At 30.8% G+C, this 144,179-nt stretch overlaps 10 protein-coding genes across 10 annotated transcripts; 7 read left to right on the top strand and 3 right to left on the bottom strand.

Moving 5' to 3' along the window:
* Positions 1–5,301: 5,301 nt before the first annotated feature.
* On the bottom strand, positions 5,302–6,220 carry LOC133671011 (probable calcium-binding protein CML46). Its single transcript, XM_062091627.1, has one exon. It carries the CDS (start codon positions 6,003–6,005, stop codon positions 5,367–5,369), a length of 639 nt encoding a protein of 212 aa, XP_061947611.1. The 5' UTR covers positions 6,006–6,220; the 3' UTR covers positions 5,302–5,366.
* Positions 6,221–21,665: 15,445 nt separating this feature from the next.
* Positions 21,666–25,138, bottom strand: LOC133671345 (cyclic dof factor 2-like). Its single transcript, XM_062092077.1, has 2 exons — positions 24,735–25,138; positions 21,666–23,362 (listed from the first exon to the last, which is right to left on the bottom strand). The coding sequence occupies exons 1-2, from the start codon at positions 24,963–24,965 to the stop codon at positions 22,064–22,066; spliced, it is 1,530 nt and encodes a 509-aa protein (XP_061948061.1). The 5' UTR covers positions 24,966–25,138; the 3' UTR covers positions 21,666–22,063.
* A 23,352-nt stretch (positions 25,139–48,490) lies between these two features.
* On the top strand, positions 48,491–49,875 carry LOC133671684 (uncharacterized protein At5g19025-like). The gene has a single exon (XM_062092509.1). The coding sequence runs from the start codon at positions 48,939–48,941 to the stop codon at positions 49,644–49,646; it is 708 nt and encodes a 235-aa protein (XP_061948493.1). The 5' UTR covers positions 48,491–48,938; the 3' UTR covers positions 49,647–49,875.
* Positions 49,876–69,593: 19,718 nt separating this feature from the next.
* On the top strand, positions 69,594–79,331 carry LOC133670656 (defective in cullin neddylation protein AAR3-like). The gene is made up of 8 exons (XM_062091212.1): positions 69,594–69,851; positions 75,459–75,510; positions 75,681–75,756; positions 75,853–75,932; positions 76,217–76,313; positions 77,011–77,056; positions 78,619–78,707; positions 78,816–79,331. The coding sequence occupies exons 1-8, from the start codon at positions 69,688–69,690 to the stop codon at positions 78,962–78,964; spliced, it is 753 nt and encodes a 250-aa protein (XP_061947196.1). The 5' UTR covers positions 69,594–69,687; the 3' UTR covers positions 78,965–79,331.
* Positions 79,332–87,787: 8,456 nt separating this feature from the next.
* On the top strand, positions 87,788–90,131 carry LOC133670793 (uncharacterized). The gene is made up of 4 exons (XM_062091403.1): positions 87,788–89,312; positions 89,401–89,505; positions 89,774–89,866; positions 89,962–90,131. The coding sequence occupies exons 1-4, from the start codon at positions 87,788–87,790 to the stop codon at positions 90,129–90,131; spliced, it is 1,893 nt and encodes a 630-aa protein (XP_061947387.1).
* A 4,593-nt stretch (positions 90,132–94,724) lies between these two features.
* On the top strand, positions 94,725–97,744 carry LOC133671020 (uncharacterized). The gene is made up of 4 exons (XM_062091636.1): positions 94,725–95,666; positions 95,957–96,352; positions 96,893–97,113; positions 97,223–97,744. Exons 1-4 carry the CDS (start codon positions 94,889–94,891, stop codon positions 97,478–97,480), a joined length of 1,653 nt encoding a protein of 550 aa, XP_061947620.1. The 5' UTR covers positions 94,725–94,888; the 3' UTR covers positions 97,481–97,744.
* Positions 97,745–100,139: 2,395 nt separating this feature from the next.
* On the top strand, positions 100,140–106,036 carry LOC133671218 (granule-bound starch synthase 2, chloroplastic/amyloplastic). Its single transcript, XM_062091902.1, has 8 exons — positions 100,140–100,727; positions 101,733–102,282; positions 102,405–102,469; positions 102,825–102,902; positions 103,005–103,115; positions 103,510–103,554; positions 104,179–104,352; positions 104,792–106,036. The coding sequence occupies exons 1-8, from the start codon at positions 100,440–100,442 to the stop codon at positions 105,746–105,748; spliced, it is 2,268 nt and encodes a 755-aa protein (XP_061947886.1). The 5' UTR covers positions 100,140–100,439; the 3' UTR covers positions 105,749–106,036.
* Positions 106,037–112,279: 6,243 nt separating this feature from the next.
* LOC133671090 (ATP-dependent zinc metalloprotease FTSH 6, chloroplastic-like) lies at positions 112,280–115,244 on the top strand. Its single transcript, XM_062091721.1, is given in 6 exon segments — positions 112,280–112,877; positions 112,880–113,045; positions 113,218–113,758; positions 113,850–114,163; positions 114,325–114,565; positions 114,671–115,244. Coding segments are annotated over 6 exon segments (2,031 nt in total). The 5' UTR covers positions 112,280–112,450; the 3' UTR covers positions 115,013–115,244.
* A 4,379-nt stretch (positions 115,245–119,623) lies between these two features.
* Positions 119,624–121,299, top strand: LOC133671003 (pentatricopeptide repeat-containing protein At2g36730). Its single transcript, XM_062091620.1, has one exon. It carries the CDS (start codon positions 119,692–119,694, stop codon positions 121,210–121,212), a length of 1,521 nt encoding a protein of 506 aa, XP_061947604.1. The 5' UTR covers positions 119,624–119,691; the 3' UTR covers positions 121,213–121,299.
* A 9,829-nt stretch (positions 121,300–131,128) lies between these two features.
* Positions 131,129–132,862, bottom strand: LOC133670946 (amino acid transporter AVT1I-like). The gene is made up of 3 exons (XM_062091545.1): positions 132,557–132,862; positions 131,846–132,453; positions 131,129–131,709 (listed from the first exon to the last, which is right to left on the bottom strand). Exons 1-3 carry the CDS (start codon positions 132,723–132,725, stop codon positions 131,194–131,196), a joined length of 1,293 nt encoding a protein of 430 aa, XP_061947529.1. The 5' UTR covers positions 132,726–132,862; the 3' UTR covers positions 131,129–131,193.
* Positions 132,863–144,179: the final 11,317 nt, after the last annotated feature.

Here is a 144,179-nt window from a genome sequence, read left to right as displayed (position 1 = left end):
TAATCCTTCAAGCTGTCTCCTTGGAATTCATCTCAGTTTTCCTTGTATAACTTTCTTGGCTTTTAACAAATGAAGGTGCTCCTCCTCCTCCTTATGAAGTGGAATTGCATACTCATTCGTCGTCTTTATTTTGGAGCCAGCGGTTATGAAGGTGTCTGTGTGACTCTGATTCTTTGATTATACACACTGATAATGGATGGATTCTTCTTCTTTCTCTAGTTTTCTTCCTTGTCGCAGATTAATGCTATTTATGCTGCTACTGAGGCTGCTTGTCCTCTTTAAAGCATGGCCAAGACACTAAGAAACCTGAAGGTCCAGTGAATGCTTCTTTTCTTATTTCCAGTGAGTATGACAAAGTAAATAACCTCAAGTTTAGAGATACTGCCCAATAAAAGCAACACAAGAAAAATAGTAAGCATGAAAAGATAAAGTTACGATAAAAAAGAATCACATATAAATTTTAATTTAAAATTTTATTCTTGAATATTTTATGTTCAGACAGTCAACTCTATAGAAGGTTTACAATTCCTTAAATAAACTTAAGAAATTATCTAAATCAACAAGGAAACCCAAAAATAAAAATAAAAGTAATAAAAATCCTAAACAAATTAGGAAAAAAACATCGGATAAAAAATTATACTTAATAACATAAAAATGTGGATTAAGAAAAAATCTCCAACATCAATCTACCTGAGTTGAAAAGAACTCGTCCTCGAGTTTAAATTACTCTTGTCTTGATCTCATGAATGTTCAATCAAGACTCTCAGCCCTTACATGTGTTTTAAACATCAATTTCAGTCTCTTCATCTTAAAATTTTCGTTTCTTGAGTACCTTACATGTGTTTTTTTTTTTCACTTAACCTCTATTTTATAAATAAGTACACCATAAATGATATCATCACACTACCATTATTGTCGTTTATGATCGTCATCAAGATAATCATCTTCACAATAAACATCATAAATTAATGGAGAATAACAATTCACATTTATCTTACTATAAATAGGAGTACTAAAATCTTCATGACACTCATCTCGATCATAAAGTTATTTCTTATACACATGCTTCTGAAACGGGTTTTCAATACTAATTATAAATCTATGACTACTCTTTCTTCCGATTCCCTGGGTTTTTACTTTTGCTAACTGATGGGTTAATTTTATAATATGTCTCGGCATGTCTTCTATCACCAGCTCCTGAACATTTATCTCTCAAAGAAAAACCTCCTCACCTACGAACTCTTGCAGCCATGATTATTAAGTAGCACACAAAAAACAAAATAAACTAGGATTTCAACACTTTACAAGCAATAATCTAGGATTGTTGGGTTCTGATATCAATTGACATATCGAAAGCTACACAAGAAAAAGAGTAAGCACAAGAACAAAGAATTATGTTGAAAAATAGATCTCATAGAAAATCTAATTCAAAAATTTTAATGCTAAGTATTTTATATTCAATCAGTCTACCTCTCTATCAGGTTTATAAATTCTTAAATAAGCTTAAAAACTAACCTACACCAACAAAGAAACCAAAAAAAAAAGAAAAAACAATAAAAGTCTTAAACTAACTAGGAAAAAACATCCTAAGTAAATCTGGAAAAATAATAAAAGACTCATAAAAGAATATGAAAAAAAAATCATAAACTAACTAGAAAAATATAGCAAATTTGAAATAGTAGACTAAACATTATCGGAAAGCTTTCATGATCTCCTATTGTTACAAAATTTTAACCCTATAGAAAACATAACTTCTAGAATCTCATAGCAAAAGTTCAGTCCAATTCAATTATTAGATAAAATATTATGTTCAATAACATAAAATTGCACATTAAAAGAAAATCTACATAAGCAATACAAGAAAGACACAAGCACAAGAGCCCAAAACTATGCTAAATAGAAATCACATAAAAACTCTAATTTAAAATTTTATTGCTAGATATTTTCTTTTCAAGTAATATGTCTTTCTATGAGGTTTACAACTCCTTAAATAAACTTAAAAACTTACATAAACCAATAAGAAAACCAAAAAATAAAGGAAAAGTAATAAAATTCCTACATAAATTAGGAAAAAAAATATCCTAATTAAATCTTAAAAAAATAAGAAAAGAGTTCTAAACCAAATAAAAAAACAGAATTATAAATCAACTAGTAAAATATAGCAAATATCGAATAATTACTTCTTGGCATTATTAAAAGGTCTTTCCAAACATTTGATTGTTGCAAAATTTTAACCATATAAGAAACATAGCCTTTAGAATCTCTTTACAAATTTTTAATCTAATCCAATGGTCAAATAAAAGATAATTTCCCTTAATATAAACTGCATATTAGAGAAAAAAAATAATCTCTTACATTAGTCCTTTTAGGTTGGAGAGAACTTATCCTCAAGTTCAAATTGTTATTTGCCTTTATTTCGTGGATGTCTTATAAAAAGCTTCTAACCTTTTACATGTCCAGTGCTTCTATCATAAACATCATATAGACCAGCAACATATTCATCCTCCTTAGCAATAGAACTAATCTTATTATTATGTTGAAAACTATGTGCAACAACTTTTGTAGTAGCTCTCTCAAACTCTAACTCAAGATTTAAAATAATGTTATCGTCCTTAACAACAACTAAGTTGTTTTCTTTTTGCAACACACTTTTTTTGTCAGTATTAAATCCACCTTGAAATTCTTCAAACATCAACTTTGGACACTTGATTATTGATAATGAACAATAGGTTGGTCCATTTATTTCTCTATGGCTGGAAATTTATACTACTTCAATATCTTCAAAGTTAGCTCCAAAACATTCTTTTGAAGTATCAAAGAATTTTTCACTTTAATGAGAGAATCTTTGTATATTTTAATTTACTGATTTTTAGGCTTTTTGAAAGTTCCAAGCTCAATGACATCTTGAACTTTTTTCTCATCAAATTTTGGTGGTTGATTCTAATACATACAAGAATCAGAATCATAAAAAATATTTGTTTCAATATCATATTCACCCCAATTAAAAAGTTGTCTCCTTTGCTCATGCCTTTGAAATGAGTTTCCAAACTAGTTATGGATTCATAATCACTCTTTTCATGATCCCTCGAGCTCCTCATCTCTGCCAACTAACAAGTTAAATTTGTAATATGCCTCTGCATCTTTTTTACTATCAATTCTTGAACATTTCTTTTCAATTATGTCATTTATCTCTACATGCCTTCGATCACTAGCTCCTCCTGAATGTTTATCTTCCAATAGAAAACCTCCTCATCCATTCTTATCTAAATATGTTTTCTTATGCGATCTCTTCCAATCTTGGTTATGTGGTGGCACACATCAAACAAAATAATCTAGAACTGCAACACAAACAAGTAATAACCTGGTATCATTGAGCTCTAATACTAATTGATATAGGCAAAAGCAACACAAGAAAAATATTAAGCACAAGAACACTGAATTATTCTAAAAAAGGGATCACATAAAAACTTTAATTCAAAAGTTTTATTACTGAATATTTTATGTTCAAGTTGTCTACCTCTTTAGTAGGTTTGCAACTCCTTAAATAAACTTCAAAACTTATCTAAACTAGCAAGGAAACCCAAAAATAAAGGAAAAGCAATAAAATTCCTAAAAAAATTAGGAACAAAGAAGTCTTAAATAAATATTTAAAAATAAGAAAAGAGTTCTAAACCAAATAGAAAAAAAATCCTAAACAACCTAGAAAAATATAGCAAATATCAAATAGTAACTACTGAGCATTATCAAAATATCTTTCCGATATCTAATGTGAAATTTTAATATTATAAAAAACATGACCTCTAAAATCTCTTGACAAAGCTTTAGCCCAGCCCAGAGTCGGATCAAAAATCATGCTAAGAAAGTTGCATATTAGAAAAAAAAATCTCTTATATTACTTTGAATTAAGTGATGCTTTGATTAAAAGTAGAAAGGAGAACCTTGTGGAACTTAACAATGGAAGTTCTATAATATACTCTTATTGAGCTTGTTTAATACCAATAATTTTTTATTTTAATGAGCTTATTGTCTCACGAAATCAAATATTTTTATGTTTATTTATTTTTTAACTTTGTGCTTTAATATATATTTAACATTAACAATTATTTTTATGATTTATTGATTCAAATAATTTTTATTTTATTTTATTAAAAGTATGTATCAACTTTTCAATTAAATATTAATTTTTTTCATAATGCCAAAAATTATATTTAAAATACTATATATATCTTTAGCAAATAGTAGCTAAAGAAACAAAGTCGAACCAATCTCTTTTGAATGGGGAAGTCCTTGCCGATTATTAACCACGGATTTCAAAGATATTTAAAAGTGTAGTAGCAGTTATTTTTTAAAGTATTTTTTTACTCGAAAATATATTAAAATAAAAATTTTTTATATTATTTGAAAATTATTTTTAACTTCAGCATATTAAAACAATTTAAAAACACCCAAAAAATTAATTTAAAGTAAAACAATAAAATAAAAATAAATTTATTTTCATCCCTTTGTTACTTTTTTCAGCTGACAGATAAGTTGAAAGTAATTATATTTATTGGTCAACGTGTAAATGATATTTGACCATACTAGTTATTTGAAACTGTATTTTATCGTGGGTGGAAAAAAAATTGGCAAAAAAAATAAATTCTAATTATAAATTGAGAATTTTATATGTACATTTAATTAAATAAATTAAAATTTATTCATATTAATAATAAAAAAAATATATTAACATTTTTATCCGACTCGTTTTGTCTCGTTTCGTTTCGACCCCATACCCACAAAAGTTATAAAAAAAATTAATTAATTATACCCTTTGTACAGTTAAAAAGGTTACCTTTTAATATGTAACTTTAAAATTTGGGGCAAAAGTCAACGATGTTAAAGAACCGTTGTCTGCGCTTGAAAAATAAATCGGATTATTTTTAGTTGATTTTGTCGTTTATATTAATTAAAGTTAGTAATTTAGTATATATAAAAGAAATTTCTCGACCTAAAAGCGTTGACTTTTATAATTGTGGTGGCTAATACATGTTAATTTTATATATAAAAGAAATTTCTCGACCTAAAAGCGTTGACTTTTGTAATTGTGGTGGCTAATTAATATATGTTATTTTTATATATAGACTATACTATAGAGTTGTTCGATCAAGGCATCTGAGACAGTCAATAGCTAAAAAATTGAGCTCTTCCGCTTCTCAAAAAAATTTATTTTTCCTACTTTTCCTTGCAGATATCCATAGAGCAACTAGACGTTCAAATTGAATACACACACGAAAAGGGAAAATTAATTTAAAGAGGGAAAAATAATCAAAATAAATGCTGGATTTTGGGTTTGCTGTGTTAATAATAATTCACAAATTAAGCTGTATTCAACAAAAACTATTCTCCATGAACTTTACAAATTCATTAAAATCTATTCTTCCATCTCCATTTTCATCAAAGGTTCTGATAATCTTTCTGCACTTCTCCAGCTGAAGTCCTTCCTTCAATCCCAATTTGTAGAAAACTCTCTGCAACTCACTTGCATCAACAAAACCATCTCTGTTGTGGTCAAAAACATTGAAAGCTTCCTTTACTTCCTCCAGGCTGGGCTCCTTCTCATCAAACAGCTGCGAAATCTCATCAGAACCCATCCACTCCGTAAGTTCCTCACTTTCACTGCTGCAAAAAAGTCCCAGGTTTTCCATCACCATCTCCACATCCTCTCTGCATATACTCCTTTCGTCTGGTCTCTTGTTGTCAAAGCAAGACTCCTGGGTTTGCTCTGATATCTCAGAGTCTTGGTTTCCATCATCATCTTCCCAGAGCTCTGAGTTGCCAAGGCCTAGTTGGGATTGGAGAAAGAACCAAAATCTAGCTAAGAACTTCTGTAGATTACTGAACCTACTAAAAATCAATTCAGACAGGACAAGATGAACCATTGTAAACAATGGAGAAAAGGATTGGTTAGCGTTTGATGATTCTTTTTGCAGTATGACTAAGCTGCTGACTAGTTGGCAAGCATCCATTGCTCGAGTAATAACAATTGCTGCAAGTAATGAAAGTAGAAGGCTAATTCTCTAGCTCCCAAGAAAAACTATATGACGAATGGTGTGCTTTGAGGATGGTTGTGTTCTTGTTTATTTATATAGGCGCAACATAGAGGCGGCAGGGGAGCGCATCAAAGCTTCCGCTTTCATAGGAGTTGGAGGGGAAGCTGCTTGTATGTTGCGTAGAAACAAGAAGAAGAAAAAACACGAGGAAATTGTCATAAAGGTCCAATACTTGGAGGGAAATTTCTATGCTCCTGCATCAAAAGGAAAAGGAATTCTGAGCAGGAATGTTTTATTAGAAAAGTGGGGTTGTTTTTCATTCGTCTGTTTCTATGTTGATAGGAATGATCTAGGAATTTTCTTGATGTTCATCAATCCTTGTTTGACTAGTAAAAAGAATAATCAACTAAATAATTATTTAGTCTTTTTTTTTTTTTAATATATAGTTGGTTAGTCTCTTTATTTATGTTTATATCATAGTATCTTTTCTGATAGGGTGTTGTCACCTTGACAATTATAGCTCAAAGGAAATTGCCTTATTAATGAAATTTTTGGGATTGTTTGATCATTTTCCAAGAAATTACGAGAGGTTTTAAGGAATTGACCGTAATGGACGGTCAAAGGACTAAGATGTTAAGTCAATAAGAATACAGGGATTAAATTATTATATACTCAGAAATATTTGCAGTTTCTTGGAAATAAGAGATTGAGAAGGTTTTCCATTATTGCTTTGCGTTTTCCATGCAGTGATTGTGATATGACACGAACTTTTGTAGCTTAATGGCAGGGTTGTTTAGCTTTTGTTTTTTTGGTAGTATTTTTTATTTTAAAATTTATTAAAAAGGAATTTTAAAAAAATGATTTTTTTAATTTTTTAATTTATTTTAAAAAAATAAAAGACAAAAACAAATATGCTATAAGTAATACCTTGTGTCACCCGCTAACCTATAGTTTTCCTTGATAATTTTCTTCTCTGGAGTCGTATGGACTTTGGAAAAAAAAAAAAGATCAAAGTCTAGTCTTCTATAATTTTCCATCGTTGCGGGCACGGTGGTGCCAACACTAGAGTAGGGAATGAACTCAAGTGCATCCTTTGATAATTTGATCCATGGAAAAAACAAGGTCAATCTCACTTCAGTTGATTTATTCCATACTACATTTTGCATTTTTTCCAGCAATTAAAATAATCTTAATCATCACTTCTAAATCAAGTTTCAAATATATATAAAAATCTTGATAGTTTAAGTTTCAATACTAGAGCTCTTTCTTCTTCTTCTTTTCTTTTACTAACATGGGTTTTCGGGTAAGATTGCATGTACCTCGACTAATCTGACGGACCCTGAAATTAACGATCATGCAAACTCCCAGTAGTCTTGAGATTTGTGAAAACTAAAAGTCTCTCTTCCTTCTCTCTCTTTTCGTTCTCATGGAGATGACCCAAGGAACAAGTAATGCATGTTTGTTTTTGTGTTCAGAAATTGTTTTTAAAGTATTGTGAAATTTTGCTATTAAAATTATTTTTAAAAAATAATTTTAGATCATTTTGATGTATTAATATTAAAAATAAATTTTAAAAAATAAATAGATAAATAAATAAAAATATTTTATTGAGAAAATACATCACGAACCTCACAAAACATATAAATAGATCAAAACATATAAAGAGATAGGTAGAAACAATTCAAAAAAAGGACAAATATCTTAACAATTTCCATGGAACATTAATAAGAATGGAGAAATATATTTAGGTCTGTGCATCACAGAGTTTAATTTTCCAAATTGCTGGTGTGAGACATCTAAGCATTGTATGTATATCAAGATTGTTAATATCATTGAAGAAACTCCCAGAAATCCCTTAAATCTGTGCCGTCGTAATTTATCCAAAACATATCAAGTTCTAACATGATATGCAGCATTGTTATCATCATACTTCAATTTTAATTTTATTTTTTCTGCATATGTGCAATGTTCATGCTTAGTGATGCTAGAAAACAAAGATCTCCTGTTAAAGTATTGTCAAGAACTAGATCATAATTCAATTTTTTTTTCTTTTTTAATAATATTTTACTTTTAAAGATACCAAATTGCCCCTGACTTTACTTGATAATTACAAAAACAACCCAAGATGAAATGACAAAAAAAACCCCTGGATGCAAGCCTAAGAGAATTAGATTTCAAGAGTAATTTAAGTATTTTATTTTTTAAATTAAGATGAAATCCTGAAAACTATATTTTTAATAATTTTACCACGCAATAAAATATAATATAACTGGGATGTGCTTGGTCAATTTGATAATGATAAATTGATCCTATGAAAAAGAACGCATCACCTTTTAAGGTGTTTGTTTTTGTTTTAAAAGGGTAAAAAATAACTAAATTATTTTTATTTTCCAACTAAATTATTTGGTGGCATTAATATATCCTTTTTTTCCAAATCAATTTAATCAATAGTGAATTAATATGATTAATCATCATATATTATAAGCATATGAATCTCATTAAGGCTGGGCTACCAATCTAATTATGATAATGAGCTTAACTATATTCATTATCGTGAAGGATTTTACTGGGCTTTCCTAGAAATGAATTCTTAAAAACAAGGCAGGCCCATTGGGCCTAGTAACAACTCAAGACCATTCCGATCTCTGGCTTGCCCATTGATGGAAACAGCCTATCAATTTATTGACATAAAGAATCTTCAAAATGAACTATCGAAGTGGATCACTGAAAATAATATAGAATTAGCATGCGGCCATCCCAAAGCCGGTGAGGATGCTACTTTTGAAAGAAAAAAAAAATTAGAAAGATAAGAAATGTATTTAATTAAAAAAATATAGATAAAATATATAAAAATAAATTTATTTTTAGAATAATTTTGAAGTGAATTTATGTATTTTTGTTTTTAAAAGATCATGGTAAAGAACTTTCAATTTTCAATTTGTCTAACTAAAACACACAAGGATAAAAATACATGTTATCATAACCTTATAACATAATACGAAAGTTGATTTGGGACAAGACTCAGGTCATAGATTAATTTAACTGGAAAGTCGACTTAGACAAGGTCTGGGTCACGATAAGGTTAATCTAGGATAAGATCCAGATTACTGGTCAGGAGGGCAAACTCGAGTTGATCTGGATCAATGTAAGGATAAAAATAATTATTTTTATAGTTTTAAACCCTAACTTGGAAGTTGATCAAGGCAATGTCTGAATCACGAGTCGAAAGAGTCAACCCGAGTTAACCCAAGTTTTTTATTAAAAACAATTAAATCAACCTTATTTTGACCAATTGTTTTTATAAAAATTAGTTAATGGATTTTTGATCAAATCAGATGGAGTCAATTTTTTTTTTATTCTTTTTAAACTCAAACCAATCCAAACTCTTAATTAATTGGATTTTAAATTAACCCACTAAACCCATCAAAATTTTATAATTAGAATTATTATAATATTTTTAATTTCAAGTCTTGTATATCTTCAACACGGGAACAGTAATCAACTAAAAGGGTTGCCGCTGAATAAAAAATGGCTGAGAGAAGTGAAAGGACAAGCATCGCCAATGATCCATGCTGCAGTGTGCAACTGTGCATTGAAGGAAGAAGAGATCCGATAGCAGACTGCATTAAACGAAGGCTGACGACTTTGGAATCCAAAATTGCCTGCGGCTGTCACTTAAGTGAGCTCTCTGTATTAAATTCCACATTTTAAGTGTGCTCATGGTTTAAACCCAGCCGCCTCAAGGCGGCTGTATTCTTAACAGCACACGAACTTGGTACAATTTGAGTATAATTTAAAATATTAAAAAAATAATAATTTTTAAATTTAAAAAAACACAATTTGCACCAAGCACAACCTTGAAACAGTTCAAAAAATAAAACAGCACCGTTTTCAGAATTTCCTCTTGCAGTGGCCTCCTAATCCCCATGCAATTTAAATGATCAAGGGCGAATTTCTTTAGTGAACTAATATTATATTGTTGTTGGTTTAGTGAGTTTTCTTTAGTGAAATAACATTCTCATTGTTTTCGCTGCAAGTTTGGTTGTAATTGTTGTTTTTCTATATGTATTTAGTAAGACTTAATTTTTAAAATGATGTACAACTAAAATTAGATGTGATCATTAGCCATAATTATAAGAAACAATTACCCTAGTTTGGCCATTTTTATATTAATACTCCATGTTATTAAAATTATAATTTTTATTATTTATGGGTGTAAAATAGGCTAAATTATAGGATTATTTAGGATGTGAACGATTTTATATATATATTAAAGTTTAAAATATAAACAGTAAATGTTTTAAAGCATGAATGATAAGTGTTTAACCATTATTTTTTTCTAATATAAATGCATCATATTAATGCTTTTCTGATGGTTAGTAATTAGTATGCCAAAATTGTGATGGAATTAGATTTTTATTATTATTTTTTTATACAATACTCTTGGTATTGAGAAAGGAGTAAAAACATCTCTTACCTCAATACAAACAAGAACAAAATTCAAGCCCAATACAAGGAAGTAGACCGAGTCCATAATCTGCAAGGATAATTTTAAGTATATTTGGGAGTGTGATTATAGTTGTTTTTTATAGTATTTTTCATTCAGAAATATATTAAAAATATTTTTTATTTTTTAAAAATTATTTTTAATATCAGCATGTCAAAATAATCTAAAAATATTAAAAAATATTTTTAAATTTTTTAAAAACATTTTTGAAACCCACTTACACATTGTCTCATCCCATACCAATATTTTATTTGTTTTTTTTAACGTTCCGTGCATGTGATGAAAGCATACTTTTTATTTAATTAATTAAATCTAATTTCAGCACATTTACATGAAAAGAAATCAAATCCCCCCCCCCCTCTCCTTTTCATTTGTTTTCCGGGCAGTGCATCAGGAACTGCACTACAGTAAGAGAGAGGAGAAAGAAAGGATCGTTACAACAAGAGAGTCAACATTGAAGCATCTTACTCACAGATTACAGTTTGCCAAAACAACAAATACAGAAAAACATAGCCAATATAATTCTGGAAACCACTCTGTTTTACAATAAAACAAAAATTTGTAGAAAGACAGCTGTATATCAATCAGCCTTGTGGAGGACTGTATATATAGCCTGTTTTGGGGTTGGTGTTGGGCTTCGGATCCAAATCATAGTCCAATTCATACATTCCCCTTGATTTCCCTGCAGTTTCCTGGGAAACAAACAGGGATGCGCTTTTAAAATGATTAACAATAACTATTATTATAAAGGAAAACATAAAAAGTAGAGGAAAGAAAACCAACCTCTAATTCAACTGAAGAATCTCCAAGCTCGTATGTCTCAATCACTTTCCGACTGAATCCTTCAATTAACACACACACAAAAAAGTGTTAAAACCAGAAAAAGGAAGAATCAAACAGAACAGAAGAGAAGAAAAATGATTCCAGATAAAAGTTTGCTAAGAGAACCCATCAAGAACTTGTAATCTACCATGTTCATGAGAGAAGCTGGGGAGAGCCAGAAGAGCTAAAACAAGAACCACGCTGAAAGAACAAGACCAGCCCATCATTTCTTGCACAGTTCTGGAAAAAGGGTATGCCTCAGACTTTATGTATATGTATAGTTTTTGGGGAATTGTGAAACCGCCCAGTCTACAGATCCAAGAAAGAGAGTTTTTAATGCCTTCTTGGGAGTGTAAATAATAGTTCTATTGCTACAGCCTACAGGAGGTTGTGGCACTCGGAAGAAATTGCTCTGTTTTTGTGTAGGGAATGCAGGGTACGATAAGCTTGTCAATAAGGCGTAGACCCTAGTGGAGGTTACAGCTTGATTATAGAATAAAGAGGTATAATTTATACATGGACATGGAAATTGCCAAGGAGGTTTGAGTTTTTTTTTTTTTTTTTTTTGAGCAATTGGAAACTGCTTCGATGATGTCTATGAGAAAGAATCCTAGATTCTAGTTAGGTCCAATCTTGTGACTTGATTTTTACTCAATTTTTTTTATACAAGCTCTTCAATTATTTAGGTAGTTGAAAGCATCAAATTTGGTGTTTTATCGGTTGCAGTTGACCTTTAGTCTATTTTAGTTGATCATTACTTTAATTCCTTAGTTCTTTGCTGCTTTCTTATGGTGCTTACACAGAGGAGTGTCTTTGTTTCACGCCTAACCTTTTGAAGTTGATACGACTATCATTAACAAAAGCTAGCTAGCTGGGTTGGGTAAGTGAAAATATTTCCATTCTTTGCATCAAAAAAATTAACTCTAATTATTAGAAGTATTGAACTCTTTCTATGTAATTTATTAGTTATTATTAAATTAATTTGAGAATAAAAGAATAAAAGAATTCCAAACTAAAATCAAGAAGTAATTTTATATTTTCACAATGATATTTCATAATTATCATGTCAGATTATAAGTCTCGGTATAGCTCGTGTCCCACCAAGTAAAATCTAAAGGTATTTTTACTTATTTTTGTATTACTTTTATTGATTTATAGAAACTTATAATGAAAAAAAAATGATACATGATAACCTCTTTTCCATCTTTAAAATGGAAGAACATTTTACATACCAGAGAATATTTTACAAAATTTAGTAAGTAATGATATAAAAAATATAATATTAATAAAATAATATTGATGACAATGATTAATGATATAAAGTGGTGGAAGTGGTGGTTGTGATAATTAATGTAATGATATAATGGTGTTAATAGCGAAATGTTAGATTGACCATGACGGGTGCGAAGGTGGTGATGGTAAGATTATAATTATTGAAATTATTGGATGATATCGTAAGTAGATTATTATATATATAATATCTTACAAAAAATTTATAAGCTGAAAATATTTTTTATTAAATTATCTAAATTAAAAAAGTTATTGTAAAATATTTTACATTGATAAATTTTTTATAAAATATTTTATGAAAAACAAATTAAAAATATATTTTCTTGTAAAATATTTTGCTCAAAACAAACCCTCTCTGAGTTTATAGTTAAGTTGGATGGAAATGTTTCATCGTTAACTTTTTAAGAAAATTTGAATGACTATTAACTCTTCATATGATACTAACATTATAGTATACTATTATACTAACATCATGGTAAAATTTGAAGGAATAAACTGTTCATTCAAACGGTGTCTCTTTTTCTTTTTCTTTTTCTTTTTCTTTTTCTTTTTTCCAAGAAATATCCGATCCTTAATTAATTTTTTGTAGTCTATATTTGTTTTTGTGTGATATTAGTTTTTAGGGTAATATTAAGAACCAGCGAGCATCAATTTTGAGACGAGACGGGAATATACTTATCCCCCCCGAGTGCTTGTTAAAAGTATCATCTTTCCCAGAGCAGAGAATCTAACATGCGCTTGGTGCATAGAAAACTCAAATCCAAATCTCTCCATCCCCTCCCATTAGAACCTGTCTCCCTGCTGAGCTCCAACTCTTCATTAATTTAACTATTCTGTTCTTTTATAAATACATTTTAATAGTTGACTTTTCGTTGGCAACTAGATCTACTAGGTGTTCGCGCGCGTGTGAGAGAGAGAGAGAGTTAAAGTGAGGTATGGTTGTGTTTTATTTTTTTTAATATAAATAGGTAGTGATTTTTTAAAAGTATTTTTTATTAGAAATATATTAAAAAAATATTTTTAATATTATGGTATCAAAACGATTGAAATATACAGAGAATTAATTAATTTGTAGCAAGGAAAGATTTAAACATTTTTAATTTTTTAAAAAATACTTTTAAAATACAAAAACAAACGAGTTTTAAAGTACAAATCAAATCTAATGAAAAGCAAAAAAATATATATGTTTTTTTCTTTTAATCTCATTAAAAAAAAACTCAAACACACCTCATCACATCTTTATCCCAAATCTAACCTAAACTCCTAGTGCTTTTTTTTTCAAGTATCAAAAATATTTTTAAAATATAAAAACAAATAAACTATAAAGCACAAATCAAATCTCACTAAAAACAAAAAAAATATTTTTTATTGTTTTTTCTTTTAATCTCATAAAAAAACACTCAATTACACCTCATCATATCTCTATCCCAAACCTAACCTAAACTCAGGAGCACTTTCTTTTTTCCAAGCATCAATATATTTTGATAGGATATTTTTCCAAACCGGCAAAAAGACTTACTAATACGGCTTAAAAGTACAAATTATTATTTCTTAACAATGAAGCGTCTATTAAAAAAAAATATTAATATGTTAAATTGGCTGTCTACACATAATAAGCTTTATTTTCTTTAATTAGCAAAATTGAGACGTTGAAAATCATTTGTAGCATGCCCTAAATCACAACTATGAAATGATCAAATTGGAGACATGCGTGCCATGCATGAGATAATTAATCCCTTTAAGAACATGTCAATCATTAATCATGGATATCATTAATCACAAGATAGCAATGATTCATGTAGCTTGTATTTTTTTTTATGGTTAAATTTTGTTTTGAGAATTTTTTATTTTTTAAAATTAATTTTATTTTAGTGTTATTAATTTTTAATATGGTGATATCAAAAATAAATTTTTAAAAATTAAAAATATTATTTTAATATATTTTCAAATAAAAAATAAAAATTAGATTCTATGCATGGGAGTCCTGTACTCTAAATTATAGTTTTAAAACCCGACACTGCTGACCCGTGGCTGGAACCGGGCCGGGTTGAAAAAAAAATAGAAAAAAAAAAAACCCGGTGTGACCCGACAACCCGGTTGACCAGTAAGACTCGGTTGTAACTCATTGACTTTTTGTTTTTTTACTAAAATGATGTTGTTTTGATCTTTTAAAAAAATTTAATCCAAATGACCCAATCAAAACCTAAAATCTAGGTTTTTGACTGAGCCGGTTACCAGAGCAGATCTAAAAACTATGCTCTAAATGGAAAGCAGTGTTAAACCGGGGAAAAAAAAGATTTTAGGATAAAGACAGGCAAAAGCTTTGGCCTTCCACTTTTTTGGATTTTTTTTTTCTTGTTAATGTTAAATTAATAATTGATTCGTACAGTAACAAATTAGGTCTTATTGCACTAGCATTGAAGCCAGGTTGGAATGGAAGAAGTCTTCTTCTTTCTTTTCTTTTTCTTTTTCTTTTTCTTTTTCTTTTTTTTTTTTTTATTTTCTGGGCAAAGCCCACTTATTCTTTACTTAATTGGCTATCACAGACTTAATAATCAACCTTGTTAAAAAAAACCTTTATAATTAATGGATCTCTGACTCATCATGTCCTGCCTCCACCCTACTTTTAATGACTTCATTACGAGCTTAATCGCATTAGAAAATTAGAAATACAATAGGCTGGAGGGTTGACTTTCCCATGGTTTAGCCCTTTCTTACTTCACATAGTATTATATATTTATGTGATGTTTGAGGATTAATTTTTTAAAGTATTTTTTATTTGAAAATATATTAAAATAATTTATTTTTTTATATTTTAAAATTTATTTTTATCTTTCTATATTTTAATTAAAAATTTTGGGAATTGAGAGTTTTTTATAAGAATATTTTAAAAATAAAAAATAAAAAATATTGTTTTAATAGACTTGTCTTCCTTGTACCTTCCACTTTGGAAGTATATAAATTCACTTTAAATTTATCATACAGACATATTTGTTTTTATATCTTTGTTTTTATCATTTTATCTTCAACCAAACATATTTTTATCTTTATTTTTTTTATTTTTTTATCCCAGAACAGTAACCAAATTTACCTTAAATAAGATAATATGTCATGCTCGGTAGATGAATTACATATAGTGTTTGCATTACATAAGAGGAAAGTTTGAATTCATATTAATTACATATAGTGTTTGCAAGACATAAGAGAAAAATATAACAGAGATAAATGAGATAATACATGACAGGAGAGAAGAGGAGACATAATTGTGTTTGGCAGTGGTGTATAAGACATTATAGAAATATTTGTATCCTATTTAATTGATAGTGGACAAGACATAATAAAATATAAAATGTTTATTTTACCTTTAATATGTATTATTGTCAAACTTACATATTTAAAAAAAGCATTAGACATTTTTTTTCACTTTAGTTTATATTGAGTGTTAAAACTAATAATATTATAATAATTCTAGTTATAAAACTTGGACTGGTCTGACAGATCAATCCTTTACCTGGCCAATGCAGGACATGAACCATTTTGAGTTAAAAAAAATAGAGGAAGGATTAATTTAAACTGATCCGGCCAAAAACTCAGGTTGATCAAGGATAAAACATAGGTCAAAAACTCATTAACTTTTTTCAAAAAGTTCTTTTTGTAAAAAAGAGGTAGCTTTTATTCTCTTTTTTTTAACATTTGAGTTAACCTAGGTTGACCTTCTCGACTTGTGACCCGAGTCTTATCCTTGGTTAAATTCTAAGTTAGGTTTTAAAACTATAACAATAATAATTTTTATTCAAACATTGACACAAAAAAAACTCGTGTTGACCCCTCGACCCGTGATCCAACCTTGTCTTAATTCGAGTTTTAAAACTATGATAATAATAATTTTTTTATATATATTGAACCAGGTTGACCCTCCTAACCCGTAATCTTGCTTGCCTCATATCGACCCTCATGTTGGTTTTTAAAACTATGATAATAACCACTTTTATCCTTATATTGCCCGAGAAAACCTGTGTTGACCCTTGACCCATAACTCGAGCCTTGCCTTAGATCAACCCTTGAGTCGAGTTTTAAAACTATTATAATAATCATTTTTATCTTTACACTAACTTGGTTCAACCCAGGTTTACCCTCACAGCCCGTGACATGGAACTTGCCCCGGATTAACTCTTGAGTTGGGATTTAAAACTATGATAATATCCATTTTTATTCTTATATGTCTCAGTTGAACAATTTTTGAAATAATTTTTTTTTACAAGGATATTTTATGAATAATAAATCTTGTCTCTATAAACATGTCTTCTCCGTACCTCTTGTTTTAGAAGTACATAAATTCATTTCAAAATTGTCCTACAGACAAATTTATTTTTATATCTGTTTTAAAAGTACATAAATTCACTTCAAAATTATCCTTCATACATATTTATTTTTATGTTTTTATCTTTGTCTCTTCAATCAAATATGTTACCTTATGTAACATAACATGTCATCTTTGTTAGATGAACAAACCATTCAGAGTTACACTTAAAATTTGAATTTATATTAATTACATGTAGTGTTTGCATGACATAAAAGGCGAATATAATAGAGATAAATGAGACAAGACAGAACATGAGGGGAGGCAAAATTGTAAAAGATAAATGGAACTTTTAATAAATTGAACTTTTCTTAGTAGTGAATTAAATTGGTACGTTAGAGGACACAAACATGATTATAAAAGATATATCAGTATACACACACACACACACACACACTATCTTTTAAGTATTTTTCAAAATGACTATTATATTTCTCTATAAAAAAACAAAAAAAAAACAAAAAGGATCTTGCAAATGAATTGTGAGAATGAATTGCTGATGAAATTGAGCAGAGGACAAGGTCTTGGTGAATATGTTCACGACTTAATCCTGACTCTAAGTATATTGAGTAACAATCATCTAAGACTGAACTTGTTCCCTGACATAATGATAGTCAACTTTGATGTGTTTGGTTTGTTCATAAAATACTAGATTAAAAGCAATATGCGTTGCAGCTTAATTATCACAACAAAAAAGGCATAGGTTGAGGTGAGAAAAACCCAAATCATCAAGCCATGTTTTCAACCATATAGGTTTAAAAGCAATAGAGGTCATTATGTGATATTCAGCTTCTGCATTGGAACAAGCAACGACCAATTTTTTTTTACTTTTCCACGAAACCAGATTTCCTCCAACAAATATACAATACCGGTATTAGATCTTTATCAAAAGTATTTCCTACCTAACCCACGTCAGTGTAACCAAGTATTTGTATGTGACCATGATTTTGCATAAGAAGGATTCATTTGACAATCATCATATCAACTGTAGTGGGTGAGTGCATAAATTGACTCACAATACTAACCACACTTATATTAAGTCGTGTAATTGTAAGATAAATAAGCTTTCCTAGTAGGTTTTTTTATAAAGCTGAGGTAGATCAAAAACTCCTCATCTAAGTTCAATTAAAGTTTGCTATCCAAAGGTGTCTTTGCAGGTTTTCATTCAAACATATCAGCTTAATATAACAAATCAAGCATATATTTTCATTGATTAAAAAACAACCTTTTGTGAGATGTAGCAATCTCTATGCCAATGAAATATTTGAGAACTCCAAGATTCTTAATAACAAATTTCTGATAAAGAACCCTCTTAAGATTGGTGATGGCTGCATTATTATCACCAGTAACTATAAGATCATTAATATAAATTAAAACCATTGACCTTTCATCAGACTTCGTACGAACAAATAATGAGTTATTAAGATTATTCATGGGCAATAGTGTGGGGATAGATAACATGTAATAGGATCAAGGCATAACATTCTCTATATAAGATAATTTAATAATCTCAAATCCAAAAATCGCTTACACAACCGTCACATGAGACTTTCCATAGACATAGATGACTTCTCTATAAGAAATTCTCATGCGAGTCAATTCAGTGCATATGATGCGATCCAACCATCAAAGGATCCATTGGAGGTTCCAGTTGGTCCAGTTACTAGGCTTAGGGCTAAGAATACCATTAAATTTCGCTAGGGTTCGCATCAGTATATGTCTTATGACAATCATCTACATATTAATTCTAGATATCCATTATATATCAACTTATGATAACAACTACTTCCTTTCATAAAAAAAATAACATAATATGTACAAGTCTCTATGGATCTAATAAATATCTAGTATTTAAGAAAGCATCGATTATGAACATTTTAGAAACAATACTTTGATACAATAGGAATCTCATAATTATAATAACTTTATAATTTCCTTTACAAAATATTTTTATCTCATAGACTTTATCTTTACTTTAGATTCATAAATTAAATATTAGATTTATTAATCTAATATTATATAAATATTAAAGATAAATTAAGCCTTTATTAATAATAAATATATATTTATATGAATATATAATTTTACGTGTAACCAACTGATCAGCTATAGGGCATATTAAACTAGCACAAATATCGACGTTCTGGTAAATCCTAGATCCAAATTAGATCGTGGGATCTTCCATTGATCGCATTGGGTTTGATTTTGATTTGTTAGGTTTTTATTGATAAAGGAGCTATTGAGATCAATATAAATGATTTTTTTTATTGGTTGTTTCAGGCATGCCAAGTAGTTTGTTTTCAGGAGGATGACACAAGGTAGAACTTAGAAGTTTTTCTTACAATACTGGTGTTAGTTCACTCTTAAGATGGTATTTGAGAATATAGTAGTAATTGTTTTTTAAAGTTTTTTATGCTTGGAAATGAATAAAAATATTGTTTTTTTATTTTTTTAAAATTATTTTTGATATCAACCCATTAAAACAATCCATAAACATAAAAAAATAATAATTTTAAATTAAAAAAATCAAATTTTTAAGCATTTCCAAACGTGTTCCCAAACCGTTTTTAATGGCTAAAAATGGAAGGATTCTCCCATGTCTTATTTAGGCATGGAATGAGGGATTTTGCAATGCATAACTAGAGGTAGACTCCAAACTCTATGTGGACATGATTCGTAAGGAATCTGATCCCTCAGGTCCTAATTCCCAACCATTTCATTCTATTCTTTTTTCCTTCTCTTGCAAATTATTTGGTGCGTTCGTGTTCGTTGTAGACTAATCGGAGACTAGACTAGCTAGCTAATCATACAGGTTTTCTTGCATGTGATTTCCATGAAAATTCCCCTTCTAATAATAATAATAAAAGCTAAATATAGTAACAATTAAAATATTAAAGTTAGTTGCAAAAACTAAAACAAAGATTTCTTTTCTAATATTAACACATTAAAACAATTTAAAATTATAAAAAAATTATTTAAATATTTTAAAAAATATAATTTACTTTGCAAAACCGCGTTATCGAACACACCTTTTTAGGAGGGGTAAAGGGCAGTTACTTTTCAATGCATGCAGAAATCTTACATGAAAATCCTTTCATGCACAGAAATTTTGGAGAATATAAAAGAGGATGCCTCCTCTTCTACTCATAGATAAATCCTCGCCATTAACGTCACCATAATAAATTCATCGAGGGAAAGGAGAACCACAAGTTTCTCAGGAGTGTGATGATATTTATTATTATGGGAGTTCCAACTACAACTTTAAAGTTTTGTTGTACTTGTATTCTGTCTGTATTATTTTTTAAAAAATAGTTATTTTAGTTTTTTATTTATTTTTTTAGATGGTTTTGATGTACTAATATTAAAAATAAAATTTAAAAAATAAATAAATATTATTTTAATATATTAAAAAAACATTTTAAAGAATAACATCTCTTGCAAAATAACAAAGCAGGTACAGTAAATCCAGGGTCCATAATTTAGCAGATTCAGCAGCAAAAGAAACGAAGAAGACTTTGAGCATAAGAAATTAGGAGAGAAATAAGAGGCGGGGAGGTCGTCACTTCCCTTCATCTAAAGTGGCAAAAAGACAGAGAAAGAAAGGGAAGGTTGAAGGAAGCAAACCCAGAAGCTTAAAGGCATCACATGTACTGGGTCCCTTTAACAGCTCATGGCACACCAGAATCGTGGCCAGCCTTTGCCGAATATTAAACACCAAATATCTCAAAGTTTTTCACTACCCTGTAGATACACGTTGACTTGATTTTGATACATCAACCCAAGGCCCTTTCTTCTTCTTCCTTCTACCAGTAATATGACATTTTGCTGTGGATTACCATGGATTTCAGCTCATTAACTTCATAAAATTAATGTATTCGAATTAATCGGTGCACGAAAGGATCATGATGGAAACTCGTATGGAAATTATGGAGGGAAATTATTTATCTTCTTAGGCGGTGTATGATTAACCATAAGTAGTTTAACTAATTATGCTACCATAGAGTAATCCATGTCTGGTTTAGGGTTAAGAGGATCACAAATTGTGTCCTTTTTCCTTGTTATAGATAGTATGAGCGGTTCAAGGAAGAAGCAGAGAGAAATATGAAAGCAAGAAGAAATGGGAAGAAAACTTTCCACGTTTTGGTGCCAGTTGTTTCGTTCGATTCTTTTGTATAAAGAAAAGGAAAGGTGTTTGGCCTTCTCTGATAAGAATTCAAGTCTATCTGCAAAGGGAAGGGCCTACATCAACCTTTTGTCTGTCGATTTCGCAGCCCTTATCTTATCTGCCCTCCATATTCAGAGATGTGGAATAATATTAACATCCCTGTCTTCATTCAATCCGCTTTAACTCTATCCTTGGATTTTTTATTTTTTTTTCCTTTCTCAATGGAAATGGACAAAGGAGCAATCTCCAAACCTATCAACTGAGTTTGATGCACAGCTGAGCCAAGAAGCTGCATTTATTTTATCAGCAACTGTGTGATAGCTGATGACAGATGACATTGTTGATTGGATATTCAACTCGAAAGGAATTAGATTCGTCATGTTGCCATGATATATAGAGCTTCAAAAAAGAGCCAGCATAGAACATGCATGCATCGGACAATTTAGTGGTGAGCTAAACAGGGGAGTACTCTCCATATATTTGAAGTCCCAATAAAAACGAAGAGGTTGGATTTCCATTCCCAAATTTATTTTAGTACAAAAGGGATTCTTATGCTACACAAACTCAATTCTTTCCTAAGCTCTCACTTTCTCACTATTTCATATATAAATATGTACATTAACTTGGAAAACCATGCAAGTGGACATCCAAAAGCACCGTCCTGGACTGCTTCCAGCAAAAAGATAAATACCTAACGGTGGCTACTGCTGCTAGCTAGGATAGTTCTCTTCTCCTCTGCTCTTTCCTCTTGTAGATCGACTGCAAGGAGACCATTGACAAATGATGCCAGTGACTGAACTGCAAACCTTCAGTTTATAAAGCTGTTAAAGTTGAAACACCAGAACTTGTTTCCACTGCTCGGAACAAATATCAAGTTAAAGCTACCCATATTATGAGCTCTCCTGAAATTTGAGAGATCTAGACAATGCTGCAGGATTAGCGTGTAAGACTGGAGAGGTTTCGGCTGCACGATTCTTCTCAACCTTTGAATCAAAGGCCTTAAAGAGTCCTCGCCCACCAAATGAGCCAGGCTTATCATTCTTAATCCCAAGTGTTGTCCATATAGAGCTTTTTGCGGCTTCTCCTGGGTCATCAATCCTCAGCGTTTTCGGAATCCAAAGGCATCTTTCAGTGTTATTTTGTTTCACCAGCTCTTCTTTGGAGTTGCTAGGTTTGAGCAAGTTTTCATCTCTTGAATGTTTCCCTAGGGTTGGAGAGTTAGGGTCAGAGCTCGAGGAGGTTTGTTTTGGAGAAGATGGTTGTGGAAGCCAAGGGACATTCCAAGCACCTGGTACAGTACAACCCCAATAAGCTGCTGCAGGATAGAATGGCATAGGAAAACTGGAAGGGCAAAAGGCAGGTGGGGGTACTGGGGAGCTCCATTGAGCTGAATTCCAAGGGTAAGGCCAGGGAACTCCAGGAAAACACGGTATCTGAGGGGGGTAGCCTTGATAATTCTGCATAGCTGATTCTTTTGACACACTTTTGCCAGCTTCATCGCTTGAATTTGACACTGTGACAGAAGATCCATTAGAATGGTCTTCACTGTTTTCACCACCTCCATAAGAAACTGGGACCCTTAATGCTTCAGGTTTATGAAACCCATTCATTGTGCAGTTCCGCATTGTTTTATCAGCAAGATTCAATACAGAAGCCATTGATTCATGAAGAGGTGCATCAGAGCCAAAGGTTAGCACTGTTCCATTAGTTTTCAGTGAAGGATGGTGGACTCCATTTGGAACATCAGCTCGACCATTCTGAAGAGCTTCAGGAATGGTTATGTGACGGTAATGAGAAGCTGAGTTCTTGTTTTTGCGACGACCAGCACCCACAGGCACATTCCTCATGGTACCGCCAGCTGTCCAATATCTCTGACAATTCTTGCAGAAGTGTCGGGGTTGGTTCACGTTGTAATTGTTGTAGTAACAAAACTTTGTGTCCATGCTATTACAGCGGGGGCATGGAATGATCTTGTCTGGTTTCTTCAGGGTTTTCTCTTGTGAATTACTTGTATCACTCTGTTCTTCTTCAGTGTTTGAAGTTTTCAACGCCGTGCTCTCTTTCTCAACGGAAGGTGTTTTAGGGTTTTCACTTGTCCCTGAAGTTGCATCTAGATTTGAAGACTCTTTGGCAGCTACAGGTGAAGCTCCATCTTCCTGGTTCTCAATTGTTGTTTTTCCCACCGAATCCTGAATTGATTATGATACAATTAATAAATATAAGTACCAAGACTAGATTCTTGAGAAACAAAAAAGAGAACACAGGCTTTGAATGGAGAAACCAGTTCAATTTAAGCTAAAAAAAATTATAACTGACAGAATTTTCACAGCAAATATATATTTTAATTCATTAAAGCTGAACAAGAAGTGAAACAGATGAGAGACATAAGGATCGATAGAGTACTTCTGAACTTCTTTTTTTATATATATAGGAAATTAAAATGGGGTTTATCCCATCTCAATTTCTCCAAATGATAGTGGTTTGGGTTCAGTGACATTTTTTTTCCTAGAACCATTAAGCCTAAACTAGATGCTATGCCCAGCGCCAACTCAATCGCTCACATGGACTATATATTTATTTTCGAATCATCTCAAAAAGGCAAAAGAAGATAATTTTGTAGAACAAGGTCGAAGCATTTCTTATTCAAAATAACAAAACCAAGAAATGATAAGCATTTGTGTTTTGACACACTGAACAAGCCAGAATGGTAAAAGAAACCAATTAATGCAAATCTGAATAGAGCAGAATAACAAAATGATAAACTAGGAGATGAAAAAAGATTTTGCTGAATCACTTTTTTGAGAATCTAAGTGCAGAAATATATTGATCCAAGCTCCTCTAACTTAAAAGTAAGCACCATTAATCTTTTGTCCTTTAAAGGAAAGGAAAACTGACAGAAAACCCTACAAGGAGGCAAGCTTAGGTAGACAGTAAGCATGGATTGTGGTGTGAAATTTCAACTGCAAGCATCAAGGACACTCCTTTTTTTCTCCCTTTATTGAGATGAATAAAGGGAATATTGTTAGACAAATTATAAAAAAGTCAGCCTGGAAATTCACTAGAAAAAATATATAGCAGAAAGTATTTCAAGGCGTAATTCAAAATAACAGCCACTTTTCATGTAACAAAAAAGGATTTTTGAGGGGAAAATTGTCAATGATACACATATGAAAGAAAGAACACCCATTATATCTTACAATTCAGCACCCAGAACCCAGACGGTCAAAAAGAATACTGAATTTGCTTAAATTAAAAACACAAAAATTACCTAACAAAAATGGCAACAAATCTAATTTTCCCATTATTAAAAAAAAATAAAAAATGATTCTTCTGTGAATCATCTAGCTAGTTACTTGACAAAGTCGTTATATACAGAGGCCTGCAATCTCCAAAGGAACCTGAACCAAATCAATCATAAGCATAAAACAAAGAATCCCAGAGCACGACTTTTCCAAACCAAAACAGTGGAAAAGAAAACCCATTAATTATTTTGATTTTTTAAGAAATGAGTCTCTCAAAATCCAAAAAACCAATCAAGATCAATAATAACAATCATCTTACCTTATCATCAGTTTCTGTATCTTCTTCTCCATGATCTCTTTTATCATTGTTATTATAATCATCAGTAATATTGGTCTCATCAAGAGAAGAGTTTGCACAAGAAGGACGGTCTTGATCTTGACTATCGTCGTCATCATCATCATCTGTGGTGGTAGCAGTAGTAACAGAGATCTCTGGCACTTGAATAGTCTTCCCGAACAGCTTAAATGCCTGGTCTTTTGGCTCCGACATTTCTGCCTGTTTTTCTTTTATTGAACAACTAAAAAAACTGTGAGCTTGTAGAGAGAGAAAGAAAGGGGGAATACTGCTATTTTTAGAGAGAGAAAAGCGTGTAAAGAGATCAGACACCGAGCACCTTCTGTAAACGTAGACTATATGTGTTGTGTTGTGCTGTGTAAAAGTTGTGTCGATGTGTTTTTGATCCGTTTAGGCAGGTGGGTGGTGCCACGTCGGCAGTTAATAGTATTGGGTACTCTGGCGGCTGTTATTATTTTTTAAAGTATTTTTAAAAAAAATAATATTTTTAAAAAATTATTTTTAATATTTACATATCAAAAAAATTTAAAAACATTAAAAAAATAATCTAAAAAATAAAATTAATTATAAAATACGGTTTTAACCCGAAAAAGAAGGAAAAAGCAGCTCGGTAGAGCAATTCTGAACCACAAGTATTGTATGTGGCCTTGAAGGAAAGAGTTTATCTGTCTTCTCTTTTAGATTATCTTCTTGGCAGCGCTCTTTTTACTTTCAATCCTAGTCACCCGCCCCTTTTCAACGCTTTCTTATCCTCTCTAAATAGTAAATACTATTATTTTTTACCATATTATTATTATTATTATTATTATTATTTCATATTAAACAATTCTCTGTTGAATTGTAAATGAAATTGATTGATTGTTTCACACTCCTTTTTCTTTGCTGTTCATCATTTAATAGAATTTAAAAATATTGCCCTATAGTTTTTATGTTAGCTGAAATTGATGGATTATTGTATGAATATATTATTATTATTATTATTATTATTATTATTATTATTATTCATGTTATTGGCTTTGAACCTATGATTCAATTAGGGGTGAGTAAAAAAACTGAAAAATCAAGAAAACCAGAAAAAAATAACTGAAAAAACCGAACCATGAAAAAAACCGATTAGACTGATTAAAATTTTAAAAAAACCAACCGGTTCGGTTCGGTTTCGGTTTTATAAGCCTAAAACTAAAAAACCAAACCAAATCAAACCGAATCTAAACCAGAAAAACCGAGTCAAAAACGATCCAAACCTGTTTGAACCAGTTTTTTTCTAAAACCGAACCGAAACCGGTCGGTTTGAACCAGTTTCGGTTTTGTTTTTTTCTAAATTCAGTTTAGTTATTTTTTTTATAAAAATCGAATCAAATAAACAATAATCAGCCCTAATTTCAATCAACAAATAAGTTGTGTATCATAAGTTAGTTTTAAAATAAATAATAATAAATATATAAGTTGTCTCGCAAGTAGTCTTATTACAGGTGCGTTGTGATTTGTTTTAAACATGACTTAGAGTGTAAGGTTTTATTAGGAGGAGGGAACGTAGCAATGAAGCTAATTTTGAGACCTTTTTCTTGTCTTATTTAGAGATTAAAAAAAAAAGGCATAAAAATGTTCTTGTTGATTAAGAGATTTATTGAATTTTAAACCTTTTTTCTTGACTTCTCTTTCCTTTTTAAATCTCACTTGACTTTACTTGTTGCGTTAGGTAGCAATTTAATGAGTTTTTTTAATAGTATTTTACTTTATGAAAAAGCTTGTAAACGTACAAATATATATATATATATATATAGATATATATATATATATATTTCAAGTACCATCGCTTCCAACATGATACCATACATCTAATTCGGGTTTTTAGTTTTTTTTTTTCAAGAAAGATTTAAAAAAAAAAAACTAATTTGGGGCAATTTTTTGTCCTTTACAAACAAAAAAAACCTTCTCGATGTTGCCCAATCATGGTGTTTTTCTCGAGTGGAGCAATTTGTGGATGAAATCGTGAGGTGGCCTATTGCTCCACTTTGAGGGCTTAGTATTTCTTTCTCTCTTGTCATGAGAGATTGTATTTGGTAATATCTCGTGTCTTGTCAAGAGTGTATTTAATTTAATCCTATTCGGGATGTTGGTAGAGTTTCTGAAAATATAATATAAAAAAATAACCTAAACTTCTGGAGAGAAAAATTGAATGATAAAATAAAATAAAAAAATTAATTCCTGTTAATTTTTTAAATTTGTAACCTAAGTTTTTAGATTCAAAATACCATAAATAAAAAAATTATAAAGTTTAATCCCAACAAATCAAATGTTAAAGGAAAAAATTGAAAAAAAAAATCAATTACACAAAAGAATTAAAAAAATAGTAATTGAAAAAAAATTAACTCTAACAAAAAGACAATAAAATCAATAAAATAAGGATTAAATTAGAAAAAATAATATACCATAAATTTAAATTGAAGAATAAAATGTAAAACTAGTAAAACATTTATAAAAAGATCAAGAAAAAATTAAAAACCAAAAGAATAGGGACTGAATTGAAAAAAATAATATATGACAAATTAAAATTGAATGATGAAATTAAAAACAAATAAAACTTTTACAAAATAATTAAGAAAAAAATTAAAAACCAAAAGAATAAAAACTAAAATTAAAATATCAACAACAAAAAGATCAAATAATAATTTTCAAGGAATAAGAGAGAGAGAGAAAAGTTGTGCTAAGAACAAACCACCCACCAAGCTGACATGTGTTGCGCCAACAAAAAGATAACTCGGATTCGATTCAAATGACACAATGAAAAAGTAATTTTAGTTATAAGATGGCACCATAAAAAACACATGGGTACCTCTCACGTGCTAGCGTATGTCTCATATGGGCCATTAGCTTTTTTCTATAAATTAATATTTAATTCATGTAACAAAACTAAATTGTAATTCATGAAACTGACAATAATAATTAAAAAAACAATTTTAGTAAAAAGACTAAAAGGACCTGAACACATGCTTTTTATCTCAAGAATATAATTGTTATTTTATCATATTTAAAAAATAAAAATGCAAAAATATCATGATAATTTCAAAAAAATTGACTTTGATAATAATTAAATAAATTTGCTGTATGAAAATTTTTAAAAACATATACATCCTCGTCAATTCCTTAATAGTTAATTGGTTGTCTGAAAAGATAGAAATACATTTTTTCTCCTCTTTTTTTTTTTTTTTTTGGTTGAGACGTAGAAAACGGACTTCCTTTAGAAAGTAAAGCTATCTTGTGCTTGCACTTTCTTCCAATATCCGCCCTTTATGACTAACCTCCTTCGTTGTTGGATCTAAAGCCCTCATCTCAAATCGGAATTTCGAAGAAATCACAAACACTTTTCTCCTTCTTTTGTTCACTTTTTTTGACATTTTTTTTTCCATATTTAGACTTTATTTGACATTTCTTGTTTTATTTTTTGGTCAACCTGAATATTGGTGTGGTGCTTGACTAAAAGTTATTCATTTTTCAATGTTTATTTATTTATTTAGGTAATTAATCAAGGGTTGTATTAATAAGAGTGTGAGCTTGTGGACTATGAGCTTGTTAAGAATATAAGATGATAATATTAGTAAAGTTGTATTTGAATTAAAGGTTTTAAATAGATAATAATCATCTTATTCTATTTCCTATAATAACAATAAAAAAAACCTTAATTAACTCTTTTAAATGCTATAAAGAGGTGAATTTTGGTTTTGGAAAGCAGTTTTTCTATAATTAACATGTTTTCTAAATGATTTTTAATGCATCAATTTCAATAAAATTTATTATGTTTAAACTATAATTATTAATATATTTTTTTGATTAACATGCGTGTCCGGCTCAACTTTTACGCACCTCGACTAATCCTAGGGGTCTTGAAGTTAACGATTACGTAAACTTCCAGTTATTCTGAGATTTATAAGACTCTAACTAGTTATCTCTAGAAAATAAACTTGGAGTCTGATCAGTTAAATTACTTCCTTCTGAATTTATAATTATCCGTACTTATGTAAGATGAGAGAGGTATGCACAAAAAAGAGGCAGGGATAAAGCAGAAAATTAACCAATAATTTTTTTAATAAATAAAGATATTTTTATCATTTTTAATAAAACAAATATAATATTTTATCCCTTCTTTATATTAATTCCGTCATTATTAAATAGATATTAATAATTATAACTTGAATATCACATCATCTTCTTACTATTTCGTAATTTAATTTATTAATCACATTCACATCCCACGTGCGGCCTCAGGAATCCCATGTGAGGAGGACCCCACGAAGCTGATAAAAACCAATTTAACAGAAATAGCTTTCTGCCACGTCAGAGCCATATTCCAAGTAGGCCCCGCCACAAAAAGTAAAGTGAAAAGGCACTCTTCTTCAACTCCTCCAATCCCCGTTGAATCCCTCGATTTCGCTACACGTGTTCCCAAGTATCATGCCTGTAAAGCACCCACCGAAGATTTCAAAAAGAATCTACTTCTAGTGGCTCAGCTTTTTCCTGGTGAAATGGAGAATTCATGAGGGGCTTACACGTGTGCAAGTTGCAAAAAGCTGGTGGCCATACTAATTAGATAAACTAATAAATTAATGTAGGGACTAACACGTCAATAAGTAAAATAGTATTTGAAGTGTTCTTGGAAGTTGGCACATCCGGTGATTGGACTTTCTGTGCAATCCAAACGTGTAAAAGCAAGATTGGTTGGCACAGAAAAGCCAAAAAGATTAATACTTTTGTGTACACGTGTCAAGGTTGGTAACTATCTAATACATGCTTTTCAAATCCACCACTCGGGTTGAAAATAATAATAACTCTATAAAAACAAATTGATACCAATTAACCGTACAGAAACGAAATGAAATATATAACACATACTAATTCGAAATATTTTAAAAAATATATCGAGATAATAATATATTAAATAAATTTTTATTTTATGAATTAAATTATTAAAATCACAAACTATATCATAGGCTCTATTGAATTATATAATTCTGTTTATTTTTTTTATCTAAATATATTGTAACAAAAATAAAAAAAAATTCTAAAATTAAAATATGAAATTAAAAAAAATTGAATGAAAAGGAAAAGAAAGATGACAACATAGTTGATAAATTTGGGTTTTGTAGTTTAATTCGTCAAACCTGTGACCCAGATCATGAATTTAGAGTGTGTTTGTTTTTTAAAAAGTGGTTTTCATGAAATCGCTCTCCAAACTTTCTTGTGTTTATTTTCCATTAGAAAAGCTGGTCGACGGAAAACATTTTCCGGTCAATGAAAAACATTTTCCTGTCAAAAGAAAATTTGGCTTGATTTCCAGAAAAGTATTTTCTTTTAATTTTGGACGGAAAACACTTTTCAGAAGTTGTGAAAAAATTAAAAATATCATATTATTTTCTAATTATGTCAAATTTGGTCCTCAAACTTTTGATTGCTATATATTTTGTTTGAATCTTTTTTTTTCTTCAAATTCATCCCTTAAATTTTGATTTAATTTGATTTTTATATTAACTTTGGTCCTTATTTTTAAGATTGTTATTTACTTTTCTCTTATTATTTTTTTAATTGAAAATTTTTATCTATCAAATTTGGTCCTCATTCTTTTGATTATTAATTATTTAATTTAAAATAATTTATAAAATTGTAATTATTATTATTTTAATTTCATCATCTTTTAATTTTTTTTATCTGTTAGATTTGATCTCTATTATTTTGATTATTATTTATTTTATTTGAGATCATTTATGAAATTAGATTTTTTTTTCAATTCCATTCTCATTCAACTTTTTAATTTGTAAGATTTGTTCCTTATTATTTTAATAAAATTGAAAAAAATAAAACATTAATAAACTATTTTTCAGCTCATTTTCCATAATATAACCAAACACTGCAAAGTATTTTTCAACTTATTTTTCATGACACTATCAAACATCGAAAAATAATTTACTTTACCGGAATTCACTTTCCAAAGAAACTACTATCCAAAAGGAAACTACTTTTCTGCAAACAAACGGTTAATAATTTTGTTTTTTTAATTTATATTTTTTCTAAATACATGAAAATAAAAATAAAGAATTTTTCTTTATTTTTTAAGGTTGAAGAATTTTATTGGAATTAAAAATAATTAAAGAACAAAGAGAAATTAAGACCATGTTCGTTTTCCGGAAAGTGGTTTCTGGGAAATCACTTTCCAAATTTTTTTTTGTTTGTTTGCCATTAGAAAAGTTGGTCAACGGAAAACACTTTACAGTCAAAGGAAAATTTGGCTTTGTTTCCAAGAAAGTGTTTTCGTGGAAAATTTGGGCGGAAAACACTTTCCGGAAGTTGTGAAAAATTTAAAAATATCATATTATTTGCTAATTATATCAAATTTGGTCCTCAAACTTTTGATTGCTATATATATATATATATATATATATATTGTTTTGAATATTTATTTTTCAATTTCATCTCTTAAAATTTAATTTTTGTATCAACTTTGATCCTTATTTTTATAATTGTTATTTGTTTTTCCCTTATCATTTTTTTATTGAAATTTTTTATCTATCAAATTTGATCCTTATTATTTTGATTATTACTTATTTTATTTGAAATAATTTATAAAATTTTAATTATTATTATTTTAATTTCTTTATCTTTTTTTTTTTAGTTTTGGTCTCTATTATTTTGATTATTATTTATTTTATTTGAGATAATTTATGAAATTAATTTTTTTTCAATTTCATTCTCTTTCAACTTTTTAATTTGTAAGATTTGTTCCTCATTATTTTAATAAAGTTGAGAAAAATAAAACATTAATAAGTTATTTTCCAGCTCATTTTACATAACATAACCAAACATTGAAAAATATTTTCTAACTTATTTTTCATTACACTACCAAATATCAGAAAATAATTCACTTTCCCGGAATTCACTTTCTAAAAGGAAACTACTTTTTAGCAAATAAACGGGGCATAAAAAAAAAAGCTAATCGCACGCAAGTTTGGTTTGGATAGACCAGCACACCTGGACCATTTAATTTTTTTTTCTTATGCAAGGGGAGGATAATTTATCATTTGTTTTACCCAAATCTTGGTCACTAGTGATGGCCAAAAAGATATGAGTTGTTTTTTTGGGTTAAAAAAAAAATTCGATCTATTTTTATCTAAAAACACCAATATTTTTTTAATACCAAATAAATAATTTATCTAGTTAAAAAACCCCAAAAAGTTAAAGAGCACAAAACCAAACCGACTAAAATTTTTATTTCTTGGTGTTGATTTATTGTTTTAGGTAAAATTAAGGTTCAAAACAACCACCATCAAACTTTTATTGTTGAATTGAACTTGTTAACATTATAATTAATTTTTTTATGTCCAAATTACATATGGAATTGAACTTAATTTAAAATGTGATTTGATTTCGAATAGATTGTTAAAGTTTTCCTCATTTTTTTCCCTAGAAAAATAGTTCTTCAATGAGTCTTTAGTTTATTATCTATTAATTTTTTTTGGTGGCTTTGTTATGCTTGAAAATGTTTTTATTTCCTAAATCCAATGACAAATTACATTTTTATAAACTTAATTTAGTGTTGATTCGTTGCAAGACTTGAGTTATAGATCATATGAGTAATTTAGGTTAATCACTTTTTTAATTTTTTTAAAATAAAAATAATATTATTTTAATTTTTCTTTATAAAAAAAAGTCAAAAAAATTTTGATTAAATCATTCGAGTCACATATTAATTTACTAGACCAACCAGGTCAAATGAGATCAATACTGAAACCTTTTTTAGACTCAGCCCAGATCAAGGGTGAGTTAGTCTAGTACAGGTCGATTAATGTCATCTTTCAATTTCTTGTTTGGATTTTTTTTTTAAATTTTAAAATTTAATATGCCATCTTGTAGCATGCTATTTCGGATTGATACAAATTATTTTTTAAAATTTTTTTAATTTAATATTGAATTGTTTAAGAGTTGAGTTTTGTGATTTTTTTTTTAATTTTTGACGACATTTCCTTTCGTGCATGTTAATTATTTTTTTAATAAAAAATAGTTTATTTATTATAATTTTTTTATTATATAATCAAATAAAAATAATTTATTAAACTTAATAAAATCAATAACCCAAGTTATTACTATTTGTTTTTACTTTTTTAAAATATATTATCAATATCTAAATGTTTTTTTTTCGTGTTTTAAAAAAAATCTGGATACGGAAGAAATAGAAACTGTGGCACCCACAATAATTTGTTCAAGGTTTTGGTCATTTGCTTATTTTATACTTGTCACTTGGTATCTTTATTGCCAAGGAAGACATGTAAATGACTAATTTATCCATATTGTGAGGATCTAATTTAACCAAATCAATAATAGAGGAATCAATTGGAGGGGTTGCACTGGTATTTAAGCCATTTTTTATGGAAATATTTTCCATTTATTTTATATGAATGTTGTTAATATATTTATTTAATATATATATATATATATTTTTTTTTTTTCTTTACCGTTCGTCACTTGTTGTGTAAATCACAACTTGCAAGACTTGTGTATTTACAATTATATTTACTTTAATATTTTATAAACGCACATATAAAGCCCAAACAGAAACTGCGGTGAAGCAAATATCTTGAGATGAGAAGAATCTCAGGCCCAATCTATTGGTTTCTTCATTTCGACCCACAACAGGCCTGGCCCAGTGTATTACGGAAAATCCAGAGCTCATTCTACTTTATTGCCCACGAGGGTCAAAATGCCCAACAAATTGGACGGATTTTATCCATCCAAGGGTTTGTCTTTATTAAAAGAAATTTTAAATTTTTTAGTGTTTGTTTTTGAAAATATTTTTTAAAAAATAAAATGAATTTAAAGATGTAAAATATTTTTATGTGTTTGTTTTTAGTAAAATATTTTATAGGAAAACAAGCCAATAAAAAATATTTTACAATCAACCTTTAAATTTAGATAATTTATTGGAAAATATTTTCAACTCATAAAATTCAGTAAAATATTTTATGAATAATAATTTATTTATAATATCATACAACTATTTTAATCATTATCTTCGTCTCACTACGACCACCATCTCCTTCCTTCACCACCATTTTTTTTTCACTATAACCACGACTAACTCATCATCATCATCACCTCTTCAACCACCACTTTTTTTCTTTTCATTGTTATTTTATTACCATCATAACTACGACCATCTCTTCTATAACCATTGTCATCTCACCACCATTATAATTGAGAAATATTTGACAGAATTTTTTTTTCAAGCCCAATATTGAAAAACATTTGACAAGTACAACATTTTATGCAAAATAAGTGAACCTTAAAATAAAGAGATAAAATATTAGGCCTCATGTTAAAAAAACAAAAGAGAAGAACATTAGGATATATTGTAACTTAGTAGGCATGTTGACACACAGTTATCAAATCCGGTTTATCTTGATAGATCGACTCGATGACCCTCCATTCTAAGAGATGATCCAAGTTAGATTCACTTCTTAACTATCTAAGAAGTTAACTCGATTAACCATCTAGGTGGCTTAGTGGTAAGAACTTGGGACTAAGAGGTTTGCTCCCTCTTAGGTCTCAGGTTCAAACCCTATGGCTGCTCATATGATGACTTACATGGTCGTTAACTTCAGGGCCCGTGGGATTAGTCGAGGTGCGAGCAAGCTAGCCTGGACACCCACGATAATCAAAAAAAAAAAAAAAGTTAACTCGATCAACTTGGATGATTTGATGGGTTAATCTGAGACTCAATCAAAATTTTAAAGAGATCCAATCAATAATTTTTTTTCTATATAAAATAACATTGTTTCATTAATAAAAAAAAACACAATAGATTCGAATCAATTCATCGATGCATGATTTGACCGGTCCAACCCGCAACCCAAGCCTTTAATTAAGTATTATAACTAAGGTGAGCATGAACACACTATTGTTAATTATTGTTGGTAATTCTTATTTTCTTACAACAAACACGTCAAATACTTGGTAACTTTTATAGCAAATAGATTCTTATGATCAAATGACGTGCAAAAACTTGAATAGAAAAATTAGGAAACAAATAGAACATGTACAGGTGCTAGATTTTTATGACTTCCCAACACCTGTTCAAAATACTTTGTTTAATTTTCTAAAAATAAATACTCACTCAAGAAGCATTGAAAACTCAATGTTTATATTTTTTTGCATCAAATTTTATTCTATGATTAATTAAATTACTCACTCCCCTAAAATTGTGCAATTAATTATGTTCATGATTTTAAACACTATTCTATGATTTATTGAGTATTAATTTTGTGAAGTTAAATTATAATTATTGCTAAAAATAACAGTTAAAAGAATAACAATCAAAGAATTAGACAAAACATAAAAAACCCAAGAACCAAAAGAAAAAAAAAATTGTCGGAGAAAAAGAAAGATAGAAAAAAGAGCCTTTGTCTTCGCACACAATCAGATAAGAATGCCGTCACGACAATTCCATCGTTACCACGGAAGGCCACGTCCACAGCTTGGTTGCCGCCGCACGCGTTGGCACAGTCATGCGGCCTTCTTAAGTTGATTGCCTCCAAAAGCAGCAGACTTTGGTTGTCCAAAACAACACGGTTTTGTGCTTCCTTACCAGACACACGACACGGTTATGAATTTTTTGGAAGTTTGGTAGTTTGAAATACTATTTATTTAAAATTATATTAAAATAATATTTATTTTTATTAAAAAAAAATATTTTTAATATAAAAACAAGACACAAGACACGGTTATGAATTTCTTGGAAGTTTAGTAGTTTGAAATACTGTTTACTTAAAATTATATTAAAATAATATTTTTTTATTTTAAAAAAATTATTTTTGATATCAGTGTTTTAAAATAATATAGAAACATAAAAAAATATTATTTAAAAAACAATAAAAAAATTTTAAATTTTTTCAAAAACACTTTTGAAACGCAAAAACAAACAGGTCTGTATATTGAATTTTTTTTTCACTTACTATTTTTTTTAGAAAAAAAAAAGTTTTTGTAAGATTTATTATTATAAAGAGTTTTTTCTATAAAAAAAACTCATATTATAAATATTGTAATTATGAAAATGTATTTACATGAACTGAATAACATTACTATGTTGTAGGAACAAATCATAGTTTAAACATTAAAATTTTTACATTAAGAAAACATATTTGCTATCAACTTTTTCAACACAATTCCATATATATATATATATATATATATATATATATATATATATATATATATAAAATAAACGTATCTCTCTAAGAGTCCCAAGAAAGTTAAATCAACCCAAGAAATGAGGTGGTAGTCCCAACAAATGAAGAGTCAAAAGAAGGAATATTTCTCTCTACGCTAAGAAAGTTAAATCAACCCAAGAACCTCTGGTTTTGAGAACTAAGTCAAGCATAACGACCGTTTTTTCTTCTTCTTCTAGTTTTTGTTTTCCTGAGAATGGAGCATCCTTTTCATTTCCTTTTATTATGGACAATCAAAGACTTTGAAGCATCTGAATTGTTGAAATCAGAAAGGAGGAGGAAGAAGAAGAAGAAGAAGAAGAAGACATGTAAGTGCATAAACTGGTCTGGTTTAGGCAAACCCATGGATAATTCTCCTCTTCAATACCTTTTCTAGTGGATAATTCTCCTTGGACAATGATAGACATGTAAGAAGACATCTGAATTATGGATGATTCTCCTCTTCAATACCTTTTCTAGTGGAGCAATGAGGTGGTAGCCACTGTTGTCTTTACTGCTGTTCTTCCATTAATTTCAACGATTCTGGCAGCTGTTTTGACTTTTTAATTTCAATTATTCTCCCTATTAGTTTACAAGAAGAAGAAGAAGAGCTCCTCCTGAGTCCTGACACAGACACGCTTGGTGCGTTGGTTTGCAAAACGTGAATGACTGGAGAAAGGGAAAGCCACCAAAGATTGTCATCTTTCCGCGTTTTCATAAGAGGGGTTTGTTGTGGGTGATGTTATTTTTTATTTCTATAACATACAAAAATTAATAAAAAGAATACTACAAAATAAAGCATTACCATGAGTAAAACCAGGCGGATGCTCATTATTTGATAGGTAGCTCGTGTAATGCTCTGGACCTATCATTTTTTTTATCATAGAAAAGATATCAAAACGATGCGTTTTCTTTTAAATAATAAAATTCATGATTATAATCATTAACTCGAGATCCAAAAATACTACAAAACAATGAAAAAAATAGTCGAGTCAAACTTTGTACACCTATTGAACCCATGGCTCGGGATATGATATCGGGATAACTAAATAGAAAAAAAAGATAAATAAACAAAGAATATTAATTTCAAAAAAAATAATTCATTCAAGTATTGCCTCAAATTAAATGTCAGGGATGCAATCAATAAATTTAATAAAAAATCAAAATAGTGCCACTCATATTTTTCATCGGAGAAAAAAATATCAAAACGATGTAAATCTTGTAAACCCGGGTCAAACTCCCAAACTCGTAATCCATTAAATTCTTGAACCGGGCTCAGCCTAGGAGTTCAACACCTAAAAAATTAAATGTTGGATGATAAAATTAATCAATTCAATTCAATTCAAAAACAAAATTCCTTTAGAAAGTCTAAATTTAGCAAAGCCAAAAAAAAAAACTAAAAGCATGATGACCGATGTTATTTTAAAATTGACCACAAAAATATAATAGAAAGCTAATAAAAAACTAATTAAGGTAAATGATGGAAAAAAAGCTTTTAAAGCAAAAAAAACCATGAAAACCCGTGTCTGCGTCAACTTTATTAATTGGAGTCAATTTCTTAAACCTGTAAACCATTAAATTCTACATCCGGACTAAACTAAGAACCTTAACCCGACCAACTTGCGACCCGAGATATGAGATGGGGATAACCTGACAAAAAGAAAAGCTATACAAATCACAAAGCTCATAGCCCAATAATTGAATGTCAAATGATAAAAATAAAAAAAAAATCTAAAAAGGATTAAAAAAATACCAAACTCCAACCATGTAAATCATTGAAATTGGTAAACCAGGTCAAGAGAATGACAACCCTGTAAAAGACAGAAATAATCATAAAGCACAATTCTCAATTATAAAAAAAATTAAAAAAAATAAACAATGAGGACCAAATCTTGCACCAAAAATAATTGAAAGAAACTAATTAGGGACAAAATTGAAAACAAAATAAATGAAGAAAAGGATAGAAAAAGAGTAATGAAAAAAAAATAAGGACCATAATTTAAAAAAAAATGAATTAAAATTCTAAAGGATAAAAAAAATACAATGCATAAAAAAACAACAATTAAAAGAAAAAGGACCAGATTTTAAACAAAAAAAATTAAATTAAATGTAGAAAAGGATGAAATTGAAAAAAATAAACTTCAAGAAGCATTAAAATCAAAGCAAATAGAAATAAAAAAAATGAGGACTAAACCTAAAACAAATACAAAATGGAGGAAAAAACTAATTTTTTCAAGGCTTGGCATGAAAACCAAGATCCATGAGATAAAAACGAAGGGCAGGATAAAAAACCCCATCGCTGTTGAATTGTTACCCGCCTTAGAGTATGCGCCACTCAAGCAGCTACACAACATCCTTGCGTATCAAATACATACCCATAATCCTTGAGATATGGGGATGTCAAGATTTTATAAGACACGATTATCTCTAATAATATTTAGGCAATCTTGATTAAGGAAAAGATGTTATTGTGTAGCCATTTGAAGGAATTCATAGCTAAGTACAACATCAATCACTTAATATAAGGACATTTACTAGAGGAAAACATTGTTGGTATGTACTTGTGAGTTTTTCTTTATCGTGTCTTTTTTGCCTTTAACTTTGTGTTTTAAAGTTGTCATTATTTTATAGTGGTTATTGTATATGGGTTTGAGATAAAATCCTGAAAGAGAGTTGCTTCCTCTTATTTGTAATCAAAAGATTCTTATCTTCTAAAAAATCTGGCTTGTAGTCAATTGAGGTGGTAGTTACTTATTTCTGAGAGGAAGAGATTGAATAATTAGAGTAATCCGAGGAAAAATAAGAGGAGGTAAAGTACGATAAGATAGACTTCTAAGATATTGTAGCCAAGATGATATGTCGATCTTGAAAGGGAAAGTGGGACGATAAGGCCCCCTCTCAATCTCTCAAGAAACTAGAGCTCTCTCACAACTTACTCCCCTTTCTATTCCTAATATTTAAACTCTAGTTATAACTCTACCTAAGAGTAGGAGTGCGACTCCCCTACCCTTTTTATAAGCTAAGGTTAAGGTAACCTAATAAGGGGCAACGCTCCAATTTAAAGAGAAAAGTCGAGGCATATGTTTCGCTTAAAGATTGGGCCAACTAAAGAATAGGCTCGTACTAGTCAGTCTTGTTAAGAGAGAACCTTACTATTTGAAAATAAATGAAGATGTCATTAATGATGTTGTTCACTCATGTTTATATATCTTCAGGGATGTCGATAAATGAATGAGACAGTACGACAACTAGTTGAGACTGCTCAGGCTTTGAAAATGGTTTTAAGTGAGGATTAACATCAAGTAGAGAGACAAGATGGAGTAAAGCTGAGAAAAAGTAAAGAGCTTATGTCTCATACAGGCAAACTGCCTCTTTTTAAGAGTGGAGGTGTACAACATTATATCCAGTTATATAGGAAAGAATGAAATTTCTCTAGAAATAGGTCGATTAATAGATTCACTTGGTTTGGTCGGGGAGGTTCAAATGCTAGTGAGAGTAGAGCTTGGATAACTTCGGGAAGTAGTTCATCATAAACTACACCATAAAGCCAATTTGCTTTTCCTCATTGTGATATATGTAATCAGTCATATCCTAAAGACTGTAGAGTGATGATTGAGAGGTGTTTTGTTTACTGATATGAAGGTCATAGATGGTGGGACTGTCATTATTTAAAGGATTGTTGTCATTTTTATGGAGAATATGAGCATTTTAGGAGAAACTTCCCATACTGGATGCAGACATAGAGCCAATCGCAGTATATTATAGTGGATAAACTTGTGGGAGATCATACGAGGCCTGCCGAATTAGGAGATAATATTAGTAGAGGTCAAAGGTGAAGATGAGGTAAAAATGATAGAGTTTAAGGTATAGTCTATTACCATGACCATGATACAACTAGAGCCTCATCAAATGTGGTAGCATGTACAATCTTGTTTAATGCTCAAGAAGCTTATGCTTTATTTAACTCGGGAGCTACTCACTCTTTTGTATCTTGTAAACTTATAAATAAATTACATTATTGGAAAAAGGGTTAGTAATAAGTAAGGGTGTTCAAAATAACTGATTAACCGATAAAACCGAAGATAAATTAATCGAAAAAACAGAACCAAAATGAAAAACTGATTAAACTGATTTTTAAAACTATAAATTTTAACAGGTCCGGTCCAGTTTCAATTTTGAACCAGAAACCGGACCAAATCGAATCAGACCTACTAAACCATTAACAAAAATTTATGGTATAAATAGTTAAACCCTAACAATACATAGCCTTCCTGTGCCTCTCACCAAAAGCCGTCTCCTTCCTAGAAAAATTCTCAATCTTCCTCTCAATTAATTCATAATCTTCGTTTCCCAGTTTCCTTTCAATTTTCAACTGTACATCAAAACAGTTGCCTTGCTTGACCATCTGTATTTCAGCATTTGTCTCCATCTTTCTTCTCTCTTCACTCCTGCATACTCTTCTATTCTAGCAAGTTGCAGCAGAAGAAAATGGCTTCTTCATTAGATTAGCAACACAACTATTTTGTTACCCTTTTATCCACCCTAACCAGTAAGCATCCCAATCTGGATGGTGCCTTACTAGAGTACCCATGGATGATGATTAGGCTTGGGAAGGCGCCATCAGTCTGTGATGTCCAGAAGCCATCAAACATCATCTTTTTGGAAGGATGGGGTGCATTGTCGAATTGGAGAGGGATCAGATCAGGATTTGTTCGAGATTTTATTTTTGGTAGGGTATTCTTCAGTGGTTGGTAATTTATGCACGATGTAATGCTTAACTGGAAGGCAGTTGGGATGGGTCCTATACCCAGGTTTGAAAAAATATCCATCTACTAATCTGAGCAAGACTCATTGTTAAGTGCTTCTAATGATATTCTTGAAACCTACAACTGTGTTGCTAATCTGTAATAGTTTCGTAATTCCCAAGTTGGCAAGGCATTTTTTCATCATACATGGGCTTCTTCATTACATTAGGTTATGACAACAAACCATGAATTTAAAGCTGTAAATTTTAAAGTTCAATTTAATGTAAGTCAATTTTAAAAAATTAAAAAAAAACCATATATGATGGGATTAGGTTTTCCGGTTTTTTTCCAAAAAAACCGGATTTAACTGAACCGGTTTTCGATCCAGTTCGATTAATATTTTACAAAATTACTGTAATTCGGTTCGGTTGTTTTTTAAGTCTAAACCGAACCGAACTGAATCATGAACACCCCTAGTAATAAGTACATTATTGGGGGAAAAAGTGGAAATAAATGATGTATATAAACGGTGTAAGGTTCAAATAGGGGCTTATAGCTTTGGGGTATATGTAGTACCATTGAAGATGCAAGGGTTTAATGTTATTTTAGGGATGGAATGGTTAGGGATGTATCATGCTCGATTGGATTGTTATTCTAAAACTGTAGTTTTAAGAATGATGGATGGAAAGGAAATAAAATTTAAAGGTGAGAGAAATTTAGTGTCAAATGGGTTAAAATTAATTATGATAGTTGAAAATATGATGAGGAAAGGATGTAAAGCTTACTTAGCTTATGTTGTGGATATGAAGAAGAAGATTATGAAGTTGTTTGATATTCCAGTAGTAATGGAATTTCCTGATTTATTTTCAGATGAACAACTAAGATTACTTTTTAGATGAAAAATTGAGGTGTCTATAGAAATTATACCACGAATGACACCTATTTCTCAGGCTCTTTATAGGATGGCCCCTATTGAATTAGCAGAGTTGAAATTTCAACCACAAGAATTATTAGAGAAGGGATTTATCCGAACAAGTAATTCATCTTGGGGAGCTCCCATGTTATTTGTAAAGGAGATGATTGTTTGAACCTTTTGTTTTTATATAGATTACAGACAATTGAATAGAGTGACCCTAAATAATAGATAATCATTTCGTATAATTGATGATTTGTTTGATCAACTGAAGGGAGCATGATTATTCTCAAGAATAGACCTATAGTTTAGGTATCATCAGTTGATGATAAGAGAGTATGATGTACAAAAAAACGACCTTTAGGACTCGTTATGGACATTATGAGTTTTTGGTGATGCCTTTTGAATTGACCAATACCATGACTATATTTATGGATTTGATAAACTGAATTTTTAGCCCTTATTTAGACAAGTTTGTTGTGGTTTTCATTGATGACATATTAATATACTTCTTTTTTCAGCTGAACATGAACAATATTTAAGGGTTGTATTAGAGCTTTTGAGGAAGAATGAGTTGTACGCTGAGCTAAGCAAATGTGAGTTCTGGTTGAAAGATGTGGTATTTTTGGGACATGTAATATCATAAAAAAGGATATTTATGAATCATAGAAAAATGAAAATAGTATTAAAGTGGGAAAGACCTACGAATGTGATGAAAATTCATAGTTTTTTTAGATTGACTGAATATTATTGAAGGTTTATAGAAGGGTTTTTAAAAATAGCCTCTCTAATGACTCGACTGACATGTAAAGGAGTCAAGTTTGAATGGTCTAAAGAATGCGAAGAAAGTTTTCAAAAGTTAAAGAAAAGATTGACTTCAGCTCTAGTATTAACTCTTTTAAAAGGATAAAAAGGGTTTGTCATCTACAATAATGCTTTAAACAAAGGTCTGGGTTGTGTGCTTATGCAAAATGGCAAGGTTATTGCTTATGCTTCTAGGCAATTGAAACCACATGAAGTGAGCTATGTGATACATGATTTAGAATTGGCTAATGTAGTGTTTACTTTAAAGGCTTAGAGACATTATTTTTATGGGACATAAGTATAGATTTTCATTGACCATAAGAGTTTAAAGTATTTGATGTCACAAAAGGAACTGAATATACGCAAAAAAGATAAATAGAATTGATTAAAGACTATGATTGCATAATTGATTATCACCGAGGAAAGCAAATGTTATGGAAAATGCATTAAGTTGAAAGAATAAAGCTGTAGTTGGGGGGATTTTGGTTGGAAATAGAAGGGAACTTTTAGAATTAGCAAAGATGAAAAAATTATTTAATACGGGATCTAAATGATCCTTGTTGGCTCAACTAATGGTACAACTAATTTGGCTGGAAAGGATCTGAGAAGCCTAAGGAAAAGATGCAGAAGTAATGTAAATTAAGGATCAGCTGAAAAGAGGTCATGGATCTATCTTTCAGATGAAAGAAAATAGGATTGTAGCTTTTGGAGAAAGGATATATTTATCTGATGATAAGACCTTAAAGTATGAATTCCTAAGGGAAGCTCATGAATTTAAGCTTGTAGTGCATCCGAGGAACACTAAAATGTATTGAGACTTAAAGGATTACTACTGGTGGCCTAAAATGAATAGGAAAATTATAGAATATTTGACTAAATACGTTGTATGCTAGCAAGTTAAGATATAACATCAAAAGCATGCGAGAAAATTACAACCTCTTTCGATTCTAGTGTGGAAATGAAATGATATTACCATGGATTTTGTGTCTCAGCTACCAAGGATTAAGACGAGGAATGATACAATCTAGGTAATTGTGGATCAATTGACGAAGTTTGCCTTATTTATACCAATAAAGATGACTAATTCAGTGGATAAAATGGGAAAAATATATGTGAATGAAATGGCTATATTACACAGACTCCTAATTTCTATAGTATTAGAAATGGATCCCCGATTCACTTCTAGATTGTGGCCAAGTATTCAGTGTTGTATGGGTACTAAATTGAACTTAAGCATCGTCTTCCATCCAAAAACTAATGGACAATTAGAAAGAATGATCTAGATATTAGAAGATTTGTTAAGATCTTATAACCTCTCGAGTTTGGACGTCAGTGGGAGGATCACTTACCTTATATAGAATTTTCATATAACAATGGTCATCAAACTATGATTAGCATGGCTCCATACAAAGCTTTATATGGAAAAAAAAATGTCAAACTCCTTTATGGTGGGATGAGGTTGGTGAAAAAAGACTGTTGGGATCAAAATTAGTGCAAATGACCATTGATAAGATCAAAGTAATCATAGAAAGAATGAAATAGGCCCAAGACATATAAAAAAAGTTATACATACAATTACAAAAGACCATTGAAATTCCAACTGGGGGATCAAGTATATTTAAAGGTTGCACCTTGGCAAACTATTATTTGGTTTGGAATGAAAGGTAAACTAGCGTCAAGATATATAAGCCCATTTGAAATAGTAGAAAGAATTGGACTTGTTGCTTATTGATTGACATTGCCCCTACATTTGGCTAGAATACATAATGTATTTCACATATCCTTGCTTCAGAGGTTACCAAGGTCCCCAAACTTCTAAGAATATGACAATAATGGTTTAAATGTGTATTGAATAATTTGGGTTGTTACATAATTTGCTTATAAGTTGTAAGGGTAACACTAATTTTAAAAACTAAATTTGAAAGTTAGTCTTTGATGTAGGTGGAAGCACAAATAAGATAATAACAAGCACAAAAAGAATGAGTTTTGGTTGAAAATAGAGTTAGAACATAAGCACCCTAATTTATAATTTATTTATGAAATGCAAAGTTTAATAAGTTTTATCTAGGTTTACAATCATTTAAATAGGTCATAAAAATTGACCTTAACATAGAATAAAATCAAAATCCTAAAGCCAAAAGAAAAATAATAAAAAATCTAAAATTTAATAGAAAAAAACAAAAGAATCAAGGAAAAATTACAAAACTGGCTAAAACAACATTTTTGGAACCTAATTGAAAGCTCTTCTAGATCTCGTCTAATTATAGCAAGTTGGGCCTCCTATAGAGTCGGGCCTCAATAATCCTCTGAAAAAAATATTGAGTCTCATCCAATACTTGAGTCAAAAGTTATGATTTATTATTATTGTTATATGATGATATGGCTTGACCAAATTTTTTTTTTGGACATAGCTTTGTCCTACCCGTCCATAAAAGCATTTGCTAGCCTATCCCCATAATATATTCGGGGCATATCTCCCTCTAGTTGTAATAAATCTCCATTTGACTGCTCAAAACCTTTTATTTTTTGCTAGTCTGCCTATATTAGTTTGATTTAGGAGTGAATTGAATTTGATTTAAGGTGTAAGAAAATAATTTTTATAAATATATTTTTAATCAGAGTTTAGATGGTCTGTGTAAGTTTTTAAGATTGTATTGTGAAGAAACTGAAATCTTGATACATAAAACGCAACCTTCTCACGTTTAAAGGATAAAGAAAATAATAATCCTGAGGGGTAGCTTAACTGGTTAGGCCTTGAATTTGCTTTTCAATGGTCACGAGTTTGAGTCCTCTCAGGATCACTGGAGGTTTACACGGTCGTTAACTTAGGACCTGTGGGATTAATCGAAGTGTGCGCAAGCTGACCCGGATACTCACGTTAATTAAAAAAAATAAAAGGATAAAGAAGATAATATGGGAGAAAGGTTCATTCCACTAATGAAATACAGAAAAAAAACTAGTGATTCGCAGCAATGAAGTCAATACAGCTTTAAAGATAACGTGTTGTTGGCAAATGTTGTGTAGAGGTGAGTTTGAATAATTTTCCATTTTATGTGGTTGACTATATAGGGTTTATGGTGTCAATACGTTGAAAATAGATGTCATTACTTCTATTTCTATGTGGTTGATGGAGAGTTTGAAAGAGAGACCAAATTATATAAAATTGGAAAAAAGATATTTTATAAAATTATATTATTATTTTTTTATCTCGCAATATTTAGTCATTTGAAGAGTTTTGACTTGAATGCAATTTGAGATTCAAACTCCCATTACTGAAACAAAGAAAAAGAAGAAGAAGATTTAATTAGCTTGAACCTAAGGGCACGTATTAAACGCCATCAATTCTTCTTCTTCTTCACGCCTCTTTAGGGTCAGATAACACATCAATTGTTATCAACATGCCACGTCGATATATATATATATATTCTCATGCTACATTGTTGGTCTATCTGTGTGTGCAGAGGGGAGGCGAGTAGGGGCTCCGTCCTGTAAAATATTTTAAATTTTAAATTTTTTTAATATTTAAATATAGAATAATATAATGTATTTTTATTTTAAATAGATAAGTTTTTTAATAATAAATTATATCTTGAGTTTTAATCCTTTTTGTTATATAATTTTAGCTCCGCCCCTGTATGTATGCCTGAGGAAGATGATTGTGACGGAAAAAAACTAGAAGAAAATGACTTAGTAATAACCTCTTGACATAAATAATATATTTCTGGTTTTAATGGCGATAGGGTAAAGAGCTAATATTCCATTAATATTTTTATTGGGTTTTCTTTTTAATTAATGAGTTATCTCAATTTTAATGTCGACAGGTTCATGACAGTTGACCTTAGATGGTGGTGGAAGGACGGGAGACGGTTCATTGAATACTATTTCATATTATTTTAGATTATGGTAGTGTTTAGAACTGTAATAACAATTATGTTTTAAAATATTTTTAATTTAAAAATATATCAAAATAAAATATATATTTTTTATTTTTTAAAATTTAATTTTATCATTAACAAATCAAAATAATTAAAAATTATAAAAATACTAATTTAAAACAAAATAATTTTAAGAATTTCAAAAGCCTTTTTTAAATGTAAAAACGGACATGGTAATATAAAGAAGTATTTAAGAATGGAAAATTCATTTTTTTTCCTTCAAGATTTTTTTTTATAATTTTAAATTGTTTTGATGTGATAATGTTAAAAATAAATTTTAATAAAATAAAAAATTATTTTAATATATTTATAAATAAAAAAACACTTTAAAAAAACCATTACTATAACCTCAAATATTAATAGTGTTTTTCAAATTTGTTGTGTTTTCCGGAGTAACATGAAATTTAAAAATAAGAACATTTTATAATATAAAATCATTTTATAAATTTCTCGAGATGCACTAAGTTTTATAAAGCTTTTTATAGCAATGTATCAGCTTCTAATTAAATATTTTTTTTTTCGTTTCTAGATTTTCATGCATGATTTTAATGCACAGTAATTTCTTTCCTACACTTTAGGTGTGCGTCAATCTAGTTTAATATTGTTGAGATTAAAATGTTTTTAAATAAAAAAAATAATATTTAGATTGTTGAAGGTTTTTTTATATCATGATACTTGGTACAATAGTTTAAGTTTAATTTTTTTTTTGAACTTAACTCTTTATTTAACCTAGATTTTAAATTAAGTCGCATAAAAGCTGTTTCAATATGATTTTATTGACTGAGTAGATTAAAAGAAAAAATATTAAAAAAAAAGAAGTGAGTCAGGTTCACCCTTAGGTTATGAACTCCACTAATTTGAATTAATTGTTTTATTACACGATAAAAAAATTAAATATCAATTCACAATTAACTCAATACTTAACAATAAAATTAAATAAAAACCTAACATTAAATGGTATGATTGAAAAAAAAAACCAATTTAAAAAAGTAGGCATTTCATTAAACTTGTACAAGTTATAATGATTCATACTTCTAAAATCCAGACTTGATTATTTGTTTTATCTGGTTTTTAAATTTAATTATATGAGAATTGTTTTAATATGATCTTGTTGATTGGGCGCATCCAACAAAAAAAAAACTCAAAGAAAAAAAAAGTTTGGGAACAGAACTTTTGAGGAGGAAAAAAAAATTACATGTGAATCACAATAATGACTTGGTAAAATTATTATCCATCAAGTTTGGGAATTTTTTTTATTAGTTGAAACATAGCTTTTGCATTTATTATAAAAACCTGAAATATATCTTTTGTATATTTTTTCCTTTCATTATATTCTATTAATTATGTTGTAATAGTTAGCATGTAATATAACAAACATTAGAAAATTTAAGTTTGGTTAATTTGAAACAAACTTTAAATATCATATAAAACAAGTTAAAGCTTTAACTTCATATTTTAAATATATTATAAACTCAAACTAAGTTTAAGAAAACAATGTTTAGTATTGTAGTAATTTTTATTTTTCACCTAACCACAAAAAAAAAACTGTTTGTTTAACTAAATAAAATTTATTTTTTGTACTGATATCTTTTTCACATGTAATTACGTTTCAAACCTTATTTTTATAAAATGTAAACTAACTTGATTTTTATTCATGGAATTTTTTTTTTTTGCATGAAGAAATTTATCTCACGGCTGTTTTAACAAAACACATATTTTCTTGAACTTATTTTTTTAAATAATTACTAAAAATATTTTTATCAAACCTATATTTTTTAAATCATCAATAAAAATATTTTTCTTAAACCTTTATTTTATACCAAAATAAAGTTAACAATGGATATGTTAAATTATGATACTAATAATTAAAAGAAAAAAAAAGGGAGGCCAAGCCCATACCATGTACCCCACCAAATCAGGCACACATCATTGGTTAAAGCCCACTTCATGTCACCCCACCGTCTGTGCCTTCCATTCATTTCTCTTTAACGTGTAAGAAAGACCTTCTCTTTATTTATTTATTTATTTATTTATTTATTCATATACTTGTAAACCAAATCATAATTTAAAAAGAGAAAAAAGAGCAAGGGATAGCGATAGATTAAAGCCAGTTAAATGACCCTTCCTTGTCTTCTCTGCTTTCGTCTTCGGCTGGGCAACTTCATAGCCGGCCAGGCCTCTTAAAGTTAAAAGCTCAACGCGGCTAAAGATCGCTTCCTTTTTTCGTTTCTCTTGGTGGAATCAGTCCAATCTTAATTGAATTATATGGTCCTCTCTCATCATTTCTTGCTCTTGTTCTTGAAGAGACACTCACATAGGGGCACTGACAAGAATACTACTGTCTTTTGATCTTCAAGAATACGTGAGATTCTTGATCTTTCCGATATTTCACGAGGTGGGTCGATCTTATTTTTTGCTCTAGATTGGTGGGTTTCAATTGCTTTTGTGATTTGGACTGGTTAAGATTGGTGGGTTTGAGTTTTTCTTTTTATTTCTCTTAAAAATTATTGGGTTTGATTGAAATGGTCTATTTCCATAGCTCGATCTCGGTCTGCAACTCAGTTGACCAATCATCAACAACTTCCATGGCAAATCCTGTGAATTCCAATGAGTTTAATCCAAAATCAAGGCACAACAATAATCATGTGCATAAGAATAGAAAGACAGCGAATGGTTCAAGTTGTAAAACTAAACCTGTCTGTGATCGATCTCGATCAGCTGTTATTGATGTTCTGATCTTGATTGCTGTTATTGGTGCCTGTGGATTCTTGTTATTTCCTTATATCAAGCTTGTAATTCTTGGTTTGATTGAATTTGTAGCTGCTATTCATTATGTGGTCAAAGAAGAGGTTATGAGAAACCCACTGATATTTGGATCTATAGGGATTAGTACTTTTTGTGCCGGAATAGTTGCCTGGATAGTGATTTTGTGTACTACTAGGAAATGTGGGAATCCAAACTGTAAGGGTTTAAGGAAGGCGGCAGAGTTCGATATTCAGTTGGAGACCGAGGAGTGTGTGAAGAATTCTAATGGTACTTTGGTGAAAGATGGGCTGAAAAGGGGCCTTTTTGAATTGCCTCGTGATCACCACCGTGAATTGGAGGCTGAATTGAAGAAGATGGCACCGGCTAATGGAAGAGCTGTTCTTGTGTTTCGAGCAAGGTGTGGATGTTCTGTTGGAAGATTGGAGGTTCCAGGAACTAAGAAGCCAAAGAAGATCAAGAAGTAGTAGTTTACTTTTATTATTAATTTTATAGGGACGATACAACCAATACAGGAGTAGTCATAAGGGAGAGAGGAGTGCCTTCTCCAATGGATCTTCTCAGAGCTATCTTGTCCTTAAATAAGCTCGTGGAAATAAGTTGTAAGGCATTATATATATATTTGGTTATAGTGGAGAATATAAGTCCTTCCTTTCATTTACTTTATTTGGTATCATATAATAATCTGTTTCTTTATTCCTGCCTTGGCTTCTCCATATTTTGTTTTGATATACTCATTGTTGCAGTTTATCGAATCTCTTTGAAATATGTTATGGTGATTGTTCTTGGTTGACTTTAACCCATTTATGCTGAACTTCATAATTGGTTTGATCCTATCATAAACTAGCAGTTGTTGAATAGACGGATAGCAATTGGACTTAGTTCGGATAAAAGTAAAGGGCGGAGATATATGCTATCCTTTTCAGTTACATGATTGGTAGTTCTGCATAAATGTCCTTTGGCATCTATAATTTTTTTATGATTGATGGTTCTGTATAGATGTGCTTTGGTATTCATAAATGATTATGTAATGGAAAAACATGAACCTTTGGGCAGTGATTGCATAACAATTAAAGTGTTAAAGAGTCATTAAAGTGACGAAGCTTCTGCTCTACACACTGAACTATAGCATGAGTTTTGCATGACATTGAGCAATGGTTATTTAACTGTACTATACAAACTTCAAAATTCTAAATAAGCTGCATTATAATAGGTGAGAAGTAAATTTTGCAGCTGGAAAAGATATAAAAGGCTCTCTTCAATAAGTTGCATGTTTATAGCTTCATTTTTTTTATTTGGTTTTACATATGATTTTCAAATTTGGCATCACAATAGGAAAGAAAGAATTAAAAAGTTTTTCATAGAAAGAGTTAACTTCAACAACACTGTTTTCTTTTAAGCTGAAGGAAAGGTTTAAATTTCCTCTCATTTCTTCTGGATGGCTCCTTACAGTTGAAGACTGCATCCTCAGAGTTTGAGTGATTGATTCACTTTTTTTTTTCTTTTTTTTTAAGAGAGATGCAAACTTATCTATAGTCACTGACTTATAACTGATGTTCTTCGTTTCAAAACTAACTAGAACTTTTATCTTGTTTGTGGTTTTATACCAGAATAATCTTTACCCAAACAGACTTGTTTTGCATGTATCAACTTCTCAAGTACATGCTCCATGTGACTTTGGTTATTCTGCAGGACATTGACTTGTTTGTTTTGTTGCTCTTCTCCTGATTCCTTCTTCAATGTTGTTCATCCATTACTTTCATTTAGCGCCACCTCTTTCATAATGGACCCTTCACAAAGCTCTGTTTTGTACTTCAATTAAATGAGTTTTCTTGCCAGCTTGGCTAGAAACACTTGACTTCGGCTGAAATGTTTTGAAGCAATGGGAGTTCTTCTGGAGTCTGTTCAATTATTATTGATTTAGTTATTGCATTACCTCCAAATAACAACGAATTAGCTATTCCAATTTATTTATGTGAGGAAAACATAAAATATCTGTTGCCCTGAGTATGATGTGATATGTGTGTCTGATTACCATGCTTTGTGAGATCTTTCTGGATCAGATGGTAAGATATAATTTACTTGAACCTATTTATTGATAACCGCAACCCAAATATTCAAGGACTAGATGATTCCAAAGATGAAACCTGTTATATAAATCATGATTGTGAAGCATATGTTGTTTTCTTCTTGGTCCTTCTATGCCTTTTGTTAGCAAGTCGTATGAGCAGTTTCATGTAGTGATGTGCACAGGAGGGCTTGGTAGCCAGAGTTATATAAATATTTTTTTTGATTTTTTTCTTTACTTCAAATTAATATTTTTTAATATTTTTAGATTATTTTAACGTGCTGTCAAAAATAATTTTAAAAAATATTATTTTAATATATTTTCGAGTACAAAACACTTTACAATCACACTTTTACACCCTTAAAAAAAATATAGTACAGCAAAAGCCTGAATAACAGCCCACATTAAAAAAAATTTCGTGGTTTGCATTTTAACATTAAATTTTATGGTGCGTTTAAATAGTGATGTTTTATTTCCTTTGTGCTGGATTATGAAACCAGCCACAGTGTTCCCCCTTCTAATTTTGAATTTGTAACAACTTTCCCCATTCGACCTTGTCCTCATGGTCAATTTATGGGAATTTGAATCTGAAATCTTCCACAAATTCCTACATGGCGTCAGCTGGAGATTGATTTTTCCGGTGGATGAGGATTTGTGTGGCGGCTCGATTCCCTTTCTTCACCATTCTTCGCTCCTGCAGGGATTCTCTTATGTGAGGCAGGGCAGAGTTGAAGTAGTCACGTGATTGCCCAGATGTTTCTTCAATTGGGAGATGTGGAACACTAGGTGAATAGCTGCTGAGGCAGACAAATTAAGTCTATAGGCCAGAACTCCAATTTTTTCCAACACTAGGTACAGACAATAGTATTTCTGAGCTAATTTTTGAGAAATTTGATGTGCTATAGTAGTATGACAATAGGGTTGTAATTTGAGATAAACGTAATTTTCCATTTCGAAAGTTCTTTCACCTGTTTTCTCATTTGCCTTGTGTGATATATTTCTTCCCTCGTGGTTAAGTATCTAAAGCTGCCACCATAAAGTCCTTATGAATAATGTGCTTGATATAATTCTTCCCTCGTGGTTAAGTTAGTATCTAAAGTTGCCACCATGGAGTCCTTTGGAATGCAGGGTACATGAATATGGAATGCAGGGTACATGAATAGGTGGTTTTAAGCTATACAATACCTCATAAAGAATAGTGTTAGTGGAAGAGTGAAAATTGATGTTATACTACCATTCCAGCCATAAGTAGCCACTTGATCCATCGAGTCGGATTCTCCCCAACCATACAACAAAGATAGTTCTCAAGACACTTGTTTACTATCTCTGTCCGACCATCAGTTTGCGGAGGATAAGCTGTGAAATAATATAGGTCAACAAAACTTGTTTCCAAAAATGGCTAAGAAATAAAGAATCTCGGTCACTGACAATTGTGGTTGGTAGCTCATGTAACTTGTAGACATAATCCATGAAGGTCTTAGCCATAATAGCCGCAATAAAATTTGTTAAATTTGTTTATCACCACTAAGATTACCTCCTTTTCTTCAGATTTAGATAACCTTTCATTGAAGTCCATACTGATATCAATAAAAGGTTTTTGAGGTATAGGGAAAGGTTATAACATATCTGGATAGGTCGTGTTTTCTCTCTTGTTCTATTGGCACACGGGACATTCCCTAATAAATTGCTTGATACGTTTTTGTTGCCTTTCCAGTAGAAAATACCCCTCACTCTTTTAGTTGTACCATAAATGCTTGAATGACCCCCCATGGCTGTATTATGGTAGAGTGAAATCAGCTTTTTGTGCAAGGATGGATTGTTACCCATCATCATCCTCTTTTTTCTATTTAGATAGCCATTAATCTACTAGTGTGGGTAGGAAGTTGGGTCATGTTGAAGATCCTATATAATTATACACACTGTCTTATCACTAAACCATGTAGCCTTAATGTATTTGATAATGCCAATAGAGACATTTGATAACCCCAACTTACACAATTTTGTACTAGAAACCCTAGAAAGTGCATAAGCCATGGTGTTCCTTTTCCCTTTCCTGTATTCAATTTCATAGTCATGACATGTTGAGAAGCTAAAGTCAACTTTTAGCTTAGTTGATATTTCAAACTGACGTGATCAATCCTAATTTTGAAATGCCTTCCCCATAGATAATGCTTCCACTTAGTAACCATATGTATAATAGCCAACATTTCTTTCTTATATATTGATAAGGCTTGTTGTTTAGAACCTATAGACTTATTGATGAAAGCCAGGGGATGCCCCTATTGTAGTAGCACTACTCCTATTCCCGTAGCTAAAGTATTAGTTTCTACCACAAATATCTTGTCCAAACTAGGTAGTGCTAAAACTAGTGGAAAGGTTATAACTTAAGTTTTTTGAAAGCCATAACAACCTTTTTAGTCTACTTAAATCCCTTCTTCTTTAGTAGATTGGTTAAAAGGTTGATTTATTAAACCATACCTCCTGACGAACCTTCTATAGCAACCAGTTAAATCTAGAAACCCTCAAAGGTGCTTGATGGTGTTGGGAGTAGGCAAATCCTCAATGCTTTGTATTGTTTCAGGATTTATAGCTATACAATTTTTTTTATATAATATGCCTCAACTACACTACAGTTTCACTGCCAAAGATGGATTTACTGTCCTTAGCCACCAGTTTGTGATTCCTCAATAACTAAATTACCATTTTTAAGTGCTTTAAATGATTGTAGACAGTCTGATTGTAAATTAGAATATCATCAAAAAACACCAAAATAAATTTCCTAAAGTGTTCATGAAATACCTTATTCATCAAACTTTGAAAGGTAGTTGGAGCATTAGTTAAACCAAAGGGCATCATCATAAACTCATAATGGCAACTATGAGTTTTGAATGTTGTCTTGTAAAAAATTATTGTCCCTATTAGTTCCTCTAATAACTCATCTATTAGTGGTATAGGATACTAATTTTTAATGGTCATCTTATTAAAGGCTCGATAGTCCACACATAACCTCCATGTATTATCTTTGTTCTTGACTAACACCATTGAAGAAGTAAAGGGACTTTGGCTAGGTTGTATTATACTTGATTCAAGCATCTCTTCTACCAGCTTTTTTACCACCCTTTTTTGTATACTCGAGTACCTGTAGGGTCTTAAATTGAATGCCAGAGAACCTTCCTTCAAAGGAATAGAGTGGTCCTAGGGTCTGGATGAAGGTAGACTCTTAGGTTCCTTAAATACATCCTGATAAGCTTCGAGTAAGGCATCTACAATAGGGGTTCTGTAATTGTTGGTTGAAAAGGTCGCAGACATCGCATGCACCTTAGTTCCCGAGTCTAACACAATTCTCAAGCTACGAAGGCTGACTTCTGCCACTTACATAACATTGTCCAATAGGCTATTGAATTGATCAATTCTAATAGCTTGTAGTTTAATAGGATCTTATCTTTTAATGGTTACCTCCTTACTTTGCCAGCTAAAGGGCATCCATAGATCCTTATAGTTGGATGCTATGTTTTTCAAAGTTTCTAACCATTGTATATCCAATACCATATCACAATTTTTCAACTCCATAATAAACACATCTGTATTGAAACAGATCCCTTGCATTTTCTAGTTGAAATTTATGTAAATAGAAACGCATAACATAGTTCCCCTATTGGTTGTTTCAACTATTATGGGTTTAATTGTACTGAGCTCACATTGCAATCTTGTGGCTGCTCTGGAATCTAGGAAATTATGGGTGCTCCTTAAGTCTACCATAATAAACAATAGCAACCTATTGACCTTGCTAGTAACCCTGTAAGTGTAAAACTCATTAACCTTTTCAAGAGCATTTAGTGAAATACAAGGAATATTTAATCAGAATCTTCTTATTCTTTCATATCCATGGAATTCCTTTCCTCTAATTCTTCATCCTCATCATCAACTATACGTAGGGAGTAGAGTTTTTTATTCTTACACCTATGACCCCGCACAAACTTCTTATCATACCAAACACATTATCCCTCAACCCTCCTTTCATCTAGCTCCTTATTCCTTATGGGTTTTGTGGGTTTCATATATGGTTTGTTAAAGGGTGGTATGTTTGGAGTAGGTAGTAGGCTGGGTTGTGATTGTTTCAAGTTGTTAGATAAGATGGGTGAATTTTTATAGTTGATTGGGTTAATACTGATTTTGGCCTGGGTAGGCTGTATAGTGTTTGTTTAAAATGATTTATGGTGACTTTAATGTGTCCTTCTATAAGTTATGGTGTTATTTTGTAGTCTTGCCAGGTTGTATACTTGCTTTTGCCCCTAAATCTACTACATATAGTTTTTACATACTCATTTGAAGTCACAAGTTGAGCTTTCCTACTTATGAAATTCTGGTGCCAGTATAGGGCCATTCTATCCAGGTAATAAGAAGCAAAATTGAGTTGTCAGGGCCATTCTATCCAGGTAATAAGAAGCAAAATTGAGTTGTCAGTTTCAGTAATCTTTTTCAAGTCAAAGTACTGATTGCATTTATATAACCACTTATGAACACCCTCCCACTTAAACATAGAGAAGTTCCTTCTAGGTTAGTATATCCTAGAGTTATTGAACTGACCTTCATAAGGTCAGCCAAATTTGGTTATAAATTCTTCCTGATTGGATGTTTGATTATTCTGTTTTATGTTAGAGTCTCCAGCGTTGAATTGTAACTTCAATAACAAGGTACCCTATTGGTAAGAGAATCCATTGACAAGCTCTCTAAGTTCTTCAATCTTGGTATCCTGCATTGATTTAGTGGTTGGTGATTGTTGTCTATAGGTCTCCAATAACTTTATAACTTGTTCAAGCCTTTGTGCTTGTTCCTTGTTTGCAGCTTTCATAGACTTCTCCAGCCTTTTGATTTATTGAGATCTAGTGTTTGGTGTCATATTGAAGTTCCAAGAATCAAAAGCCTTAATACCAATTATAACAATGGTTACTGGAATAGTTCTATAATTAAGCAATCCAAGTAGGATAGAATTGTGAGTGTGTGCTATTTTTATGATTTGCTTAAATAAAAAGGAAAGGAGAGAAAGAATAAATTGAAAGAGAAGAATAAGTTGTATTCATTCATTGTGTTTTTGCATGCCAAACAATATATTACAACATATTCTTAAAAAAAGCTATAACTATCTCTATACATGTTTAGTAGGCAACAAAAATAACTAACATGTAACAAACAATTTTATTATTCTCTTTCATTTGTGTCAATTGGTATAAAAGCTTAGCGATATTTGATGGTTATTTTGCTTTGCTATGTGTTGCATAACAATTATGATTAGAAGAGAGCCTAACGATTCTTGGTGGTTATTTTGTGTTGTGTGTTGCAAAATGATCGTGGTTAAAAAAGAGTCTAATGATACTTGGTGATCCATTTTTATATCAAATAAATAAATAGTACTAATAAAAAAACAAATCTAGAGAAAAAAATAAAATGGAGGGGTGCTTTGAAAATTTAGAGGGATAGGCGCTAAAAATAAGGTAGAGAGAAAAGAAAGAAATGAAAAGGTTGATGACGTCAAACTAGAGGTCAATAAGCTAAACGTGTCGCCTATGGAGGGAGGGTCTATCAAGACAATTTTAAAAACATCAAAGAACACCATTTTGGCCATTGTAATTTATTAAATGTGCCACTTGAATACGACAGGGCGGCAGATGCGCTAGTGCATCTAATGCACGCACCAACCTTATTTTTTTAATTATATTTTATATTTATTAAAATACCAAATCACCCATTGGACAACTTGATTATAATTAAAAATAATAGAATGTCAATACAAAAAAACCTTGGATATCAATTAAACAAAAATATGCTTTCAAGGTAATTTAGACATTTCATAATACTTTTAAAATGCGAAAAGACCTACTTGTTCCTAATCAATCTAATAATGACTAATAGATTTTGGAAAAAGATTGTATTACCTCTAATAGCCAGTTCATTAGGTTTTTTAAGGATAAAATGGTCATTACACTGTTCCAATAAATAGTGAATCCTCTTATAATGAATAATGTTTTTTCCTCTCTAATTAGCTTTTGTTAACTAGGTTATTGGACTACGCCAAGTCGCTGGTTTTTTAATTATATTTTATATTTATTAAAATACCAAATCACCCATTGGACAACTTGATTATAACTAAAAATAATAGAATGACAATACAAAAAAGCCTTGGATATCAGTTAAACAAAAATGTGCTTTCAAGGTAATTTAGACATTTCACAATACTTTTAAAATGCGAAAAGACCTACTTGTTCCTAATCAATCTAATAATGACTAATAGATTTTAGAAGAAGATTGTATTATCTCTAATAGCCAGTTCATTAGGTTTTTTAAGGATAAAATGGTCATTACAATGTTCCAATAAATAGTGAATCCTCTCATAATGAACAATGTTTTTTCCTTTCTAATTAGCTTCTGTTAACTAGGTTATTGGCCTACGCTAAGTCGCTGGTCAGATCGTTTTTTTTTTTTAAAAAAAAATATTTAGGTGTTCCTAATGTTTTTCTAGTAGAAAAAAATTCTAAACCGTGTGGGGAATGATCTAATGTGACTGATTGACTTGACGGATTCAAAGACAACCTATAAAGTCGATAAGAACATAGTTTGACTCAAAATAAATATTCAAGATGATATATTTTTTTATATAAATATTGAGATAATAACATATTGGATCGATTCGATTTAACCTATCAATCTGCATGTTGGGTTCTGAGACCATGATAAGTTAATAGAAAGCAAATCAAAATAAATTATGAAATTTAATTTCTAATAAACCCAATGTTAAATGATAAAATTAAAACAAAAGACTAAAAAAATTGTATCCATTAAAAGTTGTGGAAATCGAGGCTAAATTTTTGTGTTGTGTTGAAATTATTAATTGTTGAAGAATTTGGATAAAATTGGGTTGGTTGATTAATAGGAGGATTATGTTTAGTGGTGCTATAAGGTATATGAAATGAAAAAATGCTTGTTTTGAATGGTATACCTGGTTGCTTATAAAATCCATAGATCGAAAATTGGATAGTCTCGTTACCTAACTTCTAGATGAGACTTTAAAATGATTAAATTTGAAAAATGTTTCTTCATGAAAGTACCTAGGGAAACAATACTAACTTTGCTTAACTTGGAGTTATAGAACTCCAAATATTGATTAAGAATTAAAGAAAGGTTGAACTTAAATCTTGATAGACAGATTGTATAAAATGTTATAATAGGTAATTTAGGTGCGTTAATGGCAAGAATAGATTTTCATCTATTTTGTAAAGTTGCAGCTTTGTATATTAAAAATTGAAGAAAGGTCGAACTAAAATTTTATTGGACAAATTGTATAAAATGCTATAATGGGTAATTTTAGGTGTGTTAATGTCAAAGATGAGTTTATTTCCGTTCAACAAAGTTGTAACTATGTATATTAGCTTTAGAAGAGACAAGGCATGCCTAAAAACAAATTCTATAACTTTAGTTATGATTAAAATAGTAAACAATGTTCTTGAAGAGTTAAGTTAAATTAGCTAGAATGAGCTAATTTCTACCTTCTTTAGAGTTGTTCTTGATTGAAGACTTAAATGATAAAAGTTATAAGAGTCGAATTTGAGTGTATTAATGTATATATGTGTAAATTATAAGAATTGTTTGTTGTTAATCAAGTCTAGAATATTGATTAAATGAGAAGTTAAACTGAAATTTTTAAAACAAGTTGAGTGGTAAGTGATGATTAAATTATGAGTAAATTAAATTGAATTATATTATGGGAAATGAGAAAAATAAATGATTAACTAAAGGGATGGGAAATTGTGTTTAATCATGTTATGTCAAGGAATAAAATGATTATGTGCAAAGTTAATTTTTGTAATGAATTGAGGATTGAATAATAAATGATATTGTATGCTTAATTGTATAGGAGGGGCCACAAGGTTAGCTCTACAACCGAAGACTTACATACAAGTTTAGGCATCAGGTAGTTGTTTTTCACCTCACCAGTATTTATATTTTAAAACTTCATATTTATGTTCTTAGTGTATATTGTTCATTTAGTATTTGCAACATAAATATTTACCGAGATGTAATCTAGCCAAGTGTAATGAGGCTAGTGACATCCATATTTATATGATTAAGATATAATAATTAGACTAGCTGAATGTAATGAGGCTACTGACATCCATATATGTATGTCTAAGATATAATAATTAGACTATTCATTTGTAATGGGTTAGTGACATCAATGTTTGGATGACCAAACACAATTTATTAGCTTAACTGATCATAATGGGCTAGTGACATCCATGTTTGGATGATCAAGACATAATTTAAAAGACTAGTCAAATATAATAGGCTAGTGACATCCGTGTTTAGATGACCTAGATATAATAATTAGACTAGCCGATCATAATGGACTAGTGACATCAATGTTTGAATGATCGTGATATAATAATTAAACTAACCGAATGTAATGAGTTAATGGCATCCACGTTTGGATAACTGGGATATAATCATTAGACTAGTTGACCATGTTGGAGCTAGTGGTTTCTATGGATGAATTATGGGGATAACTTTATTCAATTAGTTCTTAGAAGAAATAGGTTGCTATCGATTGTGTGACTCTTGGGGAGTTTAAACCTGTTCTAAGGGAATAGTATAAATATGAATGATGTGTATTATTGAGAATAAGGAAAAGAATTAAATTGTTTTATGAAATAAATTAATAATTATATTAGCCATGCATGAAGTTATTTATTAAATCTTTGCACTTCATTATAATAAAATGTGAAAATTTAAACAATTTGGCAAGTACTTCTCACCCCGGAGTTGATTAGTAGTTCATCATCTTTTACTTTTGTTATAGAATTATTATATAATTTGTAGGGCATCAAACTAATATGTATCATTATTTTGTTATTTTATTTTGGATAATGTATTATAAATATGTCTTAACCAACGGTGAAACCAACAACTTGTTATACTTTTGATTATTTTATGAACAAACATTGATGCATATGTTAAAGTAAACTAGAATATTATAGATCACCTTAATTCAAGTTATTAATGTTCCATGCATCATGAAAATTTATGTATGCTTAAGAACCTTGATTATGATTTGATGGGATAAGGTCTATAATGGTTGTACAGTGATTTGTGTTGTTGATTTATGATGTGAAAAAGTTGTCAATAACTTGGCATGATTCTATTATAGAGGAAACTCTGCTGAAATTTTAATAGACTTGTTTATGGATTTTTTTTTATAGAAAAAAATTAGTGTTGTTACAATAAATGTCATAAAAAGTGCTAGAGATGGAGAATATGAATCACCATTCGGTAAATTTTGTTCCTAAAATCTTATTATCCATTAAATTACTGCTTTTTATTCACCACAACTGAATAACATTGTAGAAAGTAAGAATCCAACACTAAAAAAATGATGAAATTCATGTTGATAAGTTCGAGAGCACCTTAAAAATTCTAGGAGTAATTATAATTATCAATTATATACTTAATAAAGTACCTTATAAAAAGCTAAAAAAACACCATATGAATTATGAAAAGGTAGAAGACCTTCTTATAAATACCTCAAAGTGTGGGGGTGTCTTGCAAAGATAGTGATATATGATCCTAACAAGGTCAAGATATGACCTAAAACTATAGGTTGTGTATTTATTGAATAAGCATAGAATAATAGTGCATATCGATTTCATATATGCAAGTCAAGTATTCTGAAATCAAATAATGCTACATTATTTGAAGATGTGTTTCTATTAAAATAAGCACGAAAAAATCATTCACTTAAGAGAACAATTGAGTTTAGCTCAAGTAAAAATCATTAATCAGAAAATGATAAAGTTAAGCTTAGAAAGAGTAAAAGAGAAAAAATGACCAAAATATATAGTTTAAATTTTCTAATATACTTGTTAGAAAATGAACCTCAAACCTACTTTAAGACAATGTCCTATATGGAAGCTTTTTTATTGAAAGAAGGCAATCAATAATGAAATTGAATCCATTATGAATAGTCATGCATAAGAACTAGTGGATCTTTCTTTTTGAAGTAAACCATTAGGCCATAAGTGAATCTTTAGAAGGAAGATGAAAACTGATGATACTATTGATAAATATAAAGCAAAACTTGTTATTAAAGATTTAAACAACAAGAAGGTGTTGATTATTTTGACACATATTCACCTATATCAAGAATAACTTTTATATGAATGTTGATAGTCACCACAACTACTAACAAGTTTGGCTTACATCAAATAGATATAAAAATAACTTTATTAAATTATGACCTTGATGAGGAGGTTTATATGAAACAACCTAAGGGGTTTATTGTCAATGAATAAGAAAAGAAAGTCTGTAAACTTGTTAAATCATTATATGGTTTGAAACAAATACCTAAATAATGACATGAAAAAATTGACAATGCTATGTTGTCAAATGAGTTCAAAATCAATGAAGTTGATAAATGTGTTTATATGAAAATAAAACAAAAATAAAGGTTGTGTTGTTATATGTCTTTATATAGATAATATGCTAATTTTGAGCAATAATGATCACGTGATCAAGTCTACTAAGAAAGTTTTAACTAACAAGTTTGACATAAAAGACTTGGATGTTGTAGATGTCATACTATAAATAACAATTTCTAAGACATCTAATGGATTGGTATTGTCTCAATATCATTATATTGAGAAAATTCTTGACAAATTTTCTAAAGGTGACTATGACATTGTCAAGAAACCAACTGATATAAATGTGTATCTATTCAATAATAAAGGCAAGGAAAAACATCAATCAGAATATTCTCAAATAATTAAAAACTTAATGTACATTATGAACTGCACAAGGCCTGATATTATTTACTCGGTTAACAAACTGAGTGAATTTATAAGTAATCAAAGTATGGATAACTGGAATGTAGTAAACAAGTTTCTCAAATATTTGAAATACATATTGGACTATAAGTTACATTATATTGGTTACCTATCGGTACTAGAAATGTACAATGATACCAGTCAGATATTCAACACTAAAGATTCAAAATCCACAAGAGGATATGCTTTCATACTTGGTAGAGCAGTTGTGTCATGGAAATCATCTGAACAACGTGTATCTAAAGATTTACAATGGAATTATAGTTTATTGCTCTCTATAGAGCTAAAGAGGAAACCAAATAACTTTGTAATTTTTTAGAGGATATTTCATAATGGTCAAAACTAGTGTCAATTATTTATGTCCATTATGATAGGCAACAAAAAATTGGAAGGACATAAAGTAGTATATATAATGATAAGTCTAGAAATATATGTTATAGATATACTACTTTTAAACACTTGCTCTCGAATGAAAGTATTTCTACCAACGATGTCAAGTTAGAAAAAACATTGTGGATCCACTAACCAAATGTTTATCAAGAGAGTTTATATATTGCAAAATCCACTAAAAAAGAAGGTGAAGGAAGAGTATAACACAACATTTTTAAAATTTTTATATACTTTTCCTGAACTTATATTTTAGTGTTTTCTTCTCATTTCATTTTAATCTTTTATTTTCTCCCAAATCTAGAACTTAGGTTCATTTATTTAAGAGATATTTGAGTAACATATTTTTTTGTTCAATATCTTATTTAGAAATTCATCTATAGTGTTATATGAATCTTAAGAGGTATATTGCAAATATCCTAGTTGCACAAAAAGCCTTAAAGATAAATAATTCATCATTGACAACAATAAAAGTTGCATTACTTTAAAATGCTTCAACAATTAAGTATTCTTTGTTTTAATTTAAACTTATATATTTTTCATATTAGCATGCATGCTAGGACTTTGAATTGATATCAATTATAAGTTTGAATATATACTTAGCATGCATGCTAGAATTCTATTATTATATATATGTTGAAAGTATGTTTGTCATGAATTTATTTTCTGCATGCTTTTATATTTAAACTTGGATGAAATTTAGGCTTTTCTTGAATATTTTTATGTTTTGAATGCTTTTATTATGATAAACTAAACATGTTTTCTCACTAGTCTAATACAATTAAATAAACATGTTTGTCACCATGGAAAGATAAAAAAATGAATTGTTGCCTTAACTGTAGCAATAATAACATGCTTTTGAGGAAATTCAAGCAGGACTCAAAAGTATATCGGAAGCAAGAGGGAGTAAGACCATATCGTGGCAGAAAATGATGCAAGCAACATTGATAATTAAGGAGAAAATTAAGGAAAATGAACAATTAGAAATCAAGCTTAAAAAATGCCCAAATTAAGATGGATAGATTGAAGCAAACAAAGAGATGTTTTAAAAATAATGTTAGTAACAAACAAAATTGATCACATAGTAGGGTGACTATATGGTGGTTTTGAAATAAAGAAACAAAAGGCATTATAAAGAGTTACTTATCCAACATGATGAATTTTCCTCAATCAGGCAAACCCTGACAACTAAGAGAGATGATGCAAAAAAAGAAACACATTATTGGGCTTTTGAAACCATGAGCTATCACATGCAAGCTAAAGATGCCAAGAATTATATTGTAAGCTTAAGAGGCATAACTCAACACTTTATAATAGGTTGATCAACTTAAAAAATAAACTCTTGCACTTTTTTTTTATATCAAATTTGAGATTGTATCAATAAAGTTGCATTATATCTGGGTTTAAAAGTGTAGAAAGAATGAGCAATGTAGCTTTGTCTAAAATAACAATTTTCAGAATGAGTTTGTTTTGTATTAGACAAGCTTTGTAGATTGTCATTTCAAATTAATAAAAAGATGTTTCATCACACTTTCAAGAAATTTAAAACTTACTTGATATTTGATACTTGGTTTATGTTTAAATAAATTTTTATGAGGGAAATCTTCAATGAGAATTTATTTTTTATCATTGGCAAAATTTTCCTTAATCAACCAAAACTCTTGTTGGTTTGGTGTCCTCAGTGAGTAAATATCAAGAAAAATCAACCTAGTCTATCATCATAATCATGATATAATAAGAAACTCGAATAATAACAAGCATACATACTCAATCCAACTTTTGCATTTATTTATACATTATATTTATTTTTGTACATGTGGATATCAAATAAGTGTATGAAGAAATATAGGTCATAATATGAAAGTTTAACTTCCTCTTAAAATCCACAATACTAGATCTAGGTAGAAAAATCTGAAAAACAAAGAGAGATTACATCTAGAATAAAACAACTGAATGAGATTCAGAGTTGAAAAAAAGGTTATTAAGCTCATTGGCCTACTTGAACAAGCAATGCAAATTATACCATCAAGAGAAGGGACCTTCTATCAAGGTGTGTACAAAAATAAAAATGCCAATTCATCCTAATATCTAGTTAGTGCCATAAATATTATTAGGGTAATCTGCTTTTCCACTGCCAAACCAAAGAGCATTAGAATCTTCTTTTTAAGTACAAATGCATAACACATTTTCTATTTATAGGCATTCTACCAGCATTAAAAGCTAATTTATTCTAACTATCGACCTCACCAGCATGCCACCAAAGTTAGAGAGAAAATTGCTAAAAAATCCTTATGCCACTAATATGCCACTAGTAGTCAGCACAATAGCTCATCAGTCGTCTATAACTAGTTTTAAGATCATTCTTCTTCTTCTTTTCCTTTTTCATCATCCTTTTTCATCATATAGGTTTTGCATGCTTTACTATTCAAAATGCAAAATAATGCACAGATTACTATTCATGCATAATTATTATTCATTCATGTATTTTTATTTACTTCATGTTAATGTTATTTTTAGTTCATAAAAATGTGTTTTTTTTTTCTTTTTACACACATGTGTGTGCAAATATTTATTTTTATAAAAATTAATAATGAGTTTTTATTAAGTTAGCATCATGTTTTGATATAACTTGGGTTTCAAAAATTACGTGGACATGTCTCCTAGTTTTTAGGATTGACATTTTCAACGTTAAAATGAGTTAAAAAATGAGTCAGCGAGTTTTTGAGAAGTTAGTTATATCTTGATTAAATATGGATTTTAATGATTGAGTTCACATGTTTTCTAATTTTAGGGACTAAAATAGAGCTATAACGATGTTTTTAGCTGAAAATGATGTCAATAATAAATCCATGGTTCTTCTTAAAGTAGGAATTGACATGGGTCCAATGTGATATTTTGTTCAACTTATACTTTTTTAGAAATAATAATAATAATAATAAAAATAATAAAAAGGGTCAAGAAATATAAATTAATAAAAAAGCTAAAACTAAAAAAATAATTAAGTTGTGAGACTCCTGATTTAGTGTCTGATATTAATTAGATAAATATGCATCAACAATAAATGACTTGTCAATATGCTTAGAAAATAATTTTAAATATTATTACTTGTATAAAATGAATTTAGAAGAAACATTTTACAAATATGCTTGCTCAGAAAATAATTTAAACAAAATTTAAGAGAAATATATAACTGAAATATGGTAAGTGTGATTTTTACCTACTTTTAAATATAACAGCCCCTTGTTCATATCTTTGAAACTAATGCACATGCATATTTTAGGATTTTTGTTGTTTGAAAGTCCTTTTAAGGTTTTCTTTCTACCCATCTCATGCGTGCAAGTTTTTAAAACTCTTTTTTTTGTTTTTTCTTGCCTAGCAGCTGCAATTCAAATTGAACTACACTTCCCGTATCTTTCTTGCATCGGAGAGCGACATACTCACTTTTTTAAAAGGGATTGAATCATTGAAATGCTTGTGCACAAGATTCTTTACAGCAATACCTGCTGTAGTTTGGCCATTGTTGTTGACACGCCTATGAGTGGTTATTTCATCTTAGAGGTGATTTTGGTCATGAGTCTGTGGCTTAGACCATTAAGGATCCAGCTGATAGCCTAAGTTCTTGTTTAATAATGATTTTTCTCATCAATTAATTAAGAACTATAGATAGATGATTCGTGATACGTTGCAAGCTAAATAATTTTTTTTATAATGTGAAAAAAAATATTTAGATAATGATAACTCGGCCGAGTTAACTTGAATAATTCAATTCGTTTGACAACTGCCTGAACCTGCAAGGGTTTCCCCCCTGTCTATAGGTGTTCTGTTTGTGTAGCTTCGATGGTTTCTTCATCATCTTTCACATGCTTAATCTAGGCATTTTTGTTTTTTTTGTCAGCAAAACTTCCAAAAGTTCCAGGTAGTATCGAGGATATTCAACAGCTTGAAACACAACGCAATTCACCTCAGACTCAACAGAGGTGCTGTCCCTCCCCTTTACGTACCATGCCTTCTTTTAGCTTGAAACAACTAATGCTTTTAATCATATCCACATCTTTTAAATTTTGGTCAGCCTTGCCAGCCTTGCTGTGCTTTTAGAATGCAGTTGGTTCTTCAATTTCCATTTAAATCATGTTATTCGTCACCTGTTTAAACAACCTTCCTCACACAAATCCTTATATTTTTTATCCTACGTACTACACACTGCTTCTTCAACATGCCCGTGCAATAAATTTTTTGTACTGTCAACAAAGAATTTTATTGCACATTAATATTTTAAAGCTCAACTATAAAAAAGAGGAAGGAAAATGCTTAGTCTGATGCTTTGAATATTGCAAAGTTTCCTTGACTTGGTACTCTTTGTCAGTCCCTTATGGCGTGGTTTTACTGGAAAAAAAAGAAAGAAAATACTTGCGTTTTGGAATCTGCCATTTTAGGACACTTGACCATTATTTTTAGTTTTTTATTCCATGAAATTCCTACATTTTGTGTTCATCCTTTTATATTCATTCCCATTTCCCCCCTTTTTTCTGGCTTTTATATTACACAAATATATAATTTTTTGGCATTATATATATATAAAATGCACTCTGCACTGTATCTCCATATAATGCATTTTGCCACCTTGTGATGTGCAATTTTCCTTCATGTAAACACAAGGAATAGAGCAACTTCATTTTTTGCTTCATCAAAACCAGTTTCATGTGATGGTTATTTATCTAAACAGAAAGGTGAAAACAAGTAGTGTAATTTCTTGCATGCATTATATATGTCTTTCTGAGCCATGCATTTTATAGCAATGGCGTATGAGAGAATTGTACTTGGGTTATCGAACTACGTTTTTTAGCTTTGTCATGTGGGGATTAGATAGATTTGCACAATTTCTGATATTTTAGTTCTCTGCATGCACTCCTCTTGAATCTTAGACATGCAAGGTTTTTAAGATTGTTCGTTCCAACCTAAGTCTGCAGCCTCATGCGCTGCGCCAACAATTCTGAACTTCTCCTTTTCCCATATGCTTGGAACTATTTGCTTAATGGCCAAGTTTTTTGGTTTGTTTGATAAGAAAATTGTGGCATTAACTCCAAACCCCTTTTAGGACGACCCAAATTTACATATATAGCGTTTTCTATATCAATTAATCAGCTTTTTTTTTACACTGAAATTGATTAAGATTGATAGAAAGGCTCAGCTACTTTCTGCAGGTATTTTTTCTCTGAATTATTTAATTTCTTTTTTGCTAACATGATTGACACAGAACTTAGGTTTTTTTTATTCTATTGCTGGTGCATTTTGTGAATGAAAGGGGCTGTAAAAGAAAAAAAACTAAAGCCATTGTGAGTGCTTGAGATGCTGATACCAACCACATCCCAAGCTTTTGGAACTCATAATTATAGTTGTTAGACGGCTTGAAAGAATTAACTTATGAACATATTTAAATATATTTAAATTGCTTTTTAAAAATTATTTTTAATATTAGAATATTAAAATGATTAGAAAATATAAAAAAATAATTTTAAATAATTTTTTTAACCTTTTATTTTATAAAAAATAGGTTGAATAGCTCAACAAAACATGCTAAAAGAGCCTTTCTCGTCTCTCTATGTACATTGGTGGGTTTTTTCATGAATCGTTTTATCAAATAATGTGTAGAGCTTGCTTTTTATTTTTATTTTTATTTTTGGTTTTGTTTTTCTTTTACAATATACAGATTGCTTATTATGAGTTTAGTTTGTCGATTGTTGTCGTTTTTGTAACGTTATAAGCGTAGATTAAAAGATTGGTATTAATAAATGCATTGGAATCAACGTCGAGATTGTGTTTTAAAAGTAAACTATGACAAGATTTGTAATCATTAGTCGCCAAAATATAATGAGTTGGCCAAGACGCAAGAATATATATATATATATATATATATATATATATATATATATATATATATATATATATATATATATATATATATTAATTATTTAGTAAGTATATCCATAATAAGAATTTAAAACTAAAAAATTTATATTTTAAATTTGAAATATGTAATTGTTAATATAATAATCATTAAAAATTTATATAATTGTTAATTTTAGACCTATAAAATTAATTAAAATATATGTAAACTAGTCTGAACATCTATATTAATAATTTTTTTTATGTGTAGATCTTTGTATTTATTATAAAATTATATTTTATAATATCATCTTTAGTTTATTTTTTTTATATTTTATAAAATATGCTTTTGAATCGGAAACTGAAGAATTGTTGATTCGATATTTAATGGTAACTATATTATTATTATTTTTATATACAATTTTACAACGGCTCAAGAAGATTATTGTAGTTTGTCTTTTTTTTTTTTTTTAAATCTTAATGTTCAATTTGGTTATTGTTATTTTAGCAACAATTTATTTTTAAATTTTATCCCTTAAAAATTAGCTTTTTTTTATTAACTTTTCATGAAATTATACTAGTCTTATAATTTTGGTAACGAATTTGACATGTTTATTTGAGTTTACTTCAATAAGTTTTTATTTATTTATTTTGTTATTTAATTTTTGTTAATTTTATTTTTTTACATTAAAAAAGAGCTTCAAAAATTGTTTTGACTTACTTTTATTGAATTATCTAGTTTTATAATCTAGGTTACATATTTTGCAAGTTAATTCATGTTGACTTGATGTGATTTTTATATATATAATTTTTTAATTTTTATTTTTTAATATTGAGTTTGTTGAGAATTAGATATTATAATTTTTTTAGTTTGATTTATTTACTTTAATTATCTATTTTAATTATTATATAATAAAATAAAATAAATTTATATAACCTAAGTTGTAATTTTGTTTTCTAGAAAAATATATCAGTGCATGATAATTTCTTTTTATATTAGTTTTTTTAATGTGATTAGCAGCATAATGCAATTAATTTTAAAGATTATTTGATATTAGAGTAATTATTGATTTTTAAATTTTTTTAATTAAAAATTAAAATGATTTGAAAATATAAAATTAATTTATAATAAAATATTTTCGAAAAAAATTTTCGAAGAAAAACAATTCGAGTATTAACGCCCTACAAAGACAGAGACACCCCCATTTACCTCTAAAATTTTAAAGTAGTTTTTAGGCTCTAAACATAGCACCAATCATCTCTCTTCTTAAAATCCTATCTAGCTATTCTCCGACCAACATGCACTCACCGGATTCAATCTTCGAGATTTACAGACGTTACTGTGATATTAGATCTGTAAAATCATGCCAAGTCAATGAACCAGATGAAACACGCAAGGGTAAATCTTCAAGGGATTCTTTAGCTCAGCTTTTGAAATTTGTGGACTTAAAGTTTCATTCAAGGTTGGTAAAAAAACGTATCTTTTTTAAGTTAAAATCACTGTTTTGTTGAATGTGAAAATATCCTTTTGAAGATTTTGAACTGATTTGATGTTTGTGTAGGATTTGATTGAGTTTCTTGGTTTTTAGGTTCTGGGTTTTCCTTGATAGTTTTTAGGGACTTTATTTTTAATAAAAATTGTGGGTTTTATTATAGTTTTAGGCCTTAATGTATAGTTTTTGGATTCTTGGCTTCTTATTGTTTTTACTGATAAGTTTTGTTGACTGATGGATATCACTCTGTAAGTATTAGTGTTTCCTTTTTTTTTTTTTTTTTTTTTAAAGAAAGCGTTGTGTTTGTTTCATGTAAAGTAAGAGCCTTTAGAATGTGGGAATGGACAATGGTTCATGTTTATAAGTCTTATCTAATAAGATTTAAGAACCACTTTGAACATATTTTCATCTTAGTATTCGCGTGTGACATGGGAAATAAGATTTGGTCATGAAACGTTATTTTCTGTCGAAAATAAATCATGTGAGGACACAATTACTTGTTTATTAGTTATTGGATGTTGTTGGAAAAATTAGTATGATAAGTGCCAGTAAGTGTACTGTAGGGCTCGGGTAGTGGCATGTTTTCTCAAAATGTCTTGGAAACAAATACAACTGGCCTCTGATGATGGGAATCTGTTAACCTAACTCCTTGGTTGAAATTGAAGATTGCAAGACAAACTTTCCAATTATCTGGGTTAAGACTTGTTTTGATGCTCTTACTCAATTCACTTTAAAATTGTTGGTAGTTTAGTGCATTATGGTACACACACTCACAAAAAAAAAAAAAAGAAGAGGAAATTGAGGAAATTAAAGAAGCATGGAACCTAGAGAGAAAGAGAGTGGAGGACAATATCATTTTTTAAACTTGGTTCCTTGCTCAAGGAAGCTTACAACATCACACACACACACACACAGAAGGTAAGATATGCAGCACATGACCCATATTTTGTCCTTACATGGAGGAGTCATTGGAGAAACTTCAACATGCATCACATGCTCATAGCATGTATCACATGCAGCCACCCATATTGAAATTGCATACTCGTAGCATGTATATGCATTTATTTAGTAAAAAATGAAAATATAATATACATTATTCAATGATTTGATTGAAAGAATCTCACTTTCAACACTCCTCCTTGACGCTTTTTCCATGCACCTCAAGTTTGCATTTTAGGAATTCAAATTTAGCTTTGGGTAGTGCTTTGGTAAAAATATCTGTAATTTGCTAATATGTGCCTTAGTGAATGAGACTAATTTTGCTCATGCCTTTAGCTTCCCTGAGAAAATGATATTTAACATTGATGTGCTTTGTTTTCGTTGATGTGCTTTGTTTTCCTGTATTAGACTGGATTTTTGGCAATTGCAATTGCCAACTTGCTCAGTGGGTTTTTGTTGAATTTTACACATGGCGATGAGAATTTTTCTAGCTCATATTGCTTCATTTGTCGCTGCACATGTTGCAATGCACTCAAATTCCATGTGGACTGAGCTACCATATCCTGTTTTTTTGTGAAAACCATGAAAATACTCCATTTCCAAAAAAAAAAAAGAAGAAGTATAATCGAATGTGCTTTTCATATCATCTAATGAACCAACCCAATCACTATCAGTGTAGCCAAACAATTCTGCATTTTCAGTTGACTTATACCAAATGCCAAAATCAATAGCACCCTTGACATATCTGAGTAGTCATTTGGCTGCATTGTAATGCAATTGAGCTGGCTTTTGCATGAACCTGGACAACAAGTTGATGTCTGGTCTAGTTGTTGTTAAATACAAAAAATTGCCAATCATGCTTTCGAAAGTCTTTCATTGGCAATGGATAAACCATCTTCTTTCATTGATTTGTATTTGGGAACTAGTGTGGTCATCATTTCTTTGCAATTTTCCATTTTGAATTTTTTCAATAGATTTTTGGCATACCTCTTCTTCTAGATGAAGATGCCTTCTTAACTGATCTTCGCGCCTAGAAAATAGTTCATAAAGCCAATGTCTGTCATTTCAAATTCTTTTTTCATATCTTCCCCAAACCCAAAGGTTATGATCATACTAGGATGATTCCCAATAACAATAAAATCATTAACATATAAGGAGACAATCGAGATGTATGTAGTTTCCTAAGCCTTTATGTAAAGTGTAAGCTTGCTGGGACTCCTAAATCCACTATCACTGAAATAGAAGTCAATCCTGCGGTACCAAGCTCGTGGAGGTTGTTTAAGTCTACAATGCCTTTTGAGCTTTAAGACCTTTTACTACAAAGCTTGATAACGATAAGAAAAACTAATGTCACTTCAAGTTGAGATATTTTCCATTCTTTATGTGTTGCAAGTGTAATGATGATTCACATGGTATCTTGTCTTGAGATAGGAGAAAAAGTTTCATTGTAATCAACGCCAAATTGCCAAGTGAAACCTTTGGCATCCAATCAAGCTTTGTGCTTTTGAATTGAGCTTTCAAAATTTACTCGTCTTATAAATCATTTGACACCAACGACATCTTTGTGAATTGGTTTCTCAACTAGATTCCATGTTTGATTTTTCTCAATCATGTGTATCTCCTCCATTGCAAGCTGCCATTCTTTATGATCAACCATTTCATCATAATTGGTGGCCTCATAACCAACATTATTACAAAACTTATAATCAGCATACCCTTGAGGTGACTTGATTTGTCTTTGCTGCCTCTTTGTAGCCATGTTGTATAGCTAAGGTTGTGGAGGAGGCTGTGAAGATGATGATTCAATATTACTTGGAGAACTCTCATTGATTTCTTCATAGTATGAGTCCGAGGTCGAGTCGTTAACTTCTTGAATTGGAGTCTCTTGACTTGGCAGTTGATTAGGTCCTGAATCTTGTTGGAATGTGGGGACATTGTCAATCTTTTTTTTTCATTTTCTTCCCAATCCCAAGAAGCATCTTGTCAAATGTGATATCAACTTTCTCTATTTGTAGATTGAATATTCTATATCCAAGAGATTCCTGACTAAAGGCTTATGTAGCAAATACATCTAAATAACTTTACATGCTTGACTGAAGGCTTATGTCCTGACCATGCCTTAAGTGGGGTCATGTATGGGATAGTTTTGGTGATGCTCTTGTTCTGGAGATAGACAAAAATATAAATTGCTTCTTCCCAAGACTTGTTTGGCATGCCATTGTCTTTAATCATGGATCTCAATCATTTCAATGATTGTTCTATTTTTTCTTTTGAAACACCATTTTTATGTGGCACGAATGCAATAATGTAAGTTTGCAATGTGCTCCTTTTCTCATAATTTATTGAATTGGGAAGAAGTGTACTTGGTGTTATAGAGAGTATGAATCTAACAATTGTTTTGAGTTTCCACCAATTTTTTATACTTATGAAATGTCTAGAATACCTCAAACCTTTATTTAAAAAGTAGACCCAATTCATTCTAGAGTAATCATCAATAAACATGATGAAATATCTACTGTTGTCCAACAATGGAGTTCTCATTGGATTGCAAATGTTGGTGTGCACCGGTTGAAATTTCTATGAGGTGCACCATGCCTCATCTGTTTGAAATGGTTGTCGGTGCTTCCTCCCTAGTTGACATCCTTCACAGACTCCCTTAAGATCACCGATAGTGGGTAGATCTTTCACAATGAATTTTTTAGGATAATAGTTTCATTTTGACACTTGCTATCCTTTTCTTTTGGGGATTGAAAATTGCTCAAGCTTTGCCTTCAAATAATAAAGAATATCCATTCAATATCATTTGAGACATACTTCGCAAATTTTGATCCATATATGGGACAGAGTACATCTTTGATGTGTTGTGTGCTCCTATTGGTTTGGATTGAAATAATGCCTTTTCACTTGATTCTACCAAACCTCCATCACCAATTTTGACCATCACCAATTTTGACCGATACTTTGATAGTTGGATCAATGTGAGTGAAAAAAGTTTGGCTCTTCGCAATATGATTTGTGCAGCTGTTGTCAATAAGCCACTCACCATCCTATTTCGCTGATGCTACTTAACAAGCATAATAAAGATGATTTCTATGTCTGTTGTTTTGGAAATGCCAGCTTGCTAGTTTTGCTTGAATCTACAGGTTTGGTCAATTTGATCAAACTTCTTACAAATTTTGCACTAAGGTTTTCCCTTGTGTCAACCTTCTTTCTCTTAGTGACCTATTTGTTTTGCAAACACCACAAGGAGGGAATTTTCCTTTATTTTTGCATTCCTTGGAGCTGCTTGCAACACCTTGTTCGTTACTACCTCATCATTTTTTATTTTTTCCACCTTTATTGAATGGAAATTTATTTTTGTGCTATGTCTGAATGCACCTTTGGTGGAAGCTTCATTCCTTCTCGATGTTCTTTGCCCCTGAGCTTGTAAAGAACCTACTCGCTCAGTGACTAAGAGTTGAGTAAGATCTTTTGACTCTTCAATGATGGTGATGACATAATCAATTTTTCTGTGAGGGAAATTAAGATTTTCTTCACCACTTTTGATCCATGATGTCACTGCCATATGCTTTGGTTTGGTTGACAACTTCAATTAATCTAGAAGAGAAATCTTTGATGGTTTCTCCTTTCATTAGTAGATTTTGAAATCTCTTAGAATTTGAAGCCTTATTGCCTGAATTTTAATGGTGCCATGAAATTTATCTTGTAACGTGTCCCATGCTTGCTTTGCCGATGAAGAGTTCATGATTCTTGAAAGATCAAGTCTGAGACACCTAGATGAATTTTGGCAAGTACATCAACATCTTTTTTCTGCCAAACATGCATCGAAACTGTCTCAGAACTCGATGAACTTTCTAGTTTTGTGGGAGTAGTGGTTGTGCCTTCCGCAGTCTCTGTTTTTCCTTTGGCAAATCTATGGATTTTGGAATGCCATTTCCCACTACTTACCACTAGTCATAAGCTCATAGGATAGTTCTGATTTAGATACTCCAGAAATCATAGGTGTTTCTTTTGAAAACAGGAACAGGTTGGTGGTAACTCGAATTGGGGGATGCCATGGTGATGAGCTTAGAATTTGAAGAAATTTAACGTTTTGTGCGGAAGTTGTGTTGGAGTAGTGCTATGAAATTGTGCTAGAGTAGTGCTGGAATTGTGCTGTCTTGATTGACTTGTGCTTTGATACCACATGTGGTACGAAAAAAGAAAAGAAGAAATTTGGGAAATTAAAGAAGCAGCATGGAACCAAGAGAGAGTGGAGGACACCGCAATTTTTGAAATTTGGTTCCTTGCTGCAGGAAGCTTGCAACATCACATATATATAGAAACTAAGAGGACTTGCATGGAGGAGCTATTGTAGAAACTTCAACATTTATCACATGCTCACATGCAGCCACCTAATTGACTTTGCATGCTCAAAGCATGTATATGCATTTATTTAGTAAACAAAATATAATATAGATTTTTCAGTCACTTTGAACAAAAATTACACCTGGTGTATAATTATAAAGTCTATCAGTTTGGTGTCATTTGCTCTGTGGTTCTATGGAGTAGTTCTTTTTTAGCTAGATATGAACTTTCCTTTATATATATATATATATATCCATTTCATTGAACGATTTATGGCATTTCCTTTGACAGAATTAAAATTTTTGATGAACTTCTCAAGCTCATGTCAAAGCTAGAACTTATGGTGAGTTCCATTTATTAAGCTCTTGAACTGGATACATTTCTTTTGATTTGATCATTGATGTTCTCTACTAAGAACCAATTACTCCTAAATCTTTGTTTTTTTAATCCACAACAAAAGAAATGAATATTTAATATTGTGTTCCTTGTTTACAACTTTGTATCTCTTTGTAGGCGGATTTCTCTGAATTCTCTCGTTTCTATGATTTTGTATTCTTCATGTGCCGTGAAAATGGTCAAAGGAATATCAGTAAGCTTTCTCATTTCTATTGTCTTCATATATAGGCATTGGTTTGATGGATTGTTTTACATAGAAGATTTATATTTTCATGAATTTCTCTTGCAGCTGTAAACAAGGCTGTTTCCGCCTGGAAATTAGTTTTAGCTGGGAGGTTTCGGTTGCTAAACCAATGGTGTGACTTTCAAGTATGGGTGATACTAAGCTAACTGGATAATTGTGTTTTTTATTTTATTTATATTTGTTTGTGTTTCTCTTTTAAAAGCATTGTCTAGTTGAGTAGAGTTCTTAAAGAAATGTAGCTGTTCATTATTCATGGATACGCAAGTTTATGAATTGGGACACATCGCCTCGCAGCTGAACTATGAATTGTATTTGTATGTCAATAGATAACTTGTGAATATTGGGTATGATTACATTCTCTTGTTTTTCACATTTCTGTCTAAGCAACTAATTTTTCGATTGCCTTTAGGAAAATCAACGACACAATATATCTGAGGATACATGGCAGCAAGTTTTAGCTTTTAGCCGGTGTGTACATGAAAATCTTGAAGGGTATGATCCTGAAGGTACATTGTCTTAAGGATATAATGATTTAGTGCTCACATTTAAGCCATACAATAAAGATACATGTTTGACATCCTGCATTTAGAACAATTTCTCTTTGCCCTTTTTTTGTCAAATTTGGTATAGGTAGAAAGGACTTTTTCCCTGTGATTTTGAACAACGTGGTTTTTCCAAAACAATGATTGGTCATATTTGCTATGCCTCTGGTTTGTGAAGTTTTCCACTTTTGAGCACCACTTTGTGCTCTGGTTTGTGAATTTGGGGTCTTGGAACAAGAATTTTGGTGTATGCTTGAAATTTGTTTCAATCAGCTGGAGGAAAATTATATTTGTGGTTTGTAAATTCATTCACCATTGTTGATAGACTTCTGCTTTCATCAACCATGTGGAACTAACTGATTCTCTCATTTCTCCCATCCTTCACTATGCCTTTCCATTTTCTATTTTGTTGCTCTCTGGCAGTAAGTGAGCAGGATTTTGTTATGATGGGTGTGGGACTCTGTACTAGGGTCTTAAAAGTGGAAATTTTGTGGAAAATAATAAAGCAACAAGTCTATAGAAAAGGTCTTAGGCATCTCCGTGCTCTTCTTTCTCTCCATTTATTCAGTGTGTTTGCTTTTTCAGGAGCATGCTTGACTTGGTTCTGTTTTATCTTTGTTTGTAACAGAGTAATGTTCACTCATATGCCTCTTATTTGCAGGTGCTTGGCCTGTCCTAATTGATGACTTTGTTGAGCACATGTACAGGTTTGATATCTATATCCTTAACTGTTTTTTCATTAAATTTTAGAGAGATTACTTCATTTATTGGATGTTAGCTTATCTAGAATATACATTTTACAAGAAACTAATTTGTTGTTCACTGATTACTTTCCTTTTCTATTATTTCCCTTTTCACATGCCTACAATAGACTACTAATTGTATAATCATGATAGTATTTTAATCTGGCCAAACTGCTGATTGGCCAACGATCTTCTAACAATGTTTGTTTCCCCATGTTCATCTGAAGTGAAGTTGTATTTTGTCTAATGTGAGGAACCTCTAAACATTGAAATTTAAATTAATAGCTAAATTTCTGTTTGTCGAACTTCATATAATGATAGGTCATTTTGCTCTTAAAGCCTATGGTCAAAATCTTGCTAGGGAAATCATAGAGATATTCTCAGAGTTATTATTTTTAGTATATCATTTCTGAAACTTCATCTTCAAAACTTGGATAGAGGATCGCCCTCTGGTTATTTGAGTTTCCCATTCTTCTCATGAAACATGTATCCATGGAATTTGAAATTCAACTGAACAGAGTCTTTATAGTTTGTACCTGCTATTCTACCCATGTGTACTTGATCTATTTGTGCTCTATCTATGAATTGGGAAGTAGTACGTATGAGTAGAGAATTATAATACTTTCAGTAGCTTTTGTTTGAAGGTTGACATGTATTGTATGAGATCAAAATGTCAAAGGGGTCTATGCACATTCTTTCAATATTACAATAAAGAATCAAGTTTGTGTGTCTTGTTTTACTAGAGATTCATTTTCATTTGAATTTATACATTTTGAGATCTTCATTAGGTTGTTGAACAAGAATGGTAACTGCTATAACCTTAGTTAGCGCATCATAATAGTTACCATGGAAGAAGTTGAGGAAGTGAACATCCCATTTACCATGGAAGTTGCTGAGAATGGAACATAATTTCAGCTTAATTTGTTTGGTGGAATGATACAGGGCCTTAGGTGCAAGTTTTATTTTGTTATAGTTGACTGGTCCATGCATGATATGAAAGGGAAGAAAGGGGGAGTGGGGGAAGATTTTGCACGTGAGATTGCTTAGAATATATTTGGCTTTGAAAGAGCGTTTAACATGACCTTGAGTCAGAGATTGGAAACTAGTTGAGTAATTTACATCAACTGTAGAACTTATTGATAAATATTTTTGGTACCTATGGTGATAAAATGATCAGTTTGTCTTCATCTTTTTCTATACTTTTTGAGCTTCTATAGAATTTTTTTTCTTCTTCGTATTTTTGCTTAAAGAAATGTTAGAATTGATATGTAACTTACAGATTCAAGACAACATTTTCAAACAAATACTTTTATTATTATTATTAGTTTCAAAACACAAACTCCTGGAGTTTTGCATGTGGGTGTAATTTTGCGGGTCTATGAAATAATGGTACTAAGTAGTTTATAACCATTATAGCATGAGTAACAAAGACAAGTGAATTCTGATCTTACGACTGTTCTAACTTTCTCGCCTTTGTCACTGAATTATGAATGAACTCACATACTCTTACAATATTTTTCTTGCAGGATATTGGGGTCAAACAAGGAACCAAACTTTTTCTGTAACTGTGGTGATTCAGAGTCTCGACCATGCACATTCGAAGACCCTCTTCCTGGTAATTACTTGAAAGTTCCACTTCATTTCCATCTTGTACCATGCATTTTTTTCTTTACTTTTATGCTACCTGTATGCCCGTTTCCTGAAAACTTGGTTTTTGTTGCAGGATTGAAGGTGGCTCCTGGTTTGAAGAGGAAGTTGCCTAGCTTTCAAGATGAGGAAATGGACTCCTCAGATGCCCTCTTCCCTGATTCCACCAGGCCAAATCATATACTAAATTCAAAGACAAGTAGGCTGCTTGATTACAGACATTGAACCTGCAGGATAACCCAGCCATTGACTGCATGGAGATCAATAAGCAGAACAATTCAATGGGGTCCACCAAATCTCCATGTGCAGTTGAAGGATGCTTGTCGAGGGGCTTTGCAGTGTTATTCTCAACTCGTTCGTGTCTACAACTTGATCGGGAGAGGAGAGTCTCGTACACAGAGAGCTTCCACCTGAGTTACAAAAACAGAAAAGTTGTTCCTTCGCAGTCTACTATAGCTCTGCAGGAATTTTATTGATTTGATGATCCATGTTACATCAGTCTTCTGCTCTAATTATATAGAAGTAACAAAAATATTCGTTAGATTGTTTGATTTCATAATCTTTTCAGAAAAAAGAAGGATTTTCTGCTTCAGTTTTTGTAAATGTAATTATTATTATTAATTGGAACATATCAAATGTGACTGTAGTTCTAACAATTTAAACATATCTTGCATAACATCTATAATTTGAGAGCTAAGAATTTTAATTTTTGATTAAATCAATATTTTGACTTAATTTTATAACAATCTTTTTACTGAAGTTAATATTTAACCAAATATATTTATGACCATTTTTATAAATAAAAAATTAAAAATCAATTTACGAAAGCTACATCAAGCCAACCAAGGCCCTACGAGGAGCTGAATAATTATAGAAGGTTATTTGTCCACACCGGACAGCACTTGAGCTAGGTTGCCACTCGCAAATTATCCCACAAGGTCTATTCGTTTGCTACATTTTTTAACATCTTGAAAACGTGTCGATATCTTTTTGTTGGTGCGGTACTAACGTGTGGTGTTGTAATGGCTGTGTTCCAGTCTATTTTTTTTTAAGGAGTCATATTATTTATTTTTATTTTTTATTGTTATTTTTTTATTAATTTTTATCTTCAATTTTCTCCCTTATTATTTGATTTAACTTGATTTTTATATCAAATTTAGTCCTTATTCCTTTTATTTTTTAACCCTTTTACTAATTAAATTTTATTTTTAATTTCATCCATCAACATTTGATTTTAATTTATTTTTATTTCAAATCTAGTCCCTATTATTTTTCTTATTTGTTTTGTTTTGAATATTTTTTATTATATTTTTTTTCAATTTCATTCTTTAATTTTTTTTTGTTTTTATCTTTTATTGGGTTAGTCTCTAACTCATAACTAAAGTTATGGATTTTAATAGTTAACACGGGTTAATTTTTTTAATTTTATTAGTTAACATTTAATAATTTATATAGAATAAAGTCGAGTTAAAATATAAGATACGTACGAGTCATGTGTAAAAATCAATAGATAGATTAACTGTAGAAAATAATTGGAATCAATTGAGGAAAATATCAATCAATTGAAAGAATCGACAGATATGAGCCCCTGTCGGAATAGTACATGATAGCTTGAAAGCAAGTTCATTAACTAAATCACCAAAAGGACATAATTAACCCTCGGAGAAAAAAGAACTTCGATGACAAGGCGACAGACAAGAAAGGTTCCACGTAATAATTAAGGATAAGAATGATAGAAAAATCAAACCTTCGAAAAGGACATCTTAGACTTTAGCAAGGCAACGTAGAAACACAAAATAAAAGGCTGTTGATTTCTCTTTTTTCTAATTTAATTTACCAACTGACCTCACGGATATTTTTTTCGAGGAAATTGTCCCTCCTAATTAATAATATGTAGTTAATAATAATAAAATAAAACCTTTTTTTATATTTATATCTGAAATAGGTGTCCTAAAACCATGCTTTAAAAATCCACCGAAAGGCTTTTGAAAAATTAAAACCGTTTACTCATTGACATAAGAAAATTGTCATAATATTTCTCTGATAAAAATACTAATAATAACAATAATACTTTTTTTAAAAAATTAATGTGTGTTTTATTTAAACTATTTTTTTATTTTTAAAATTTTTAAATATTTTTTTAATAATAATAATGTAATAACTAAATGAAGAAAAAGTTCTAGTTTTTATAAAAAACAATATTTTATTAAAATACATTGCAACAAGGTGAGGGTTTGAATGCTCCTAGGAGCATCATCATTTTAATCCTTAAAAGCCTAAGTTGTTGATATCATCAAAATTAACATATACTAAAATATATACTAAAAGGGTTTGAATTTACACTGTAGCAATGAAATAACAAAATAGTGAAAAACAATTTTTTTTTCACTTTCATCCTTAAAATTTTTTGAGGATTTTTTTTTAATTTCTTCCTTCAACATTAGATTTACTAGATATTAAACTTCAAAATTTATTTTGATTTGCTTTCTATGAGTTATCCAAGTCTCATAACTTAGATTGTGAGTTTTACGAGTCAGTCATATTGCCTCGGGTAATATTTTTTACTTTTTATCCTTTTTTTAATTTATTTTTTTCTCAACTTCATAACATATACTAAAAAGGATTTGGTTTTTCACTATAGTAATGAACATTGAAAAACCAAATTCCTTTCCACTTTGGTCCTCAAAAGTTTTAAGGACTTTATTTTTTATATTTTTTGAATATCATCCTCTAACATTGGTTTTACTGGTATTGAATTTTATAATTTTTTTTTTCTATGGAGTTATCATAGTCTCATGAACTAAGTCGCGAGTTTTGCAAGTTAACCGAATTGACTCGAGTTATTTTTCTTTTATCATTTTCTTAATTGATTTTTTTTTCTCAATTCTATCTTGCAACATTCAGTTGATTGAGAATTGAACTTTATAATTTTTTTTATTTGTTTTCCATGAAGTTATTATAGTTTTCTAATCTAAATCACGAGTTTTGTGGATTAATTGTATTGACTCGAGTCATTTTTTATTGGGTTTTTTCTTCTAAATTTCATCCTTAAATATCAGATTGATTGAAAATTGAGCTTCATAATTTATTTTAATTTTTTTTTCTATGAGGTTATCATGGTCTCATGAACTAAATTGTAAGTTTTACGGGTTAGATAAGTTGATTGTTTTTTTTGTCATTTTTTAAATTGAATATTGTTTGTTTCAATTTCATCCTTCAACATTAGATAGATTGAGAATTGAGATTTATATTATTTTTTTATATTTTCTTTCTTTTGAGTTATCGTAGTCTCTTGATTCGAGTTTGACAAGTTAAGCCGGGTTGACTCGAGTTATTTTTTTATCCTTTTTATCTGTTTTTTTTTCAATTTAATCCTTCAACATTGAATTGATTAGAAATTAAGTTTTATAATTTTTTAAATTATTTTCTATGGGGTTATCACAATCTTATGACTTGGGTTGTTGATGAGGTCGATTAACGTAAGATTTTTTATCCTTCTTTTAGTTGATTTTTTTTCAATTTCATCATTCAGTATCTGGTTGATTAGAATTGAGTTTCATAATTTGTTTTGGTTTGTGTTTTATGAGTTTATCTTGGTCTCATAGTTTCATAGTTTGATTATTTGACTTGGGTGGTTTTTTATGTTTTTTTTAATTGATTTTTTTTATATAATTTTATCATTCAACATTGAGTTGATTGAGAATTGAATTTCATAATTTATTTTGATTTTTTTCTTTGGGTTTTGTCGCACATGTGTGGCGTTGTGAAAATCTTCCTCTTCGATTAGGATTTTTAGGTATGGGTGGAAAGAATAAGAAATTCTTATCCTTTATTAGTTAAAAAGGTTTAAAGTCGTCACCTAATATTTTGGTCACTAAAAATCTTAATTGGTCTTTAGAGACTGTATAAAAGGACTGGTTATATATAGAAAATACAATATCACCCCCCAATAAATCTTACCTAAACTAAGTTACATTGTACATTTGTCTGATTTCTAAGGTATTATTGTGTTTCTAACTATTCTTTTATCTATTAGTTAAAGTTAGTCTACCTTAGTGGCATGGGCCTTGATTTTATGGGTCAATTCTAACCATTTTAGAATACAAAAAGTTTTTTTGTGTTTTTTTATACTAGGAATACATCTTACGTATAAGTTTGTAATTCTTGATATTAAAACAAATAAAATAATTTTTTTAGTATCTTTGAAATGTAGGCCAAGTTCTCATAGATTTTATAAACTAGTTATTAAATTAAAAAATGCATGTAAAGATATAAACAAAACTATTTTTCTTGAATTTTGATATTTAAAAATGCTAAATCATGTCATGTGTTTTTTTTTTTATATACAAATGTGATTTTTTTTTAATTTAAGACACTTGGACATATGCAATAAAAATGTTTAAATGTGTTTTTGAAAGAAAGCATTTGTTGTTTTTGTGGAAGGAAACTGATTCATTTAATACAAAAAATACGTCTTGCATGTAGGTCACAAGTCCAAATATTAAATACGAGGGTAAAAAAAAAAGGTGGGGAACTCAAATAAAATGTAAAATGATTTTTCAAATTTTTCAAATTTATTTAAACTAGACTAAAAGTTTGAAAATTTATTAAAACTAGACTAAGACCAAGTTTGGCAAAACACAATAACATGTTTCAGTTAAACTATTTTAATCAAGATATTAACTCCATGCAAATTACTCACTAACTTAATAATCCGACAAACCAACAGTCAAACATCAAATCCTATTAAGTTTACAAATTATATTCAAATTGCATATTAATTCAAACAAATCAACACAAATCTAAACATAATTCATGCATCAACCTTTAATTTTCAAAAAGCAATCACAAATTAAAAAAATAAACTCACTATTTAAAATTATTAATAAAATCATTTTAAAATAAAAAACATACATTAAACCAAATTAATAGTGTCCAAACAATCCAAAAATTATACACAACAACGAGCATTTTGTTCTAAATTTCATAGCATTATAACAATTTATCCAAAAAATAATTTAAGGTTATGAATCGACCTTCGGTGGTGTTTAACATATCCAAGAACTACTAGAATCAAATATAAAGGATTGTTGGAACAGTTGTGGTGGGAGCATCCAAACGCCGCCGCCACTACCGACATGTGGATTCACGTGTCACTATTATAACATTCCTAATTATTATCAGGAAGATTTACAAGCAATTTTTTTTTTACAAATATATACTTAAAATTTCACCAAAACTTCTAATGAAAATTTAGTAGAGTTTTCCCTATAATGGGAAGTCTCAAGTTATTAACTAAATTTGTTTCATATTCTAACACAATTTTATTTACCTGATCCAATCATCCTGGATTATTTCCCTATCAATCAATGTTTCTCAAAACAACTTCATCAATACAAATACATTAGCAATAACACACACACACAAACTACAATAATTCCATATCCTTGAAATTGATATTAAATAAAACATACATAAGTGTCAGAGTATTTATTCTAGATAATTACAATCCATAAAATATGAGCATTTATGTTTGCATGCTAAGCAAAATAATATTACATTTTAAAATGCATATCCTAGATTGAGCCTATATAATCAAAAGATGCAACATAGGATGTGTTAATTAAGAATAATCAATTAAATAATTTAATACAATTGAATTACATGTTCAATACAACTGAATTACATTTAAATTTTTCCTTAACCATTCTCTTTTTTTTTTCTTTTTCTTTTTTTATATATCATACATGGTCCATCTAAAATATACCCATATCAATATCTATCATGATTATCATTAGTCTCCTAATTCCAGGAGGAGTGACAAGTCAAATCTCGAATAATACTAATATCAATAAATTTTATTAATATCATTAGTTTTCTAATTCCAGGAAAGACTAATCAAATCTTAATTAATGTCAATATCAATAAAACTTTATTAATATCATTATTATCTAAATTTTGGAAATGACTAATCAAATCTCAATTAATGTCGATATCAATAAACTTTATCGATATCATTAGTCTCCTAATTTTCAGAACGACTAATCAAGTTTGAAAAGTACTGATATCAATAAATTATATTGATATCATTAATCTTTCAATTCAAGAATGACTAATCAAGTTTGGAAAATACATGATTTTATCTTTTCTTTTCTTTTCTCCTCAAATTGAAGCTTTACAAGTTTAAAGAATTAAACAAGTCATTAACATAATCAATTCCTCTAATCCAACTTTTCCATAATACAAAACATCTGACATAATAAAATCATGCTAAAAACCAAAATTGAGCTTCGATTATTGTTCCTTACCTCTTAACCATGAATTTTTGGAAGAAGAATTGCAAAGAAACTAGTCCTTCCTTCACCCTTTTTTCTTTTTTTTCCCTTTAAAAACCATCACTCCTAAATCCTTTTTCTTTGATTTTTCCTTCAATTACCTAGCTAAAACTCCTTCTAGCCCCCCTTTGATCTTTATTTTTCAAGTGTATTCTTGCAAGTTTTAAGGAAACTTTGAAGAATTTTGGATAAAATCTTCCCTTCTTTCTTTTGCTATAGCCACACATTTATACTCCTCCTCTACCCTTCACTTTTAAATTTCAGGTGTTTTTATTTTAAACAATTATCTATTTTGTCAATGTTCTTAAAAATAAATCACGTTGAAGGGTTTTAATCCTTAAAAAAATAATTTTAAAATAATTATCACTGTTATATTTTTTTATTATTATTTATAAAATCTTAATTTTATCTGAGGTTTACACCATTGCTAGAGAAGAGTGAGTTGTTAGATTCGATGCTCTTCTGTCTTCTCTTTGCTTTTACACTAACGATGACACCCACCACTATTCGAGGGAAGAGATATGTCCTTCCAAAGCTTCGATCCTCTTATCCCTCTCATTCCTTAGTTTCATTGCTTCAACTACATGTATTTACTGGAACTGCTGTAGTTCTTAGTGGTTGAGGGAGAAGAAGTGACAACAACGTGGGAAATGGATGAAAAGGAGTTGCTGGTCGTGGTTGTTGGAAAGAGCGATGTTGTGCTATCATAGTGGAGGTGTTGGCATTGGTCTATATGGTTGGAGAGGAGGGAGCTATTGTTTCAATGGTGATAGAAGGCCGTGAGTTGTGTTTTGGTTAGTGTTTTTTTGATAGTTGCGGGAAAGAGGCAAATAGAGGCTGCTTCATGATGATGATGATGGGTGGCAGGGCACCGTGAGGGAGAGAGTTAGTGATGCTAATTTATTTTGAATGTGTGTATATTGGTAGAAGATACACATTGAGGGAAACATATGTATGAAGATGAGTGTCTTTCTTTTCTTTTGTTTTTTTTAAACTGTGGGTGTGTATGTTAACTTATACGCATCCCGACTAATCCTCAGAGACCTTGAAGTTAATGACCATGTAAATCTCTAGTGACCCTGAGATTTGTGGCATTCAAACCAGTGTTTTAAGACCCGGCCCGGCCCGGCGGGTCGACCCGGGACCCGGGCGACCCGGGTCTGTGGCCGGGCCGGGTCCAAGTAAAAAACAGGCTGGGAATTGGCCCGGCCAGACCCGGTCGACCCGGAGGGTCGACCCGGGAACCGGCCGGCCCGGCCAAACCCGGCTGAGACCCGGGTATATTTTTTTTTTATATCCTCATGCCCGAAACGACGTCGTTTTGGCCTTTACAATTAAAAAGCCAAAACGACAACAACAGAGGGACAAAAGCATTGCAATTTACAGAGCACCGAACTGCAGAAGTGAGAAGAAGACCTAATTAATTTCAAGAAATTTTCAAACCCATTTCACTCTCAGTCGCGAAGAAGAGCAGATGAGCAGAAGACTCTTGAATCCTTGATCGCCGTTTCAATTTTGAGCATAAGGTTAGATGAGCTTTTACTGGTTTCTTTCTTCTTTCGCCTTTCGCTATCCTCTATTTCATCTTCTTCCCTCTCGATTGAACTTGCAGGAGAGTATAACAGTGGCATCGGTTCTTCCCTCTGTTGACCCATCAATTCTTCCCATCGATTGACCCAACGATTCTTCCCACAGGTATGTATCTCGTTTTCTCTGTTCTTTTATTTTTCTGCGATTTCAAAGCTTCGGTCGGAGACCTTTACAGTCACCTTCTTTATCTTTATAGTTAGTGGTTCTATCTTAGTTTCTTTCCATTTTCGTTTTAGATTATTATTTTGTGTTTTCGACAGTACTGGATTGTGAAAACTGAAATGTGAATATTTCGTTCTTTAATTTTTGTAGCTGTGAATATTCTGCAAGTAGCTGTGAATTTGTTGTTAATTTTTGGTCGTCCCTGTTCGTTTACTTCTGCTTAAGTTGATATTGGTTGATTGTTCGTTTGCTTCAGCTTCAGCTTCTGCTTCTGCTTCTGCTTCCGTGATGTTGATATATTGATTTTATAAATGGTGTTGGCCATTTCAGTTTTCTGTGATGTTGATATAATGGTTGGCTGTTTAACTGAATTTGTGAGAATTAGTTATTAGTTATTGTTGAATTGAACTTGTTGAGTTCTAAGATAAGACAGGATGAAGTATTGTGTGCAGTAGCATGAAATCAGAATTTTGTTATAGAAATGAATTGAAACTTTAATTATGGTAGTAATTAGTAATCTCGTTGAAAGAATTTTCCAATGATATCTTATAAATTATGCCAGGTCCTTAAAATGTCTTCACATGATGGTAGTACTCCAAGTAGTGATCCTTCAACGGCCCAATCATCTCAACCTTCAATTTCCATGTCAAGTGGTAGTAGAGGAAGAACAGATTTGGCATGGGGTCATTGTAGAGAAGCTCCTGAACTTAGTGTTGGATGTAAAAAAACTAAATTAGTATGTTTATATTGTGCTAAAGTATTTGCGGGTGGTGGCATTAATCGATTTAAGCAACACTTAGCTGGAGCTAAAGGAGAAGTTGAACAATGTCGCAAATGTCCTCCTGATGTTCGACATCAAATGCTTTTGAACCTTAAAGGAAATGTTGAAACAAAAAAAAGAGTTAGAGAAATGCAAGCAGATTTCAATCCATTTAATGCACAACAAAGAGAGCATGAAGAGATGATGATTAGGCAATTAGAAGATGATGGTGATGATGATGATGAGGAGGAGGATGATGAGGATGTCAATACTAAAAAACATATGTTACCACCGAAGGTTGCAAAAAAGAAAAAGATTCAAAGCACCAGCACTGTAAAACAATCAACTACAAGTTATGGAAAGCAGAAGAAATCTGCAACATTAGGGACATATTTCATGCCTAGAACAACTCCTGGTGCTCAAAAGTCTCTTCAGAATTGTTGGCAAAGGAAAGAAGCAGTTGAACGGTGTGATCTTGCTTTAGCGAAGTGGATGTTTGATGCATGTGTGCCATTTAATGCTGTTAACTTTGTGTATTATCAGCATGCCATAGATGCTGTAACAACCATGGGTCCTGGTTATAAAGGACCAAATTTACATGCTATCCGTGGTTATTACTTGGCAAAAGCGGTTGATGAAGTGAAGATTTATGTTGAGAGTTATCGAGAGATTTGGAAGAAGACTGGTTGCACATTAATGGCTGATGGATGGACTGATCAGAAGAGGAGGACTTTAATTAACTTCTTAGTATATTGTCCTAAAGGAACAGTTTTTTTGAAAACCGTGGATGTATCAGATGTCTCAAAGACTGCTAGATTGTTGTATCAGTTATTTAGAGAGGTTGTTTTATATGTTGGGGTAGAAAACATTGTGCATATGGTGACTGATAATGCTGCAAATTATGTTGCTGCTGGCAGGTTATTGATGGAAGAATTTCCTTCAATATTGTGGTCTCCTTGTGCTGCTCATTGCATCAACCTCATACTCCAGGACATTGGTAAATTGCAGTCAGTTTGTTGTGTTGTTGAGCATGCTTCTGGTATCACAAAGTACATTTATAATCATTGTTATCCATTGTATTTGATGAGGAAGTTCACTAGAGGAAAAGAAATACTTCGTCCAGCTCCTACTCGTTTTGCCACCAATTTCATTGCATTGCAAAGCATTTTAGCTCATAAAGATGAGTTGAGAGCTATGGTGACATCTAGGGAATGGGTCTCATCTGCTTATGCTAAAGATATCAAAGGAAAAAATTTTGTTGACAGTGTGCTAGACTCTTTGTTTTGGGAAGAATGTGTAATAATTGTGCGAATGAGTGAACCTTTAGTTCGAGTTCTACGATTGGTTGATGGTGATGATAGACCTTCGATGGGATATTTGTATGATGCTATTCATCATGCAAAAGAAGAAATGATGAGGAGATTTCAAAAGAGAAAGCCTAGAGTGAAACCTTTCATAGACATTATCAATAATCGGTGGGATGGACAATTTTATAGAAATCTTTTTGCAGCGGCATTTTGGTTGAATCCTCGATTTCAATATGATGCAAATATAATGGATAAACATATGAGAACCATTTCTGGACTTCTAGATGTTCTTGAGAAGTATGCACATGGAAATCTACCATTGCAAAGTAAGATTACAAGTGAGATGAAGTTTTTTAGGAATGCTGAACATGACTTTGGTCGAGCGTCTGCAATAAATAATCGCACCCTTATGCCTCCAGGTATATAATTTTTATATTTAAAAATATTATTTGACATAGTCTTTCACAATTGACATAGTTTTACATTACTTATTATTTTTTTGTATAGATGAATGGTGGATGACATATGGAACCAGCGCTCCAAATCTACAACAATTGGCTATACGAGTGTTAAGTCAAACTTGTAGTTCTTCGGGATGTGAGAGAAATTGGAGTATGTTTGAACATATTCATTCCAAGAAGAGAAATAGATTGGAGCACCAAAGGCTTAATGACCTTGTTTACGTCCACTGCAATCTAAGATTGAAGCAAAAGTATTTTTCTTTTCTCTAATTCCTTAAATATTATTTTATCTTGTTTAGTAGCATTATTAATACTTATATTGTGTTTACCTTCACTTTTAATATATAGGAATTATTGGAAAGGAAGAAATTATGATCCAATTAATGTTGAGACAATTTTTGACATTGAAAATTGGGTAGTCGAAGATGACCCATCAATCTTGACAACGGAAGAAGTAGAGAGTTTTCACCAAGCTCTATCAACTATGACCATACAAGATACTTTAGATGATGGTAATTAATGATTGATTATTTAGTGATAAATATTATTTAAAATAAAGTATTGTTTAACACATAATATTTATTTGTTAATTATGTTTGAAATGTAGATGTCATAAATGTTAATGAGATTGAAGATGATTGTGATGATGAAGTTTCAAAGGAGCATGCTGATGATTTATTAGGTGTTGACAAGATTGGCTCATTTCCATCGACATTTGATCCAAATTTTGCTGCCATAGACACAGAAGAACTTAATGTGTTCATTCAACAAAAGTGAATGTGTTGTTGATTTAGAATTTATGTTGTTGGATGTTTTGTTTAAAATATTTTAGAATTTAATTTATGTTGTTGGATGTTTTGTTTAAAATATTTTAGAATTTTATATTTGGTTTGTGTTTTGGATATTGAATTAAATTTATGTTGTTGGTTTAAAATTTAAATTTGGTTTATGTAAGTGTTGCATTGTAAATTTGTAACTAGTTAGGTGTTTTATATATGTGGTTTTTTTTTTGGGTTGACCCGGGTCAACCCGGGTCAACCCATCTGACCCGTGACCCGATCACTGGACCGGGTCGATGACCGGGTCGGGTTTTAAAACTATGATTCAAACTGATGATTTCTGGAAATCAAACCCAGAACTTACCCAGTTGAGCTACACTCATCAGTGTTAGTGTCTCTTTTCTTTTGCCTATGGATAATAACTCGTGATAGAAGAAAAAAGATTAGGCTATTAGGGTTTTTTGCGTGTGAGAGAAGTGTTTTGGTGTGTATGAGGTTTTTTTTTTGGTCAATGCTCTAAGTAATTTTATTCCCTTTTTTTTTGTGATATTCCTTCAATATTTACAGGCAAAATAAACTTGTCTTTTTCCTTTCAATTTGTTGGTCCCAAAGCAAACTTGATAACCAAACAACCCAAAATCATTTTGGTCCCTCATTTTATTTCTTTCCACTTTTGGTCCCTTTGTCCATATTTTTTTTCTTATTTTTTTGTATTTGTTTTTTTTAAAAGAAAATGTCAATGCCGATATGATAAGAAAAAATGATAAATGATTTTGAAATGGACACGTTAATCGTTGAACGAGTTGAAAATAAATTTTTGAATTTTAATTTTTTTCTTCAAAAGACGCTTAAAAAATCAAAATGATGCAAACATGTCAATTTCTTTTTTGGATTTTTTTTTTGAAAAAAAGTAAAAAAAAAAAAAGGTAAAAAACTAGGTTATGATAGTGATATTCCAATCTCATGACCCAAGTTTGTCATGTTAATTTGGGTTGACTCAACTTATTTTCTTAGTTGATATGCAATTTTAAATTTATCCTTTAATATTAAATTGATTAAGAATTGAATTTAATAATATTTCTTATTTGTTTTCTATAGGGTTATCGAGGCCTCAAGACATGAAAAACGGATTTGACCAATTAACCTGAGTTAATCTGAGTCAATCTAATATATTTTTTGTTTCAATAGTTAAACAAAAATATCATCTTGATTTTTTAATTAAACTACATTTTTATTGGTTGTACGTGTTATATTTGAACATGACATATCAACCAGGTTACATAAAACCAATTCCTATATAGTTTTAAAGAACAATTCGACTAAAAAATATATTTACAACACCTAAATATTTTCTTTACACCAAAAAATAAATCTAACCTATAATATATCAATAAATAATAATCTAGTAGTTGCTAAAATGTAAACTTAACTACTAACGGTTTGATGATATATTTTGCGTTTCAATTGTTGAGGTTGCGATAAAATAAGATTTGGACTATCAATTTATCTTATTGTATTCTCTTCCCAGAGGGTGTCATCAAATTTAAAAAATTAATTTAAATGCAAAAAACTAATCGATTTTGTTGACCGATAAAAATAATAATAAAAATACTAATTAATTGATGTATTATTTAATGTTATCCTTAAAAGAATTTGACCAGAGACACAACCCCGATACGGAAACTGTCTTCTAAATCTATATATTCAAGTAGTTAATTAAATTAAAGAGCAATGCTCATCATTTATCCATTTCCAATTTTTTAATAATTATTTTATTTGTAAAAAAAATCAAGTTGTTTCAAAATAGTGTCGTTTAGAGCATTTAGACTACTTTTCAAATTTAACAGCAAATCTTAATTTATCTAATAAATAATAGATTGGTGATATAAAAGACCAAATTAATAGTCCATGTCTTGTTTTACTACAACTCTAATAATTTAAGAATAAAATATATATGTCATTAAACCAACTGCTAACTATTAACCTAAAAAAATGTTATATATTAATTAATTAATTATTATCCCCGTGAGAAGGGGATAAGCTAGCCTAAAGAATGGATCGGCAATATCATCAGAGGTAGAAAAAAGAAGAGAGCTGCGAAGACCAAGCACCACTAAGCTTTCGATGCATATAAATTGAAAATAAAGTCGCGAGCTATAACCATAATTAAACTCGAGAAAAATAACATAACGTGTAAATTTAAACAAGAGCGTGGTTGATAAATGTTTTTGAAAATTTTTTATTTTTTTAATTAAAAAATCAATTTAAGTCAAAAATTTAAATTGTTAGGTGAGGTTTCAAGATATAATTTATATTATTCTCTAACATACCCACTCAAATGAAAGCTTTTTAAGGCTTGAAATTTGCATAGACCCATACTACTTTGTGTTTAATTTTTATCAAATAAATAAAAATGATGAGATTCGAACTCGTGACTGCTTGATCATCAAGACTCTAATATCATGTCAACCCAAAAGTTTAAATTGTTAGTTGAGGTTTCAAGATATAATTTATATTATTCTTTAACATTCTTTAAATTATATTTTTTATCGTTTTAATACGCCATGTCAAAATAAATTTTTTAAAATAAAAATAATATTATTTTAATATATTTTCAAAATAAAAACCACTTAAAAAAACAATCTTTAGTGCATTCTAATTCAAGATTTATTAAAAAAGACCCGTGGAAAAAGTCACACGTTTTAACCCATGTATGCCGGCATGTATACATGTCCTTCACGGTGTTGCTATCACACAAATTTCCTTGCCGAATTCCCTTCCCCAAATAACTTCAAGCAGTTGATTATCCATGCCGACAACGATCTAACATGGTATATACTGTTAAATATCTGTTGGTGTGAGTGAAATACAAGATTGATGGTAAGAGAGGAATATGTTAGGTTCGTAGTTAGTTAGGGAAAAATAAGGTGTAAAAGTTAAGTTCATGATTATTCACTAATGATGTAAGAACAGAAACCAGTGATGATGCATCACCTTACGTTCTTCCTGTGTAATGCATCAGCCCCATTGGCTTGTGCTTGACCTGTTCTTGATTATTACAAATTTGTTCGCTTGTCTTCAACAGTTAGACCATCGTTTTCTTTGTTTATTTGATATTTAATCATTTTGATGGGGACTTGATGTTCTTCATTTTAACTAAATTTAAAAAAAAATAAAAAATTACCAACCTGCCGTGATTCAATTAGCTGCTCGGAATTATCTCTCTTAATTAATATTGTCCATCCATCAGTAAATTATATTAGTGTTCTCTCTCACCGGAGGCCTCGAGTTTTGACCTCTTTTCCACGACCGCGATGACGACAGCAACAATACTGTGTCTCTTCAATGGACATTTTCCTCATCCAACTTGTTTTGGTCCTACCAGAAGATCAAAGACCTTAGAACAACACAAGTGGTAAAGACCGGTGAAGGCCTTAAAGCCAAAGGCGCCCATTTGGGGATCGACTTCCTTCTCGAGAGACTTTTTAGCTACAGAGACTCCATGTAAAACTAATTAGCCAGGTGCGTGGACCAAAGAGATGGACCCGTGAGGCGCCATTTTTTAAATAAAGCAAATCACACATTGGCTGCTGCTTTTTTCTTTTCCGAGAACCGGAGAGGTGATAAAAAAAATTGAGACGGGGTTTCTTTGATCAATTTTTTTTTTAAGAAATACTCTAAAAATCTTAATAAACTAACATATTAATTAAAATATTCTTAAATCAATTCAAAAATAAAAAATCAAATAAAAAAAACACTCTCAAAATCCCAATCTACTTTTTTCTTTTTCTTGTAAAACAGAAGTTCAATAACACTTCTTTTATTAAAATAAATATATTGGAACAAAATTTATCTTTTTTGTTAATGAAATCTCGCCAATCAATTGCTTGCTCTTTTTTTTTGTTATTTTTCGTTGATTATATTTTTTCTTTTATAATTTAGGAACTAAAATATGAAAAAAAATAAAATATATATCAAAATAATTAAAGTAAAATAAATTCAACACGCCAAGATCTCTTAAAAAGCTATAAATAAATAATATAAAAAAATATTGTATATTTTATATTTTGTCAATTTTAATCCTTGTATTTTTATTTTTTCACAAGCAATAAAATCTTTTATTTTTTAAATCAAGCGACAAAGTATTTTTTTAAGGAGACAATAGAAAAAAAACCCTTAATTCTAATTAATTTCTAAAAAAACACAATATTTGAGGATGTAACTTGAAAAAAAGTGTTTGATACCCGAATTAAAACAAAGAAACACTTTTAAAATCCACAATGATTTTATACTCATGCTGCGGTACGCTCGACAGTAAAAACAGCTTTCTCTTTCAGATTCTTGTTAAGGTAGATAGGATCCAAGTAAACATATACACAGGTAGTTACTTTATCTTTCTGGAGATTTAGCAAAACGGATAGTAAAGAGAGGCGGAAAGTATATTCTAAGCCAAGTCTTGTCTATCTTGAAAAGGAAGTGAAAATTTCCTAATTATAAATTCATCATGCCCCACTAGTAAGTAGTGACAATTATTTAAAATGATTATAGAATTAATGTCAAACAAGGCACTTAATTATTATTTATCGGTTTCTTGATCATTTCTGTGTTCTTTTTAAAAGACAGGGAGAAATGACACTGAAGGTTAATATGTATATACTAGCTAGTATGAGAATGAAGCGAACACCCCTTCCTCCAGTAAGAAACTAAGCCTTTCTGAATTTTGGTACTGATTAGAGTCATGAAGTGAGTTTGAGAATGGCTCTCCTTGCGTCCTGCTGGTTAATCGTTGAATCTTTTTTCATCGCTGATGGATTTTTGAAGTGGTTTTATTTGAGTTTCTACATCCATCCCATTTTTCTTTTTGTTTGCCAGATATTCCTTTGGCTCAAGTTGCTTCAAAAATGTTTTCTAGTAGCCATCTTTTATCTTTCCCATGTTGGTCTGTGTGTTTACATCTTCTTCAAAGATTGTGTCGTCTATATATTTTCATTCGGTAGATGCAGCAATATTGAAGATGTAGAAGAGATTGAGAGTTTTGGACCTCTAAAAAGTTTCAAAAATCAAGTTGTCATTTCTTATAGTTGTTCAAGTATTGCACCGTTGCCATGCCAGCTACAGGTATTCAAGCTCAATAAAAATTGGTCTACAGAGGAGAAAGATTCTGGGGGTGATGCAATTCCATGCAAGGATGAAAATATGGAACAGCAGGCTCTTTTCGTTGGTGAAGATGAAAGCATGATCAATGGTCATTTGTCTTCAATTTCTTTTAGTTCCAGGTTTTCCATGACAGCTGAAAGTTTAAACAAGGATGATGACCTATCATCCATTAGCAGCTCCAATTCACCTGCTGCCGGAGATCTAGACATGAAGCAATATTCATCAATGGTTGATAGCTCCAATTCACTGGCTGTGGAAAGGGAATTTACAGCCAACTGGAGCAGAGAGGAAGATCATCAAGATCCATTCTACAAGAAATACACCGAAAGAATGAGGTGGTTCGATGTGCTCAACCACGAACGCACAAGTGGAATAAGTGTGTGCTTATCTTTTACATTGTGTTATATAGCTATTGACATTTATGTTTGACTTGAGGTTTTCTAAATCATTCAAGCTAAACTATTTCATGCCATATATGTAATATTTAAACATGAAGTGATCATGTAGGGTTTTTATATATATACCATGGCTAGCATGTCTTAATTTTGTGTCACGGAAAAATCTTAGTCAAGGAGGGGCTGGAGTTTCGAATTTGTCATTGAACAATATGATACTTACTATATGCAATACTTTATTTCTTGTTGACGTGCAACTTGGGCATTCTAGGTGCAATTCTGAATAGGCAAGTTGGAAATATTCCAAGTTCATTTGAGAGTATGAAGCTGCCTGATGATATGTCGGTGCCGTTTGTACCGTGGAGCAAAATGGAGAAAAGGAAGCTCTTGAAAAGCTTAGAGAGTGATTTTGAGCTGGTATATGTGGCTCAATCATGCTTGTCATGGGAGGCCCTTCACCACCAGTACAGAAAGGTTGAAGCTCTTGCATCCTCTAGCTCTCAAAACGGGGTGTTTTACGATGATGTGGCAGGCGAATTTCAGAAATTTCAAGTATTGTTGGAGAGATTTATGGAAGATGAAAGGTGTGAATTAGGCAAGAGGGATTGGAATTATGTTAGAGGAAGATTTTCTCTCAAGAGCCTTCTCCAAGTTCCCATGGTTTCAGGTATTTTAATATCTTACCTTCTCTTTTCTGACTTTATCATTTTAGATCACGGATTCATGAACATGAATCTGAACGGATAACGAAGACAAGGCATGATAAAGCCAATGGATTAGGACTCTAATATTATACAATCAATTACTTGCTTAAGTTAATTCACGTCATAATCTGCCCTTCCATTTAATAGCAATTTTTTTTTTAATTTTTTTTTCTAAACGTTTCAAGTCCTTATCTCCATTGACCGAGCTATGGAAAGATTCCAAACACAAATGTAATTCTTCTATAATTAATGACCGAAATTGAGTAACGTTTCTATATATATATATATATATACACTAAAAAGAGCAACATCACCTTCACTAGATTTCCATTTCACAATTTGGGTCGACATACGTGGGTACAAATATATCTATTTTCAGCCACAGAATATTGAAATATTAACCTTTTTAGACGTTTTATGCATATGGATCATCTTTTGTTTCTTAGATTTCATGTGCACGTTTTGCCTAATCTCATGAAGTTTATTAATTTTGGTCCATAAAGGCTTCTATGAGCAAGAAAATGAAGAAATAAAACGTGAAGCCATAAATGTCAAAGAGGTGATGGAAGCCATAGAGAGGGGCATATTAGCATATTGGGTATTTATTAAAACAGATGGTAGAAAGCCTTGGTGGAAGTTGAGAAGTTCATTATGGACATGGCCAACTGTGGAGGACCCTAGAGATGTGGGGCTACAAGCTGATCTCACTAGAAAGCTCCAAAAGGTAAATCCCAAAAACAAAATAAACACAACTATAGGATAATTTTCTTCGATCAGGTCCTTAATTTGTAAGATAATAAGCTATATATAAGCTATGGTTATTATTTGTGCAGAAGGAACTGTGGTTGAAAGAGTCGCAAGGGAAGCTCAAGTGTTGGTTCAGGAGAGCAGTAAACCCTACCCTAGAAGAGTCACAAAAGAAGGAGATGTTATTCGCAATGATAGACTTGAAGCTGATATCAAGGGTGCTCCAAATGTCTGTGCTCTCCACTTCCCAACTCAAATGGTGCCAAGAAAAACTAGACAAGATAGAGTTCAAGGAAGGCAAGATAGCGAGAGCTTGCACTAGCGGTCCCTTGTTTCCTCCTTGACGTTTCATGGGAAATAACGAGATCCAATTTCAGGAAAGCTTGTCTCAGGCATGAGTGTCATGTAATTAATACAGCTCTGTATCGTACAAACTCAAGATCAGCAGTGGCCGTCAACCTCTGAATCAATTATATCCTTGCAAAAATGCATCTGGTTTATCATCTGGATTGCTGAAACTCCCAAGACATGTATGATCTTGATGAGTAATTCATATGATTGGGCCAATAGTATGTGTCACATCATGAATAAGGAATAATTTGATGAAATCCCTCAACCCTTCTGATAGTTTAAAGGTAGGTTTTTTTTGGTTGCTGTTGTGGTTATGGTTTTAAAAAAGTTGTTTCATAAAAAGTATTTTTAATTGAGATTGGTTTGGAAAAATATATGTTTGGTTAAAATTGTGGTTGAAATTGAAGTTGAATGAAAAATAGTTTAATGTGTTTGGTTAAAAAAATGCTTTTCAAATTGAGGTTATAAAATAATTAAAAAATATTTTTAATTTAAATATTGTAGATTTAACTATTATTATTACATCATAAAATAAATAATATTGATGCCAAATATTTTTTATTATTCCATTAAACTATATGTAATGTCATCACATACGAAATTTATCTAACAATGACTATATTTTTCATGGTTTCTTAAGCACGCAACAACAAAAACTGAATTTTTTTGTTACGTCATCAAGCGATCTCCTTCTAATTTTTTGAATAAAACACAATTAAAATAAAAAAAACTGAATTTTTTTTAACTGGGTCGGACCCGGCAAGAACATAATTGGAATTGCGATCAAATTCCACAAATATTACGTCGTCATGCGTTATTCTTCTAATTTATGTGGTGTTATTAAATAATATTAAATACTAGTTTTTCGAGTAAAACTCAATTTTTTTTAAAAAAATTTACAATTTCATTACTTATAAAATTCATTCGACAAGAACTACAGTTTTCTTTATTTTTTGAGCGTGCAATAAAATTAGGTAAAATATTATTAGAAATAAAATTGAGATTAGAGTACGAGTAAATTTAATTCACCTTAAACTAATTTTTTTTTAAAAAAGATATTGTTCACATTTACGTAAATAGTGCGAGTGAAATCACTTAACTGCACTAGTTTTTTTTTTTATAAAAAAAACTAAACTTTTCATGTGAACAGTACGAGTGAATTAATTCACTCGCATTGATTTTTTAAAGAAGAAAAAAAAACTGATTTAAGTTTAATAAACAATGCGAGTAAATTAAAATTCACTCACACTGAACAGTAGAGTCATACTTCACTGTAAAGCTTTCTGCCCCATGAGAAGCAAAACTTGTAGTCTCATCTTGAATTTGAGTGGATTCTACCAGTAGAAAGTATTTTTTTTTCTTACCAAATAATATTATATGTAGTTGTGAATGAAACCTCAGCCGCATCCATGTTATAAGACATTCCAATTGGGTTAGTAGCGAAGTTTTGCTTTTTCATGGCAGTAATGTGCAGTCCTCAAGTGAATCATCCTTTCTCACCTTTTCTTTGGCTTAAAAAAGCTGTTTTTCCCCCTTGTTAATTCGAGTAACCCAACTAATCTCAACCCCTTGTGTAAAGATATGTTTTTTTTCCTTTATCTAGAGCTTGTAAAGTGTCAAAGATTACTGATGAAAAACATGTTTAAGTCATGAACATCTTTTTGGCAACCCATTTCATTATATTATAACTACAAATACAACTATGGGTTAGCTTAATTATTGATTTAATCAATGACACATGTTGCTATATTTTTTTAATCATTTGATTAATAATTTCTTGTTTTTAGCTCAATGGCATGGCTAGTGTGTGCGTACAATGTTTGAGGTCATGATTTTGAGATTGAAAAATACAATATTTGCTTTTATGTGATGAAACACGGCTCTAGATGTTTCTGACTCATGTATTTGAGTCTTTTTTTTAATAGTTTTATAGTTTTTTTAATGATTTTTTTAGCTTTTAAGCTTTTTTGTATTTTTTAATGTTGGATTTTAATTAAATTTAATTAATTATTTTGTATTAAATTGATTGGATATGGGTTTTTATTTTTTTTTATCTTTTATATTTTTAGCATGTAAAAGGAAAAAAAACTTCAACTGTAACTCCGATTACTAGTTTGAAAATTTAACAAGGATAAATTTGATTTTTTTTTAATTTATGTTTTATAGCTCCAATCACGAGTTTAAAAAATTAATGAGGATAAACTTATTTTTTTTTTAATGTTTATCTTCTAACTTATTAAATTTATAAGATTATAACTTATCTATAATTGAAGTTTTTATATTGCAAAAACTTTCCCGTGAAAGCACGGACGATCAACTAGTTTGTACAACTTTTATCTTTTTATTAAATAATGCCATAGGAAATCAATTACAAAACCGAAAAAAACTTATGAAATGCAAAAGCATGTACCCACTTAAGACTTTCACCATATGAAATTCACCACCTGAATTATGAACCTATTGGTGTCATCAACTGGACACTATTCATGAAGCGTATTCGGAGAATCTCACGTTTTAAATTCATGGAAACTTATTAAATCATATTTTTTCAATTCTCTACGCATTTTCTTGAGGCCACCTTTTAAAGTAGCCCAGGCCCACACTTGATCTGTCCCTGAAAAACTGTAGACCAGTAGCATATGTGGCTAAATCCGAGGCCAATTGGAACCTCAAAATCGTATTTCAATGATTTCCCCTTCGGTGGTTCCCATCTCAACGACCTCCAGAGAAAGATTTTGCTGTTTCTTTGTTGTTACCTCTCTTCTGTCTACCCTCTAGAATCTGTATCATATTTAACTCAATTCTCCCAGAATCCCAAGCCCCTCAACTGCGCCTGTTTCTCTTCATCTCCTCAACCTGGTCACACCCAGTTTTCACCGAAACGGTCCCAGCTTCCTGAGCCAGTGAAGTCTTGTTGTTAGTTCTGTTTGCGCCAATTTATCAAATAATACAATGTCTTCTATAGGATCACTGCCTTTTATTATTGAAACAACCAAAGCAGAAAGTCCTGTTCTTCTCTCTCGCAAAAACAAAAATCGAGACAAGTTTTCTTTTTTCACGTGCAGAACAAAAAAGTCTCATAATTTAGCTGTTTTTAATTATGGGTTTTCTCCGAAATCTAAGCCTGTGAGAGCTACAGTTGAGGAAGGTGCGAGTGGTGATGAATCAGAAGATGCACTGCAAGCCAGCATTGAAAAGAGCAAGAAGGTTCTTGCTATGCAAAGAGACCTACTTCAGCAGGTGATCTATTGTGTTTTTCTTGTTTGAATGCTTGTAATGTTAGAAATTTAGATTTTCTAGTGCAAATTACAATGTAATGGCTGTTGTAGACTCTGAATTTAGGTGCTAAAGGCCGTGGCTTGTATTTTTTCCCTTTTTGGTTGTCCAAGATGAACTTTTGAGGAGCATCACAGATTGAATATATCATTAAGCATCTCCCGTAAAAGAATATTAGGAATCCCTTGTTTCAATTTTCCTCATCGCAAGCGGAAAGTGATGAAATGCTTTTGCCGGACTATTAAAATATTTAATAGCCCCTTTTTAAAGGGTGCCTTTCGAATTATGTTTTGAAGAAGCTTACTTATCATTAGAGAACTGAAACAGCGGTTGGTGTTCAAGTGAAAAACCTTAATACCATAGCAAAGCGCATTATTTGCTATCATGGGCTACCAGGTATCGATTCTCAGTATATACATTGAGAAACTGTACCGCTGCATTAGGTGGTTAGATGATTTCTCCCTCAGCTGCATTGAACTTGTGATGAACGTACCTCTTTAATGTCTAGGATTTGATAAATTTTAGTGACAAATAAATAGGTTGAGTGAGAGATATTCTGTTTTCTTTTCCTTGATTCATTTTAGAGACTGTCAGGCTTTTGAATACCTTGTGGTGGTGGTTCTCTCTCTGTGGACGAGAGTTACACTACTTCTTGGTTGGTTGTAATGTTTTTGGTCTCTAGTGTAGGTCTCTCACAGCCTAATTATCTATGGGTCGATTGTTTCTGTGACTCCCATTAGTCCCCATGAGCATAGTGACTTGGTATGCTATTGGTATATGTATGTTATTTCAAATTTCATAGACCCACTATTGGAAATCTGAAAGAACTTAGTTTTATCTAATGCAGTTCATGATATTATTTGTTAATTTAGTTGTATCTTCCAAAATCAATATCACCTGTCCGGTTGGTTCCCTTTCAATGAGAAGTCAAATTTGAATGCTTTTGTTGACGGATCATGTCATTTGCAGATTGCTGAGAGAAGAAAAATGGTTTCTTCTATAAAAAGTAGTATCATTGACTCAGAAGTAGATGAAGTTCCTTCTGAGCAGAGCGAGGACTCTTCTCCAAATCAGGACCATACTTCAAGTAGTGGTCAGGGTGTTCATGAAAAACAGAATGGCAGCATTCTTTGGAAAAACTACATCCACTCAACTGCAGATGAGGTACCAGAAACTTCATCTTTAGATATTAGTAAAGGTTATGATGACGATAAAAGGGAACTTGAGCAGGAACTACCTCCTAAAAAGGCTTCTTCTCATGAGGATTCTTCCAAACAGTTGAGAGTCACTGGTTCAGAGAAAGTTTGGTCAGACAAGCTGCCTTCTTTTCTTTCAAATACCTCAGAAATATCAACTACTAATGAAAAACAAGAAAATGTCAATGACCCTATATTGCCAGAGATTAATAACATCGAAAATGATCCTGCAACTGAAGACATTTTACCCCCTCCATTAGCTGGTGCAAATGTCATGAATGTTATTGTGGTGGCTGCAGAATGTGCTCCATGGTCTAAAACAGGTCTTTTATCTTGACCATAAGTAGCTTGAGATGGAAAATCATTTCTGCTGTTTGTGCGTGAGTGCATGTAATTGTGCCCTTTACTATATTCACTCTAGCCTGATACGAATAAGGTCTTTCAGGTGGGCTTGGAGATGTTGCTGGGTCTTTACCAAAGGCTTTGGCTCGGCGTGGACACAGGGTTATGGTACCATAACTCTTCATTCTGTAATCAAATGAACAATAGACTAATGCCTACTCGAATAAATGAAAGAGAATTGATTTTACTAGAAGTTCTGCGTTGAGTAATAATTTAGTTCCTAAATATTTCTCAATATGCTATCAACAAAAACAATCCAAAGTTTGAGAACCTTTACATGCTTGGATTCAATTAGTACACTCTTTAGATGTACTTGACAGTTTGATTTACATCGTTAATGCTATCAAGGATCCATGATTTCCAGAAAAGGAATCCTGGAGCGTGATGTTTGTTTAATAAGTAAAGATTGATTTTATGTTTTGCATTTTTCATTTTTCATTCCTCTATTTGTTCTTTCTTTTAGGTTGTGGCTCCTCGGTATGGCAACTATGCGGAACCTCACGATATTGGAGTTCGAAAAAGATATAAGGTGGATGGTCAGGTGTGCAACAGCTGCAGCATTTATTCATAATTGACCTCCCATCATATTGTTTAATGATATAGATACTGACAAATGCAATAACAAGGTAATTTCTCTTTTCAGGACATAGAAGTAACATTCTTCCAAACCTACATTGATGGTGTGGATTTTGTTTTCATTGATTCTCATGTATTTTGCCATATAGAGGGTAATATATATGGAGGAAGCCGATTGGTAAGATAGCTTGTTCTCAATTTTAATTTTATATGATCATTAAAAAGTGTAATTTTTGTTCTAGATAACCTAAGTTTATTTGGTCATTAAAAAGTGTATTTTTGTACTAGATAACCTATGCTGTGATCTAGAGAAAAGAAATGATGATATGCCATGACAGATTAGACAGAGCATGAACTCCATACAGGAGTTCATCTCATTATATGTTGAATATACTTTTTTTAACCTTCTACAGGGACAACAAATGGGACTCTTATATCCCTGCTTTGAGCATCTCAAATGAATATGACAGATCAGTTTTAAACATGTGAAAGATTTCAGAATTATCCTTTGCTTTGATTTTCTAGTCTTTGCTATACATGGAGTCTTACATGTCTTGATTTTCATGGCGCAGGACATTTTAAAGCGCATGGCGTTATTTTGCAAAGCAGCTGTTGAGGTATGTTTTTACTACAGGCATTCCCTGCAAAATCTGCTTTTGTTAGATATATCAATCCTAAGATATTATCATTTAATGTTTGATTAAATCATGTCACTAATTTATATTTAAGATTGGTGTAGACCAGTATCTTTACTGTTTTCTAAAGGCTGCAATTCTGTAATATTTTTCCTTTGGACTTTGACACGCATGAATTCAAACAATTGTTAGAAACAATTTGTTTCGATGAATATTTTGAATTATGTATTCTTATGTTTAAGTTTTCTAATATTTTTTGGAGGATTCATATTGTGGTTTATCCCACCGACATATTTTAAAATCAGCCATGGGCACTTTATTGGTACCATTAGAACCATTGCAATGTTCTAAAATCTAAACTTCCTGTGTCTTAAAAGCTAGGTTCCTTATTTATATAGTTGAAGTAATATTAAGAAGCAAGAAATATTGGATTGTTGTATGCATGACAAAAAGCAAATTGACAAGCATCATCTCAAAGTATAAATAACTTGTGAGTTTTCAGTTTAACAGTCAAGGTGGCTTCTTTATATAGTTTTTATGTTTGAATTTTTAAAACCAATTTTTCATCTTATCTATGTAAATTAATGAGGAATTGATGATTTCCAGGTTCCTTGGCATGTTCCATGTGGAGGTATCTGCTATGGAGATGGAAATTTAGTTTTCATTGCAAATGATTGGCATACTGCTTTGTTGCCAGTGTATCTGAAGGCATATTATCGGGACAATGGTTTAATGAAATTTACAAGATCCATACTTGTAATTCATAATATAGCACACCAGGTTTGTTCTCTGCTTGATGAGGTTAATTTTATTTTCCTAGAGAGCACCAATTTCTACATATGCTACATTCAAACTACCCTGATTTTGTCTAGCTGAAAATATTTTCAGAGCTAACTTGATAACATGAAATTTACTGTCCTACTAAGCCAACCATGTGTGACTGGCCAGTGCCCCAACTTGAATAATTTATCTTCAAAGCATGGAATGCTGCGGAAGACATATTTAGAATTACCTTGAAAGATGGAAAGATGCATCAAACGTTATCTTCCGTAGTTATTGTTTCCAAGTTCTGCTTGTCTGTCTCAAGCATATCTAATAAAGTCAGAAACAACATGAATAATGTTGAACTTGGATCGTTATTGATATATTACACAGATGTCTTTGTAGACAGATTAAAACTTCGATCATTTTATGACTTGGGAAACTCTGTGGCTTCTAGGGTCGTGGACCAGTGGATGATTTCTTCCATGTGGATCTGCCAGAGCACTACATTGACCTTTTCAAATTGCATGATCCTGTTGGTGGTGAACACTTCAATATCTTTGCAGCTGGTCTGAAGGCAGCGGACCGTGTGGTTACTGTCAGTCATGGATATTCCTGGGAGCTTAAAACTTCTGAAGGTGGTTGGGGTCTGCACAACATCATAAAGGAAAATGATTGGAAATTTAGTGGCATTGTGAATGGCATTGATACAAAAGAATGGAACCCACTGTTTGATGTTCACCTGACCTCAGATGGTTACACCAACTACTCCCTGGAAACACTGCACACTGGCAAGCCTCAATGCAAGGCTGCCTTACAGAAGGAGCTTGGTTTGCCTGTTCGTCCGGATGTCCCTATGATTGGTTTCATTGGAAGGCTTGATCAACAGAAAGGAGTTGATCTCATAGCTGAGGCAGTTCCGTGGATGTTGGGCCAGGACGTGCAACTAGTCATGTTGGGCACTGGCAGACAAGACCTGGAACAGATGCTTAGGCAGTTTGAAAATCAACACCATGACAAAATCAGGGGATGGGTTGGTTTTTCTGTAAAGATGGCTCACAGGATAACTGCTGGTTCAGATGTTTTGCTCATGCCATCACGATTTGAGCCTTGTGGGCTGAACCAACTATATGCTATGATGTACGGAACAATTCCAGTCGTCCATGCTGTTGGGGGACTAAGGGATACCGTGCAACCTTTTGATCCGTTCAATGAATCCGGGCTTGGGTGGACATTTGATGGTGCTGAAGCAAATAAATTGATACATGCACTAGGGAACTGCTTATTTACTTACCGAGAGTACAAGAAAAGTTGGGAGGGACTCCAAAGACGAGGGATGACTCAAGATCTCAGCTGGGATCATGCAGCTGAGAAATACGAGGAAGTACTCGTTGCTGCCAAGTACCAGTGGTGAGTGTCTGTCACTGTGGCCCAGCCATTTTGCTGAGATCAGGGCAGGCAGTTCAGTTGACCTTCCATGTACTACTACATAGTTCCCTTGTAATTATCCATGTCATGAGTTGGGTTTTCCTTTTCCTTGTAAAATAGGATTTGATATTAAAAACCAATTATTTCCTATTTCAAATTTTCAAATGTAACCAGGTAACTATGTTATTGTAATAATATAAAAGTCCTTGAAGCAAGAAATAAACAAAAATAACAAGATGTAGTGTGCATTTGCATCTTTATTTCTTGTTCTTAATGATGCTTCTCTCTAATTTCTTCTTGTTTATTTTCAAGTCTTGTATTCTTGAGACCACCCAATTTCCGGCCAGCAACGACCTCAATCACATAACTCCTGCCGCAGGCCTATACCAGAAATTGTATCACGGGGTACAAAACCTTCGGACATTCACACCAATTCTTCGTCATCGCAAAAGGCGCCTTCAAATTCTGAAATCGGTACTTTGAAGTGTCCACTGCAAAGATCTACCTTTGCCAGGATATTGACCTGTTACGAACTTGCGGTCATTATGGCTTTGGATCATGGGATTATATTTACATGTGATTAACACAAAGAAGAAGAGGCGGGAAGAAGTTACAGATGGATTATGGCACATGGAAGTTAGGCAATTTCAGTAGTTATAGTTAGTTGATAGACTGTTATTGTTAGTTAGTCCAGTTGGAGAGGAACTAGTTGTTGTCAGTAAGTCCATGTATATAAGCTATAAATGTATAACTCGAAGGACAGGCAATAAGAAGCAATCTTTTAGCAGAGTAATTTATTAGTTCTCTCTCCCCTCTCTTTCTTCTACTTCTCCCACAATTTCTTTTCTTCGTCTAATTCTCTCTTCAGTTCTTAAGTTCTTTAGCTTTGTTAAGGTGAAGCCTTAACATAACCTTTGTACATTCAATTGTCCATGCCTTAACATAACCTTTGTACATTCAATTGTCCATGCAACCAAACCAGTACCAATTGAGTTGAAGAAAACCTTGATCATGCACTAACAAGAGCGATTGAAGGATGCTAGCTTGAACAACAGGTTACTGCAGCACCAGCGGCTGGACAACAACAGAACAGCCACCAGCAGCACCAGGAAAAAGAAGCACAAAGAACAAAAAAAAGTGCTTTTGGGGCAATGTAGTGAGACCAGACAATTCTTACTCTTGTACATGCAATTGTCCATGCTAGCCTGATCATGCACTTTAGGCCTTGGCTCCTGACCATACCCCTCCTATATAAGTTTCTTGTCCTCAAGAATCAGTACAAAAGTCTGGAAATTAGTTGTTAATTTTCTCAAAGTCCTTACATTTTGCACCTTGCTTAAACAAGTTAGACCATTGTATAAGTCCCATTGTTATAACTTGATTTCCCTATTTTATCATCTTTCTATCAAGAACAACCACTGGACTAACTCTTCTATATCCATCTACCATTGGGAAGCTGGAAGACACTACTGCTTTATCTCTTACTTTCCTCTTGAGAAAGGATATACATGAAAGACTGGATGTATGGTAATTCCTTCTGGTAGCTATACTTTGTAGGCCACGATTTTAGTTCTTTGGATAACTTTATAAGGACCATAAAACCTGATATTCAATTTGAATCTCTTTCTTGAAGCCACACTGGTTTTTTTATATAGTTGTAATTTGAGGTTAGACCAAATCACCAACCATTAGCTCCCTTTCTATTTGTGATTTGATTCATTTTATGCCTAGCCACTTTGAAGAAACTAGTTCATTCTAGCCCTCAACTGGATCATTTCTTCCAACTATTCACTCATTAATTTTCAGTTCTTCTCCTATTTATAATTTACTTCATTTTATGCCTAGCCCCTTCCAACTATTTATGAAGAAATTTGTCCATATTAGCCCTCAACTGGATCATGTATTCCACTGCATGCAGCCATGATAATAGTCTCAGGTGTCACTAGTTCTCTGTTGGGTGGAGGATATTTATACATAGCCTAGAATGGAGTCATTTTAATGGCAGAATAAAAATTTAAATTATACCACCATTGAGCCACTGATAATCATATATGTCATCTCTTTGGATTGTGCGTTGTCATATATTCTGAATAGATCTTCAAACATCGACTGACCCTCTCAATTTTTTTTAATTATTTTATGAATAATAGGCTAAACTCATCTACAACATAACATTTAACATCTTAAACAACTCCCTCCAAAACAAGCTTGTGAATATATTGTAGTTGTATGTCATAATTATAGTTGGTGATTTATAAAACTTGTAAAAATAATCCAAGAACACTACTTAAAATATTTTTTGAGCTATGAATGGATGTGTCAATGTAATAAAATATCATATTCTACCATAAATTTGTTGTTTTTTTTTATCAGCCAATATAATATTAATTTTAGTATTTTATAGGAAGTCTGAATTTCTACATGTCCTCCACCCATCAATATGTTTCTTAAATCTCTAACCTTGCCAATTACAATATTATTTCTATACCTCGAATTTCTTCTGCAAAAGTTTATTATATCCAATTATTAGCATTGATCAACTTCCCAACTATAATTTCCTATAAATTAAGCTCATCTTTATAAGTATTGATGATCTTCTCATGCTATGTTGGGATTAGTGACGTTATAGCTTCTGATCTTTCTTGGTCTTCTTTAATTGGATTTTTATTTTCGAATAAACCTTTTTCCTTATAAATTTTCCTAGATAATGCATTGGTTACTATATTTTTCCTTTATTTATTTTTATTAAATTATATACTTCAATTCCAACAATTTAGTTATACCTTTATTTTACAATATAAATCTTTTGTTCTAAAAGATATTTCAGGCTCTCATGACTATTCTTAATGATAAACTTCCAAATTATATCTTCATATTTTCACTGCTATTAATATTTTCATACTCTTTGTCATAGATTGATAGCCTTAAATGTTATGGAATTATTACTTTACTAAAGAAAGTTAAAGTCCTTTCCTTTCTAACTCAAAATTGCTCCCAACCCGTGTAGCACAAAAATCGATTTCTAGTGTAAAAATATTATTGAAATTTGGCAGTTTCAACATTAGTGCCTTGTACAAAGCCTTTTTAAGTTGATCAAAGGTTGTTTAGGCTTTTTTTATTCAAATTGAAGTTATTTTTCTTTTAGCAATTTAGTGAGTGGTTTGCTAATAATACCAAAACCCCTAATAAACTTCCTGTAATAGCGCTTGTCAAACCCAAGAAGCCCTTTAATTCCTTCATAGAATATGAAGTATATAAGTACTTTACAACTTCATTTTTTTTTAGATCAGTTGTCATTCTTATTAAAGAGCTAATATACCTCAAATACTATATATTTTGCTTATAAAAAAACACTTAGATTGTTTTACAAATGACTAGTTATCCCTCAAAGTCTCCAAAACATTTCTAAAATGACTGATATGTAATTCCAATATGGAATTGTATATCAATATACCATCAAAAAATACCAACATAAATCATTTCAAACAAGGTTCTAATATGTTTTTCATTAATGCTTGAAAATTGGCTAGTACATTAATTAAGTTAAAAAGCATCATTTTGAATTTATAGTGTCTATGATGAGTTTTAAATGTTGTTTTCTCCACATCTTTTACACACATTCTCAATTGATGATACTCTAATATTAAGTTTAGCTTTAAAAAGAATTTAGATTCATGTAATTCATTCATCAGCTCATCTATTAGATGAATAGTCTAATAAATAACTTATTCTTAATAGTTAGAATATTCAACTTTCTATAATCCATATAAAATCTTCAAGTGTTATTTTTTTGTTAAACCAAGAGTATAATAGATACAAATGGACTACAACTATGCTGAATGATTCCATTCTATAAAATTTCCCTTACTAGTTTCTCTATCTCTTTCTTATACTTGTATGAACTCGCCTAATATTAATTGACTTGGCTCTTGGAATGGTGTTATTTTGCTTATAAAAAAACACTTAGATTGTTTTACAAATGACTAGTTATCCCTCAAAGTCTCCAAAACATTTCTAAAATGACTGATATGTAATTCCAATATGGAATTGTATATCAATATACCATCAAAAAATACCAACATAAATCATTTCAAACAAGGTTCTAATATGTTTTTCATTAATGCTTGAAAATTGGCTAGTACATTAATTAAGTTAAAAAGCATCATTTTGAATTTATAGTGTCTATGATGAGTTTTAAATGTTGTTTTCTCCACATCTTTTACACACATTCTCAATTGATGATACTCTAATATTAAGTTTAGCTTTAAAAAGAATTTAGATTCATGTAATTCATTCATCAGCTCATCTATTAGATGAATAGTCTAATAAATAACTTATTCTTAATAGTTAGAATATTCAACTTTCTATAATCCATATAAAATCTTCAAGTGTTATTTTTTTGTTAAACCAAGAGTATAATAGATACAAATGGACTACAACTATGCTGAATGATTCCATTCTATAAAATTTCCCTTACTAGTTTCTCTATCTCTTTCTTATACTTGTATGAACTCGCCTAATATTAATTGACTTGGCTCTTGGAATGGTGGTATTTTATGATCCAACTTTCTTGTTAGAGGTAGGTGCTTTGGTTTTGTAAACACATTGATATTCATTTATCAAAATCTTTACCTCTAAATCTTTGACATCCTATCTTGATTTTTCTATCATTTTCATAAACAAAAATTATCCCACAAATCTATATATAGCTTCATTCAAACCCTAATATGGTTTGGTTGTAGTAATCATCTATAATTTAGCTTTTTTTTACCATTCATTTTAGTTCAATCAACTTCATTTTAATAAAATCAAACAAAATAAAAAAATATATTTCAACTAATCTACTCCCAAAACCATGTCACATCTTTCTAATTTCAACAATCTTAAATCAGCATGAAATTTATACCCTTGTATAAACTATTTTAACTTGGGACAAAAGGTATTGTACCTTTTCACACTTTTATTGGCTATTATTACCACCAATATAATAATCTTTTCTACAATATAATATAATCAACTCCAACAACAATCCATCCATCATAGCCCAACATGCACCGTCTATTGAGGAAGAGAATGTTATAGGCAATCAACTAACACAAAAAAAGAAAATCTTTGACCACTGGATAATGCTTCATGCATTGTCCAAACTCTGTGGAACCCTCCACCTGCTTGTTTGACATGTTTGGATTTTTAATAATTTTTTAATTATTGTAAAGATCAATTTACCCCTCTACTCATTCAATTACAACGAAAAAAACCATATAAAAATATAAAAATATCCCCTAAAAAATCTAAATTAATCTTGAAAATGAGTTAATTTAGTAAATCTAATGTGTTCTGAATTTTAATATTTTTTCATTATTATAAAGATCAATGTACCTTTCTATCCATCTAATCATAACAAAAAATCTAGATGAAAATATAAAAATACCCTTTAAAAAAACTTTATTAATTTTGATAACGGGGGAAATTTTGTAAATTTACTATGCAATAAAATATGAAATTTCAAAAAAGTCCCTAGAAGCCAACTAACAGATTTTTTTTTCTCTTAAGGGCAATAAAGATATTTTACAGCTCTGAAAAAAAAAAGACTTTTGCACCTTTATTCAAGACAAAAATAACAAATGAATCAAAAGGAAAAAAATCATTTTATCCTACACCTTATTCTTCTTGATTGATTTGATGGAGAACAAAAATATTAATTCATTGTTACAATTCACAATAAATTATTTTTACATTTAACTTCTCACTTCCTAATATATATATATATATATAGACATTAGAGTTTAGACAACCATGCATTTCAATAGGACAGAAAAGCAAGTGTGAAGTGTTCTTTCTTTCGCTCTTAGAATTTCTTCTGTGGCCATTATAAATGAGATGTTGTCCGACAGTATTGTGCAATTTTCTTGACTACTCTTTCCTTCTTTCATATTTACTATTATAAATAACTAGTAATTGTGCTCTCTTGATGCTGAGTTTCTCCATGCTTAGAAAGATGTTTTTAATATTATTAAAATCTTAATATACAATTTATAACGGTACTTTTACAATAAAATATTTTTTTTTTAATTTTTTTTCAAATAAAAAATACTTTAAAAAACTTATATGACCACATTTCCAGATACCAGATGCCTGTAAGTTTACATGAGCTCAAGGACTGATTTTACTTATGGAGAATTCCAGAACTAAATTTGAAATCTTTGGTACTCCTGATCTTAATAATCTTTAAAAGTGAAAGTGCTCATGGTTCTAAACTATGACCACATAAATTAGAGAACGTAAACGCGGCATCAGTATTCAGTTTCAGAATATGCCTCAGGCCCCATGAACATCAGAAATCCAAATGTCCAACTTTTTATTTCCAAGTGTATGGATGTGAAAGAAAGAAAGGAAAGACAGGTTTTATCGTTGTTTCATGTCAGAAAAAAGCACTTGGACATTCCAAATGATAAGGTCCAAAACTAGATCAATCTCGAACATAAGCTCAGACTTCTTTCTAGACCTTTCTTGAATGTAAGACTAAACTACAAATATCCCACTCAAACAATGGCCGAGCTGAAGTGCTGGAAACATCCCATGTTCTCCTTATTTAAACAAGTCATCCATCAACATTTCCCTCCAACCAAAGCAGCAGTACGCCAGCATTTCTGAGTTTCTCACTAGTTGAAAGTTTGAACAAGGAAACATGTCGCCTGCTCTATCTCTTTCTCTCCCCCACATTCCCATTTGCAAATCTCAGGACCTTGCAAATGATGTCCAGATTCCTAAAAGCACTAACAGAGACAGCCCATCTCTCAAAACACCCCTAGATATCAAACTTAGTAAGAGAGAACTACTTAATGCCACTGCTGTAGTACTCTTAACTGAAGGACTCTCTGTTGCTAAGCCTGCAAGAGCTGCGGAGCCAGAGAGTCCAGTTACTTCAACTTCAAGTGGAATGTCTTACTCAAGATTCTTTGAGTACTTAGATGAAGGTGCTGTAAGAAAAGTGGACTTGTTTGAGAATGGGACGGTAGCAATAGCTGAGATTTTTAATCCCACACTTGAAAAGATCCAGAGGGTCAAAATCCAGTTACCAGGACTGCCACAAGAGTTGTTGAGGAAACTAGAAGAGAAAATGTTGATTTTGCTGCTCACCCAACAGAGCCGAACTGGACTGCTGCTCTACTTGACTTGTTGGGAAACTTGGCCTTTCCATTGATATTGCTTGGCTCTTTGTTGTTAAGGACATCATCTACCAGCACCCCCGGAGGTCCCGGCTTGCCATTTGGACTAGGAAGGTACAGTATATATGTATTTTCCAAATATGTATAGCTAGTTCTCACATGTTCTTAATGTCATAATCCTGTTTTTTTCTGGTTTTTATGACATTAAAAACATGCATTAGATACCAGAAGGATATCATATATGATGACTTGATAAAATAACTATGTGTTAAATGTTCAAAAACAGGAGCAAAGCCAAATTCCAGATCGAGCCTAATACTGGAGTGACATTTGATGATGTTGCTGGAGTTGACGAAGCAAAGCAAGATTTTCAAGAAATTGTGGAATTCTTAAAAACTCCAGAGAAGTTTGCTGCAGTAGGTGCAAGGATTCCTAAGGGAGTTCTGTTAGTAGGACCTCCATGAACTGGAAAAACCTTGCTAGCTAAAGCAATAGCTGGAGAAGCAGGCGTTCCTTTCTTTTCTCTGTCAGGATCAGAGTTTATTGAGATGTTTGTTGGTGTAGGGGCTTCAAGAGTTAGGGACTTGTTCAACAAGGCTAAGGCGAACTCACCATGCATAGTTTTTATCGATGAGATAGATGCTGTCGGGAGGCAGAGAGGGACAGGAATTGGTGGAGGAAATGATGAGAGGGAGCAGACACTGAATCAATTACTTACTGAAATGGATGGTTTTAGTGGTAATAGTGGAGTGATTGTTATTGCTGCTACAAACCGACCTGAAATTCTTGATTCCGCGTTGCTTAGGCCAGGAAGATTTGATAGGCAGGTAAGCTATCGTTTCTTATTAATCAAGATGCTTAGCATGAGAAGCCTCTATGAATTAGGTTCAAAGAAAGTTTTGTTGCTTGCATATGTAGGTCACAGTTGGGCTACCAGATGTGAGAGGTAGGGAAGAGATATTAAACGTGCATAGCAAAAACAAGAAGCTGGACAAAGGGGTCTCTCTGAGCGTTATTGCCATGAGGACGCCAGGATTCAGTGGTGCAGACTTGGCTAACCTAATAAATGAAGCGGCTATTCTTGCTGGTAGGAGAGGCAAATACAAGATCACCCTGAAAGAGATTGATGATTCAATCGATCGAATCGTGGCAGGCATGGAGGGAACCAAGATGACTGATGGAAAGTGCAAAATTTTGGTGGCTTACCATGAAGTTGGGCACGCTGTTTGCGCGTAAGTCATCAAACAAGATTTTCCTTTTCTTTCTTGTTTTTTTCTAGCCGATTCTATCTGGGAACATCATTCATCCGTAACTTGTTTCATACAAATATGTTGATGAGAATCACTTATGATATGAGGTTACTTATATCTTCTATATACTTTTCCATACACAGGACATTGACACCCGGACATGACCTGGTGCAGAAAGTCACTCTAATTCCCCGGGGACAAGCTCGTGGTCTAACGTGGTTCATACCAGGTGAGGATCCGACTCTCATTTCCAAGCAACAGCTATTTTCTAGGATAGTTGGAGGACTTGGAGGAAGAGCAGCAGAGGAAGTGATTTTTGGTGAATCAGAAATCACAACTGGTGCAGCAGGGGACCTGCAACAGATCACTCAAATCGCTAAACAGGTAAGTCATAACAAACTAAGATTACTAAACAGATCACTCAAATTTACAGATCATAAAACGAAAGGGAAACTTACTAACTTGGATTGATAAATTATTTTCCTGCAGATGGTAACAATGTTTGGCATGTCTGAGCTCGGACCATGGGCACTGACCGATCCAGCAGCACAGAGCAGTGATGTGGTGCTAAGGATGCTAGCTAGAAACTCCATGTCAGAGAAACTCGCGGAAGAAATCGATTCATCAGTGCGAGACATAATTGAAAGAGCATATGAGATTGCTAAGGAACATATAAGGAACAATAGGGAGGCCATTGATAAACTAGTGGAGGTGCTGCTAGAAAAGGAAACCCTCTCGGGGGATGAGTTCAGGGCAATCTTGTCTGAATTCACAGATATTCATGTTGATAAAATAGATAGAACCCCTGTAAGAGAATTGATTAATGCCTAGCATAATTACTTGGATAGTGTAGCACATAAAATTATAGCAAGAAGTGTAAGGCTTGTATTCAAAATGTGCATGCCACTGACCTCTCGTCCGGATGGTAGCATTCCCGTTGCAAAGCAAAGAAGTGTTCCCCGTTGATGAAGTCGTGAAAACTTGAGATGTGCTTTCCACGGCTGCTTCTCCCCTGCAAAAGCAAATCTCTTATTCAAAAATATGGAAATCTTTGATTCAAGAAGCGAGAATATATAACCAAAAGAACGAGAGTTTAAGTGTTGTGGATGTTAGTAGAAAAGGTTAGCGACCACATGTGATTGGTAAGAAAGGTTGATGTTATACTTACATAGCTAGCTATTGACAAGAAAGTTATTATACTAACTTCTTGGAGGTCAGAACACTACCTTGTAGTGTGTGCCGACACTAGACTTCTTTGAAATGGGAAAGAGTCATAACTTAATAGACATGGACTGTCGACTTAGGCAATGCCCATTAGCAAATAGGATTGTCCAGATGATTAGCTAAATTGTCTGCATAGGTTAAATCCAAGGGACAAGTATATATATATATATATATGAACGGAGATAAAAAAATCAATAACTTTTTGTCCATTTATCTCCGTTCATATACATATATATATATATATATATATATATATATATATATATATATATATATATATATGTATATGAACGGAGATAAATGGACAAAAAAGTTATTGATTTTTTAGTTGATGGATCCAATTGATTATTCCATATTTTTTTCACATGGAAATGTGAGTCAAGATAAATTTGTGAGGCTTAAAGGTCTGTTTCATGGTTTCATGTGAAATATTTTGCAGGAAAATACTTTTTAGATTTTCATGTGTTTGTTGAAAAATAATTTTTAAAAATTACTTTTCTATGTTTGTTTCTTGAAAATATTTTACAAGAAAATTGGTTAATGAAAAATATTTTACAATTAACATTCAAATTTAGTTTATTAGTTGAAAAATATTTTTAGTTCATAAAATTCTGTTAAATAGTAATCCACATACAATATTATCTAACTATTTCAATTACCATCATCATCTCATCACCATCTCTTCCACCACTGTCATCATCTTACTACTATCATTATCATCACCACTACCTTCTCTTCCACCATTACCACGACCACCTCCTTCACCACCGTCGTCATCTTAATACTACCAACACCATAACTACTACCACTATGTTACCATCACCTCCTTCACGATCACCTCCTCCAACACTATCATCATCTTACTACTATCATCACTATCATCACTATCATCACTACCACCATCTCAGCATCACCTCCTCTTTCACCACTACTATGAACATCTCACTACCACCTCTTTCATTATCACTGTTATCTCACCATCACTTCTTCTTTCACTACCACCTCATAAACACCTTTTTCACATCACTTTCATGTACAACCATTATCAGCATTGCACTATCACCACGACAACCTCCTTCACTATCACTGCCATGTTATCACCACCATCTCACCACCACCTCCTCCTCCATAACTACCTCCACCATCTCACTACCAACACCATTGAAAAATATTTTCATGTAAAATATTTTATGTAAAAAATATTTTACATGTAAAACATTATATGGTAAAATATTTTTCATGTAAAATATTTTTTATTCGTAAAATATTTTACACCAAACAAACGGATCTTTAGTAAATGAGAACTTTCACCAGTTCAATAGATACTTGATCATTGGTCTGCGTTGCCCTAAGAGTCAGATTAATTTTTTTAATGTAAAAAAAAGTCTAAGAACTACTTGCATGTTTTCTAATTAAAAAAAAAGTAATCATGAACTCAAAATATGATTAATATTGAATGACATATTTTTTAAACATTAATACGGTGACATATTGGATGATATTTTTAAAAAATATTAAGACAACAACATATTTGATTGACTCGGGTTAACCTGTTAAATATGCGACCTAGATCATAAGATTGTGTTAAACCTATAGAAAACAAATTAAAATAAATTTTGAAGGACAATTCTTAATCAATCCAATGTTCGAATGATAAAATTGAAAAAAATATTAAATTAAAAAAGAATAAAAAAACTTAAATATTAACTTGAGTTAACTCAAGTTAAACCTCCAAACTCATGATTCGGGTCATGAAATTGGGATAACCCCATGAAATTAAATTGAAAAAAAAATCAAGGTCCAATTTTCAATTAGCCCAATGTTGAAGGATATAATAAAAAAAAATCAATTAAAAAATAACAAAAAAAAACAACTTAAAACAACTCGGGCTAACCTATTAAACCCGCGACTTGGATTATGAGACCATGATAACTTCATAAAAAGATTATATAAAAAAATTATGAAGCTACATTTTCAAGAGATCCAATGTTGAAGGTTGAAATTGAGAGGAAAAAAAAACTAAATCCATGAGACTAAAATAACTCCACATAAAGCAAATTGAAAAACATAACATAAAGCAAATTGAAAAACATAATAAAGCTTAATTCCCAAACAACTTAATATTGAAGGATAAAACTAAAAAAAAATCTTAAGTATGAAAAAAACAAGAAGATTGAGTTATTGGATGGTGAAATTAAAAAAAATCAATTGAAAAGGAACCCAAAAAAATGAATAAAGTCAACTTTGGTTATGAGATCGAGATAACTTCATAGAAAGTAAATCAAAAAAAAATTACAAAATCCTATTTCCAACTAACCTAATGTTAAAGAATGAAATTAAAAAAAAAACAATTAGTAAACGCAGCCTAAAAGAAACAACCCATATAAACTCGGGTTAACCTTTTAAATCGACGACTTAGGTCATGAAATCAAGATAAATTTATAAAAATAAAATAACAAAAATTATGAAACCTCACTTCCAATAAATTTAATATTATAGGTTGAAATCAAGAAAAAAAATATTAAATTCATGAAACTGGTATATATTTTATAAACAATTTAATATTAAATGATGAAATTAAAAAGTAAAAACCTAAATAAAAAAAATAGTTTGTTGAAGGGTGAGAAATAAACTCAACGAAAAAAATAATACAAAACATTATTATAGTGACTAACAGTATGAGTATAACTATAGTGATTTAACCATATTCTTTAATATGTTGTTAATAGTATGCTTTATATTTGCTTAGGTGAATTTATTTTATTCATGTTTTTTAGAAAGTCAAACACCCCCTTAAATTAAATAAATTATATTATAATTATATATATATAGTATTAAAATTAAAAATTAAAAATATCAAAATTACCTGGCAATTATGTACCAAGAAATTGTTTTTTCTTGAACCCTACTTATAAGTCTACTTACATTTGGGAACATCCACTAAAATTGGAACTATGCAGAGATAGAACTCTTAACTTGTTAATAATGTATCAATGTTCAAATTACCAAAAATCTAATGATATATGTTGATGTTGTGGAAATAATGATTTATTATTTGATATATAAATTAATTAAATGATTGTTCCTCACTTAATTTCTTGATTTTTTTCTTTTTGTGAATTAGGAAATAATTGAAGATATTTATTTTAATTATTTTCTTACCTAGTAAGTAATCATTAATTTGTCAAGCTTTTTTTATTTATTATTTACAAACAAATATATATTAAAAGTTCAATGTTATTTGTTAATTTTAGAACGAGAAAAAGTGTCAGATTTTAATATTTGTTATCAACATGAAATTAATCTGACCATCATGAGGTTTATAATGCAACACAAATCACATTGTCTTCTCGGCTTCTCATGTTTACTTCTCTCCCTCTCTACAAAATAATTACAATGAACAAAATCAAACACGAAATAAAATAAATTGAGTTACCTATTAATTAAAAAGGAATCTTCTAAACCTTATTTTGCCTTTTGAAATATTCTCTTATCTTCTATTAATTAACTTCGTTTAACCTTTATTTAATCTTTAATTAATTATTTGCAAGACGCAAAATGCCAAATTTCATCACGTGGGAGCGACACGTGCGTCGAAAACTACGACACCGACTATACATCGTGCATAGATGCGTAAACAAGTATTGGATGTTGACATGAAGGAATTTCAAATTCAAGATAACAAAGGCTATGAGGTTTCTATGATGCTTTTAAATTGAAGATGTTATCATTTCTTGAAGATGAAGAAGACATTCACTTGTATGTTGATGTAAACCCCGAGAGTGTAGTGCTGTCTTTTTTTTTATAATAGTTAATTTTCGAATTAATTTATGCGTATCTCGACTAATCCTTTTAGATTCTGAAATTAACAATAAGATAAGTCTCTAGTAATCATCAGATTTGCAACATTCAAATTAGTGACTCATAGAAAACAAACTTAATACCTGATCAGTTAAGTTATAAATATAGTATTTTCTTAATTTATAAATAGTTTGTTTTTGTGTTTTAAAAATATTTTTGAAAAAAATTATTTTTTTTATTTCAAATTAATATTTTTTTTTGTATTTTTAAATCTTTGATATATTAATATAAAAAATAATTTTAAAAATATATTATTTTAATATATTTCTAAATAAAAATTAATTTAAAAAACAACTTATATCACATTTCAATCCCCTCATGTGCCTAAATGCTACTTAAGTAAACGCAAATATAACAGTAGTGAGGATGAAAATAGGACATGATGCGAGGAATTCCCAAACCCAAGACTTTAAAGCAATGTATGCATGGTTCGACTTCCAGTCCCAAGAACCGTTAACAGCAATTCAAAACTCCTGTCCAAAAAGAACCATTGCCTCTCTCTACTGAAACTCTCATCTTCAGTCAAACATGTCTCTCAAATCCATGCACAGATCCTAGTCTCTGGTCTTCAACAAGACACCAATCTTTTAACTGAACTCATAAGATTCTGTTCCTTATCTCCCTCTAAACACCTCAGTTATGCCCACTCCCTTCTATACAATTCACTTGACTCACTGCCTCCTTCTTGGAATTTCCTCATTAGAGGCTACGCCTCCGGTGTTGCACCGAAAAATGCCATACGGGTGTTTCATAGAATGCGAAAAGAAGGAGTTGGACCCAATAACTTTACCTTCCCTTTTGTTTTGAAGGCATGTGCTGCTTGCTTGGCACTTGAAGAAGGGAAACAAGTACATGCGGATATTTTTAAGTTTGGTTTAGATTGCGATGTTTATGTTAACAACAATTTGGTTCACTTATATGGGTCCTGTAAGAGGGTTTGGGATGCATGTAAAGTGTTTGATGAAATGCCTGTAAGGAGTATTGTTTCGTGGAATTCGGTGATTACTGCTTGTGTTCAGAATTTATGGTTAGGGGATGCAATTTGGAATTTTGTTAAAATGAAGGACTTTGGGTTTGAGCCTAATGAGACGACAATGGTGATTATGCTTTCCCTCTGCGCACAAATAGGGAACTTGAGCTTAGGGAGATGGATTCATTCTCAAGTGATTGAAAGGGGGATGATATTGAATTGTCAATTGGGCACTGCCATTGTTGACATGTATGCAAAAAGCGGAGATCTTGGTTACGCTAAGCTAGTTTTCGATAGAATGGAGAAGAAGAATGTTTGGACTTGGAGTGCAATGATTTTGGGACTAGCTCAACATGGATTTGGAAAAGAAGGGCTTGAGCTTTTTCTCAAGATGAAAGAGAGTGTTTCTATTTGCCCAAATTATGTCACATTCCTAGGGGTTCTCTGTGCTTGCAGTCATGCTGGTTTGGTTGATGAGGGGTTTCGGTACTTTTATGAAATGGAACACAGGCATGGAATTAGACCAATGGTCATACATTATGGTGCCATGGTTGATATCCTGGGTCGTGCTGGGAATCTTGAAGAGGCTTATAACTTTTTAATGGACGTACCTTTCCAGCCTGACCCAATTTTGTGGAGGACATTGCTCAGTGCATGCAGTATTCACAATGCTAATGTCAGTGATGGCTTAGTAGATAAGGTAAGAAAGAAGTTGCTTGAACTAGAGCCCAGGAGGAGTGAGAACTTTGTGATAATTGCAAACATGTATGCTGATGCTGGGATGTGGGAGACGGCAACAAATGTGCGGAGGACTATGAGAGATGGTGGTTTGAAGAAGATAGGTGGCGAGAGTTGCATTGTTTTAGAGGGTTCAATCCGTCAGTTCTTTTCTGGCTGTTCAAAAGATGATCATGGAAGTATCGAACTGCTTCTAGATGGACTGAACTTGAACATGAAAATGGTAAACTCCCTGTAATCAGTATTGCTTGTCATGTCATTTATTCCATTAGATGATTTTGCGACCTTGACTAGTACTTGCATATGAAATTTCCATTCATCATTACATACTTCAGCAATTTTTATTTGTTTCCATACAAATCCCTTTCAATTTGTTGAGTGCAAAGATTTTGATTTTGGTAATATGGTTTCCAGTTGAACTGCCTTTTCACTAGCGAGAAGATTGATAAACTAGCTAGATTATATTTGTCACAACTTCCTGTTAGATTTACGTGAAAAAAGGTAATAAAACATATTTACAAGTAGCAGATTAGTCAAACACCGTTTTAAGCTATTGACCAATAAAAACTTTGGCCTTTAATATCATCAAATTGATTGTATAACTTTATCTTTTAAGAGAGAGAAGGTTTGTAAAACACAATCTCAAGTTGAAGATTTCTCGAACACCTTTCTAATCACCACCAAATTCTTACTATAAACTTTAGCCAACCAATTTAAAAGAATATTTTTCGGTGAGTGCAAGTCAAGTTACCTGTTCATTACGCATTATATATACATATATATTTTATCCGGATCAGTATTAATTTTCTTTTAAATATAAAATAATATTGAGAGTACACGTTTTGAATTTTTCAACCATGTTATACCCAAAAATATTAGGTCTAGATCAATATCAGATCCAAAAGCTTTGAGTAGCTTTATTTAAATGTGTAGGTTTGAGTCCATACTTATCTAATTTTTTATATATAAATTTCATATATGGATTAGATATAGTGCTTATCAAAATTTAAGCAGGTGATAATTAAAATGTTAAGATTTATAATATTTTTTTATTTTTTATATAAAAAAACATTTAAACTATCTTTGAAATATCCTAAATAAAAATTCAAGTTCTAAAATTATTTATAAACAACAAATCATCACAAAAATCTAATTTAACATTTTAGATCTAAAAATTGAAATCATATCTTCCTATTGAAATAATTTATTTTTTGTGTTTATGAATTTGTTATTTTTTTAATATAAATTCTATCTTTTCTCTCTCTTTTTTATGAATTTTTATTTTTTTATATTTTTTTAATCAAACTCAATGCAAAAAAAAAAACATTTATTTAATGGGTGGTCATTTATGATTTTTCAACAATGATAACATTATTTTATATTTTTTTACTTATTTAGTTTTTAAACTTTTATTATGTTTGTATGAATGTTTATTGTGGATTTATGTTGCGAATATGGTTTTTTAAAGATATTGGTGATTTTTATTTAAATTTCATGTCATACCTAATTTAGGGGTTGGCAGCATTGCCAAAGCCAATTTATTTAGGTTTGGCAACCAAGTAATTTGGATTTGACTTGTTTGTCAGAACCAAGTAAACATGGGTCCGATGCAGTTTTTTTATTTTAAAAATAATCAAAATATCAAAACACCCTGTATGATTATAAAAAATTACACAAAAAATAGTGTGAAAGAATAAAAATACCCCCATATGCAAAGCTTAGTTTTTGTTTTTTTCAATGCTAAAGATGTATTTTAACTATTTAATAGTTTGTGAAAGGTCAAAAAACCCCTGGATGACAGGTTTTAATTTTTTTTAACCTTGGGGGTAGAACAATATTTTTATTTTGCAAATAAATATAAAAAAACTACCATACCCCCGCGCAAATGTTTAATGACAAATGAGCCTATGAAAAATATTGAAATACAAAAAAAAAACTTCAATTTTTTTCAATCAAAAGGTAAAATGATAATTGAACTTTATGTGAAAAAACAACATTAGCCTATTTCAATCCTTCAGAACATGGAATATCTACTGTGCAAGTCTATAATGGATTTTTTTGCCTTGGTCTACAGTATACTTGTATAGGGTTACCAGACCCAAGGAGCTTAGGTCTGGCAACCATGTCAAACCCGCTCCTAGCTTAACAACTATGTCAAACTCATGCTCTTAGCCTGACAACCAAGGCAAACCTAACCATACTAGACCATAGTTATCAAACTTGGCCAAAGAGTTAACTCAGCCAAGAAGCCGAGACCTGGGTCACCCCGAGAAAATTAAAAAAATAAGGTTTTAATATTTTATATGAAAAAATTAAGAAACAATCCACGTGGATATAAATTAAAAGATTATTTCAAAAGGTTTTTTTATCCTACATTTAAAATGTATTATCTTATCTTATTAAGTTAAGGTATTTAAATAAAAAAAGTTTTTTATCCCATATTGAGAAAATACCACTTTTTTCTTGTGAATATAGAGTGTATATATTAATGGGCTTCAAATCTCACATTAAAAAAATAAAACATTCTTCTAGTATTTATATAGTGAACTTTGATATGGATTAGTAACCAACTGAAAAAGATAAAAAAAAAAATTAAATCTCTAGCTAGGAGAAATACACATTTGAAAAAACAAAACAGGTCTCTATTGGGTTTTGCTAGGTCACCCGAGTCCCAAGTTGATCTATCAAGCCAGATCAGGTCTAATAACTATGATTAAACAACAAAAAATGAGCTTGAGAGCATCAATTATAACTTATTTCCTTGTTCTCTTGTTCAATAAAACCAATTAATTGATTCTTAAAATTTCAAAATATAAATCTAGGTTCACTTTTGCACTATTATTTTAAATTTTATTTTTTACCCAAGCGTTTGGGTCTGACACCCATTCCAAGACCAAGCACCTGAGCCTAACAACCATGTCAGACCCATGTATCTTTTTTGAATGCCAGACTAAAACATGGTTGCTAGATCCAGGTAGCTTAGGTCTGGTATGGTTGTTAAATCTAAGGCTCTTGGGCTAACATGGTTGTCAAACCCAAGTGTCTTGAACTTAGCGTGGTTGCTAGACCCAAGTACCTTAGGTCTGGCGCCTAGAATTTACATAATTTTCGCGAGCCAACCAAAGGTAATAGTTTTGTTGAAAACCAAAATACTCATGCAAATGTGTTGAATAGTCTTAAGATATCTAACTAATAATTCATTGTAGACTTCTAATGTATTGTTAAGAGAAAAGCCAGAACCACGCGTCTGGGTATGGCAACCATGCCAGACCCGTGCCTAGGTCTGACATAACCCAAGCACCTAGGCCTAGCAAGCATGTCAAACCCATGTGATTTAAAAAAATATATAGGAATTCACTTATAATTATTCTAGAAACATTTTTATGTTTTATTTTTGTCTTTGTCTTTTTAATGAAATATATTTTTATCTTTTCTATATTTCTTTCTTCTATTTTGGAACATTAACTACACGCATCCCTAAAATTCACTCATTTTTTTATTATTAACCTCTAATTTTATTGAAAAAATCATCTACAAAATTGCACAAATTAAGATAGTTCAAAGGACAATAAGTCTTTTACATATACAATATTTTCTTTTCCCACTATATAATATATCAATTCAAAAGTTTTCTCTTATGATCATATATTTCAAATTGTTATAAATAGTAATAGCTATAGTGTAGAATAAACTCTTCTTGTAACAAACTTTGATAATCAAATCATGCAACAACTTCTCAAATTTAAAAAAAGCATGAACCCTTTAAAAAACTAATATTTCCATCCACAATGCATACAAAAAAATGAAAGTTTATTTTTGAAGACTTGAAATAAATCACTTAGAACTCAACATTTTTTTTCCATTCTTTACTCTTTGAATATAACAAATTTATAAAATAAGTTACACAAATAAAAAAGAGTTTGCAGTTAAGTTCTATTGCATATGAATGAAAAATCTTGCTTAAATGAAGCAATGTTTGTTTTTACAGTCCAATCATATTTTTGATAATTTTTAATTTTTTTGACTCAGGCGCGTGGATCTAGCAAACTCAGGCGCACGAGTGTAGCATCATTGCAAGGCCCAAGCATATGGGTCTAGCAAGGCCTAGGCACATGGATTTGGCATGGTTGACAGGTTCAGGCGCTCAGGTCTAAACCCAAGTGAAAATACTAAAACGTCTTTATTGTCCTCTTAATTACACAAAATACTCATATAAAAATATAAAAAAACCCCCAAAGACAAGGTTTTTTTTTTTTTGTCTTTTATGAGGCTAAAAGTGTTATTTGACTGTATTTAAAAATTAGAAAAACCTGAATCCTCCTTTAGAAGAAAGTCGAAGAAACATTTATCCTCTTGTAAAAAGACTAGAAATTAAAAATAAAATCACTATTATAATCTATAATAAAAGCTTTCTTGATCTACAGTTATTTTTCCATATATTTTAGCTTTTATTATAATATAATGTATAACTTTATCTTGTCAAACAAATAATTCACACTGAAAGCGCTCTTAATCTTCCGTGATTTTTCCACACATTTTAGATTTTAGCTTTGGTTATAATATAATGTATAACTCATCGTCTAAAGCTATTGACCAATAAAAACTTTGGCCTTTAATATCATCAAATTGATAGTATAACTTTATCTTTTAGGAGAGAGAAGGTTTGCAAGACACAATCTCCAGTTGAAGATTTGTCCAACACCTTTTTAAACACCACCAAATTCTTAGTATAAACTTTAGTCAACCAATTTAAAAGAAAATTTTGCGGCGAGTCACCTGTTCATTGCTCATTATATAGAGATATGACATCAAAACAGGAGTGGCTTGGAAAGCAATGATAATGTCTCTAGACAGCTAGAAAATGAGCTGGCTGCCCAGAAGACCTAGGCAAAGTGAAACACTAGAAACGATGAATGAAAATCCTATTAGTAGCGTAGATTTTGGAACAAGTCTGTTCCTTTTGTTGTTTTGTTGTTCTTTTTCTATTTTTTGTTGAATGAACAAATCCAGAAACCAATACAAGGCTCTTGAATGCCCTTGATGATAAGAGTCGTTGCCAGATAGATGGGTCAGCGTGTCTTGAATTGTCTGCAACTCCTGCAATCCAAATTGCTGGGGCATTTTTTAAGGATATATAATATGGTCAGATAAAGATTCGTAGATAAAATTTTGTTGTTTTTTTGGCTCCAATGGTGATGTGGGAGACACAATTTCAATCCTCTTCTAGCCGCCTTTAGCTGCCAAGGCAGATGAGTTGATTCAGGACTCTTTTCCAGTTCTTTATTAAGTGTATTCCACTTTCAAGGAACGGGAATGAAAAAAACAAGAAAAAGGGTGGCTAGTGAAGGCCACCCAAACTACAAACAAGAAAAAGGGTGGCTAGTGAAGGCCACCCAAACTACAAACAAGAAGAGGTTACCTACCGGTTTACGCAATCAACATTTCATAGATTAGAATTGTTAGATTACTTGTGCTATGCATGGAATTAGATATTTTTGTTTTTTATTAAAAAAATTATATATGTAGATTTTTTTTTTTATGTATTTGTGTAGCTGAAAAAAATTTGAATTGCAAATATAAATTTTTTTATATATATATATATATATATAATTAAATAAATCGAGAACTATATGTGCTAATAAATTAAAAAAAATCATTAATGCTAATTAAAAATAAAATTAGAAAAATCTAGGATAGGTGTAGATCAAGATATTTAATCTCGCAGAACAGAAATTTACGCGATTGTGTTTGCTAAATCTTGTTAATTAAAATATTTTTTTTATCAAATCAAATGATAATAGAAATTGACATACACAATAAATTATATTATTTCAATAAACTAAAATGAAAAAAAATAGTATACAAGGCTGTACATATTAAAAATATTTTTTGAAAATATTTTTTTTTTTAAAAAAAAGTTCATCTATATAAAAAAATTAAAAAAAAATTATAGATGAATCATAAAAATTTCATCAAAAATTAAACACACATAAAATAATTTTTTATAAAAAAAACTCTATCCAGAAAACATTAAATAAGCAAATAAAAAAATTCAGATATGAGTGATATTAATAAAAACATAAATTTAAAAATTATTTAAAAAAATAAAAAAGCAAAATTAAAAAAATAGTTCTCGAGTGTCATGATTTAACTTATCAAATTTGTGATCTAGGTTATGAAATCAAATGGGTTAAATAATATTTTTCTCTTAAATTTATATATATATATAGGGAAAAAAAAAACTAGGCGCGTGGGTGGGTGTTCAAGACCAGGCCCGTGTGTCTGGGCTTGGTTCTTTTTTTTTTCAAGGGGCAAACAACCCTATTTGTTTTTGAAAAAAAAAATACACAGGCGACACGTCACCTGTAAAAACAAATGGCATGTCATCTGCAAGCCTAGATGGTGGCTGGAAAATCGAGGGAGGTTAGATTTTGAGTATTTTTAAGTTATTTCAACCCAAAAACACCTCACCAACATCCTCAGAACACCCAAAAACCAATTCATTAACTCAAAATACCCGAAAAAAGGTCCAAAAACCTGAAATCAAATCGGGTTAGATTTATCATTCTCGACTTAAATCTATTTTTTATGAAACATTGAAGCTCTAAATAACCACTATCAAGCCCTTCTCATCTCATGGAACCTGTGAACACAAAACAAATCTATTTTGGTGGTTAGAAATGTCTTGAACGATGAATTTCTCCCTCATCGCTAGAATATAGCGACCCATCTCTTTCTCCTCTCTCTAACCAATGACTGAAAAATAATAAAGATAAACTCTTATACCAAAATTGATTTTTTTACAATTTAAAGGGACCAAAATTATATAATTTGTGTTATTTTTAAAGTTCAAGGATCTAAATGTATTTTCCTTAAATTCTCTGTCACGTCATCTATGTTTGGCGTCTTTTTTATTCTAGTCCCTCTTCTTCCAATTCCTTCATTGACTAAGAAATAAAAAACAATTGGCCTTTATTTAGAATCATATCACTCAAAATTAAATTTTGAGGACTAAAATGAAAAACTAAAAAATGCACAGTTGGTCCACTATGTTATGTGAGTTTGTGAACAGTGCTCGCTACACTTAAAAACCCATGAATTTTAGTTTTGTACTTAATAATAGTGTTAAAGATGCCTTAATAAATAGCTAAATATCCCAAAGTTGAGGAGTCAAATTTTAACATGACCTCTTCTTTAAAAAAAAAATTGAAAGTAAAAATTTTGAAAAAAAAAACAATTAAAAACAATAGCAATTTGTATGATTAAACTACACAGATAATGAATTTGATTATTGCTGTTGAAAATTCTGATTGATTGGACTTGATTTGTAGGATATAAAATAAAATGTCAGATATCTTTTTTTATAGAAATAGAATTTAGTAGTAATTTCTATTTATGTGTAGTTAATAACAATTATAGAACTATCCTAAAATAGACTCATAGATGTTGTATATATTTATGAATTCCTGCTGGAGTAATGAGAAAGAAGTAGACAATAATTCTTCATATGGTAACAAAGCTAGATTGAAAAAACCCTACTTCCTATCCTACTATTCCATGTCATTTCTTGTTGTCTAATCTGGTAAACTTGTTCAATTCTAAATCGTGTCTGAAAACACCCAAAAAAACCTAAATCAACCAAACATCAGGCGAATTTAAAAATTTACAATTGTCCTATCGACTGAATGAAAGAAACTATTTGAAGTGATCATAAATAGTGAAAAACTTTTTGAAATGGAAGGGAAAGATCAACCATTTTATGGACAGTCCTCCTAGTCTAGAAGACTCCATGATTATGTCGTGGCTATAGAACTCTATGATATCGGAGGTTTGTGGTCTTTACATGTTTCTAACCACATCAAAGGATATTTGGGAAGTAGGGAGACAAATATATTTCAAAGTAAAGGATGTTGTATTAATCTATGAGTTTAAGATGAAACTCTCAATGACCAAACAAGGTACGTACTATAGTGGTTATTGAATATTACAATACTATGAAAGATTTCTGGTTAGAGTTAGATTATTATCAAGACTTTAACATGCAGTGCAATAAAGATGCTGTAATTCAAAAGAACTATATGGAAAGGTAGAAGATATTTGAATTTCTTGCAGGTTTCAATATAGAGTTTGACCAAGTACGAGTCCAGATACTTGGGAAAGAATCTCTTCCTTCATTTAATAAGGTATTCTCATTGATAAGGGCTGAAGAAGAGAGGAGAATTATGATGCTTGATGTTCCTAAAACTGAAGAATCAACTATGATGATAACCAATAGCATGAACCCAAATGATGCCATGAATGTTGCAAAAATGGTGAAGAATGAAGGGAAAAATTCTCTAAAGATGACCAATTTTGTAATTACTGCAAGAAAACAGGTTATACAAAAGAGACACGCGGAAACTCCATGGAAAACCACCAAGGATAGGGCAAAATGAAGGATACAAATGAAACCATTCAAAAGGACAAGCACATTTGACAAATTCTAAAGAGTCAGCTCGTGAGTTCAACATACTAGAAATGGGGGGATCAACAAAGAGGAGATTGAATGCCTAAGGACCTTACTCAACATAATGGAGAAACCATCTAGGCGATGCTCTCTTGCTCAAAATAGTAACATTCTAATTTCTCATGTTTTAGTACCTCAAATAAAGGCTATTCTAGCACCTGGGTCATTGACTCAAGTGTAACAAATCACATAACCTATTTTGCGGGTTCTTTCATATCATATCAACCTATCCTGACAATAAAAAAATCACAGTGGTTGATGGATCCCTAACCATAGTTGCAGGCCAAGGAATAATCTCTCTTAATCCCTCACTCTCTTTTAAAAAAAAGTATTACATGTTCCTAATCTTGCTATCAATTTTTTATCTATTCGTAAAATAATTAAGGACCTAAATTGTAGTGTAACTTTCTTTCTTGATCACTGCATATTTCAGGACCTATTTACGAGGAGGACGATTGGGCAAGCTAGAGTCAAGGATGGGTTGTACGTATTTGGAATACAAAGTAGCAGTAGTAACCTTTTTTCTCTATCCTTCATTTCAGTCAATTCTAATAAAGATGATATTTGGAATCATCATGCATCATCATTTAGGGCATCCATCATTTAAGACTCTTAAGAAAATGTTTTTGTCTTTATTTAAAAATCTTAATGTTGAACAATTTTATTGTGAAATTTGTGAGTTTGCAAAGCACCACAGAGTGTCTTTTCTTCTAAATGATTCAAGATCTTTGTCTCCATTTACTATAATTCACTATGATATATGGGACCATATAAAATCTCTAATATTTCAGGAGCAAAATGATTTGTGATGTTTATTGATAAGTGCCCCCGAATGACTTGAGTTTACCTTCTTAAAAGAAAATTCGATATGGGTCATATCTTTTCAATCTTTACAAATATGATAAAAAATCAATTTGGGGTTGGCATTAAAGGTATTAGAACCAATAATGCTAGGGATTACTTTAATCAAATTTTATCATCATACTTTGAAAAAGAAGAGATTATTCACCAATCATCTTGTGTTAATACTCCCCAACAAAATAAATTAGCAGAGAAAAAAAATATACATCTTCTTGAAATTACTCGAGCATTACTTTTTTAAAATCAAGTTCCAAAAAATTATTGGGAAAAAACTATTTTAATGTCTATATATTTGATAAATCAAATTCCTTTCAAAGTTATTGATTTTAAAAAACGTCTCTTAAAAGAGTAATTTTTATTCTAAAATCCCTTTAATGGTTTTTTTTTTTTTTTATGGATGTGTCACCTATATTCAGATTCATAATCATTAACAAAGTAAACTTGATTTTAGAGTATTCAAATGTGTTTTCATAGGATATTTCACCATACAAAAAGTTACAAATGCTGTCATCCATCAAAAAAAAAAAATTCTGTCACAGAGGACATGTTTTTTTTTTTTATGAAAAACAATCTTATTTTAACAATTCTTATCTTTAAAGGGAGGATATTTACACAGAAGATAAGAACAAGAATGATATATTTGTATTCTAAATCCCAGCTGGGCAGCAATAACCTCCTTTCATTTCACCTTCGTCTTCGTCACAAAATCTGAATAACGAACATTATTTCATCCTTCCAACAAAATTATAACTGATACCAACATTAAAATAGAGTAAATGTGAACTGCATATAATACCACAACACCATTTATTTTCATTACCAAGGAGAAACGTACTTGGATGCATCTAGTTATTACAAGTGCCCTATTATCTGCAAGAGAGAGGAGTAAGTACCAAATACTACAACTGCAATGCCCAGTAGCACTACGCTCACTAATACCACCATTTCAAATCCGAATCTTCTATAAGTTCTTGAAATCTTCATGTAACATAAACATGGAAGTACAGTAGAAGCTGTCATACTTAAGAATGCCCCGACCAGCGACATGAGATCACCGAAGAAAGGGACAGAGAGGGCTACCGTGACATTGCTTATCACAAAAGCCGTACTGATGAAGAGGCTAAATGGCCTGTTATTGCAGTTCAATGGAAACCAGTTTTTGGTAACTTTCACTATTGGTGTCACCATCAGCGCGTATTTGGCTATTGGATTGACCAGAGTGGTGTATATTGCCAGTCTTGAGCTGAAATTATGAGTTGGAAGGCTTAATGTTATCTGTGACTGAACGTTTGATCCGAACATCAAGTAACCCAGAGCTGCCATTGATGCGTAGCTTAAGGTGCATAGAATAAAGCACACAATCAAAACCTGCAATTAGAAGTGGTCAAGTAAGATTCATTAACTCCAAAGAGTTGAAGCACTAGTTGAACATTCAAATGAAAAGCAATGGAATTTTGACTTCAAAGCAAATTTTTTGAGGAAGTAACTCATGATGGTTACTTACGTTAGAGAACTGGCGCTTGTTTTTCATAGAAGTGTACAGGGTAGGGAAGACTGGATGTGCACAGTAACAGAAGGCATACAAGCTTACCGCATTAGGTATTCCATGCCAATTTACTAATGTTCCCTTTTGATTAAACCCAATTCCATCAAATGCACCAGTCCAGAAAATTGAGACCAGAATGATAACCGAAGCTAAAACCCCACTGGCAGAGATATAAGAAAGAATGCTCAAGTTATCCAACCAAACCGTGGGCAAAATGATAATGGCCACAAAAATAACAAAGCTTTGTCTTGCACCTATTTCAAACCCTGCCACTTCAAGCACCATGTCAGGAAATAATCTTTGTAAATTATCCCCTTCAAGAATCAGGAATCCTGCTGCAACTAGGTAGAGTTCTGCATAGATGACAACTGAAACCAGAAGTCTTCCCTTGTATCCAAAAGCACGCTCTCCTATATCAGGATAGGTCCTGATATTTGAATCCACATCCATGCATCTTTGGATCAGTAAGCCCGAGTAAAAGGCTGCGAAGGAGATAACAAAGAGGAGAATCAAGCTCAACCATCCTCCAGACGATAGAGCATATGGGATCGAAAGGATCCCGACCCCTGAAAAATCAAACAGAGAGCAAAATCAGTTACCCAGATTCTCTTCAGTTTGGGATGTGTACCACACTACATCACAAGCAGCACATTTACTGAAGAGTGAAACCTGACAAAGCATTTAGTCCGTGGAAAACAGTCTTGAAGGAAGAGGCGGTCCCCGTAGTTGAATGACTGTAATTTGTTTCCACATCTTCAAGTTTGCATCCTAGACTTTGTTTCTCCTCAACAATGAGAGGCACAGTCAACGATGGTTCATCACGAGACATGTTTTCCATGCTTCAGACTGCAGAGAGAGAGAGGGGAGGAGGGAGGGGAGGCTAGAGGTTAAACTGCGAGACTTAGAGATAGAGATGGCAACCTAAGACAATTGCTTTTTTTCTTCTTGTTTTTTTTCTTAAATCTATGAGTTGCTAATTTGTTAGCTTGAACTTCCAATAAAAGCTCAACAACCAGCACGTGCCTCCCTAGGAATAGTTTTCTCCCTTTGCAAGTCCAGGTGCCTCACGGATATATATATATATATATATATAAGTCCATCGCGATTCAGGAAATCTTTAAATAATGCATTTCTCGCAGCTCTCTCTAATCTTATACTTGCAACCAAGTGGATATTAAGAAATAAGAAATCACATAAAGACAGAAGTCATGTTTATTTACGAGTCGAGCAAAACGAGGGCGAAGAAAAAGTAATCTAAAGCACGTTAGAGTAAACATGATTTTTGTGGTAAAATTAATAGGAAACTTTCTTAAAATTAAGCCACATTCCCAAATAACTAATTAATAATGTTCAATAATTAATTAAAACTAACATTAATATACCTGCAGGTCAGATTAATTTCTTTTTAGCATAAAAAAATAGTTTCACGTGTTTTTTAATAAAAAAAATTATGAATTTAAAATATGATGTATATTAGATGATATTTTAAAAAAATATATACTAATATGATGATATATTAGATGATATTTTTAAAAAACATATATGATGATATATTTCAATAAATCTAATATTGAAGATTGAAATTAAAAAAAAAATCACGATACCGGTATATAACTCAATAAAAAAATAAAAAAAAGTTACAAAATATAATTTTCAAAACATACTAATATTGAAATATAAAATTAAAATAAAATTGAATTGTTGAAGGGTGAAGCCGGAGAATAAAAACTTAAACAAAATAAAAATACAAAACATTATTCTAGTTAATAATGTTCTATAAGTATGATTTTATTGATTTAGCTACATTTTCAGTGCTTTGTTAAAAAAATTACAAATTACTTAATATATATCAATACTAGCAAACTAAGAGAGTAAAGAGTTTCACTGATTGTCATGTGTCTCTTATTTTCTTTCAATGTTGATGGTACTATTCAATGAACAATATTATTATTTTTATTTTAATTTTTAATTTCATCCTATTATATTTGTGACATTTTATGTGTTGATGTTCTCTTCTCGGTGGATTTTATTAACGGTTCAAAGTGTTTAGAAGAGTTTTGGAGTTGAATCAGAGGCCAATTTCATTAAATAGACCTTAAATTTGTAATATTAAAAAATATTAAGAGAAGGACCAAAATAAGAAACGAAAACAACTAACAGGGTTTCTCTAAAACTTGCAAAAAAAGTTAACTTTCATCCACAAATTCTCCATTTGGTCTTTTTAGTCCCTTTAGTTATAGGATTCTATATATTTTAATCCTAAACTTTATTTATTTTACATTTCATTCCTTGAATTTTAAGATAGAAATGAAAAAGTATCTTATGAAATGTGAGAAGAGAGAGAAAGTGGTTAGTAGGCTCCATTCCAATATACAGAAGTCAATTTAGTGTCATTAGATTACCTTTAACGAGATGAGTGTTAAACTTTTATCTTGCAAAAGAAAAAAGATTAGAGATCATAAAATATATTTTTATTTCATTTTGATTTTTTTATTGATTTAAGAGTTTTAAAGCTTAAAAATTGGTTCATTTAGGTGCTTCACTTCTGGAAAATTGGCGAATATAAACAGAGACGCCGACAGATTTTTTTCATTGGTATTTTCCAGTGATCTATACCGACTAATTTTTTTCATTGCTAACTCTATCGATCAACACCAACGGAAATATATCGTTGGTATATATCGAGGGAATCGCAGTCATGATAAAAGGAATAAAAAAAATCAAATAGTGTGATGGTATGTAAGTTTTTACATACACAATTACCAATAGAATTACAGTTTGATTCAAAAAGACAAACCATATAATAATGTGGCATTGGTACCGATAGAATGGTCAGTGGAGTCACTGTCAAAATAATTTTATTGGTAATATTTAATACATAACCTGACACTCGACCATCATCTCCCTATAAGCTTATGGTGTTTTTAAAAGGTATTTTCAAGTTAGAAAAGAAAATTAAAAATAAGTTTTTATGTCCAAAAACTCAAACTATGAATTTTTGACCATTGGAAAAGTTTATCAATATATGAAGTGTTGTTTGTCACAATAGATAATGGTCATTAATTTTTTTAAAAATAAAATAAAATATGGTGGACGAGATGTTAAACAAAAAAGAAAAAGGTTAAACATGTAGAACTGCCAGCTTATCTATGCTTAGGCTTTCTCGTATCAGGTTTTGTACGAGGGTCCAACAATCTAGGTTTAAGCATGCGGTTTTTTTTTTTATTTTATTTTTTCTTCAATTTTAATTAAAAATATCAATTTTAATTATAATTCAAATTATATTAAAAATATTATTCCTTTAAATATCATTCAATTTTGCCTATCAATTTCATAGCATTTTTTTTATAATATTAGAAACCATTCATTAATTATTATGTATGAAATTAATATGCAAATGTTTTTTGAATTTGTGATAATGAGTATTCAATAAAGATAATATATATTAATCTTTTCCCCTTCAATAGCATATAAAATATCCAAATATGATTTTCAATCTTATTTATTTATTTATTTGTAAAAAAATTTCTTTTCATATCATGATTAGTTTTTGAGTTTAAAAAATATGCTTATAAACTTATTTTTGTTAAAAACGAATTCATTAATAAGAAAATGTAGTTTATATTGTAAACATATTTTTGTTGCTTGTTTTAAAATATTAATTTTTTTCAAAAAACTTATTTTGATTACCTTTTCTTTTTATAATTAAAAGAAAATGCAACTAATAAAAAAAATTGGTAAAAAATACATTAATAAGAGATGAGTAATTTGTTTAATAAAATATATATTTCTTACAAAAAATTAAATCTTAGTCTTTTTGTATAAATATCTATTTTATTGTAAAAGAAACTCAATAAAAACAAATTTCAAAAAGTACCCTCGCTCGGGTAAATAACTAGTTTAATCTATTTTTTATACATGATTTCTTCATAGATATATATATATATATATATATAGGATGATTCATAATAGGGCCAAGATTATAAAGTTATTGAGTTAAGTGAATGGTCTTCAAGTTAATCCATCTATTATTTTTGTTGTTCAAAATAAAATCATTTTATTTTTTTATTTTAATCTAATCAAATTTAACTGAGTTAATCAAATTATATATAATAACTCATGAAATTATTTAGATTTAATTAAGTTATTAATTATCAAAACTAATTTAAATTAAAACCGTATACAAGTCTAGTACCTACCTACTCTATATCACATGAACAACAACTATCAATAATATTTAAACAGTCAAAGAGTTAGGTTTTTTTGTTTTTGTTTTTTTAAGATTAGTTGTTATCAAAATAAGGGGAGATCTGACTTATTTAGTGTAAACGACACTGATAAAGTTTATTAAATGTATTTAATTATCCATCATGCTTCCTCTTTCCCCTCGCCTGTTTAATATAATAAACAGGTAATTATATATTTTAATATAATACAATGCTAGTCTAATTATATTTTTTTATAATATAATAAGAAATATACAGGTAAAAAACAATTATTTAATATTGTTATTAAAAAAATCTGGCAAGTTAATCTTAAAATTTATTAATTTTATATCTTATTTAATTCAAGTTTAAAATTAAAATTATATGAGAACCACCACTTAATTAATTTGATATATTCAAAAGCAACTCAGCTTATAAAAAAAAGTATCTCAATCTAATTTTTTTAATCTGAGTTTAAATTAAACAATCTAAAAGATGAAGAGGAAGGAAAAAAAAAAGAACCGGTCGCTGTATGAATGGGTCTGTCCTTTATTTTATTTAATTTTTTGTCTGTGTTGATGTCCGTGCCAAATAAAAGCAAACGACAGAAACGGAGCTTTCTTCTTTATTTTACTTTTAAATGTTCCTGATTTTCACATGTGGGATCAAAGGACAGCCTGATGTAATTATAAAGTTATTTGAGTGGTTAAGTTTTGAATTTATTTTTTAAAAATTATTAATTTTAATTTTATAAATTATAAAATCATAAAAAATTTATATATTTATTAACTTTAAAATTTATAAAATTAATTAAAATATATCTAAGCTGATCTGAAAATACACATTAACTTTTATATATATATATATATATATATATATATATATATATATAAAACCTCGGATGCGTTGTCGATTGATGGCAAGAAGGAGCGGAGGCAAATTTTATTCGAGTCGCAGTCGTGATTAGATGTAGCACTAAAAAACAAGAATACAGAAGCATAGGCTAAATGCCAAATGCCACAGGACAAAATTTGAACTAGCATCCTAGTAAATTATGACAACAAGCATACGGACACCGAATGTGAAAAATATGGGCACTTGCCCACAGTAAAAAAAATTAATTCAAATCACAACATACAAGATAATTTAAAACAATTTGAATATTTAATTTAAAATGAGTATTGTGATATCATGGTCACACAAATTAATTATTTTAAATTAAAACACAACACATAAGATAGTATAAAACAAGTAAATAGTCTATTCCACAAAAAAGGTTCAAGTCAGATTTTTATGTTATATGATATGCAACTGGAGAAGGTTGTGAAGTTTTCTAGGCTAAAACAAAAGAAAACAGAAAACTATCAAGTGAAATTAAATAAAATTAGAAAATAATCAAGATAACAAACCTTGGTCACAAGTAAATGTCTACCAACAGAAATCAGAACTGATCATGGAAACGAAACATCAATTTATATTATGAATATTTATCTCTTCTTAACATTGGTTAATTAATGGATCCGCCGTATAATTAAACCTAGCCATCAAACAACCATAATGTTCGCACTAGTAATTTAATGCACTAATAATTTAATTCAATGGCACCCTTAAGAACTAGATAAGTTGATTAATCAAGAAAACATAACTGTCCGCAATCTATGTTTAATTTGATTTAATGTTCTCCCTAAGATTAATAACGTAGATCTGCCACAATTTTTAAACTCAGTTGCTTCATAAGTTCGCATACCACAATACTGGTTTTGATATTAAACTTAGCAATACATTGTCTACAACAATAACTTAGAGTCCGCTCTAGCAATTAAAATAAACAATCATAGAAAAAATAAGCATAGGAGAACAAACATATTCATTATATAAACTAGAAAGAAAAGGTAAAATAAATCTCACAGTTATTGAAATCCGAAGGTTTTCGTGTCCTTGCAACCAAGAAAAAGAGTTTAGCCTTGCATGTTTGTTGAAGAGCTAATAAAAAAGAAGGAGGAATGCATGATTTCAGGTTTCTTAGAGGAAGGGGGCGTTTTTCTCTTTTTGGCTGGCTGCCCCCCTTCTCTTCTCTCATTCTTTTTATATCCTAAGAAACCCTAATTTCTATTTTACAAAACAGTCCTCCCTTAAGTAGACAGTTTACATTTAAGTACTTCAATAACTATTTTCTTAAAAAATGAGAAATAGCCTTGCATGAAATTTTCAAGTTTTGATTTAAAGGAGCTAAATTGCTGAAATAAAAACTTAGATATCGGTTTAGATGCTTTGAAACTTAATTTGAACTCGTTTCTTCACAAAACCTATTTGCTGGTAAAATTCAGCTGTCATCTTTGAAAAATCATATCTCACTCATATGACATCTTTTTTGGCTGGAATTTGGAGCGTTGATAGGTGGTTGAGTCATGAATCCAAAATAATTGAGTTGGCATTAATTGGACTTCTGTAGCTCCAAATATTGAAGTTGGAATCATAATTATTAAACCCGGCTTGGGGGTTGACCCGGCCAAGGGGCCGGGTCCCGGGTTTCATGGGTCAACTCGGGTCAACCTAGAAAAATTAAAAAAAAATTAAAGTTTTAATATTTTATATGAAAAAACTAAGAAAAAATCCATGTAAATATAGGCTATACATATTGTAAATAATGAAGTTTAAAAGAATATTTTAAAAAGTTTTTTATCTCACATTAAAAAGATATTATGTTAAGCTTTTAAATTGAAGTATTTAAACCGAAAAAGATTTTTTATCCCACATTGAAAAAACATAACTTTTTTTTTGGGAACATAGAATATATATACTAATGGGTTTCAAATCCCATATTGAAAAAACATAGTTTTTTTTCAAGATAATTTTTTTCTTATGAACATAGAGTATATATATTAATGGGTTTCATACCCCACATTGAAAAAACATAGTTTTTTTCTTGTGAACATAGAGTATATATAAGATAAATTTTTTCTTATGAACACAAAGTATATATACTAATGAGTTTCAAATTCTACATTGAAAAAAAATAGCTTTTTCTTGGAAACATAGAGTATATATACTAATGTTATCCCTTTAAGTTGAAGTATTTAAATCAAAAGGTTTTTTATCCCACGTTGAAAAAATATAACTTTTTTCTTGGGAGCATAGAGTATAATACTGATGGGTTTCAAATCTCACATTTTAAAAAAAATTAGGTCTCGCCCGAGTCTCACCTGGGTTGACCCGTCAGGTCGATCGGGTCGTTGCATCAGCCGGTCTTTTGACAAACCCGGACTGGTCCAGCCCCCGGGTCGATCCGCGCGGGCCGATCCGGGTTTAATAACTATGGTCAGAATGGTTGAAGGTCAACACTAGCAGATTGCGAGATTTGACTTTGAAGGTTGCGATTTCCATGCTCTTTCTTATTTTATTTTCTTGCCTTCGATGTTTAGAAATGTATGGATGAAATTTTATAAGGAGCATTTTGACACATTGTTGTATACGGACTCATTAATGACATTTTCATAAATAAGCTTGGAAAACTAGAAATTCAGCTTCTTCTTCTCCTTTAAACTATCAGCCAGTGTTAAAAATAATTAGAGGAGGGAAAAATTGAGAGTTTTCTTGCTAAAACCATGGAAAGAAACTAAGATTTAAGGCAAAATAGATGAGAGAGTGAGTATTGAACACATCTAACTCAAGAATTAAAGAGAAAATCAAGTGAGGGGAATGAAGTAGAGAGAGGAAACTCATTGTTTAAGTAAATATTAAGAAGACCAGGAAACTTCGATTGGTTAACATTCAAAGTTCATATCATTATCGGGTAAGACATTATAAACTCGATTGTACAAGTTTAAGTAAATATTAACAAAATTAATGCGAAATTCTTAAATTTCAAATTAGATTCCTTAAATTTTAAATTGGAAAAAAGTGAAATTGTTAAAATATGATGTTCTTGGTATGAAATAAGATGTAAATATTAGTTTAATATGTCTTGCTGTCAATCAATCGATTACAAGTGACATTATTATATTAATGTAAATACATATTTATTATCAATAAAAGCTTAATTTATCTTTAATATTTATATAATATTAGATTAATAAATTTAATATTTGATTTATGAATATAGAGTAAAGATAAAGTTTATGAAACAAAAATGTTTTGCAAAGAAAATTATAAAGTTATTATAATTATGAGATTTGTATTACATTAAAGCATTGTTTCTAAAATGTTTGTTGATTCTCTTTTAAATAATGGACATTTATTAGAGTCGTAAAGATTGATTCATGTTATGTTCTTTATTTTACGAGAATCATTTGTTCTCATAATATGAGGAACAAGAGATATTTATAACTACTATGTAGGTGTTTGTCACAAAACATGTACGTTGAACTGACCTGCATCAGAATTCTATATGGAGAGATCAACTATGTATATGGAAAGGCTCATATGACGATTGTATAAGTGATCCTTAGACTTGAGATCACTAAGTTATCTTATATAGAGAATGTTATGCTTTAATCTTGTTACATGTTATCTTAATCCAGGTAACGAAGGGATAAACATTGGGTATAACATGAACTATATGAAGGTATTTGAGTAATCAAGAGAGAATTCATCACCCTAGGTGGATTAGAAAAAATATTTCATCTGTTCTCAAATAGTTTGACTGAGAAATCATTGGCTAAGGTAGAATGAAATTTGAAAAGAGTTTCAAATCTTATTCAAATGATCAATTATGTAGAAAACAAACATGATTTGATATAAAAGACATGCTTCATGCTTTAATGTTAAATCAAAATATTATTGACAAAAGGATATTAATTACAATGATAAATTGATCACTGAAAGTTAAGTCAAATCATTAATGATTTTTTTAATATTTGAGGGATCATGACATGTTACTAGACGATACACTTGATCTTTAAATATAAATTAATCAATTATTGAATTATAATAAATTTAATTATTTAATTTATTTAATTATATTTAATTAAAATTAAAATTTATATTTGGGTCAACATATTAGAAACCTAATGGGTCTCACACATTAAGAACCATTAGTCATAAATTAAACTAGAATGATTAAATTAAGTATAATTTGATTAAAATATATTTTATAAATTAAGGATTAGAATATAATTAATACATGGATTATATTTCTAGACCTAAAAAAATCAAGTAAAGACTTGATTGAGTTAATTTCTAAAATTGTTTTGAATTAACATATGGATATTATTTAAGGGGAAAATTGATTTATTTTCTTCTAATTTATAGAGTGTTTTTAGATTTTCCTATAAATAATAAGTTACACCTTTTATTTTTTTATGGTTGTTTATTATATAGAAAAACTATGTAAGTCACAGAATAGAGAGCTAACACTCTAGGCATAACAATCTCTCTCTTCTAAATAAGAATTTAAGAGATTTCTCACTGGTGGTTCATGTGAATTATCATTGAAAGCCAGGTAATTAGATGACTTATGGTTTATGACAACTTAGCCTTTAAAGAATCATACAAAGCCGAAGAAGATCAGATCTTCAGGTAATAAATCTCTAAAAAACTCTAAATTTGTCTAACAGGATTGTAGGGAGTCCTCAAAAATTTTGTTTTACTATTTTTGTTGTGTGTATGATATTTGAGAATCCAATAGTGGTAGTGAAACCATCATTAAACAATTAAGGTTGTTGTTTACATGTTCAAATTATTATTGGTGTTAATTTTACATTATTTTTATGTGCAATTTCTTTTTCCAAAAGTAATTTTTCTCTCATGAATTGAAGCATGCAATAATTTTATTTTGTATATTAATATGGTTTTATGCATGATGGATGATAATGGACATTAAAGACCAATGCAATTATGTTTTTATGGTTAAATGATTGTAATATTAAATAAGACCTACATGTTTTGCCTTTTCTATATTTTTCTTCTGGGTTGTAATTCTTTCTTATCTAATTCCCATCAAATGGAATTTGAGGTTTCTTAATTAATTATATAAATGTTATGTGATTTAGAAATGTAAGAATTTAGATAAGAAATTATTATGTAATCCAAGACAAAAAAAGAAATGGCGATGAAGGCTACAACCAAGATGTTTTCAATGGACTTATAAAGACTTACTACAATTACCTAGGATTTGACCATCTAATTCCCTTCAATGGCTTGAGGAAATTAATCATCCAATTAGAAGGACATGTTAGAGGTGTGTGTTTATATATAAATTGTTATGTATGAAATGTATAGCTGTGATTTCATGTTATGTAAATGACCTAAGAAATTGATAATAAATCCCTCATTTATGTATTAAGTACATGTTGAGAACATGAATAGTTGCCTTCCAATTTTATATATATAAAACCAAAGTTTTATTCATGGATAACTTGTTGAGTCACTCAAGGTTATCATTAATTGAATATGTTTAATCCTATAAAATTAGGTTCTACTTAACTAACCTATATGATTTAAATGAATCACTCGTGATCATATAAGGTTAAAGGCATGAGTTATGCGAAACATATAAGATATGTTTAGATAAAGAGTTATGACCTAACTGATCTAGGAGTCACATAGAAATGTAATTGATAAATTATATTATCTATTTAATTTAATTTATTTTCATTATTAAGTCACTCAAGGTTAGATAAATTAAATGAGATCCTAGCCCACTAGAAAAATGTAAAAATTGTTCTCAAGCAGGAAAATAGGTTGTATACTCTACACAATCTAATCCTAAATGCCCCTTCTAAAATGATGAAGAAGAAGTTATGAATGAACATCAACGTCATATTGATGAAAATAAACAGGTTGTATGTGTAATGTTAGCCAGTATGTCACTTGAACTTCAAAGGCAACATGAGAATATGAATGTCTATACTATGATTATGCATCTCAAAGAATTGTTTGATGATGCCAATAGGAATGAGAGGTATAAGACCTCTAAGGAATTAGATCAATTGGGTTTTGTCATGGACCAAAAGTTAAGTGTTGACTTGGTTTTGCAATCATTACCCCAAAGCTGTTCGCAATTTATTATGCACTATCATATGAACAAGTTGTATAGTACATTGCTGGAATTGCTTAATATGCAAAAAAACTACTAAAGGGACCTTTTAGTTTAGTCTTCTAAAATATCTAAGAAGAAGGATAAGAAGAATTAAAACATTGTCTCTAAAGCAAACAAACCTACCAAAGGCATCAAGAAAGACAAGGGCACTTGTCATCATTTTGATATGGAATGATGTTGAAGGAGGAATTGTAAGGAATACCTTGCAAGAGTGAAAGCAAAGAAGTTTCATGATACTTCTACTCCAAGTATTGATACAAATCAAGTCATCTCTGAATTTAGCCTTAAAATATCTACTGACCAGTTTTACGAGATCAGATATATTTCTCAAATCGTACATCGAAATAAGCTGAAATTTTACAAGGATATATTATATACGTGGAAATATAGTTTGGTAAATGTTTCGGCAAAATAGAGTTAAAGAACATATTATTGCATAGGGTCAAAATTACTAGACAAATCCTGTCAAATCTGTCATTCTAGACCTTTATGTACTATTTGGGACATATCTAGAGATATAGGTGGAATTGGTTTACGATTTAAGTTGGTATGGAAACTAGACATCTAAATATTTTCAACCATATATAGTAGGCCTATCAATTCAGACATACGGGAGAGAATGACGTGTTTGAAGTCAAGAATGAAAATCTACCAAAAATTTATAAGAATTAAAGATTCAGGTTGCATAAAGGAATTTTGGAATGAAGACTTTGTTTTTATTATCCTTATTTATTTATTTGTAAAAAAATATTTTTAATTTGGGTTTGTTTTAGCCCATTAAACATTCTTTAGAGATTTATTTTATTATTGGACTTTGTTAGTTGATTACTAGTTTATTCTATTAGGGTTAGTTAGAAGATACTATATTATATTTTTTTAGCTGCAAATTTATGCAGCAAGTTGGAGAATAAACGTGAGTTTTTCTTTTATTTGTTTGTGGCAAAACAATCTTTCTTTGCAGAGACAAAAATCATACACTAACTTATCGAAGATTAACTAGCATCGTGATGTCATTCACATACAGTTCTTAGATATAAGGTTATCTCTA

This window comes from Populus nigra, chromosome 13 (genome assembly GCF_951802175.1).
Source record: "Populus nigra chromosome 13, ddPopNigr1.1, whole genome shotgun sequence".
In the NCBI taxonomy this organism is placed as follows: Eukaryota; Viridiplantae; Streptophyta; class Magnoliopsida; order Malpighiales; family Salicaceae; genus Populus; species Populus nigra.
Note: the sequence above shows the minus strand (reverse complement) of the source record. Positions and strands in the feature narration are given on the sequence as shown.

Bases quoted from the DNA above. Each gene is read 5' to 3' on its own strand.
- LOC133671011 (XM_062091627.1), bottom strand. From the start codon at position 6,005: ATGGATGCTTGCCAACTAGTCAGCAGCTTAGTCATACTGCAAAAAGAA.
- LOC133671345 (XM_062092077.1), bottom strand. From the start codon at position 24,965: ATGTCGGAGCCAAAAGACCAGGCATTTAAGCTGTTCGGGAAGACTATT. The intron at 23,363-24,734 runs GTAAGATGATTG...TAATCAATTCAG, and splicing joins ATACAGAAACTGATGATAAG to GATTCGGTGGGAAAAACAAC.
- LOC133671684 (XM_062092509.1), top strand. From the start codon at position 48,939: ATGGTCTATTTCCATAGCTCGATCTCGGTCTGCAACTCAGTTGACCAA.
- LOC133670656 (XM_062091212.1), top strand. From the start codon at position 69,688: ATGCACTCACCGGATTCAATCTTCGAGATTTACAGACGTTACTGTGAT. The intron at 76,314-77,010 runs GTACATTGTCTT...TCTTATTTGCAG, and splicing joins TGAAGGGTATGATCCTGAAG to GTGCTTGGCCTGTCCTAATT. The intron at 77,057-78,618 runs GTTTGATATCTA...TTTTTCTTGCAG, and splicing joins TTTGTTGAGCACATGTACAG to GATATTGGGGTCAAACAAGG.
- LOC133670793 (XM_062091403.1), top strand. From the start codon at position 87,788: ATGATGATTAGGCAATTAGAAGATGATGGTGATGATGATGATGAGGAG. The intron at 89,506-89,773 runs GTATGTTTGAAC...AAAATTGGGTAG, and splicing joins GGGATGTGAGAGAAATTGGA to TCGAAGATGACCCATCAATC. The intron at 89,867-89,961 runs GTAATTAATGAT...TTTGAAATGTAG, and splicing joins ACAAGATACTTTAGATGATG to ATGTCATAAATGTTAATGAG.
- LOC133671020 (XM_062091636.1), top strand. From the start codon at position 94,889: ATGGCTCTCCTTGCGTCCTGCTGGTTAATCGTTGAATCTTTTTTCATC. The intron at 95,667-95,956 runs GTGTGTGCTTAT...TGGGCATTCTAG, and splicing joins CGAACGCACAAGTGGAATAA to GTGCAATTCTGAATAGGCAA. The intron at 96,353-96,892 runs GTATTTTAATAT...TGGTCCATAAAG, and splicing joins CCAAGTTCCCATGGTTTCAG to GCTTCTATGAGCAAGAAAAT.
- LOC133671218 (XM_062091902.1), top strand. From the start codon at position 100,440: ATGTCTTCTATAGGATCACTGCCTTTTATTATTGAAACAACCAAAGCA. The intron at 103,116-103,509 runs GTAAGATAGCTT...TTCATGGCGCAG, and splicing joins TATATGGAGGAAGCCGATTG to GACATTTTAAAGCGCATGGC. The intron at 103,555-104,178 runs GTATGTTTTTAC...GATGATTTCCAG, and splicing joins TTTGCAAAGCAGCTGTTGAG to GTTCCTTGGCATGTTCCATG.
- LOC133671003 (XM_062091620.1), top strand. From the start codon at position 119,692: ATGGTTCGACTTCCAGTCCCAAGAACCGTTAACAGCAATTCAAAACTC.
- LOC133670946 (XM_062091545.1), bottom strand. From the start codon at position 132,725: ATGGAAAACATGTCTCGTGATGAACCATCGTTGACTGTGCCTCTCATT. The intron at 132,454-132,556 runs GTTTCACTCTTC...TTGATTTTTCAG, and splicing joins CGGACTAAATGCTTTGTCAG to GGGTCGGGATCCTTTCGATC. The intron at 131,710-131,845 runs GTAAGTAACCAT...TTCTAATTGCAG, and splicing joins ACAAGCGCCAGTTCTCTAAC to GTTTTGATTGTGTGCTTTAT.